Below are 107,985 nucleotides of genomic sequence, written 5' to 3'. Positions count from 1 at the left end.
CAACAAGAGAATGCAGGACCTCACTTCCTACGCAACAAGAGAATCTAGGATTGGTGACTTGATTACATTAATTAACTAATTAGTGCTCTTTCGGTACCTAATTTTATTCATTTTAGAAAGAAATTTTGTCAAATAGTTTGGATTAATTTTAGACAAATCCACTAAAAAGCGAGATAATCATGCGAGTATGCAATCATTAAAATAATAGTTAGCAACCAATGAAAGCGTTTAAATAAATTGCATGGGAGAACAAATATTTAACATTAATGAAAATATAAATGTTAATCTTAACTGGACTAAAGGGATCAAAGAGCAAAAGCATGCAAGAAGAGTAATTGTCTTTGAAGACAATTGAAGCCCTAGGTAGAGCCCCTAATGGCTTACTCAATTTTTAGCCACTTTAGAGTTAAGAAACTTCTATTTTTAAGAAAATAACCGGAAAGTCTGTTTTGAAAATTTTCAATTAAAATTCTGAATTTTCTAAACTCTCACCATAAAGTTCTTTCGCCTCAACACCAACCGCCGATGCCGACCTACGCGGTTGCGAACAAGTGATTGGTCCCCAAACTCTGGCGACCCCACTGACCCAATCCGGACTCTGAGACTTGATGGACCTGACCCACCATTAGTCGAAACAGGCGATAAGGAAATGCCGACTAAGCAACCACAAATGAAGGAAACATGGAATCACAGCTAGCATTCCGAAAGCAAGCAAAAATCGGTGTAAGTGTTCACAAATCTAACCGAGACATTTTCACAGACAGTTGACGTGCGCCGACAAATCCTAAGGTTTCCGGCTCCGCCGGGACTCGAATCCATGCCGGCGACCTTGACGCACGACGTACGGGGACTGTGGAAACAAAATATAAGGACGACAAGGGCCGGAGCTCGCGCGAGGCGGACGGCCGCGAGCTCCGGTCCGGTGTGCCCAAAACAGAATGCAAGCAGAGCCAAGCGTACCTGTTCGGCTTGAGGACGTCGCCGGGAAGGGCCGAGGCGCCTCTCTCTTGCTCTCAGTCGCTTGGACCTTTCACTCTCCGTTTACCATCTCTCTCTCGGACTCTCACCGAAGAGTTCCCCTTGAACATCTCTTTCTCCAGCCCCAAAAAACGAACCCACTCTCACAATTTTTAGCACCGGCGCGTACGGCCTGCTGCCGTGCCAGCTGCTGCTGCCGGCCTGCCCCCGACCAAACGTCTCACACGACGCTCGCCCTGTCCTCTCTCACCTCTGTCCCTCCTCTTGTTCGCATACCTCCCCCTCTTTTTCCTGCAGAACGCGTGAAGGACCAAGAAGGAGAGGAAAAGAAGGTTGGGCTCATCTTGGACAAAATAAAGAAAAGTGGGCCGGCCCAAGCGAAAGAAAGAGGCCGGGTTGACCTGCTCCCGGCCCGGTCTCATGTTTCCCATTTTCCTTTTTTTTTTTGTAACTAATTTCTTTAAATAATATTTTAATTTTTCTTTTCCTTTTGATGACAATTTTTTTGGATTTTTTTTTAAAACCATTCGATATGCGGTGCAATAATGAAAACACGATAACTTTTAATGATTTGTTTTTTTACTTTTCCTTCTTCTTTTCTTTTAGCGACTAATTCTAATTTTGTACACAATTAATTCTAAATAAATTTGTAAAATTTAGGTGTCAACACACCATAAAGAGGCTACTCTTTTTCAATGGCATTACAAATAGAATTTGGTATCTTGAATATTGACATGGCATATTGAGGAATAGCTTGCGCTATGCTCTTGATCAAGACTTCTTTACTGCTTTAGACACGGTCTTTCCTTTCCGGCCCTCCATCTTCATGTTTACTCTTACTAATATCCATGCAAACATATCTTTCTTTGACTAACCCCAATAAGATGATATGCCAAGGTATTTCCCTATCTTTTTTATAACTAGAACGCGCAATTCTCAATCAAACAACGTTTATTTGATTGCCATATTTTTTTTTAAAATTATCACTAGAGTGCTATACATCGTTTCAATCAATCATAAAGTGTCATAACTTCAAAAAAAATTTCACCGCAAGTGCTATAACCCGTTGTATTTCTCCCACTTGGATGAACATTTTTAAAAAGTTATGACACTTAAGTGATCAATTAAAAGTTATGGCACTCAAGTGAACGTTTTTCAGAAGTTGTGGTGTAAGTTGAAACTTATGACACTCATGTTAGTCCTGCATGAAAGAGATGGCATTTATAATATCCTTATCTTAAAAATATCTTATGTTATCCTATCATTGAATCAAGTTAACAAAATTTGTTGATTTGGCTTTTAATTTTAAAAGTTATATAGTGGTAAAAAGAAGGGTTAATACCATTGAAAACCCTAATTTGATACACCTGTAACAAATTTACCCCACTAAATTTTTTACCACAAAAAATTGCAAACTAGTACCTATGTTAATTTCCATTAAATTAGTTTAATAACAAGAAAACCATAAACTAATAAACATGTGACTAATGAAAGGTAAAATCCCAAATTAGTGCATCCGTTAGCTGTCATGTATTATCTATGTCAACCATTCGTTAGTAAAATTTAACGAAAACTAATGGAGAATAAATTTGTAGTGCACCTAAACCCTGCTGATCACAGGGATGATGCCTTCTAACTTTCTTAGCTTCTCTCACTTTTGGCTTTCCTTGATTTTCTTGCAGGGAGCCTCCAGCATGCTGAAATGAGGGGAGCTCTAACAGTAGAGGAGAGGCTGATTTAGTATCTACATCTTCCTCTAACACCTGAGTTTTCATCAAAGTAAGGTTTTCACATCCTGCCATTTTCCTTTCCTTTATCCTCCTAGGAACTTCTACCCATTCCTTGAGGACTGCTGGTACCTTGTTGGAACATAGTGATTTGTCCAAGAGTTTATTGGAGTTTCTGGAGCACTCAACCTCATCCATGTGCTCCTTAGATAATTCATAAAATATCTTCCAGAAAGGGATGTTAGCATTCATCTCAGCTTTTAGCCATGAAACATATAGCAATTGATCATTTGTAGAGAAGAATTCCTCATCATACGGTATTTCCTTGCAGATCTTGGCTTAGTGTCCTATCCTATCCTACCACACGCGTGGAAAAAATGAGGGAGTTTTCCAAAGTGAAAATCTAGCCGGTGCTCTCTTCCTTTGAAACTAGAAATGATTTCTGACAAGAGTGGGGAAGAAAGCTTTAACATAATCCTGGCTGTGCCCACTGTCAGTGATGGCCTTTTAACCCGATCTTTACTATTGAAGCTTCACCCACATTCTCAGCTATCTTTCTGATTACTTCTTTCGTCCTTCCTTCAATTGGTAGTCCATGAACCTGTATCCAAAAGGCGCAAGAATCGAAGACAATACTGTGCCGGGGTACTTAGTTCCCAAGGTTTGAGGATCAGCTAGTGGCCAGAAAAGGACCATGGCCTAGAAAGTTCAGAAAACTCACATTGCTCAAAGAGAAGTCCTGAACGAGCAGAAGTAAGCACAGGCGCAGAAGTGAGCACAGGAACTGGGAAAGACAAAATACTAACACCTCAACCAAGTCGCCACTAGCAGCACACGGAAGGAAGCCAAGAGCAGACTGCGGAGGATAAAAAGGGGGAAATGCTGGAAATTCCACCTATAGCGAAAATATTACTGTCTGTTAGCCATGGGTTTTGTCGAAAGGGTTTCGCAACAGAGTCGATTATTGCGAAATGCCATAGTATGCACAGGGGTTCCACAGAGATCATTTGGGGGACGAAGCATGTTTGCATGGGATAAGGAAGGGTTTTGTTAGGGTTTGGAAAATTAGGGCAAGCTATCCATATTGGTAGAGAAACCTCCCCAAACGAGAGAGAATCGACCTTTTATTTTTTATTTTATCTCTAGAAATAGCAGAACTTGAATGCGCATGTTCTATCTACAGATTTGAGGGCTAAAAATCTGTGCAAATGAGATGGTCGCATATGAAAAATTAAGGGGTATTTTTTGGAGAACAAAGTGGATGACCACATGTTAGAACTAGAAGCAACTCAAATTGTTAGTAACTAAAATTGTTCAATTCTTGGGCCTGCCGAAGTCATTTTAATAAATGAGATGATAGTAAATTGCAAATGTGGTAACAAATAGCCGGTACCCTGTAAACTTCATAGCCTCGTTATGCAAGTTGTCGACTTATATTTAAATGTACTAATGTATAGATGAACAAGTTGTTAATTTAGATTAGATTTTACAATATTTGGTTGAGACAAGACCACGCTTCTGTCAATTCTGTGTCGCAAAAGTACAATGGGTTTAATACAAGCAACCTTTCACTTAAATCCAACCTTCTTTTGTGGATTTTCACCTTTCATACGATAAAATAAAGTATTATTCAATTATACGAAAGATTTGAATATTGTTCCAATGGACATGGCTTGAATGAGTTTGTGCCCCCAAAGAACCATGGCTTACACAAGCCAACTCGATGAGAAAAGACAATGAGAGACACTTTGGCCTTCTTTGTAAGATGTTAGGATGTTGGATCATGGTACGGTTAGTGAATTCGAATTGATATATAAATATAAATATATATTTTGATATTTTTACAAATGTCGTATTTGAGTTTGACTTGGACAAATCTCTTCGAATAAGAAATGCTGATTCTTTGGCGGCATATGTAGATTTGTTGTTAGAGTTGTCGAGAAGAAAGAAAGTAGCAAAATGTAAATCTGGATCCTAATATTTATATCTTCGTGAAGGTAAATAAACATGGAGTACCTAGAGTTGTTTCTTGATTTTCCAGTTAAAAACAGCGAAATGGGGAGAAGTGTTAAAAAAATCCTAAACCTTTTGTATTTGTGTCAATTTAGTCATAAACATTTTTTTTTTTGTCAATTTAGTCTTAAACCTTTTTATTTAGTGCCGATTCAGTCATTTTCAATCAATTTTGGTCGGATTTTGTTGAGTGGGTCTTGACCGTGACGTGGCTCAATCGGTCTTGAGCATGGATAATTTTTAATATTAATTTAAAAAATTTTAATTTTAATTTTTTTTTTTCTTTCTCCTCCTTCCTTCGGCCCGTAGGCGAGGCTCGACCTTGCCGAATCACGGCCAGCGGCGCCCACCGAGGCTCACCCTCATCGCCTAGCGTGAGGCCGCCCTTGCGGCCATTGGCGAGGTGGCCGACAAGGCTCACTAGTGGTTGGCGGCCTCGCAAACGCGTCCTCCGGCTAGTCCTAAGGTTCGGCGATTGGCTGGAGGAAGGAGGAGGAGAAGGAAAAAAGAAAAAAAAAGAAAAAGAAAAAGAAAAAGAAAAGAAAATTTCAAAAATTCAAAAATATTAAAATAATATTAAAAAGTTGTCCACATTAGCATCGATAAGGCCACGTTAGTTTGCTAGTGTTCAGTCAGCAAAATCTGGCCAAAATTTGCCGGAAAGATAAAGTAAAAAAATGATTAGGACTAAATTGGCACTAAATAAATGTTTATGACTAAATTAGCACAAATACAAAGGTTTAGGACTTTTTAACACTTCTCCCTAGCGAAATGAGTTAAGGTTTCGTTAGGTGGGAAAAATGATGGATTTTCGGTATTTGGTTCATGAAAAATAAACTAATCAATGAAACATTTTTTCCAATTGAATAAACACATTCAAAAGTAGAAAAAATGTTTTCCACTCCATCCTTTTTCTTTCGCTTCTACACCAAGCACTTTCTTTCACCCAAGACATTTTCCTTTTTTTTTTTTTTTTTTTTTCAAATTAGTGTTTTAAATTTCTTTAAATTTATTTTAAAATTTTTCTTTCTAGATAAAAAGAAAATAAAATAATTAAAACAATAAAAATTCGATTTTTTTTTGGTCAATTTTCCTAGAAAATCAAATCATATATTAAATGGTGGAAAATATTTTCTAATTTATTTTTTAGGTTTCAATCGAACAACGAAAAATATTATCATTTTCTAGAAAATGGCTTTCTGAAAAATATTTTCCAAAAATGTCACATTTCTGCTAAACAAACTAGCCTGAGTTAACCGCACGAAATAATTGATGAGGAACAAATGATTTTGGAGTCGAACTTCGGTGAGGAGTTGCTATGATCACTGAAATTCTTAGAACAATCTGGTTTTTCTTATGCAATGTTCTCATGGTCATGCAAAAGTCCAAAGGCAGAAGCAGCAAAAGGTCAGAGGCTGATGTTATCATGGATTATATTCTTAAGGTAATTTTTTACAAGAAACACCTAAAAATCATGCAGGCAGAGAAACAGCAGAACTTGAAAGCCCAAGTTTTCTCTCCCGATTTTAAGGCTAGAAATCTGTGCTGATACGATCGTCGGATATGAAAAATTGAGGGGTATGTTTTGAGGGTAAAGCGTGTGACCACATTTTCGAACTAGAAGCAACTTAAATTTAGTAAATGAAACTGTTTAATTTTTAGGTAAGATGCTGCTTGGTCCTGCCAATGTCATTTTCATAGATGAGATGATAGTAAATCGCATCTGCATTAATAGCCGGTACCCTGTAAACTCCAAAACCTTGTTACGTATTAGTAATTACCGACTTATATTTAAATGTACTAGTGTATAGATGAATAAGTTGTTAACTTACATCAGAATTTACAATATTCGGTTGAGACAAGAATACTCAGAATAGAGAATTGTGTGATTTTGTAGGTATTTCATGATGACAAGGACATGAGATATCTACAAACTTTACAAGATAACTATCTAAGATAATAAGATATTCAAATTTCAATTACAATAAATTAGGATCAATCAAGGATATGCATGATATGCCACATATATGCATAATCTTGAAAGATCCGGAGAATCTAGGCGAAAATGAAGAATCTCATAGATTCAGCTCTAACAAACTGATTAGTAGGTTCTCGACTTAGGTACAAAGTTTATGGTATGAATAATGAGTAAATTACCGGCTGACGATCGGATATGACAGACATAGGAGTAATATTAGGGTTATGAAGCTCTTGTGAAAATTTGGAAGGAGGCTTGTTATGGTTGAATTTTAGTGTTGTCGAAAGGGTTTGTCGAGGAACTCCACAACAGTCGCCTTATTCGCGACCCATGAAAAAGCACTATTGTAACACCTATTAAGTAATCCTATTAATCTAAGCACAAGATCGGACTGTAATCTGCGGGGCTGGCCATTTGTTGAAAGCTTCTATTCTGCGATGGCACTCCAAAGTCAAAACAAGTGAATGTTGATATAGACACGTGCGCGAGAGCAAGAGAAGATAAACTAATTGTACGGAATACTCTATCAAGGTGATTCCGCAACGAGGGAAAAAAGAAAGTGACTTTCGGACATGCCGCAACTGAGCTGGTGCCAGAACTGGAGGCCGAGCCTGACTTTTCCTCTTGTGGGGGGAAAATAAGAAAGCCTTTCTAGAGTTTTTGCATATTTAGGAAAGATCGTCGCTTTAATCTTGGGTTTTGAATATGAACTGGGGCCACGTTACACCTAATAAAAGGAAATGAATCACATACATTAACTTTCGAATAAAGTCACCCTAGTTGTTTTCTAAATTTGGGGACCATGAGAATCGAATTCTAACATACTTCAACGCCCAACTTCATATGGACATCAAGAATGTCTAATGGCTAAGCAGGTCGCACCAGTTTTTTCATGATCTTTTCGGAAAAATAATTCACTCTCGCTAAAGTATGCTTTTTAAAAAAAAAAATTTACTTAAAACTACTTGATAACTTTGAAATCCCCAAGAAACAAGATTGATAAAAATCGAACATATTTCTTCAAAGCCTAATTTCACATTTTGGAATGATCATTTCTTAAAGTTATCTGATGGTTTGGCAATATATCGTCAGTGTTTTTTTAATTTGAGATTTAAAGACCAAGTATGCTTTGGAAAATATAAAAAAGAAAGAAACGACTAATCGAATTTGGGTCACATATTACCTTGATAAATCCCAAATCCGTCTCAAGCTCAACAAGCAGAGGCGGGCCCAAGGGGTAGTTGTTGCTGATTTTCATTTATTATGTAGTGTATTTCGTCAGAATTTGTTGTAATTTTCTTTGTTTCGTGCCTAAGACTTTACAAGCTCTTTTATTTCAGTAACTAACCCCGTAATGGACCATTAACCCATCTTGAAGTTGAGAACCAACCACATTCAAAACCTAATAGAACTAGGATGGGTCGATAGTCGGGTCAAACCTAATCTAATTCCGTCCCTTCCCCTGCCTTGTCGTTATTAATCGTAATCTTTCCGAGTTTGTGTTTTAACAAAAATTTTAGTCGGAGGGAGATTACTCCATTTCAAGGGAAAGGCAAGGCATGTGCCTCCAACCTACTTTGAGGACTGCTGGACTTGCACATGGCCTATTAATGGGAGACCACTAGCAGCGAGAATCGAACCTACGCACGATCGATGTGAAGTGTCTGATCGTTACCCATCACCGGGTTCTTCTGAGTAAATTGAATGCCGGGTCATTCAAGTGCCCTTGTTCTCAACCAAAATGAGTTCGATGTGCTGAGGGAATAGGCTTGAACATCAAATCCAAATTGAAACTTTTTTCTTCTGGTTTTCATTTTGCTTCCTCTTGGCGATACACATGCATGGGAAAATTGTCCAAAAAAGTCTTAAATCTATTGTGCTTTTGCCATTTCAGTTATAAACATCTTAATTTTGTTAATTGAGTTATAAACTTATTCATGTTGTGCCAATTGAGTTCATATAATCAATTTTGACTGAAAAATTGCTGATGTAGATGTCTATCGTCCCATGTTGCATGATTGACATTAATATTGACAATTTTTAATAACATTTTAATATTTTTTTTGATTTCTTCATTATTTTCTGTTTTTTTTTTTCTCTGTTCCTTCTTTTCATCTTCTCTATTTTTAGGCACTCCCCTCATCGGCCTAGGCCCAAGTGTCCCTTGCCTAAGGTTGACAAACTTCGCTGGCCATCAATGAGGCCCAATGGAGGGGGAAAGGAAAAAAAGGATAAATATAAAGAAGAATATAAGTGAAAATGAATTAAAAAAGACAAAAAGAAAGAAGGAAAAGAGAAGAAAAGAAAAAAATGGAAAAAAATAAATATGTTATAGATATTAAAATATTATTAAAAGTTGTCCACATTAGTATTAGCTGACATGTAGGGCTATCAATGTCCACGTCAATGATTTCTAATTAAAATTGATTGGTTCAATTCAATGAGCAAAATGTAAAAATATTTAAAACCTAATTGACAAAATTGAAAAGTTTAAAATTGAATAGGTTTAGGGCTTTTTGGGCAATTCTTTTATATGCATGGCATAAATTCCATGTGTTCTTGTATTTGCTGTTGAAGACTTGCGTTTACGTTGGACACTTTAATCCAAAGAACCTTTCTAATCACTTGTGCTCTCTCCAATTAATTTGCTTGTAGAGCAAGGCAAATTGGCTTTACTAGCATTGCTTTATGAAAATTAAGAGGGGTATATTAGAAAATCCCATGCTAAGTAGTAAATTATAATTTCATTTCATCCTATGTTCTAGTTATTTTGTACATGCCCAGGTCGACGCCACCATTTTCTTCATTTAAGTAGCATTTGACTTTTATTTTCTTATCGCCATCAGGATCATTCGAAGATGTAAATCATCCCTAATACAAGATGTGAGATTTTATAGGTAATTGTTCCCCAAAGAAGAAGGTACCATTTCTTCAATGAAACACATGTAAAGAAATAGGCCTTACAAATATCTCCAGTTCACGTTGAACCTTCATGAAAATAGTAAGAGGATCAAAATTCCTTCTCTTTCGCAACTTTCTAGTCACATTAAAATTTCATAAAAGTTGTGAGAGAGTCGAAACATTATATATTTTAAGATCATAAAGGTGAATGACCATGTTTTCTCCGTTACTAGATAAAGCATTCTTTGGCAGATTTATCTAATCAATATTGCTATATTGTGTCTAAATATCACAATTAAATATCCTAGTATGACAGACATGATAAGATATAAAAATATCTGCTCTATTATTATGGTAAGATAAATGGTTATCGAGTCCTATTTAGACTTCACATTTATAAGATCAAACACAATCTTAGATAACTCTATAGCCAAGGGGATACCAATAATTTATTTCATCTTTTAAGAAAAATTTTACTTTTTGTTTTTGTACTCTTACATTTTTTTTCCAATTGAATTCTTGTCTTTTTGATTTGTCTAATCAAATAAAAAATTGAAGGATTTGATTAGATAAATTGAAATATTGACACTTAATAAAAACGCGTGAAATATTGAAACGATGAATGAATTTTTAATTTCTTTTTTTTCCCTATATATATATAGTCAACAATTCAAAATGCTCGTGTCTCTCTTACCTATGACCTCAGTCCCAAGAGGAACTTTTTATGCGTCAGTACAAAAGCACACATCGGCATGGACCAACGGTAGACAGAACCCCAGAGGCTGTCACCTTCCCTCTCCTCCTCCTCTTCTTCTGCTACTTCTTGTGCTTTAGAAACAGAGCAAGAGCAACGCTTTAGCAGACACAATCATCCATGGAAGGAGGAGATATATGCAGTGCGAGCAACAGCCTGCGCGTGATCAGCTCCACCATGGCGAGGGACCATGCGACGACGGCGATGGACGTGTTCTCGAGGTCTTCAGGCGTCGACGAGGATGATGAAGAAGCTCTCAAATGGGCTGCTCTGGAGAAACTCCCGACCTTCGACCGTCTCCGGAAAGGAATCCTGATGGCTTCGCGCGGCGGGGGTGCCAATGAGATCGACATCCAGAACCTGGGCTTTCATGAGAGGAAGAGATTGATGGAGAGATTAGTGAGGGACGCTGAAGAGGACAACGAGAAGTTCTTGCTGAAGCTCAGGAACCGCATTGACAGGTACAGTCTCTGTTTGCTCTGCCTTTGAAGCCTCTGTCCGTGGGGATTCTGAGAAAAGAGAAACCTTTTTACCAAATCGGCAACGTTTCTTGGAATGGAGTCTCTTTGGCTCCAAAGAAAAAAAAAATTCCCGGGAAAATACTTATCATATCAGGCCATCTCTTGTTAGTGTAATTTTTTTCGTTAAAAATGGTGGGAATTGTTGATTTATGAATCGTGCATGTTTTATTTTTTATTTTCTCTCCTAGGAAAGTTTTCTCTACAATTCTCGATACGAAATTTAATAAGACTGCAACTAATTATTCTAAAACTTTAAAATATTTGATTAGAGCGTGATTTAACACTTAAATTTTCTAACACTCAAGATGTTTTAAGTTTTCCTTTTCAAGTTTGAATAACCGTGATTATCGTGAATCTGGGTTTATTTGCAGAGTTGGAATTGATATTCCTACTATTGAAGTTAGATTTGAGCACTTAAACGTGGAGGGAGAAGCCCATGAAGGAAGTAGAGCTTTGCCGACCTTCATCAATTTCTGGATTGATATTCTAGAGGTGAGCAGCCACCTCCTAAGTATGTGAAATGTAAAAGCCAGAAAGGCAACTTCAATTTTTTGTTAAGATCCTAATTCAAGGTGTAGCACTTGGATTCACACCGATGGGATAGATTTCGATATGTACTTTATATGGCCTTGCTCTCTCACCTCAATACCTAGCTCTTGGACCTCAAGAAAACAATATCCGAAAAACTAGCTATTGAGGTGGAACACAGTTTAAGACCTTTTAAACCACACATCAAAATCGGAAAAGTGCCAAAAAAGTCATAAACTTTTTATATTTGTGCCAATTTAGTCCTAAACATTTTTGGTGCCAATTAAATCCTAAATCTTTTTACGTAGTGCCAATTCAATTCTTTCCGATCAATTTTGGCCGGATTTTGTTGACTGGATGCCGGTTGGCTGACGTGACATAATCGACGCTAATGTGAACAACTTTTAACAATATTTTAATATTTTTGAATATTTTTTCTTTTTTTCTTCTCCTCTTCTTCCTCCCCGGGGTCAGGACCTCGGTGATCGGCCAAAGGTGACCCTGGGCGAGGTCGGGGTCGACATTGCCGGCCACCTTGCTAGTGGTAGCGAGGGCGGCCTCGCGCTAGGTGGCAAGGCTCACCCATGGCCGGTGAGGCTCGACCTTGCTAGATTTGGCGAGGTGAGCCTCGCCGCCCAGCTCGAAGGTGGCCTCGCCGCTCGACACGAGGCCGCCCTCACGCCCACCTGGCGAGGTTCTTTGGCGAGATCGACCTTGACCTCGCCGGTGTCGCCTCCGGTCGGTCACCAAGGTCCGGTGACCGGCTGGAGGAAGAAAAAGAAAAAAAAAAAAAGAAAAAGAAAAAGAAAATAAAAATAAAGAAAACATTCAAAAATATTAAAATATTATTAAAAGTTGTTTACATCGCCGATTAGATCACGTCCAGCCGGCGTTCAATCAACAAAATCCCGGCCAAAATTGGCCGGAAATGATTAAATTGGCACAACGTAAAAAGATTTAGGATTTAATTGATATAAAAAAATGTTTATGACTAAATTGACACAAATACAAAAGATTTCAGACTTTTTTGACACTTTTCCCAATCAAAATCCCATGTGAAATCTTAGGCTCCGTTCGTTTTCGCGGAAAATAACTTCCAGGGAAAATATTTTCCGGATTTTCCGGTGTTCGGAGTGGGCGGAAAATCACGGTCAACGGAAAACATTTTCCGTTGACCGGAAAATTTACATGCAAAGCTGTGGAAAATGTTTTCCACTTCTGAAAAGTGGAAAACATTTTCCACAACTTCCCTTCTTCTTCTTTTTTTTTTTCTTTCTTTCCTTTTTTTTTTCTTCCTTTAGCTTGGACGGTGGCCGGCCCCAGCGCCGGCGACCGGCGACCGGCGACCGGCCGCGGTCGCGAGCCAGCCGAGCTCCGCCGGGGCGAGGCTTCGCCTAGCTGTGGAGGCTCCGCCGGCGAGCCGAGCCTCAGTGGATCGGGCGGCGGAGCCTCGCCGGCTCGGGCGAGCTCGAGCCGGGAGGTGGGGCTCGGGCCTCGCCCGAGCTCGGGCGAGGCGAGCCTCGCCGGATCTGGGGCGGAGCTCGGGCTCCCGATCAGCCCGAGCTCCGCCGCTAGATCCGGCGGCGCGGCTCGGGCGGCGAGCTCGGGCCCCGCCCGAGCCCCGCCGCCACGGATCGGTGACCGGACCTTGGTCGGCCGGATCTAGCGACCGAGATCTTGGTCGGCTCACCATCTTCGGGCGTGCGGCAGCGGAGGAACGAGGAACGAGGAACGAGGAGGAAGAAGGAGGAGCGGCGGCGGAGGAAGGAAGAGCGAGGAACGAGGAGGAAGAAGGAGGAGCGGCGGTGGAGGAAGGAGGAAGGAGGAGGAAGGAGGAGCGGCGGCGGAGGAAGAAGGAGGAAGAAGGAGGAGCGGCGGTGGAAGAAGGAGGAAGGAAGAGGAAGAAGGAGGAGGAAGGAGGAAGGAGAAGGCAAAGAAAAGGAAAAAAAAAAGAAAAAAAAATTAGTTAACGAACGGTGGAAAATGTTTTCCACTCAAAATTTAAGAATTAGCCGAACACCGGAAAATATAGCAATTTTCCCGGAAAATAACTTCTGGGAAAATATTTTCCGGAGATGGTCAATTTTCCGTGAAACGAACGCAGCCTTAGTCCCATTTGTTGCAATTAAGATGATAGCGATCAACCATGCTCCACGCTCTCGTGCACACATTGGGTTGGCTTTGTACTAGCCTTTTGTTAGTCCTAGACAAACGCTGCAACGCTGGCATTGCCACCCGCACCAGTCGATTGCAATTGGGAGATAGACGGGCGGCTCTTATATATATTGATATAGACTTTAGAAGAACCACAACCCAAAAGCAAGCTATTTAGGTGGGAGAGCCCAATAAGACATTAACCAACAAGTCCAAGTCCCATACTATCAAATCCCACAACTTGGAATTTCGATTATATTGATTTTTTTTTATTAAAATGATATTCAATAAATTGCTTGAATGTTCTGAATAGTTTCTTTGTTTAACCTTTATTTTTCTATTTGCTTCTTTTTACCCCTGAAGGGCCTCTTGAATTTTCTGCCCATACTTCCTAATGGAAAGAAGCACTTCACTATCCTTCAAGATGTCAGTGGGATCGTCAAACCTGGCAGGTGAGCAAATCAATCCAAATCAAAAACCAGTTTTTAGACCTCCAAATTGAACTCAACTTAGTTTTATTTCAGCAATCTTGATTTGGTTCCATCTCCGAGCTTGATACTGTGTTCTCCAGCGCATTACATGTTGTGTAATTATTCAAAAATCTCCATTAAAAATTGTCATATTCTTGTTGATAAGAGTTTTCAACATGTCGATTGGATTACTGCTTTAATTTGATTTGGACCTAATATATTTTCTAATGCAAAAGAAATCAAACTGAACTGAAGTTAGATTGATCTTTTTTCATTGATCGAAATGATGAAGAATTAGATTGACATTTCTTTTCTGGCAATTTTCTTCTCATTTGGATGGCCAATTTTCTTCTCATTTTGCAGGATGACTTTGCTTATGGGTCCTCCTAGTTCAGGGAAGACGACACTCTTGTTAGCTTTGGCAGGCAAGCTTGATCCTATACTAAAGGTTAATTAAAGTCACTTTTCATTTAATTTCAACCCTTATTTTGTGGATTATCAAATTTTATATGACCAGCATATGTTCCTCAGACAACAGGAAAGGTAACTTACAATGGACATGGCTTGAATGAGTTTGTGCCCCAAAGAACTGCAGCTTACATAAGTCAACACGATATTCACATAGGAGAAATGACAGTTAGAGAAACTTTGGCCTTCTCCGCAAAATGTCAGGGTGTTGGATCACGATATGGTTAGTGACTTTGAGTTGACTCTTATTATTTTTATAATGTCAAATTTGTGTTTGACTTAGACAAGTTTTTTCAAATAAGAAATGTCAATTCTTTGGGGACATCTGCAGATATGTTGTCAGAGTTGTTGAGAAGAGAGAAAGTGGCAAATGTAAAACCAGACCCTGATATTGATATCTTCATGAAGGTAAATAAATAAGGCGACCTTAGATTTTTTTCCTTTTTTCATCTAAAGCAAGGAAGGAAATGAATGACGTAATCCATAGGAAGAAACTAATATGGAAAAAATGGTTTTGAGTTGGACTCCACCAAACAATTACTATGTTATTGAAATTCCTAGATCAACTGGGTGTCTGGTTTTTCTTATGCAATGGGTCATGCAAATTTCCACAGGCAGCAGCAATAGAAGGTCAGGAGGCTAATGTTATCACTGATTATATTCTTAAGGTAAGTTTGATAATAATAACCACAAAATCATGCAGGCACTTGAAAAATAGCAGAACTTTAATGCACATGTTTTCTCCATAGATTTTAGGGTTGGAAATATGTGCTGATACAATGGTTGGAGATGAAACGTTGAGAGGTATTTCTGGAGGACAACGGAAGAGTGTGACCACAGGTTAGAACTGGAAGCAGATCAAGCTTTTAGTAATTAAAAGTGTTTGATTCTCTGACTTGACTTGTAATTTCCAGGTGAGATGCTGGTTGGGCCTGCCAAGGCATTGTTCATGGATGAGATATCTACTGGGCTTGATAGCTCGACGACATATCAGATTGTCAACTCTTTGAAACAATTTATTCGCATTTTTGATGGAACAACGGTTATCTCTCTCCTCCAGCCAGCTCCGGAGACTTATGATTTGTTTGACGATATCATTCTCCTCTCTGATGGTCAGGTCGTGTACCAGGGCCCACGTGAACTCGTTCTAGATTTCTTTGAATCCATGGGATTCAAATGCCCTGGGAGGAAGGGGGTCGCCGATTTCTTGCAGGAAGTATGTAATAATATGATAACTTTATTTGAGCAACTTTAGGAGATAAAAGATATTCTTTAGAGCAAGTCTCCACAATAACATACTTTTCTACTTTTCAACAGGTAACATCAAGAAAGGATCAGCATCAGTATTGGGTACGCAAAGACGAGCCTTACACTTTCGTCACAGTTCGGGAATTTGCGGAGGCATTCCAGTCATTTCACGTGGGAAGAAAACTTGGGGATGAACTGTCTACTCCATTTGATAAGAGCAAGAACCACCCGGCCGCTTTGACTACCAAAAGATTTGGCGTTGGAATGAAGGATTTACTGAAAGCTTGCATTTCAAGAGAGTATTTACTTATGAAAAGGAATTCCTTTGTCTACATCTTCAAAATTGTTCAGGTAAGTACCGACTTCATTCTCTTTTAATTCAGCTACAACCATGATTGTTTGTTGTGCTTAAACTGATATGACTTGATTTATCAGCTCACAATTAGCGCGATTATTACGATGACCTTTTTCTTTCGGACTAAGATGCATCGGGATACCACTCATGGAGGAGATTACATTGGTGCCTCGTTCGTCACCATAAATTCAGTAGTGTTCAATGGAATGGCGGAGCTTTCAATGACCGTAGCCAAGCTCCCAATTTTCTACAAGCAAAGAGACCTCCTCTTCTATCCGGCATGGGCATATGCTCTTCCAACTTGGATTCTAAAGATCCCTATCACTTTTGTGGAGGTTGCAGCTTGGGTGTTCATCAGCTACTATGTCATTGGATACGATCCAAATGTTGGAAGGTAAGAATGAACTGTGGTTATTCTTTGGTTGTAAGATGGAAATTCAAATCTCATTGTCGTGGTTGATACATTCTTCTGTCTATGTTGTGTTATAGGTTGTTCAAGCAGTATTTTTGCTTGTGCTTGTTGGCCAGATGGCCTCTGGATTGTTTCGATTGATTGCGGCACTTGGGAGAAACATGGTCGTTGCCAACACATTGGCAACATTTGCTACGTCCATTTTCGTAGCATCGGGCGGATTCGTTCTTTCCCGAAGTATCAAAGATATAGAGATGACCTTTTTTCTTTATTTTGTTCTTAGCTTTTTTTCATAAGCAGCGTTAAATCTGTTTTATTTGATTTGTAGAGGAAGTGAAGAAATGGTGGATTTGGGGCTACTGGACATCTCCTTTAATGTATGGGCAGAGCGCAATGGTCATTAACGAGCTTCTAGGGTCGAGTTGGGATAAAGTAAAGTCTTGTAATTGCTTAATGCCAACATATTAACCTTTCATAGATGTGAATCTCTGACTAAGCGATTCCCCATGTTATTACTTAATAATAGATTCCCCTAAATTCAAGTTCAAACGAACCACTGGGAATTCAAGTTTTGAAGTCCCGTGGGTTCTTTACTGAAGCATACCAGTATTGGATAGGAGTTGGGGCATTGTTTGGGTTCATCATCCTCTTCAACTTTGGGTTTTCAGTGGCTCTTGCTCTCCTCAATCGTAAGTGATTTTTGTTCTTGTTGAGGTTTCTATAAACAAGAGTTTGCCTACTAAAGCTTCAAGTTATGATGCAGCCTTTGGCACATCCCAGACAGTAAAATCAGATGATTCTAAGGGCAGTGATGATGTTAACAGAATAGGAGGATCAATTCAGTTGCAATCTCAAGGCTCTAGTCACAAAAATAGATCAGGTATAGACGAAATCTTGATAGTTAGTTTCTTTTCATTGACTATCATTTAGCAGCAGTTAAGACCGTTGCCTATCTTTTCTTTTGGGTCTTGTAGGCAAGTCATCCAGGTCCGCACTTGCAGAGTTTGAGACGACCATCACTGTCAATAGGAAAAGAGGAATGGTGCTCCCATTTGAGCAATACTCAATTAGTTTTGATGAATTAACTTATTCAGTTGACATGCCACAGGTGACTATTAAACTTTGAAAATCTGAAGATAGTACTCTTTGATATATCATGATACCATGAGTGTGAAACCTCAAATGTTCATCAGAAATATAACTAAGTGTTCTACTGGCAGGAAATGAAGAATAAAGGTGTTCTCGAGGATAAATTGGTTCTCCTGAAAGGTGTAAGTGGTGCTTTTAGGCCAGGTGTTCTCACAGCTTTGATGGGCGTTATCGATGCTGGCAAAACTACTCTGATGGATGTATTGGCTGGGAGAAAAACTGGAGGATACATCGAAGGGGACATAACAATTTCTGGGTATCCAAAGAACCAAGATACATTTGCTCGGATTTCCGGATACTGTGAACAGAATGACATCCATTCACCTCATGTTACTGTCTATGAGTCGGTTCTTTACTCTGCATGGCTGCGTTTACCTCCTGGTGTGGACAACCGAACCAGAAAGGTTTGCGTAAACCACATAATCTGTTATTGGAGGATTGCCTTCTTAGCTCACAGCTAATCGTGGAAGTGCTTGTTGTTAGGTGGTTATGAAGTCTTCATTCAGGATCAATCTAATATAGATCATTTCTAATGAAAAAAAAATGTCGCAGATGTTTATTGAGGAAGTCATGGAGCTTGTGGAGCTAAATCCGCTGAGACAGGCCTTGGTTGGTTTGCCTGGTGTGGATGGTCTCTCCACTGAGCAACGCAAAAGGCTAACCATAGCAGTCGAACTAGTCACAAACCCATCAATCATTTTCATGGACGAACCAACTTCAGGGCTTGATGCAAGAGCTGCTGCTATTGTCATGAGAACAGTTAGGAATACGGTGGACACGGGGAGAACGGTCGTATGTACAATTCACCAGCCGAGCATTGATATGTTTGAAGCTTTCGATGAGGTGAATTATGTCAAAAAATTCAACATATGAAAAATCTTTTTGCAGCGCATTCAAAATCGGAAGCTGTCGCATATTTACTTGTTCTGCAGCTTTTCTTAATGAAACGAGGGGGACAAGAGATATATGTTGGTCCTCTGGGTCGCCAGTCTTCTCATCTAATAGAGTATTTAGAGGTACATATAGTTTCATAAATATAACCTGGCTTGGATTGTACTTTCATTTTACTTGAATTACCAAGGTATGTATCTTCAAAATGAAGGGAATCCAAGGAGTAAGCAGAATCAAAGATGGCTATAATCCAGCAACTTGGATGCTCGAAGTTACAAGCCCAGCACAAGAACTCACTTTGGGCGTCGATTTTTCTGATTTGTACAAAAACTCAGATTTGTACAGGTGGGTTTACTGCACATCCTGAGGTCCCACTTTTAGTCTTGCTATTGACCCGTAAAATGTCAATGGGAAAACACATTTTCGTGATTTTCAGGAGAAACAAGGCTTTGATTAAAGAGTTGAGCATACCTCCTCCAAATTCTAAGGATCTTTACTTCCCGACTAAGTATTCTCAGTCAATTTTCACTCAGTTAATGGCTTGCTTATGGAAGCAACATTGGTCTTATTGGCGGAATCCGCCTTACACAGCCGTTCGGTTCCTCTTCACCATTTACGTCGCCTTAATGGTTGGGACTATGTTCTGGGACCGCGGCTCCAAAACGTAAGTTCTACCTAGAATGTCAATTTGTGTCTCATTTATTCTCGAAGTTGTGTTTCTGAATGTTAGGTTCCTAGGACTCGGAGCCAAGACTTGTTCATTGCGATGGGATCCATGTATTCGGCCGTTCTCTTCCTTGGGATCCAAAATGCGTCCTCCGTGCAACCTGTTGTAGCAGTGGAAAGAACGGTTTTCTATAGAGAGCGAGCTGCAGGGTTGTACTCAGCCCTTCCATACGCATTAGCACAAGTAAAATTGCTTCCAAATATTCTGAGTACCGCTTATTCCAAAATAGCGTTATGCATGAATCAATATTGGAAAGTTGCTTATGTGATTTATTTTGTAGGTTCTAATTGAAGTCCCTTATGTTCTAATGCAAGCTACATCATATGGTTTAATAGTTTACGGAATGATTGGATTTGAATGGACCGTCGAAAAATTTTTCTGGTATCTGTTCTTCTCATACTTCACATTGTTATATTTCACCTACTTTGGCATGATGACCGTGGGCATAAGCCCAAACCAGCACATCGCTACCCTCATCGCTACTGCATTCTACACCATTTGGAACCTCTTTTCAGGGTTCATTGTGCCAAGGACTGTAAGTTCTATAGCAACCCATCGATTTTAATAATTCTGCTGATTTTGTTTTTCAACACAAGCGTAAGGCCTGATTTATGGACATCCTCGTGACTTCCTACTTAACAGAGGATGCCTATCTGGTGGAGATGGTACTATTGGGCGTGCCCATTTGCTTGGAGTTTATATGGATTATTGGTCTCTCAGTTTGGTGATTTGAAGAACACGCTCGAGGACACTGGGACCACGGTGGAAGAATTCATGAGAGATTACTTCGGTTTCCGACATAATTTTCTGGGCACGGTCGCCGCTATGATGTTAGGATTCACAGTGCTCTTCGCGTTCATTTTCGCCATTTCAGTCAAGTTGCTCAATTTTCAGAAGCGGTAGACTTTAGCATTGCATCGATCCACATAACTAGCATGTTTCTGTAAGAAAAGGAGCAATGCTCAAGCATACGCTGGGCATCATTTTATTTTTCTTTATTTTCCTCTTGATCTATGCTATTTTTCCAGTCAAATAATGTACATGTAAATTAGCATCTAATTGCAATAGCAAGCAGATGAACTCTTTTTTATTTTCACTAGCAACTGTCTCCATCTTTTCGATCATATTGAAACTTTTCGCGAAGAAGGATAAAACAGTGAGTTGTTTGCTGCGACAAACGAATAGTCCTAAGACCAGAGACTAGATAGGACTAGATTCCGTAATCACAAAGAGGAATGCATATCATGATCATTTCCCTTTCAAACAACAGATCTCAATGAATGCCAAAATGTCAAAAGAGTTAGTGCATTAGACATCTGACCCCGAAAAGAGAAATCTAATTAGACACAAATCGAAATGACAGGAGCAATTTGTTCTTGAATCTTATAATCAGTAAATCCTCGTGTGCAGTTTTGTGTTTTGTGTGTGTGTGTGTGTGTGTGTTTTTTTTTTCTGTATATATGATTTGGAGATGGTTTGGGCAATATTATACTTGGGCCTTCACCGAGGCCCAATAATATTAGTATATTTATATTGTGGTGGGCATAACAATGACTTTTATCTCGGATAATTGTCCAAAAAATTTTAAACTAATTGTAAGACGACCAATTCGGCCTTAAACTTATAAATTTGGCTAATTTAGTCTTAAAAATTTTCACGATTTGTTAGTTTAATCATTCTGATCAATTTTGGCTGAAAATCGATAAAGTGGACGATGGTTGTCCTAAATACCTTGACTGGCTGACTTGGATAATTTTTGCAACTTTATAAAAATTGTGTAATTATTTTTTATTTTTTATGTATATATATATTTTACTATTCTTCTTTCCTGAAGGGCTGATAGGGGTCAATGGGGGCTTGGATGATGACTAGTGACTTGTCAGTCATTAGGCGAGGACTACAACGAGCTTTGCCTTCGTGCAAGGCCAGGGCTATTGTGGTCCTTGCCACACACAAATCTAGCTCAGCAAGGATGTCGCGGCCCTGGTCGATGTGGATCATGATAGCCCTCACCTAGCACAAATTTAGCAAGGTGATAACCATTGCAACCCTCGAGAATGAGCAAGCTGATCAAGGTTGTCGCGGCCCTCATTGTGCACAAAGGCAAAGGCTATTGCAGTTAATCGGGGTCATTGCCATCGTCGAGGCCTCGACAACTCCCGCCAAACCTTTAGAGAAGAAAACAGTAAGAAAAAAGAAAAAAAATAAGAAATATAAAAATTAATAAAACATTTTAAAAGTTAATAAAAATTATTCACATAAATATCGGCTCCACCACCGGCTCCACCACGTAGGTAGCTAGTGTCCACATAGTTAATTTCTGGCTAAAATTGATAAAAAGAATTGACAAATTGTCAAAAATTAGAAACAAATTCTTAAAAAGTTTATGATTGAATTGATCATCATATAATGTATTTAGGATTTCTTTGGACAATTTTTTCCTATTATCTTTGTGCACGACCTGACATGTTTGAATTGGCATGTTGATCATATCTACTCACAACACGTGAAATGCAATTTTGTTAATTTTTTGATTAAAACATGCCCCTCTTCTTTTTTGGGCCACACGCATCCCTCTTATTCTTGATGATATGATTTCACCAATTATTTCCTTTCTTTCCCCAACCGATGTTAAGCCCTTTTACCAACAATTCATTGATGTTTACACGAACACTTCTTAAAATTTATGGCCAAAAAAATCCACAATTTTTTGTTGAGAGACATTAGAATTTTACATAAGAGGAACTCGATAGTAGTATGTACATACGAGAAACAAATCTGAAGTTAATTTGGTGTAAAATATTCTATTCGTGGTCTTTAAAATATGCTTTTTTTGGAAGGTATGATCTCATGAATTCCAATCAAATGTTTGAAAAATAAGGCGGAGGTTAAATGTACATAAAAAGGGTCATCTTTAAATCGGACTTCGTTCTACATTCTAAATAATATGGAAGGCAAGACCTAAAAAGCTACAACCTTAAATTTTATTGCATAATATACGATTAAAAATCATTATTGTAAATTGGCACACTCTAATGGATGGCAAGATCTCATGAAATCCAATTAGAAGTTTCTTTGGCGGTCCTGTAAGATACACCAACGTATCGATCATTTTGTTTGTATTTAGAGTATAATTTGCTAGGGAAAGCATGATTGGAAAGAGTCCAAATCTGAATATATAGTTCGCATTTTCAAGAAAAATTGTGAACATACACATACAGCACACGGATTTGTTTGGTGGAAAGTCCAAATAGGAGAATAAAATACTAAGTTTGCCCTTAATTTTTTTTATTATATGAGAAATGTTTTTGGCTCTTGCAACTTGTTGTGCTAGGACAGAGTGGTCCTAGACAACTAATATTGTAGTCACATCTGATCTTCGTCATTGATGATGAAATGACATTGAACGGACATTACATTATAGCTGTCTTAGCGGCAACTGAGACCCACGAGATCATTGTCTCAAATTATGTAGCTAGATCTAGTCAATCGTATATCAAGAATTAGTTGAATCATATAGGGTTTCTTTAATTTACAGCAGGGCATGAACATATGTCGAACCCCTCCTCTCATCGATTTGTATACTTCACCGATTGGAAATGCATTCCTTCGATTACACCCTTAGGAGACTTGTCTCATGTACATCGTGCAACCTGATCGCTATGGCGGCTCTAGTCTCCACCGGTGCGATTTACTTCCCAATGCGATCATTTTAAGGGGACGCAAGTCGTGATGAAAGAAATTTATGAGAGATCGATGCGAGTAATGTCATGTTGTATTTTTAGAATATGAAAAATGACAAAAAGGACAGTTATTTGGATTCAAAAGCTGATAATTAGATTGTTTTCTAATTCAAATAATTTAGATAGATATTATTGTGTTATTGGGTTGTGACGTGCTAAATTCAAGTGTGCCATTTTAATTCGCTTGACATGATTCGCATATACCATCACATTTTGATCCCTAGCACATCTTTGTTTCAATCCTTAACATATCAATAGTCGTCATCCTTATCTCGCAAAACTATATGGGTTTCCATCATATATCGTCCCTACAACTAAATAATTTGCTCGAATCAATTGAATAAGTCACGTAGATACAATTCTGATGGTGTAAGTTTCTGTCGCGAATCAGGGAACGCGGGACCAAATTACTCTTGATCCCGCTTGTGATGATTGACTTCGATACAAAATAACAAGGATGACGAGTTATCTTAGGACCACTAGTTTATATATCAAGTACAAATCCATATCTATCGACGCTGACACCCCAACTAGACGGAGAAAGATATTCGAAGACTAGTTTACTACTTCTCACGCGTGATTATTCTCTCTAGCAAGATGACAATGCGTTCAAACAATGAAAAAAAAATATTAAAGGAACTCTGCAGCAGTTTTAACTATGAAAATTGGGTGCTTTCGATTTCACAATACGTCATGGTTGTAGTACCTTCAAAGCTACAATAGTTTTGAGGATGCGCTATAATCCACTTCTGAGATGCTGCAACAGTAAAACATGCATTTTCAGATAAAAGAGTTACAATACTTCGCAAAACAGTTACCATACAATATGATTATAGTTCAACTACAGTTAAACAAAATGAACTTCTAGAGAAATATGAGAAAGATTAATTTAAAAAAAAAGTTTTCAATAGATTTATGAGATAAGACAAGAGTTAAGTTGACTCAATTGATTTGCGCTTTTCTCTACCTATTAGCATATATTATAGTCTTGTGATTATATGTTTTTTAATACTCCAAGATCATGAGTGTAGAAAATCGGCTACCTTGACATCCATGAAATACTTGTCTAGTCTTGTGAATTAGATAAGTCCAGGCTTTTGACCGATGCATTTTACCTTAGCCAAGAGTAGTTGCATAGTTTGAGGAATTGAAGTAGCATAGGTGAGTTTTGTTTTCCCCTAATTTTTAAGCTTAAAGTCGATTAATGGCTGAGTTTGCCAGAGATATGCTTACGTCACTTGTGCTTATATCTATGATAATAGCTATATATCTCAATCATTTCAACCCCTCAAATATAAAGGATTGAAGGCACTCGGATATTATAATGAATTATGGAATGAGGTACGACAAAATGCACGAAATTATAATTTAAATAATCAAGTTAAGTGTTAGATATCCCACAAATATATTATATTTCAAAATTGAATTTTAAATCTCTCCCATCTAATTACAATCATTCAAATTTCTTTCTTAAATTAATTTTCCTTATTACACATTTATCTCTCTCCCACACATTTATATTGATGGTGCAATTTGGCTGAAACGGTGATAGTATCGTAGTGCTTTTTAGAGCTGTGTAGAGTGTAAATTCAAGAGCGATAGTTATACTTACTGTGCGCCGTAGAACGTAAGTTGTAATTTTTAAGCAATAACAATGGTTATACAAATGTTGTCTCCAAGAAAAATTTGTAAATTCTACCAAAACCACCACAATCTGCGATCTAGAGAAGATGTTTGAATTGCTTCTCCTATATCTAAAGGTTTCTAATTCTACGATGAATCTATATTGAAGATCTTATATATTGAAAGCTGGAATTTACTTTAGAAAAGGTTTTATCAACATCTTTCAAATCCTTTATTATTATAAAAAAATGATGATTGAGAGTAATAACATTCCATTTCGGTAAATTATAAATAACTATATATATATATTATATATATATATATATATATCATATTATAACCCCATTAATGATTTTGATGAGGGACATTTTTATCTGACACCTCACTGTTGCACCTCATTATTTGGTAACGACATACCCATAGGTGAATAAATCCAAAACGTATGAAATACCTCAATTATCTCACAATCGATTAGGTAAGACGGGAGTCATAATGTCCACAGCACAATCCATCAATCTATAGCCAATAAAAACGATGAGGAGCGCCTAATCAAAATAATTTACACTACACTCCCTGCAGCAAAATATGGGAAAAAACACTCAATTTCAGATGTAATCCTACAGAAATATAACTCGATGTCTTTGTAGGTCAAAGGAAACACCCAGATCAATATCCACCACGCATCTATAATATTCAAGAGAAGTCCCGCCGACCACATAAATAAATCACCTCACAAATGAAAATTTTCCACCTTATTATATGTCATAGTTTCTTACCCTCATGCATGTCATCTCTTCTTTAGTCATAGGAAGAATAACATTGAGTAGAACTAGACATAAAGACTTGTTAATTCTCCACCGTGCCTATAAATACCCCTCGAAATCTCTCAGATTTTATTCAAATCAATCGAAAAAGCCAACGCTCGAAATGGGTAGTGAAGGGTCACCAAAGCTTCCGATTCTCAATTTCTCTAGTGAAAATCTGAAACCAGGGACAACTTCTTGGGTCGCTACATGCAAGGAGGTGATCCAAGCGCTTGAAGAATTCGGCTTCTTCGTAGTGAACTACGACGAGGTAATCCCGTCACAAGTTCATGATGCCACGTTTCGCGTTTTGCACGACTCTTCGCCCTTCCCACGGAGACCAAAATGAAGAACCGGTACCAGAAACCCTTGAACGGCTACGTCGGCCAGATTGCCAAGCTCCCTCTACACGAGAGCTTGGGCATCGACGACGCGACATCTTTAGAAGCGACTCAGAAATTCACCGACCTTATGTGGCCTGACGGCAACAATCGCTTTCGGTTCTCCCTTCTTAAATTCAGCCATTCGTTTCCTTTCTTTGTATCTTGAGCGTTCTGTTTGAGTTTGTGACCATTTGCTCTTGGTCTGGTCAGCGACATCATGAACTCGTTTGCGAAGCTTGCGGCGGAGTTGGACCAGATTGTCACGAGAATGATATTCGAGAGCTACAATTCCGAGAAGCATTATGATTCTTACATCGAATCAACGACGTACCTCCTTCGGCTCTTAAAGAATAGGGCACCGCTGGAGAATGAGCCTAATCTCGGATTCATCAATCACACGGACAAGAGCTTTACCACCATTCTTCATCAAGACAGCGAAGTTCATGGCTTGGAGGTCGAAACCAGGGACGGAGAATGGATCACTGTCGAGATGTCGCCTTCGAAATTCGTGGTCATTGCTGGAGATGCATTAATGGTGAGTATAAATCTAAATTTCCTTATTGAGACAAAGGAATGAGAAAATATAAGCGCGGAGCTAGACATATCTCAAGAAAACCGTATTGCTTACTGGATCCACAAGTATCATTAAACAGCTACAATGATTATGATATTGCTAGTCTTACATTTAGGGTTTAAAATAGGACAGACTCTCATTGGAATTTATGGATCATACAAGAACGGAATAAGTGCATTTGTTTCCTAGAAAAACAGTAAGTCAAGTTCAGATTAGAGGAACTGGTGAAAATGGTCACTAAATACTTGGATTTTTATTTATATAAATGACTAATGTATTATGGGAATACACAAGTACATATAGTTCTGAAGGTAATCTTCCTCTGTCAATTGCCCGGACTCGATCCAAATGTCGAGTGCATGGAATTACGTATCTTGAGCTAAGCTTGACATAACCAGAAATAAAACCAGGATCGGTGCTTGGGCCGAACATAAAATGTCGAGTTCAAGACTTTGACTCAGTTACATCTATATAAGCCGGAAATTTCAAGTTCTAACAACTGAACCGGCGTTTGAACAGGCATGGAGCAATGATAGGATACAGTCTCCAAACCACAAGGTGACCATCAACGGCAAGGAAGACAGATACTCGCTCGCGCTGTTTGCGTTCAATAATGGAACGCTCCAAGTTCCCGAAGAGCTCGTTGATGACGATCACCCGTTAAAGTACAAGCCCTTCGAACATCTTGGTCTACTCCGATTCTATCGTACCGACGAAGGGTATAAATCCAAGTGTCCAATCAAAGCCTATTGCGGCGTTCAGGGACATGATTGATCATGAAGTGCTGCTAAATTCCCAGTTACATACTCTGGTCTTGGCGTAGCTTGTGAGTCGTGAGTGATGTCTTTCCAGTAGTCAAGGGATGACTACTTTTGGTTTTCTTTCTTATGTGACATGGAACTCCACCTTGGTGAATAAATCTTAGACCCTTTGAAATACTCTCTTGCAATGACTATATTTGGGTTGTTACCTTCATCTCATAAGCTTGCATTTAGAGGAATTAGTATGGAACAAACGGAGCCTCAGTTTCGTACATGATATGGATGAAAATTCTGTTATCAATCCTTGTATTAAATCCACTAATGTTATTTGGATTTTTTTTTAACAAACCCTGAATTTCAAATGAAAAATAAATAAAAGTTTTCTAAATCTAATTAACATGTAATGGAGAAAGTATCTCAAGTGATAAGCGTGTTCGTGGACTTTAAGTCAAGTATCAAGAATGTCTCTCTTGTTCTTTTACTTGGAATTCAATGACCTTGGCGTACTCCTTGAAGCAATATTGAAGGAATAATATTACCTAAAGTTGCTAAGAAAATTAATGAAGAGTTCATAAATGATTGTCTAATGAAAAAAAAAAGAAGGTTTAAATGTCAAATGCTAATCAATGAATGGAGCTTAAAAAAATGGGAGACCACTAAAATCCAGGGGTTGTTAGCACACTCATTTTCATATGATGAGAAACCGTAGAAATGATTTGGATTGTCTTAAATATTATTCGACAGAAATACACCTCATGTGTCAAAACTCAACACAAGGAAACACATGAGTGCCAAAACTTAAAAAAGGTACAATTCAATACTAAAATCGGAGAAGAGATGAATACTTAATTATCAATGGCAAAAATTTCTAACTAAACTGCTGATGTGACTTTTTGACAAAATTTTTAAATAATTTAGCATATCACGGGCCTTCGCCCGATCTAGGGGAGGGCTGTGACCCCTCACCCCAGATCTAGGCGAGGGTGTGCAAGCCCTTGTCTATGGTCAACTAGGGTCGCTAGCCATTGGTCGAGGCTTGGCAACCCTAGTGGACTTGTTGGCCCTTATTGGCGATGATGGGATGATAGCAGTAAGGGTCATGTAGGCCCCTCATTGATTCGCCCTTTTTTTAAATTTTTTTCTTTTTGATTTAATTTTTGATTTAATTCAATTTATATATATATATATAAATCAAATATGGGGTAAAAGACATCATTTTGAGACAATGATTGCTGAATGCACATTTTGACAAGCCTCGTAGATGGTTTTATTAATAAAATAACGCCACGTTGGATTTTAGCAAGTTTTACCGGAGTTGTTACTTAAGTTCAACTTTCAAAAAAAGTGGCAAGTGTACATTTTGAAAGTTTTGACACTTATGTGTTTATGAGTGTCAAGTTTTGGCACCTAGAGTGCATTTCTTCCTAGTTTTATCATATATCGTATTATCGATACTTTCGAACCTTATTGTCTACATTGACTTCAAATTATCTCAAAAATGTAAAGTCAACTTTCTCAAATCTTGCCAATTATTAGATTTTCTTAGATTTCTTAGAAAATAAATGATTTGTAAGATATTTTTTTAAAAATAATTACTTGCATTGCTTAACTTGATGTAAGAGAAACGGAAGTCTCAAAGTGTCTCTACATTCATTTATTTCTTCAAGGAACTCCAGAAATTTGCCCCAGACAATGTGTCAACATCACCCCCATAATCAATCTCAAAGTGCCCCTAGATCCAATGTATGTTCAAGTTCAACTAGACTTCACGTGAAAAAGACATAAAATGACTTTTGTGTGCGGACCACGAAGTAAACTGGGGACATTTAACTAGGAGGACTCTAACCGTTCAAAAGGGCAAAAAAATGATTTTTTTTTTTTTTTTTTTGGCGTTGGTAGATTTTGTAAAAGCTTAGTAAATATTAAAAAAAGCTTCTCGTAAAAAAAAATTGATTCATCACTTGATTTCCCACTAACTTGTTAGTAATTTATCTATACTTTTAAATTCCAAATCATTTTTATAGTTTACAAATTATTTAGGTAATGACTTAATGGGAGAAGAATTGTTAAGTCATATTAATTTAGGTTGGTAAACTCTGAAAAGAGTTTGTAAATGTAAAGGGTTGTTAGCCAAGGCATATAATTTGAAAAATCAAAAGTCAAGGTTGGTAAATTTAGAAAAAAAAAAAATTGATTAATAGCTCAAATGAGAGTAGTAACCTAAAACTAGCGTGTAATTAATCTCATAGGGAAAATTACTGTTATTTAAGTTGGTACAAGGCCAACCTATTGTACAATGAGATTATGAGTTGGTGAATCATTTTAATTTGGTAAGTCGGTATAATAGGAAGGAGGATAACTCTAATTTAGGTTGGCTTGCCACCCTTTTTTGATCATAGAAGTTGGTGAATCACTCTATTTAGATTGGTAAACTAGTCAATAAACACGAAGCGTTCATAAGTTATGGAGATAAAAGTTGGTAAGTCTGTATAAAAATTGTTAATTCATTTAAAAAAAAATATACATTCATATAGGTATCGATAAAATTACCAACAAGTTAGCTGACAAAAGTCACAACCAATGTATCACTAATAATTTTTTTGGCATTTAACACAGACTGGCACAAATAAAAGTTTGTATTTTTAGGCAAGGAATAATAGAATTCTGCAATTGACTGTGACTAAAGTTGATTAAATGTGAGCTATACCTAAATTTCGTGGCTTTTTACACATGCCATGAATTTATCTCGCCACTTGCCGGAAAGATAATTAATTATGACCTTAATCATGATATAAACTGTATCTTTGTGACAATTTCTCTTCTTCTAGATCGTGTCATCGTTGCTTTTTATAATGATAAATTACGAACAAGTCTTAGACTCACGGTTCGAATAGACTCGTGGGACCCCGGGTGAGGGATACATCGATGTAGACTCATCAATCAATAACTCATCCAAGCATAAAATGAAAAGCCAGGTTGGACCATCAACATGGGCCATATTAATAAAAAGGACGCTATAATTGTTAAATGGATATAAAAACCCTCGCCCTTTCTGCATAGTAACAATACAAATAGATATCGCTAACTCCTTTTTTTGTTTTTATTGTTTGGTCCCGGAGGATGAAAGGGATGTAAAACTTGAATTTTCGAGTGATATAAATTGCCAAAATGATTAATTATAGTCATCCATTAGAATGATAGAGACTCACCCATTTGCTGAAAAAGATATATATTTGGAGGGTGATACATACCACTGAGCCGATTGATGTAAACTGAAAAAGATATATATTTCATAAGTCGATTTATTTCATTAGGTTGAAATGACCATATCCAAAAATCTAAAATTGTTATAAATTGCTCATAATTTGGATGTCCTAACACTTTCGTTCAACGTTTGTTAGTAGGTCATTTGGTAAAACTAGATAGTCTCAACGCAAAATTCACTGCACCGTTCATTAGAAGTACTTTTTAATCACTGTCCACTTAATAATGGCAAGTTGTTCGTTTTGGAAGCACATTAAGGATCGGACTTTAATTATCATATGATAACGTGGCACATTGGTGATAACATTATAATCAATATCCTTACTACTTTATAACGCGGAAAAAGGTCTTGGTGAATTAAAAAAACACTTTCGTCAATAAAATCTTATGGGCAACTCCGGCGTTTACTTTTCGAACATTGTCATGAACGATGAGATCCAAAATAAAGTTAGAGAAGGTCTCACGGTTAGGAATATTCGTGTTCATAACCCTCCAAATAAATCAGAAGAGATAAGGACAATTATTTTCGATCCAATGATTCCCTGTACCATAGTTTATTAAAAAATGATGGTACGCTAAACTTTCGTTTTTGTCCGGTCACACGTCCGGAAGTGGGGACCTTATAAATCCTAGGACCACGAACATTACATCCTTAATCAGTGGTCCCTCAGAAAATAATCCACACAAAACCCAGAGGAAAAAAATTCCTTTAAAAATTATAATCAATTAATTCCAATGGGTTCTCAGTCTAAATTATTGCCTGAACTTTCTGTTATAGAATTTTCCCGGGAAAATCTCGATCCCGGAACGGATCTGTGGATCTCCACCTCCAAACGAGTCGTTTTTGCCCTAGAAGAGTATGGCTGCTTCATCGCAACGTGCTCTGATTTCACTTCACAAGCTCACAACGAAATTTTTCATGCGCTTGATGAACTGTTTGATTTACCTACCGAAATTAAGTCGAGAAACACCTCCGAGAAACCCTACTTTGGCTACGTCGGGCAACACCCCTCCATTCCTTTGTATGAGAGCTTGGGCATTGATGACGCGACAACCCTCAAAGGCGTCCAAAGTTTCACGAACCTCTTATGGCCGGCCGGTAACGAGCGATTCCGGTATGACTAGCAATTCTTGAAAGATCATTTCCGTGTTTCCCTGATCTGAATATTGCATGTTTTGGCTCGTTTTTGTCATGGAAACATTCATTTTCTTTATTGGTTCCTAGGGATGGCGCGCTCGCGTTCTCAAAGAAGGTATCGGAGCTTGAGCAGATGGTGAAGAGGATGGTGTTCGAGAGATATGGGGTAAAGAAGTACTATGACTCGCATGTCATGTCGAGCACTTACCTCCTTCGGTTCATGAAATATAGGGCTCCGGAGATGAATGAGACAAATCGTGGCTGTGATGTCCACACGGATAAGAGCTTTGTGACCATACTTCACCAGAATCAGATTGATGGTTTGGAGGTCAAGACAAAGGATGGCGATTGGATTGCCTTTGAACCTTCACCATCATCATTCTTGGTCATGGCAGGCGATGCATTCTTGGTAGGTGATCAATAGACAGATCTGTGATTCCAACCTCAGATTTGCTAGCTATGTCTGATTAATTATTGTGTCATAAAAAAAAAAAATCAACTTAAGGATGAAATATAGTTGATCTTGATCTGTAGACCGGAACTAATCTTGACTCTAGTCAAATCGAATTCATGTCAAGCTCAACTTTGTAGTACCTTTCCCTCATTTTCTTGTTTTCTGTGTGGATCAAACATAGCTTGCTCGCACCTGTTACTAAAAGGACCTCAATCCATCAAAAATTTCGAACATATTTAGCTGATTATTGACAACATCTTGTATGAGAGTCTCCCTATTGACTTGAGTAATGGAAAATGACTGAACTGCTTCCGAACAGGCGTGGAGCAATGGAAGGATACATTCTCCATTGCATCAAGTGGTGATGAAGGAGAAGAAATCGCCCAGGTACTCGCTGGGCTTGTTCACCTTCCACAGTGGAATAATAGAAATCCCGCAAGAATTAGCAGATCCCGAGAATCCATTGAAGTTCAAAGCGTTCGATCATTATGGGTTGCTCCGTTACTTTTGCCAGGACGGCGTCCCCCAAGATGTGTGCACTGCCCAGGCGTACTGCGGCGTTTAAAAAGAACCACAGGATCAGATAATTGATAACGCACCACGTTCTTCACAGCTTATGTTTTCTGCAAACATGTTTCCGTCTTTGTGACCTGCGAATGTATATTTACGTAAAATGTACTGAAGAAATAGGGTACTCGATTGTGTGGCATCATATCGTAATTGAATAATGATCAACTCATAAGCATCTTGACCGACTGCTAAATGAATATTTATTGTGTCATAAAGATATCATAGTTGAATGAGGTCATGTAGCAAGTTACATACAGAGAAGGCTTCACGCTCCAATAATTTACTTAAAAAAACAACAAAACAAGACGTGGACTAGATTTAGTTGAATGCATGCTCACGGAAATCCAGTTTCTCAGTAGGTTGCCCTCCTGATAGAACTCATATGTCCAAGCCTCGTATGCCACGATTTTGTTGTGTTTTGACCTGAGGCCTCAGAGAATATAGCAGATGAGACAATTATCACTGTTTCCACGATGAGATATAACTCATAGTCTATTCTCTCTTGCGTCAGAGTAAACACACATCGAGAGACCTTCAAAACTCCATCTTCAAAGAAGATCCAACATACGAACACTTCAAGAGCACTCAGCAAGACGAGGTTATTTCTCTGTCCTGGCACATGCCTTACGTCGGTCAACGTACTCATCATCCATCGTGTATCTTAATCAGAACTATTCAAATCCCTACTACTTCACAAGCCGCACCATTTCCCATAAACATCTTACTATCCTTTGTATGCTAATACTTAGTAAACCAGTGCCTATGAGAAGCCATATGATAAAACATCCAAAGTCAACCACCTAATCATCACCTAATGAACTTATGGTGCCTACTAAAACATCATCGGTAGCACCGAAGCTATTATTTGCTATAGTAACGATATTACGATTGCTTGCAAACGGCATCTCAACTTCTTTACCATTGCACATCAAACAATCTCTCATGTAGTGCCCTACCTCATCATAGTGATAGCATTGATGGTTCCAAACATTGGCTATCTATTTAGAACGACTCTTCCATCTTCTACCTCTAGACTCTTTGTGTTTGTCCATACTCCAAATTACTAAACTTTACACAATATCCTTTGCTAAGTTGTTGTTTCGTAACCTCTTTTGCCACGAGGTGGACTTTCTCTTCCAAGGTAATTGTAGTGCATTCTTGTAGCAATGAACCAATAAAGTGCTCGATGAATATGCTTGAGACGCCAAAAATATGACACCTTTTTCCTCATAAGACAAGGCCTCATTGATATTCTTCAAGTGTATCATGAATTTGTTAAACTCATCTGAATGGGCTTAGATAGATGTTCCTTCAACAACTTCAACTTGAAACATCCTTTTTAATTTATACAAGCGATTATTCAAACCTTCCATCAAATAAAGTGGCTTGAGTTTTGGCCTCAATACTGCAGCATCCTTATACTTGGCTACTTCCTCTAACACCTTATCCAATAGATCTTGAAGATTATGCCTTTCACCTTCTCCATAAACTCTATCTTATCGGCCTCTTTCATCACTGTTTTACAATTTGTCATTTTATTAGGGAACGCATCTCAATGCTCCACAATCAAGATTGTTTCTCCCATTGAACTTTTCAATCTCAACTCTTGCTTAGGATATAATTGCAAACACAATATTTTGAAGGAGTGATCAGACAAGCAACAACTCCAAATCAACTCTAGAAACCTTGACCTTATCTTTGGTACCAATTGTCATGGAATAGAAGCTAATGAATCTTACAATTTAAGTCTAACACAAAAAAGAATAAATTACTAGAGAAATGGATGAGAATTGATAAGGACACCGGTGATTTATGTGACTTCGATCCCAATGTCGACATCTCCTCTATGGGAGAGCCAGCCACTTAAAAATCCATGAAGAATTTGGAGAGTTACGGAATTACAATATCACATTTCCTAGCCCTACGTTACACTCAAAGCAAAATCCATAAGTGTTATCTTATACTTTCTCATAAAGAACTTACTCAAAAAACTTGTAAAGAGAAAAATTCTAACACTTATCTTGTTTGCCCTATTGTATAATGACTGAATGGATTTCGTTTTTATTTTCTTATGTGACTTGCCGACTGAAACTAAGATCCCAACTCCAATTATTGCTTGCCTATTTGGATACAAAATTACAAGTTCCATTTGGATTTGGCATTTATGTTTGGATTGGGATTTTTTTCATAGGTTTGAGTTCGAGAGATAATTTAACAGATATAATAGTTAAATGAAGTCATGGACCATTACACGCAGAGAAGGCTTTACGCTACAATAATTAACTCATAAAAAAAAAAGGACAAAAAACAAGACATGCACTATATTTATGTATAGACATATATGTCTTGGACCACCATCGTGGACCATATGGAAAATGAATAATAGATCATACCGAGTCAAGAAAAGATCATATGACATCTCACATAGATTATCTGTATATGCCCGTTGTCTTCCGTGAAGGAATCAAATCTACCATGATGATTGTCCCTCTCCATGCGATCATTTTCATTTGATTTGGATTGACATATACATTATCAATGGTCCTGACTGCCAACTATTTAGGTCGTGTATAAACAATAACACAAGAAACCATGGATTTGGCGATGCCGTGATTTCTTAACTCTGTCAACAAAAGCATTAAAAGAATTAAATTCTACTCCATGTTCAATCTTTCCTCAAAAGCGATTATGAGGTGCATCAGTATTAGTATAATCAATTAAATATATAAATCCTTCCCTTTAGAAACGTAAATATGCATTTAACATAATGATCGCCCAGGCCAAAAGTGGCTCCTGAACAAGCAATTATTCAAGTGATATTCAGTAGTTTAGCTTATTAATTATATCGCCAACTTGGTGTCGCACATAATCAATCACCATGAAAATCAAGTGAGGATCGATCAACCGACTGCTTAGTGCTTAATTTCACGTAAAGTTGGTCATATTATGTTGGCTCAATTCAATTACAATGTAAATGGTCTATGTGAATGCTATCAGAGAATCTTGACGTGCAAAAGCAAGCATCTTCATTTCGCCACTGTCCTTGTCTTTACTCTCGGCAACCTTTTCCCCCGCACAATAGTTCAATTTCTCAGTTCTCAATTCATACTCGGCATATTGCACCAATCTTATAAATAGCGACCAAGACCAAGACCAAGACCAAAACCAAAACCAGAACCAGAGTTCATCGATTCAGAAAAGATGGGATCAATGGCAGAATTGATGCTCCCGGTCATAGATTTCTCGAGCCACGGCTCAAGCCGGGCACAGCTGAGTGGACTGCCGTGAGGGACGAGGTGAAGCAAGCGCTGGAAACTTGCGGCTGCTTCGAAGCCCGGTTCAAGAAGGTGCCTGTTGATTTGCAAGAGTCAATGCTTGGCTCGGTCCAGGAGCTCTTCGACTTGCCCTTGCAAACCAAGCTCCGGAACGTCTCGCGGAAGCCATACCACGGCTATGTCGGGCAGTACCCCATGGTCCCGCTATACGAGAGCATGGGGATTGACGATGCCGACGTGTACGAGAAGGTGGATGGCCTTACTACTATCTTATGGCCCGAGGGACATCCGAATTTTAGGTAATCAAAGTTTTTTAAACATGGGGTTGCTTATATATACTTTGTGCCTCGTGATTTAACTTAGAAGCTAGGAATGCAAAATCCTATGTTGAGACAGCTAGTTTATTGTCTAGGTAAAATTCTAATTCGGTTGGTCCTAGGCAAGTCATCTGTTAGATAACAAAGACAAGTCGTAGGCAGGTCAAGGGTTGGGATAAGGAGAAGTTTAAAGTTCACTCTAAAGATCTAATAAGATAAAAATCTACATACAACCATTGTCCAGAGCTACCACCACAGTTACAACCAAAAGAAAGAAAGAAAACACATTTCTTTTTCCAATTGCAGAAATTATCGGATAAATCTACTCAGTGGATAATGCAATAATCAAACAGAGTTGGTTATGGTTCACAAATTGAATGAGAATTTGTATTCGTAAGTGAATCTGACCTAACCTGATGTGAATTTCATTTTTTTTTTTTAAATATGTGATCGACACAACTTATTAGATTACTAACTTTCCGTCCCTAACTCAATTAAGCGTCATTGATTGTTTCTTAGTGAAACATTACTTACTAGTATTAACTAGCGAAAAGATAAAAGACACTTTCATAAATTTAACCAACTTTTTGGGTGTATATTTAATCAACCTTTCGAAGGAAACAAGCTATATACTGAGATGGAATCCTCTCTCTCTCTCTCTCTCTCTCTCTCTCTCTCTCTCTCTCTCTCTCTCTCTCTCTCTCTGTGGCAGCAAAAATATACAATCATTCTCGGAGAAGCTATCGGAGTTAGATAAGATGATAAGGAGGATGATCTTGGAGAGCCTCGGCGTCGAGAAATACTTGGACGAGCACATGAACTCGACGAACTACCTTCTTCGTGTCATGAGATACGCAGGGCCTCAAACTACCGACACTAAGCTTGGCCTCAACTCTCACACCGACAAGAACATCGTCACCATCTTGTGCCAGAACGAAGTCGACGGCCTTGAAGTCCAAACCAAAGACGGCGAGTGGTTCAGTGCTCAGCCCTCGCCGAATTCTTTCATCGTCATGATAGGAGACTCGCTCTACGTAAGTCTTATTTCTTTCCTTTTGAGACACGAGAATTTACGCATCTCGTCAACCTATCAAGTATTCAAATTTATTCAAAATATAAATCCATAAACCAACAAGACACCATAATAGGGTAATGAGATTTGATTTTGATATAAATGTTAGCATGTCACATGATACAACCGTTAAGTAACATACCGATTCTCAAATTTAATATCCCTCAAGTGAATAACTGGAGTTGTGCAGCACAAAATAAAGAATACGTTCCTTAACACATGACATGATCCTACAGGCGTGGGTAAATGGTAGACTGCACTCTCCACATCACCGAGTCATGATGAGCGGGAACAAGGCGAGGTACTCGGTCGGACTGTTCTCGATTCCAAAGGGCGGGTACATGATAAAAGCACCTGACGAATTGGTGGATGAAGAGCGCCCTTTGCTCTTTAAGCCCTTTGATCATGTGGAGTTCTTGGGGTTCTACTACACTGAAGCTGGACAAAGAGCAGAATCTGCCCTCAAAACTTATTGTGGCGTTTGATGTTGACCGACATGGTTGTTGAATAAACAATGATGTACGTGTGAGTGTCTGTATTTCTGCAATTTCCTTGCAAATTTGTAAGAAAGAGTCGTTTTTAACATTCCCCAATTAGTTAGGTGATGAACTTTTGGTGGAATGTCATGTACCAACTGTGCTATGTGAATCGTTGTTGTGTTGTGTAATAGTTGAATGAGGTCATGGATCAAATTACGTACAGAGAAGGCTTCACGCTACAATAATTAACTCATAAAAAAACAAAAAAGAGTGAAACATGGACCATATCTACATGTGTCTGTGCATAATGATTGATGGACATACGTGTGCAAGGACAAAGAACTTATTGCCGACCGCTTTTCATGTTTGATTCAGAAGAGAAAAAATTATATCGGTATCTCAATTAAAATTAAAATTTGCATTTATTCACACTTTATGTTCAGAGAAATTTTTACCAATCCAAAAGAAGAAAAATGGAGATTTTGTCTATAGATACTAAGAACGGATAGATGTATGCAAGCTTTTACCAATATAGTGATTTTTCAAATCTCTCCAAATCTCGACTCAAAAAAAAAAAAAAAAAAAACTCTCTTTGAGTGATTCTAAACATATATGCCATGGTTCCTTACTTCGATGAGGTAACCAATATCTAAATTAGATATTTTTCAGATACTTTTTCCAATGGGTTAATACTTTGAAAAATCTCAAATTGATACACCTGTGACAAATTTACCCCAAACTATTTTTTTGACTACCAAAAACCCCAAACTGGTATACATTTGACAAATTTACCCAAAACCGATACACTTGTGACAAATTTACCTTATGTTAGTTTTCATTAAATTTTATTGTCAAATTATTAAGTTAAATGACACGTAACAATTGACTCATATACCGATTTGGGATTTTACGCATCATTTGTCACGGTTTAAAATTTTTGTAATTTTTTTGTGGTATTAATCTAATTTAGCATAGGGTATATTTATCACAAATTTACTAGTTTTGGGTTTTTTGCAGTCGAATAAATTAGTTTAGGGTAAATTTGTCATAAATGTACAAGTTTAGGATTTTTTATGGTTAGTCGAGGTAAATTTGTCACAGGTGTATCACTTTGGGGTTTTTCATGGTCAAAAAAATAGTTTATGGTAAATTTGTCACAGGTGTACCAATTTAGAGTTTTTCAGGGTATTAACCATTTTCCAACATATCACCAAAACTAATTAGCAGCAACGAAAAAAAAAAAGTAGTGGTAAAAAAGATGATCCCCTTTTTTTCATGATATTATAAAAGGATAAGATATATTATAGGAAATTCTTTAGAAAAGATTCTATCTTTGCAATGGAATATGATAAGTGAGATTTCTTCGGGAATCCTACAACATTCATTCTTTCTTTTTCTCTAACAGATGGTCATAACTTCATTTGGGTTTGCATCCTACCGAGAGATTCACTAGAGAGACCAAAAATTGGTGAAGAATGAATGAGGTGTTTCTTTTTCTTTTCCCTCTTCCAAGCGTTCCAAAGATAAAGAAATAATTAATATATTCAAGATAATTTCATATCTATCAAATATTGTCTCAATTCATTCCATTTTATTAGATTCGGGAAGTGATATAGTTCTAAAGGATGAACTAGAGATAGACAATTCTAATAACATTTCATTCTTGATCAAAAATACAATTTTTTTTTTCTAAATTTACTTCATCTGTTCCATGACTTGAATAGGGGGATGCACAATACACCACGGCTTTGAATAACAAGAGATATCAAGAAATGGCTAATCATAAAAGAAACAAATAGTACTTGGGACATTATATGAGATTAGTTCGTATCCAAAATAGAGAATTCAACTTATTAGCAAGGAATTTATTAATTAACATTCAGAAGTTTAACTTATCGATTGTATCATGAACTTTGTCTTATACATAATCAATCGCCATGAGAATCAAGACCAGCCGACTGCTTTATTGCTCAAAACATGGAAATTTTGTTGTATCATGTTGGCTGTTTCATTGAAATTTAATTAGTTAATTTAAATGCTATTAGAGAATCTTCACCTCCAAAAGCAAGCATCTTCATGCCTCCCACAGTCATTGTCTCTACTCTCAGCAGCCGTTTCTCCAACAAAAGTTCAATTTCTCAATTCTCAATTCATACTCACTTGGCATTTTGCACCAATCTTATAAATAGCGACCAAAACCGAAGTTTAGCAGTTTACAAATGGAAACTCGATTACGCTAATATATCTATTAATGTCCTTTGGGTATCACTAACTTGGCAAGTTGTTCATCTAAGTAGTAATGCATTCTTGATTACCAAATATGAGTCTAAAGGGTATTAAAATTACTAAGTGAGCATGTAAATGTTTTTGCAGGTTTCATTATGGTTGTGAACTGGACTAACCCTCTAGTACAGAAATTAGCAAGCAATTTATTTAAATGCGATTCGATAAAGAAAAAATCAAGATTGAAAAGACTTTAAAGTAAATGCGGAAAAAGAAACCTAATACAAAGCAAGCAAAGAATATACATTGCGATGTTATAAGCCTTAGGACATGATCCCATAAGAGCTAAAATCAAGTTGAGTTCAATTTCTTTTCTAAATAACCGATTTACTAAAACTAAACTCACACCAAATGTACTCATTTGAACCCCTAAACTAAATGTTATGCTAACTAAAGAAAACTAAACTACATCTAGCATTTAAGTCACGAAACTAGGTCAACAACTATTTCTAAGATATTTGCTAATTTTTTAACATTTTTAATTTTTGAAAAAAAAAAATTATTCCCAAGATGGGGACTGGGGCGGGGGCCTTTAAGCCCAGTCCGAATAAGGACCCATATGGTTTCGCGGGTCTGGACGCATTTGGGGCTTCGATACTAAATCCATTTTCAAAATAACTCAAGCCCAATCTAAAAGCAAACTGAGCCCAATTCATCAATAGCCCAAAGTTTTTATCAGAGCAGATCAAGCCCAAACGGATTATAACCAAAATTCAGCCCCGCTCTCTCCCGAGTCCCCATTTCTTCAACTCAAGCCCCAAAGTTACTAATCTTATAACAAAACTAAGTCCAAATCTACCCAAAATACACTCACGTCTCTTTTGCACCAGGCCTACAACCTCCTCATATTAACACTTCACTGTATTCAACATAGTTGGCTCGACAATTTGTTTTCGAGCGACAATCTTTCTCTACATGGCCATATCTTTTATAATAGCGGAATTGTGGTCTATTCCGAAACTACCAATCTTTCTTTAAATAACTTGTTCTTTTGCAAATATTGTAAGGTGGATATTTTTACTTTTGAGTAGTTTCTCCTCCTCTTATATTTTTCCATGAACTCCTTCAATTGGTAAGACCATATCTTTATTTTAGATCGGAAGGCACTTTCAACTAATTCTTCATCTTGTACCATCTATCTTTTTTTCATGCGCTTCTAGAGTGCCAATTAATTCACTTACTAATATGGTCCTTGAGTCATTTGTTCTTCGGTGACGATAGAATAATATTTTCTAGTAAGTGAAACCGGTATTTTTTATTTTTTCATGACCCTTTGGTTAGTGATTCATCTTCATAGCCTCTCATTTGATTACCAAGTTCTTTTAATCTTCCACAATATTCTTGAATGGTCTCGTATACTTTCGTTTTAGAATGCTCAAATTCTCTTATTAGAGTCTGAAGTTGATTAAGCCACACCTTAACTGTCCTTGGAATCCTTCTTGTAATATCTCCCTAGCTTCCTTTGTAGTCTTCGCTCCCATTACTATTGGAAATACCATTTTTGAGTTTACTTGTCGAATAACACATAACAACCTTGTATCTTTTTATAGTTGTTCCTTCAGAATGCTTGCACCTTCTTCTGGAGCTACAGAACCTTTTTCCATTATATTCCATAATCTTGAGACACCAAGAAGGTAGTCATTTGGATGCTCCAATAGTTATAGTTATTCCCATTGAAAATAGGAATGGAAAATGAGGATAAGGCATAGTCGATCATAGTTTTAGATTGGTGATTTTAGAAGAGGGTGACTAAGACAAACGCCCAATGCTTACCAAAACGATGCTTTGATACGAGGGTTATATTGTGGATAGATTTGCAAGTGTGTGAATTGTGTGGGCTATCTCGGGCAAGGAGTAAGGAATAAGAGACGGGAAACAATATGACTTTATTGAATGATTGGTTTAGTTCTTAGGCTAATGGATGTAACTTACTTGTTGGTTTTCTTTGTACACATGAACAAGCACCATTACAGCTTATTTATAGGCATTCTTCACCGACTCTACAAGTAAAATTTTTGCTTTTGTTAGAGATCTTTTGCTTTAAGTTCACCACCATTGTCAACCAAATATCTTTCATTTGGACATTTTTTAAACCACATTTCATAAACTACCGAAGCTTTACCTAGGAATTTCTAGATTGTAGGAGAAAAAAAACTAGCTAATTCTAGAAAATGGATCAATAAACCAACCTCTCCTGCTCAAAATAATCATCTCCTTATCACTCAAGTGTCCGAGTCTCATATTCCACAACTGTATCATGTCCTAACCTAAGGCCTCAGAGAATCTAGCAAATGCAACAATCATTGCGGCTTTCGTTAGGAGATATAACTCGCGCTCTATCCTCCCCCATGTCAGAGTGAGCACACATCGGGAGACCTTTAATACTTCACCTTCATAGGAGATCCAATATATGAACATGCCAAATATGTCAAGAGCACTCAGTGAGACAAGGTTATTTCTCAACTCTGGCATATGCCTTACGTTAGTTAAAATTCTCACCACTACATCGTGCATCTTAATTTGAACTATTTTGATTCCTATTACTTTACAAGCAGCATCGTTTTCCATACACATCTTATCATCCTCCGTACATTGGTAGCTAGTAAACCAATGTCTATGAGAAGCCATAAGATAACACATCCAGAGTCAACCATCAAATTATCACCTAATAAATTCATGTTGACTCCTAAGACATCATCGATATTACTAAAACTATTATATACTCTAGTAACAATAGTAGCATTACCTGCAAACTCAAACTTAAGTCTTTTACCCTTGTACTTAGAAATAATCTCTCCTATAGTGCCTTGCCTCACCACGATGATAATACCGATGGTTCTGAACATTAGACCTCTATTTGAAATGGCTCTTCAATTTGTTACCTCCAGATTCTCTACATTTGTTTCTTCCCTGAATAATCAAACTTTATGCAACCTCCTTCACTAAGCTATCTTTTTGTAACTTCTTTTGTCACAAGATTAACTTTACATCTTCCAAGGTAATCGTAGTGCATCTTTATATTAGTGAAGCAGTAAAGTGTCTAAAAGATTCTACCACAAATGCCAACAATATCATGCATTATTTCTTATAGAGGCAAGTGTCATTGATGTTCTTCAAGCACATCACTCATCTACATGGGCTCTAATACAACCCGCAAAACATCCGTTTAAACTTATACAAGCAATTATTCAAACCCTCCATCAGATAGACAACTTGAGTTTTGCTTACAATGTTGTGGCATCTCTCTCTTTGGCCTCTAACACCTCATCCAATAAATTCACTATGATTATATTTTTTGTCTTATCCATAAACTCTAACTTATCATGAATTCTGACAATTTATCCTTCTCACTTAACATCTTCATCAAAAATTAGGCTATTACCAGTAACTCATCTCCATGCTCCACAACCAAAAGTTAATTCCCTCATTGAACTTGTCAATCTCAACTCTTGGTTCGTATATAATTGCAAACACGACGTTTTCAAGAAGTGATTAGATAAGCAACAACTCCAAATCAACTCTAAAAACCCTAACTTTATCCCTAGTACAAATTGTTGTAGAATAATGTGGAAGCTAATGGATCTTACAATTCAAGTAAAAGAAGATATTACCAAAGAAATCAACAAGGATAAAATAGGTCGATCCAAGTGTCAACATATGCTCCACAGGAGAGCTAGCCACTAAGAAATGCATCATGAATTTGAAGAATTACATAATTTTAATCATTCAATCGCATTTCTTGGCCCTACATTACACCTAAGCAAAGTCTAGAAGTGTTATCTCACATCTTCTCATAGAGAACTCTCTCAAAAAACTCATAGAAGGATATTCTAACACTTGTTTTGTTTGCTCTTTGTGTAATGAGAGAATACGTTCCATTTTTTTTTTATGTGACTTGTCGGTTCAAACTAGGGTTCTAAATCCAACATGGAAAGCATTTCATAAATTGCTTGCTTTTTCGAACATAAAAGCACAAGTTCTATTTGAATTTGGAATTTCTACTTGGATTGGGATTTGCTCATGGGCTCGAGTTCGAGATATAATTTAACAATTATAATGGCAGAATGAGGCCATGGATTATTACATGCAGAGAAAGCTTTACGCTACGTTGTTTAACTCATTAAAAAACAACAAACAAGACATGGACTTGTTTGCACCAAAAATTGACCAAGGCATTTATATGAGTGGTTGTGTGATTAAAGCGTCAAATATTGTCAAGCACGTGACCCCTTTTCGATGATCCAAAAAATCGATATTGATATCAGCATATATCAATAATCATTGTTGATCACTTGTCAATGTACAATAATGTATGACTAATAATGGTCGACGGTGTACGAATTGTTGGCACACCAAGAGGAAGCTCAGCACATAAAGATTATCAAGTTGCAGTTACAAGTTTGAAATTACTAGAAAGCAAAATGATCATGAACATGGAGTGAAAATCATACATGTCAAAAGAATAACTGTTCAAGAATACGGTTGTGGCAGCATGAGAAGGTGAAGGCTTTTGGAGGTGGAGGAGCATGGATATAACAGTTGAAAAATGCTTAGAAGAGGTTATGGTACAACCTCTATAAATACTACTAATTGGGTATTGGAAAAATCCTCTCTTGCAAATCAAATAAATTTACTATCTTTTAGGTATATCTTCTTTCTTGCATTGTGCTTTTATTTTCCCGATGTGTTTTCCGGCTACAGTTCTCAAATCTGTATCATTAATTAAATTCTGGCGTATATCTTTATCTTAGCATTCTCAAGCTTTATTATCATCAATTAAATTATGATACAATTTGTTTACGTTTGGTTCATTTGTAACACACGTACTTCCCAAGTCTTGTTGTCATCTAAATTTTGGTACAATTTGCGTTTGTATGGTTCAATTCGAAGTAAAGTTGTTAATTTGTTTATTTTTCTAGGTATTTTCTTGTCTTGTCCTAAGTTGCCATAGAACCTATCTCTCCAATTAAAAGCCAAAGAACGACTTTCAGTGAAAGATATTTCGTCGCGGGAGAAATTTTGGTGAAACAAGACTAAATTTATGTATAGACACATATGTCTTGGACCACCATTGGAAACCACTAGGAAAATGAGCAATAGATCAAACTCAATCAAGAAACGGTCATGCGATCTCTCACATAGATTGTATGTATATGCCCGTTATCAGGAATCAAATCTTCTATAATAATAGTCTCTCTCCATGCAACTGTACAGCTATTGATCAACATACATGTGCAAGGACGTAAGCGCAACGATCAATTTCAATTGATTTTGATTGACAGGTACATTACCAATGGTCATGACTCCTAACCAATTAGGTTGCATATCAACGATAACGAAACAAAACCATGCATGTGGCGATTCTGGGATTTCTTAATTCTATGTCGACGAGAGCATTCAAAGAATTACAGTCCTTCATGTTTAAGCCTGCCTCAAACGTGAATATGAGGTGCATCAGTACTAGTAAAATCAATTAAATATGTAAATCCTTCTCGTTTAGAAAAATATGCATTTAACACAACGATCGCCCATGCCAAAAGGGACTCATGAACAACAATCAATTATTCAAGTATTATTCAGAAGTTTAGGTATGACGCATCATCAATCACCATCAAAATGAAGTGAGGAATCAGCCGACTGCTTATTGCTTAATTTAAGGTGAAGTTTGTTGTAATAAGCTGGCTCAATCAATTAAAATGTAGATTCTCTATGGAAATGCTATCAGAGAAGCTTCAACTCCACAAGCAAGCAGCGTCATCCGCCGACTGTTCTCGTCTTTACTCTCGGCAACATTTCCCCCCTCAATTTCTCAGTTCTCAGTTCATGCTTGGCACATTGCACCAATCTTATAAATAGCGACCAAAACCAAAAGCAAACCAAAGTTTATCAATTCATAAAAGATGGGGTCGATGGCAGAATTGAAGCTCCCGGTCATAGACTTCTCGAGCCCGCGGCTCGAACCAGGCACAGCCGAGTGGACCGCCGTGAGGGACGAAGTGAAGCAAGCGCTGGAAACTTACGGCTGCTTCGAAGCCTGGTTCGAGAAGGTGCCTGTTGAACTGCAAAAGTCAATGCTTGGCTCAGTCCAGGAGCTCTTCGACTTGCCCTTGCAGACCAAGCTCCGAAACGTTTCGAGGAAGCCCTACCATGGCTATGTCGGGCAGTACCCGATGGTCCCGCTCTACGAGAGCATAGGGATCGACGACGCCGACATATACGAGAAGGTGGATGGCCTTACCACTACATTATGGCCCGAGGGAAATATGAATTTTAGGTAATCCCTGATTTTCAAGCATGAGGAATAATTATATATACTTTGTGCCTCGTGAATTAATTTAGAATTTAGGAATGCAAAATCTTATGTTCAGGTAACTAGCTTGTTGTCTAGATGAAATTCTTATTCGGTAGGTCCCAAGTAATTCGCGTTAGAATTTGCTTCTCGATAGATTTAACGATTTATGTCTAATTAAGTTCTTAGATTTTTTTTTTATAACACCGCATACCAGATTTAGAAAGAAGTGGGACTTAACTTAAAAGATTCAAAGGAGGTCTAGATGTCCTTTCCGTCGGTGAGATGAGGCAGTGTGTGTATAGTGCACTCTCGAATTATGTACGATCACTTCATTCTTAAATAAATTAATATATAACAATAGCATACATGTGGCCGAAAGTGTAGATACATGGATCTTCAAATCGATGGGGGGAGATAGCTACCACCACAATTCAAACCAAAAAGAAAAAGCACATTTTTTGGCCAATAACAAAAAAATTATCTGTTAAATCCACTCCATGTATGAAGTTCATAAATTATATCAATTTGGTTGTTTTCCTGATATGTGATTCACATAATTTATTGGATTATTAACTTTTCATCGCTAACTCAATTAGGTGACCATTGATTGTTTCTTAGTGCAAGGTTACTTTCATTAACTAGTGAAAAGGAAAAAAAGAAAGACACTTTTGTATATATATAATTGAAAGGTTGATTTAATTTGTATCAGAAAAGAAAGAGTTAATAACAACCTCTCTCTCTCTCTCTCTCTCTCTCTCTCTCTCTGTGCGCGGCAGTAAAACCATACATTCATTCACGGAAAAGCTGTCGGAGTTAGATAAGATGAGTAGGAGGATGATCTTGGAGAGCTTCGGCGTCGAGAAATACTTGGACGAGCACATGAACTCGACAAACTACCTCTTTCGTCTCATGAAGTACGCAGGGCCTCAAACCACCGACCCCAAGCTCGGCCTCGTCCCTCACACGGACCAGAATACCGTCACCATCTTGTGCCAGAATGAAGTCGACGGCCTCCAAGTCCAGACCAAACACGGCGAGTGGATCAGCACTCGGCCCTCGACAAATTCTTTCGTCGTCATGATAGGAGAGTCGCTTAACGTAAGTCATATCCTCTTCTTTCGAAATATTTTCTGAGAACTGTCGCATCTCGTCAACCAATCAAGTATTCAACCTTGTTCAAACTATCATTCTAAAAACCGATGAGATGTCGTAATGGGGTAACAATATTTGATTTTGATAATATAGTATTAGCATATCACATGACACAACATGTCGATTATCAAACTTAATTTCCCTTGAGAGAACAACTGGAGTTGTGGGGCATAGGATAAAGAATACGTTCCTTCCTTAATACGTTATTTGATCCTACAGGCATGGTTAAACGGCAGATTACACACTCCTTATCACCAAGTCATGATGAGTGGGAACAGGGCAAGGTACTCGGCCGGACTTTTCACGGTCCCGAAGGGTGGGTACATAGTAAAAGCACCCAACGAGTTGGTGGATGAAGAGCACCCTTTGCTCTTTAAGCCCTTTGATCATGTGGAGTTCTTGGACTTCTACTACACTGAAACTGGACAAAGAGCTAAATCTGCACTCAAAGCTTATTGTGGTGTTTGATGTTGACCTCCATGGTTGTTGAAGACACAATGACGTACGTATATGTATTTCTGCAATTTCCTTAAAAGTTTGCAAGAAAGAGTTGCTTTCAATTCTTTTGGTGGAATGTCATGTACTTGCTGTGCTCAATGAATCCTTATTGGGTTGTATAATATTTGAATGTGGTCATGGATCAAGTTGCATACGGAAAAGGCTTCACGCTACAACAATTAACTTATAAGTAAACAACAAAGAACAACACGTGGACTATATATATGTAAATAAATGTTTTGGACCATCATTAGAAACCAGTAGGAAATTGAGTACTAAACTCAAACATAATTAAGAAAAAGATCATGTGACATCATAAAGATAATTTATATATGCCCATTATTTACCGGAAAGGAAACAAAATCTTCTATGATGATTGTGTCTCTCCAACAAATTGTACAAAGTTGATCATCATACGTGTGCAAGGACAAAGAACTTGTTGTCAACCTCTTTTTAAGTTTCGAATCTGTTTGATTTCGAATGAAAAATTTTGTATTAGTACCTCAATTCAAACTAAAATATGGATTTGATTCACATTTCATGTTCTAAGAAATACTTACCATTTGGAAAGGAAAAAAATTGAGATTTTGTCTCACAAAAATGTGCTAAGAAGGGATAGATGTATAAAATCTTTCAAGAAAGTAGTGGTTTTTCAACTCTAGCCAAATGAAAGATATTGTAAACATACGTGCCACGACTCCTTACCTCTACAGGTAACAAATATCCAAGTTAGATAATTTTGGATACTTTTTCAAACCTATTCCAATACTAAGTAGTAGTAATCCGCTTATTATGATATTAAGCATGGATAAGATATATCATATGAAACTTTTCTTAAAAGATTCTGTCTTCTCTTATGGAATTTTGATGAGTGAGATTTCTTCTAGAATTCTGCAAAATCTATACTTTCTTTTTCTTTGACATATGATCATAACTTATTTTCTTTGGTAAAAATATACCTTTTATTAATAAAAACTAAGACAAAGTTGAAGATCCCAACAGATGGGCTTTGTTACATAACAGGTCCATGAGAACTTGAGGGGGGAAAAAGAAAGCCAATGGCTAAATAACTCTTCTTTTTCCGAAGGTTTATGTAACCTAATCCACTACCAAATTAGCCTTTCGGGAGCAATGAACAAGTTGGATATAAGAAAATTGCAATAACATCTCAGCACACTCTTGTATAAGCACCCGGTCCTCCCAATTGAACTGATATGTAGTTTTAAAATTGGAGAGCACTTTTCAATTCAAGGTAGTCACTTTCAAAGATGGTCATAAATTTATTTGGGTATGCAGCCTACTAAGAGATTCATTAGAGATTAGAAACTGTCCAAGCTCTCACCGGTTATAGTAAGAAACTCGTTGAATCTAACGACTAAATCTCACCTAAGCCCTCACCAACCCTAGTGAGGGCCTGTGAACCTTTCCTAAATCCAGCAAGGGCTCAATGGCCCCCACAAAGGCACCGAAAAAAGAAGGAAAAAAAAATCAAAAAAATCAAAAAAATTATTTACATTAATACTTGCGTCACGTAAGACATTTGGCACTGACTGGTTAAAACCAAAATCAGTCAAAAGAACTACAATGTTTAATACTAAATTAGTAAATTCATAAAAATATTTAAGGCTAAATCAGTAAATTATTTAAAAAAATTAGAATTAAATCGATAAGTTTAGGAGTTTTTGGATTATTTTCTTTCCTATCTGTGCCAAATGTACCCACTATATCAGAGACGGAACGGCGCCATCTCGAGCTTTTCGTCTAATCCTCTTCGTTTTCGTTCGAGCTCATCGGTGAATTCTTCAGCTTCAGCAGAGATAACGCAGGTTCAAAGTGATCTTCTCTCTCTCTCTCTCTCTCTCTCTCTCTGTGCTTCGTTTTCAAGCCATTTCCGTTTGCTCATTTATATACTACACTCGGTATCCAAATTGTAGCGACGAATACCGACTGTTCTCCCGCACTCGGCATCGATTTTGCATGCGTAGTTTGGCCTTTGACTTCTCGTGATCACAGGAATTATGTGGGCTCTGCTGGCATTAGCTTTCCTCATTCGCCTCGCTTGATTTATCCGCACCTGCACGGGTGTGTCCCCATGGAAGCATTGTCGGTTCATGATCACTCGAACGCTGCTTACCCTTTTGGTTTTTAGCAGCTTTAAACCGCATAATGTTAGCTAAGTCATCATAATAATGAGTTATTCTTCCGAGGTTTTGGTCAATGTTGGTTTCTTTCAGTTACCCAGATGTTGTGGCTAATTGGGTGGGAAATCGAATAGTTGATGTTTCGCAATCGATCAGGCAGTGGTCACAATGAGAAACTATTGAGATGGAGCGGCCGAGCGGCTTTGCGGGGTGCATGATTGAGCAAGCCAAGCGGATTATGAGGATGGGATTTGTGTTTTGTTCAGAGTTGCTTCGTGTTTACAATTTAAAGCAAGCCTGAGTCATCAGTAATCTGCTGCGCCACGGCAATTGGACATGGCGTAGACACTCCATCAGATAAGTAGTTGATGAGGAGGAGCATAAGCTTTTCTTAAAAAGGAATTGAGCAAATTTGTTGGACAATAGCGGGTGCGGAAGGAGCAGAACGCTCTTATTGTTCACTTGGAAAGAATTAATGGCCTAAACCACCAAAGGTTGTTTTGCTTATGACTCATGCTTCTCTAGTCATGAATAGATTCACCTTTTTGAATAGCATAGCCATTGGCCATAGAAGTAGCATGGTTAAACATAATGAATAATATGCAGAGAAATATACTGTTTGTCATCGACCGCTTTGGTCCTTTTTGAATAGGCTCATGTTTTCAGAGTTACTAAAAGTGTTGATTTTGGTTTGGAAGTATAAGTGGAGAATGCTTATATCATCCACAAGTTATGGTCAGTCAGCTGCAAATCCATTTCCAAGAAAACTTCTCTTTGATAGATACATTTGCAATCAGTTGACATTTTGTGTGAAGTTGAGTGCCAAAGCTACCTCATGTGTGATGTGACTAAATGATCTCAATCCTAATCGAGACACTAACTGTTTGTAGTGGAGTACATCTTACTAATAAGGTACAATCCTGTAATCTTTCTTTTAAGCAAAATGGAGGAATTATTTACTTCTGCAGATACTGAAACTGAGACTACTTCTGCCACACACAAGTCGTTTTTATTATCTTAAAGTTTGTTAATGGCAATTAAAACTTGCTTACTCTAAATAAACCAAAACTTCTCTTGCTCACACCATTCTTTTCAGAGCTTCTTATTTTTCTATAATAAGTTTTCATGGCCTGAGCATAGCAATACTCCGAGGACCTGGGTATCCTCAACAAATGGTGTAATTTTCAATCTATGGAGGATCAAGACTGAGATCCCTAAGCATGTAAAGAACAAGAGAAGGACAAAAGTTTGTTTTCCGTGCCTCCGGGCTTTAGGTACTTCTTCTCATATCTAGAATCTGATGTGTGGTACTTTTCCTAGATTAGTGATGGCATATCCATGTTCCTCGTTATCTTTTACCACAGTAAACAAGTTGCCTGATGGATTCTAGTAGTTATGAAATGCAGCATAGTTCTCATAAACTTGCTCATTTGGAAAATGGAGTAAGCTGAATAGATTAGGTGAAGGAAAAGTTGAAAGCTTTTTGTTTCCTTGAGCGCAGCTTAGTTTATGCTGGTGAGAGAAAAAAAAGAACAAAACAGTAGCAAAATTGTAAACAACTCCCCAATGATCTCTTTAATAGACAACATGCAAAATATTGCACATGGCTTCAAGGGCATTATCATTTTCAACTTGCAAATCTTTGCCAGGCCATGATAGGGTTGATAGATTGACGCATATTAATGTACTGCTTTGCCACAAGCGTATGCGCATTATCTTTGTGTGTGTGTGTGCGTGTGTGTGCCCACATGCCTGCATGAGAGAGACACAGAGAGAGAGAGAGAGAGAGAGAGAGAGAGAGAGAGAGAGAGAGATCTGTTACTCTTGCTGTCAAATGTCATGGCCTTACATTCTCAGTTAACTTCTGCTTTAAAAATGTCATTGTTCGAATTCCCCTTTGCAAGAAATAGCTGTAATTGTCTTCATTTGTCCCTTGTCATCTTCCAAGCTTCATTTGATAAATAATTAGTCCTACAATTTTTACCTTGATTTTCGTCATTTTCGTTGGAGGAGGATCATCCTTCACATCTGGGCAAAAAGCTGTCTTTTTGTTTGTCCTTCACCTAAATATTCAAATGGGCAAAAAGCTGTCTTTCGCTTTTATGATTTGACACAATTTATCCTTTGGTTCATTCTCATGGGAGTTCATCTGGTTCGTCATTTGACTTGCACACTTTAATCCTCAGGAATTCAGTTCCTCTGATCTTGCCGACCAATACACACTTTGAGGGGCAATAGCTAGAAAACTTTAGCTGACTTTCACGATACTATCACTTACATCAGGTAGTTCATTTACGAGAGCACATAGCCGAACTAATGACAGTGCTTTGTTGAAATGTTTTGCCTTGGTCCCAAGGTACTCGCTCCAAGTTACTGGCTTGTAAAGTGGAGGATGATTAGAGTCTATTAGTTCTGGTAGAGGTGAGACTTGAACCCAACTCGGCGGTCCATATAAATAGGCAACTGATAACCGGTGCTCTGTTCGGTTAACCATTGCTCGATGGAGGACGCTTGGGTATAAGCCATTTGATAATATGTGAAAGAGGTCCCCCACATTAACAACAAGTGCACCGGAAAGTGGAGGTACTGTGATCCATCCACTGCCTTCTTTAAGCACTTGCAAGCCACTTGTGTTATTTTGATGAAGAATTGTGAGGAGTGTAGAGTCTGTGTGAGCGGCAAGACCCATTGCCCTGTCTGGGTCTGGGCAAGCAGGGTAAGAATTCAATTGCAAAGCAGCAACTGCCCCTGTGAATTCTCCTTTAGGGCTGCTCCATTTGATGTCTTCCTTTGTCAACCCCAAAGAGCCAAGCATAAGCCACATCAACCTTTCTGCTAGCTGTTTCATCTCTTTCTGGTACTTTTCAATTACATCACTGCAACAAATAACAGGGAAAATTAAGCATTTAAAAGAGAGTTAAGGTGCTCGACTAATGAAGGTTAAACAAAGAGTGAATAGAAGATTTGATCTTTAGACACTGTCTCTCAGATTCTTTTGGTGGGTCCATGGTTTTAATTGCATTATTTGCATCCATTGATAATAGTAAGTAGCTTGAAAAAGAAAAATTGTGAGTTACGACTTAGTACCAGAATAGGCTGTAATCTTGAGGCCAAAGTCGGCGAGCATGTTCCATTGGTGACCCCATAATGGTGAAACCCTCAGACCACATTTGCTTAGGGAAAAAGGCAGAAATTTTTGCGACTCCATAACCCGAGATGCCTTCTGGGGAACGAGATGCCTTGAGCTTTTGTTGCACCGGCAGAGAGAAAAGATTCTTGGCTGCACGCTCAACATCATGAAGAAGCTCCTCTGGTATGCCATGGTTTGTGACTTGATATACACCCCAACTTTTGCATGCATGGCCTATTAGCTTTAGCGCATTTGGGTCATTGAGATCGATGATCGGCAAACTCTCTTTGCTGGGACAGTGAGAAGAGGGGTACTCACCAAGTTCTGTCCATGCATATGAGTCGGGCAACTCTTCGGCTGAACTAAAGTCGAGTTGTTTATGGTGGAGTTCGACAGGATATGCTCTGAAGGCATCTGAGAGTTTGGAAAGCATAGCGGGGAGAGAGAAATAGGGAGAGAGTACTTGCAGAGAAACCGGGAGGGTGTTCGATGTCAGGTTATAGGTTGAGATACAGTTTACAAATGGACAGAGTAAAGCGAATGTACTTGTCACTTGATATGAAATGGTATAGTACTAAGTTTAAATAGAGATGAAGGAATTGTGGTTTCTCAGTGTTGAGTGGTGCTGGGGTATGGCATTGATTGGAAGGAGACAAGAAATGAAATAACAGAGAGCATTTCACATTGGACAATAGAAAGAACAAAAATAGTGAGGACAGTCTTGTCCTTTACAAACAATATAACGGAAGGATAGGAAAGGCATCTCAACTTCCCAAGCCACAGAGCTTCCATGGAAGGGAGGGTCCATCTCTCTCTCTCTCTCTCTCTCGCTCCCTCCCTCTCCATGTGCATTTGTTTTGTCCTCAACTAGGAACACATGCATATCAATATCCGCCCCCATTTTGGTCATAATCAACCTTTTTCAAAGTACAAATTCCCTCTCACCTGGATATATCTTCAATTTGCCCTTCCACTTGCTCTTTTGAAATTTATATAGCTGGCTTTTAGGTTTAGAGAGATTCTTGTCCTCAACTTGACCTGTTTAAACTGAATAAGTTCCTTCACGGAGGTGCACAAAATTCATTTGCAGCTTATTTTTGGTACTACTGAGTCTCCATGAGTATGACAAGGACATGGTATTTCAGGTCTTTGATTAGTTGTCCTCAACTTGTTCTTGTCTAGAGATTGGAAGATTTATATGGAAGGGCATTCTGGTCCGTCCACCAGTGAGTGCTCCTATTTATATCTTCACATATATTTGATCATTTCCATGAAAAGTTAAAAAGCCTCAGTGCACTCTGAGATTACATTATGTTGTTTGTCCTAGATGTCCCAAGTGGGCTACCGAACACCATTCAAAACCACAAACATTTTTGGTCGTCTCCAGACATTATGTAAATAGGTTTCTCACTTTTCTGTTAAAAATCATTTGACTGTTGCTTATGGTTTCTCCATTTTGCTCATGGTTTCTCCTTTGTGGAAGCATATGATGAAACTGTAGCTGATTATTTCTGTGAAAGATACAAGTGTTAATTGGCTTGGTTAGTCATTTTCTTGAAATATTGGAGCACCATAGATGTCAATCTTCATTGATCCATGCACAAGGAGGAAGTAAAGATTTTCGTTTAGTCAGTTTCTCTTCTGTCTCTCTCTTTTTTTTTTTTTTTTTTTTTTTGGCCTTCTCTTTATATTCTATAAGGTTGGCATCCAATGACCGAACAGAACAACACAATAATCTTGGGACATCATCATGCGAAAACTGATTGCAGGATTCATGTGATGAGCCTTACACATGGGACAAATGCGAAATGTACTGTTACACATGCAAAATAGTCCTGCAAGACTGCACTTCGGAGGAGACGCGTGATGTATCATACGCAATGGCAGTGGTAAGACTCCGCTAATTTCATGGAAATTGAACGTTTGACATTCAATATGCCTTCTCCCTCCTTGCGAGGATGAAAGATTGGACCATTGGCGAGATTTGCAACTTCGTCATTCATCAGTGCAGCAAAAACTCGGTGATCAATTCTGTTTAGGTCTGTCTGTGGTCAGAATGGTAAAAAGAACTTGATATCCGTGCAATCTCCTGTTACAAAGCATCATAATGTTTCCTGTGGAACGTGTTGACAAATTTCTGCTACGTAATAGGGTCCAAAGAGGGTTTTATAATGTATAAATTGTCTTAAACCGTGATTGAAGGGAAGTTTGAAAAGCATTGAAGGCTGTGCTGTACATGACTTTTGATTTGAGTTTAGTTAAGGATACTCCAGCGTCACTCCAAGGTCAGTTTTCTCGTGTGACCACTGTTATTTTACATGTTAATTAACAGTAAAACCATGGATTATTGCTTGATTCCCCCCAAGAAAGGCGGGAAATGACGAATCGCCCACATAGATCTAAGAGACTATTATTTACACTCACACTAGAGCTCCAATTATATGTCGAAGGCAACGTCATTTAGCAACATGATATTCGAGATTAAAATCTCTGTTGAATTGATTATTTCTTCCAAAGGTAATAGGTCATCGCACGAAAAGATCTCTTTTCGCAATAGTATAAAGCCTATGAGGAAGCAGAGGAACTTTTCTACTTCCAGACGAAAGTGAAAGTTCGAACTGATTTACGTTTGAGAAAGTATGCAGCACTTACAAACGTGGGTCTAAGGAAGCACTTGCCAAAAGGACAAAGGATCACCTTTTTATAAGTGGGTTTAATTAATGACAGGCCGAGACCTCAAATTTGGACCAGCAAAATGGTACCCGAGATGCTACGCCATGTGAAAGAGCAGAAACTTTGCGAGACTATAAGGGCATACATAGTGAAGTACCATGATGATGTCCACACATAATATGCTCGGTTTTGTCATGATGCTCCTTTGAAGGCCATTGGACTTGTAAATCTCAACCGTCAAGAAAGTAAGTTGCGCCCAAAAAGGTGGAGTGACTAGGTCACCACAAAACAAGACTTTTCTTTCTATGTGCCAATCTGGGTTTAAGAGGAGTTTACCCTAAATTGAGAGACAAATGTTCAGAATTTCATTTTCTTGCCCAACACGTAGTTTAATGAAAGTTTCGATTAAAAATGACAATAAAAATTAGATAATGAACTGGTTCTACACAGTTCACGGTACCTTTTGAAGGGAAAGTTAATGTTTAGTAGAAGTAAAAACAAGTTCAGTCCATCTTTTTCTTGTCAAAATATGACACATCACTTGTTTACGTGGTTTATAAGCTCTTTATGCACATGTGATCTCCCTCCATTTGCTTAAGATTTTGTGTTAGACTATTTAACATGTCGATTTTTTCTTGTTAGATTTCTTATGTTTCAATAACTATGAATAAAAAAAAGAAGGAACTTATGTGCTTTGAGACTATAATGCTCCACTTAGAGAGAGAGAGAGAGAGAGAGAGAGAGAGAGAGGTTGTTTTATGTCATTCAAGCAGATTATGCTCCATTCATTTGGGACATACACAAGCTGAGATGAAAGCCAAATATATCCACACGATGACAAAATCCAAACTTGCCTGCCCCTCTCGTATCCTCTTCGAGTCCTCCCTTTTCGTAATCTGCAATTTTCAACTTCGAAATCATTGGCCTCCTCCAAAGTCAAAAACCTATTTGCTTGAATTTGTCAAATCAGTAGACTGACAAACCATGGTGGAAAGAATCCATAGGACTGTGGGGTGCAAACCAGAGCAAAGTGATGAGAAGACACTAATGTCATCTCCCTTGCCAATAAGATGTGCGTTATCGATTCTGCCAGTGCTCTTTAGACAAAGCTACTTGCGCTTACTTCAAGAGTCGATGTGGTCAATCTGTTTCTTTCTCATGCACAATGATTCTGATATTGCTACCCAAAAATTATGGGTGATTTATTAAGAGAGCAACGAGATGTTTGTGTCATTTAGAACCCTTACCAAAGAGTCCTAATGATTTTGATATCAATTTGTATTTCGATTTACCTATATGATTACATTTTCAGATTTGACATTTGTAATGATAACAAATAAGGACACATATTTTTCATTTAGCAAGCAGGATATGAACCTAAGGAGAGAAAAAGAGAGAAAGAAATACATATTTAACATAATCGTGTCATCACATTCTTTCAAACTTATTTGATTGACCAGTTCTTTCAGACTTTTTTTTTTTAATCAATTCTTTTGGGAGCTAAGCTTATCACGTTACGTTTTGATGCCTCCAGTAAATTAATAATTCCAAAAATCATGGCAAGAAATGGGGAAGCGTATAATCCAAACTATGAGGATATCCATGTCCTCTATGTCATTCCTCTTCATTTCAATTTATCGATATGTTAGCAGATGAGAGTGATTCAAAAGTGGTTGGCATAATAAATTGTTTGTCGTTTCTTCATCTGATTCTGGACCACGCACATTAGTCACAGGTTGGCGATATTTCCTGCGGGGATCACGAACTTTAGTATGGTTATGGGACAAGATATGCAAGAATTATTGATACCTTGGCCAACTACTAATATATGTCCAACCAAGATCCGGACAAATAGCTGAGTTGGCAGCCAAGATATACATGTCTATGTGCATAGATATGTATATATTGGCTATAGTTATTTTATTTTGACACATGCATGAAGCCATGATGTTTCCTTTGGGGTTCCCCACATAAATTCAATGATTATTCGCTCGAAACCCTAGAATGTAATAATTTGAAAAGATGGGTTTTTATAATGGGGATACTAGTGGACAAAGGCTGGCCGATTCCGAGGTTTGGATCTACTCTTAATTTGTTTGCTCTCCTAACGTATGTTCAGACATTCTCCTGGTACTTGATGGGGAAACTATCATTAAGTATTCTTTAATCGTGGTTGCATGCGCCATGCAGATTTGTTAATATGTGATGTTAACTCTCTGTCTAACATAACTTAATCGTTTGTGCAGTTGTAGATCTGTGTTTTCCTTTGTCTTCTGGATAAAGACATTCTTCTTTCCCATGCTTAGGCCTAGAAAGTATCCAAATTAGTGACAAGTTGCACACTAAGCTCCAATATCCTTGACGACCGTGACTGGAACGTGGATGTTGTCCGCATCGAAAGTACATCGTGACTCTTAATTTTCATTATGAGCGATCTTTTGTTGTTTCAACCACCATTGCATTGTTCCGCAGATTCAAAGCAGAAGAGAACAAAAACAGTGGGAAAGTTGCTTGGAAAAAGAATCCTTATCAGCATCGAGAAAAATGAGAAGATTTTTAACCCCCAAGAGGCCGGCCAAATAGCGGAGCGATGTGACAAATCCATGTTCGAATTACAACATCCATCATTCAGAACGACTATTTACCCTGGTCTGGTGGAGAATGCTTACTCGATACATGTGGATGTGCCGTTTACTGACATCTGGGATTAGCCAAACCGTAAATTTGGATACCCAATGATATTTGTTCTTAAGAATATCTTGCACACCAAAAAAAGAAAAAAGTTCAGCCTAGGGAACATAAAGATCGCCAGATTCTAGTAGACATAGGTATGGGCACATTCATCCATGATTTGATATATGGAAGCTTGATGTATGTTGCTCAGACTATCATGTGAGCATCGCGTGCACGTCTCGTTTCAATTCAGTCCTTATTCCTCGACTTATCTCAGCAATCTACTTTAAGACTAAAAAGAAACCTGATTCAAGAAATTATAATCCATCTTTTGTTTGCATGGCATCTGTTTGCACCCTAAAATGACCAACTTTTGGTCATTATCGACATAATTGACAAGGACATAAATTTATAAATAGAATTATCAATAATTTAAAGAGAATCGACAGCTCATTAGTGAAGTCATTAACGACACACAAAGCGAAGTTGTAATCGAGAACCATGAAGTTGATTGACTAAGTCATCAATATGGACATCAAGCAATCAAATGTCGATTAATTATTCTGAGCTTATTTTAAAATCATCGTAACTTCTCGAATACACTAAGAAGTAACTTCTTTTTCGGTGGCCATTTGTAGCCTCCCTTTTTTTTGGTAAGGATTTGTAGCCTCTCTTTATAACTTCTTTTTATAACTTTCGTTAATAACCGTCAATCGTATGTTTTAAATATGACATCGTACTCTTCAAAAGTCTCCTTGCACAAATCGAATTAATTTACTATCTTTTTAGTATCTTTACTTTCTTGCACGGTACTTTAATTTCCTAGCTATAGCTTCCACATTCGACTCGTCTATTAAATTTTAACATGTATTTTTGTCTTAGGTATGTGTCATCGATTAAATTCCAGCATAATATATTTATATTTCCAAGCTGCCTCGTCGATTAAATTTTACATAGTATGTTTGCATGTAGTTACTTCAATGAGTCTGTATTTTCTAAGTCAACGGGATTTGCATATGTACGGCCTTGTTCTAATAAAAGTTGGTGGTTCCTTATTGTTACTAATATTTCCTGTGTGGAATTGGGGCAAAACCTAGTTGCCTTTAATTAAAAGCTGAAAACGACTTTTAGTGAAATATATTTTCACTGCGGGATCAATTTCGATGAAACATCTTTTTGATGTGCTCGGTAGGACTAGTGTAGCTGATTTGAGAAAATATAATGGTGCGTAGCGTACGAGGAGCAAACTCGATATCAACTAAGCTACCTATAACAAATAATCCGTCACTGCAACTTGATAATGACGGGATTGAGACATTATGAGTCATCGACTGCACTATTGATGGCAGAGCAAAACCAGGGTGGAGAGGTTGACGTCGGGAAACATCTCACCAATGAACAAAGAAGACAATCGGAGCCAAGTCCCATGCTATTGGCTACCATGAGAAAGATACTCGAGGGAACAGCGGAATGAGACTACTAGCCACACGATGAATGCCTCATCCACGAGGTCAAGCCCATGATCATTGACACCTTCCTTAAGGTCATGCACGGGCCAAGAATGTTGAGCCATTCAATGCAAATGCGGGCCAATCCGACCAATTCCGTACCTTTTGGAAATTTTCAAGGGGATTAAATTGTCGGTACTGGTCCAATGGGACGATACTAGTTGATGGAAGGAATTTGCCTAGTACTATGGCTTCTAGGTATGTTCTTCTACCTCTTAATCATTTAAATGGCGGAAATAATTTAGGGCAAGTAAACCCATCACCAATAAAGATTTTACAGAGACCTGAAAATCCTCTCTATTGATTATCTTATTTTGTTTAGACCATAGGGGATTTTCTACAACTGATGGAGGACCAGAGCCATCTCCATCTATATATCCTTCTGGCTTCTGTGTTCACTTCCTCTTTCTTACCTTCCTCTCCAATATCAGTCAATTTTTCCAGTCTTGCTCTCTCCAAATTTCTAATCTCTGTCCGTTCTCGATCGCTCATCGAATTCTTTTTCCCTTTCGGGATCAAAAAACTTCGGTATCGAAGCTACTGCTTCTGCCATGGACGCTAGAATTTCTGCCTAGAATATAACTCCCCGGAATATCTCTCCCGACAACAGAAAAAAGAACTGTCAATCCTCGATGTTTTCCAAAGAACATATCCTATGAAATTAAGCTTCTGGAGATGATTGTGACCTCTCAACGAACTATCTGTTTGTCATACATATTGGATTCATTCGAAGTAATATCCGTGTACATAAAAAAAAAAAAAAAAAAAAAAAAAAAAAAAAAAAAAGCAGACATGAAAAATAGGTAAAGACGCGTTCTCTCCACCATCTACACTTTTTCGTCTGGGGGCATGAGATCCTAAAGCACTCCCAGCTAAACGAGATGGGATAGGGGAAATAGTTGCAAATAGTATAAAAATCAAGGAATGAACCAATGTAAGATTGATAAATGTTCTGAAGAACCGTCATGCTACAAATACATAACTGGTTACAAATCGAATGCACGTCACACCATACGTGATGAAGTTTTTGACTCGATATATGACAAATTCTGTGGACAGGAGAAGAAACATCACACAAACACCAAGAAATCAAGATTTCTTTAAGTTGCAGTGACATTCTTTATGCTGATCCAAACTCTGCAAACCACTTTTCGTGCTTCTCGATATCGGCTGCAGAAACACTTCGCTGTACCTTCACCAAGGCTTCGTCGAAGTCACACATTGCCACAGGGTCCTTCGAGATCTCATCCTTGGACATGTTCTTAATTTCGTCCCGAGTCTTTCCAGCTATCTTACGCCTCATTCCATTCATGGAGGCATCCCGGCAAACATTCGTAAGATCATCCCCACTGTATCCGTCAGTCCGTCGAGCTACGTCATCGATGTTTACATCAGTAGCCACCTGATACAGAACCATGAAGCACACTTTCAAAGTGATTTTGGGCTAATATAGACAAATCTAGACGGTTCCTTACAAAAATTCAGTCACAAATGGCTTCAAGTAACAACTAATAGTACATGCTTGTACTTAAACACTCCTGCCTGACTCAAATTAATCTCTTTGCGTTCACTCTTTTTAGAATGTCAAAAACAAGACACATAATGCATAACACTCCACAGCATCGCTCCTCATATGAAATGATCTCAAGCAATACCATACATCAGTATGAAGAAAAATCAATTGAGTATTTGACAAGTTAGTACTATGGCCATGATTGAGTAGCTTACCTCAACGGTCTTCAAGTTGATACGGATAAGTTCCTTACGGCTTTCAAAGTTTGGAAGAGGAATGTATATTCTCTTTTCAAGCCTCCTCCTGCAAAGAAGCAACAAATGCAGGTTAAGCAAACCTGAACAGCAAGCCTTTATGGAAATGGGTTTTGAAGTAATAACAAATTTCAAAATGGCAACACAGCTTAAAAATTAATGAAAAACAAAAAGAACCTGAGCGCCTCATCTATATCCCATGGGAAATTAGTTGCAGCTAAAACCATCACTATCTTGCGAGTACCATCTTCATTTGTCGAACTGTTGTTAACACCATCTATTTGAACAAGAAGTTCAGATTTGACCCTCCTGGATGATTCATGCTCCCCTGAAGCCCTGAAGAGAGGAACTTTAGAAAGTCAGATACAAGTAAATGCCACAGAAGATCCAAGGGATTTATTCCTTTTTCCAACATTAGGCGAAGAATCTTATCTCACTCCAAGTATCGAACTTACCCCCGAGCATTGCAGAGAGAGTCGATCTCATCAATAAAAATGGTGCTTGGAGCATAGGCTCTAGCAAGATCAAACAAGCACCGTACCATGCGCTCACTCTCCCCACGCCATTTAGAAGCCAATGTAGCAGATGAAACATTGAAAAAAGTAGTACCGCATTCAGTAGCTACAGCTTTTGCAAGAAGGGTCTTCCCAGTTCCGGGAGGACCAAACATTAGAACACCTTTCCAAGGTCTCCTGATTCCCTGTGAATGAAAGCAACGTAAGCATAGAGCTCATAGTACCCAGTCATAGGACTAATTTCCAAATTTTAGACAACATAGCAGGAACTGCTTCAGCTTGATTACCCATTTCCCACCCAACAGACTCCCCCAGACACCCATCACCTTTGGTACCACAGTTCTAGGCTCCTCAATCTTTGGTAATCCATGCTGTTAAGAACATCTATAATGGCCAGTGGCCATTCTACAGCTTGCTCTCTCTGCTCAATGTATTAACTAATTTTTTTCTTGAAGCAATAAAACTGGATTTCAAATTCAGTCTTTTCAAAAGATAATTTTACAGAAACTTGGAAACAAAATAACTGTTAGCATCATCAATATGTACTTGGATTCAGATCCTACTCAAAGCAAAGTAGCACATAGATTGCACTTCATGAGGTCAAGCAGTACCTGAAAATATTCGGGCATCCACAAAGGAAGCACAACAGCTTCCTCTAAAAGTCTCTTTGCTTCGCTCAATCCAGCAACATCATCCCATCTCACTCCAGGGGTAGTCTCCAAGACATCCCTCTCAAGCATTGCAGCCAAGTCCTGATCAGGTCCCTCATACTGTCCCTTCTTTGACTTTCCATCTTCAGCATCACCATTCTTTAAGTTGCAACCATAAATTTGTCAGCACAATGAAAACATCTTAAATCAAACTTCAAGCAAACAGAGTAAATCAAATTTCATTTGTGAAATAATATAAATACATAATCTCTAGGAGCTGAGAATAGTAAAAGGATAAATAAGCAGTTCGCATACAACACAAACCAATCATCAATCAACTTTTTGGCAGATATATAATGCTGAGTTTCTCTAGCAACTCGTGATTCATAGATGCTAAGAAATTCAAATTAATAGAAGAATCCCCTCCCAAAAATTAATGCAAGAATTGAGTAAACTAAGCTACAGCAATTCTTTAGCAAGAAAGATGAAACAACTAAAAGCATATGGGATATGCATGGAAGCATGCCCAAACCTACAGTCACACAGACATCAAATTCCCCATATATATCACTATATTACCAACTACATAGGGTTTACTTGCTTTCACATTGTTTTAAAAGTTTTGTAAAAGAGAATTACCCCAGAATCAGCTTTGGCAGATTTGCCAGAAGCAGTGCCTTTCTTTCCAGTGGAAGATGCTCGGACACCTGTATTACTCTTGCTCGAACCACCAGCCTTTGCCCCACGTGCAGCGGCACCAGCCCTAGCAGTAGCACCGCGAGCCCATGTCCCATCTTGTGGTGACTTCCTCATGCCCACTTGACCAGCCCTTGCAGGTCTTCTACCAGTAGGATCCCTACTAGGCGGCCTCCACACATCAGGATCATCCATGGGGGGAGCCCCGGAGGAAGTTGGGTATTCATCCAGTGGTTGGAAAACAAAGGAGGACTTGGCATTGATCGGAGGTGAAGAAGGGCGTCGACCACCGGGAGTCTCTTTAAAAGCCCTTCGCTCGGCATCTAGTTGCTTCACAACTTCCGCTTCCTCAGACAAGGCTTTCTTCACATTCATCCATTTCGCCCGAATTAAGGGATCATCGACTGTATTCAAGTGCCTAGAATTACACGCACGTTAGAATTTGGAGGAAAGAAAAAAAGGGACGCGCTTTCAGACACCAATATCTGGACCAATACTATCATAAGGACCACCTCATTCCGACAACAGGGAACTGTTCATCCCCTCTGCTATCTACATCTCGTGTGGTGGAAAGAGTGCGCAACCCTCAAACGACAGGGACGGCATAGAGGAAAAAAAAAACCCAAGCTTTCCACATTCATAACATGAAACCATAAGAATTTCAAACCGTTAAATCGAATCCAAGGCTCAATTCTATCTCCGGAAGAAATCACCAAAAACCGAAAGCAACGGATCGAAATTCCAGCTCAGCTCGTGTCCACAACTACAATCAAACCTCGAGAAAAATCACTTCTCCCCTGACGAGCAACGATTAGCAAGAAGCCATCAAATCATCCCGAATCCCCCCCCCCCCAAACGCTACAACCGCGCATCAAATGAGAAAACGAGAGGATCCACGAATTCGAAGTACCCTTTTCACTTCGAACGATGCAAAGTTCCCTTTTTTTTTTTTTTTTCTCATCGACGAAATCAAACGAGCTCAACTGAACCGAAATGAGGGGAGAGGAGAGGGGGGGAAGGGAGGAGGGAGTACTTGTTGATCTGAGCAATGGCGCCGTCGAAGAAGATGGTGGAGGTGTCGTAGAGACCTTCTAGGGCATACTCCCTCGCCAATTTCAAGTGATCCTGCAACCCCGCCACATTGCTCCCCACCATCCTCCCTCTCTCTCTCTCTCTCTCTCTCTCTAATGCACTCTCTGCAACTCCAGTACTCGATCGGATTCACCTCAATCTCTCTCTTCTTCTCTCTCTCTAAAACCAGAGCTTCCAAGCTTCTTTCTCTCTCTCTCCAAGCAGTTGTGGCGGAGCAGGAAGGAGGCCGCGACGGCGACGTTTCAACGGTTGGGAACAGAGGAGGGGAGAAGGCCCCGCGCAATGACTCCTTTGCCCTCGCCGCTTCGAGCTATTTACTTATCTCCGGTCCGGGAGTTTTGTTTTTTTAAATTGCAGTTGGGCCTCGAGAGGGGTTTTTGATAGGGGAAAAAGATTGTCGACCGTTGGATCCGCAGGGCCCCCAACGGTCCGCCTTTCGCCTTTTCTAACTGCCGAAGGCCCAGATCCATGTTTAAAATTGAAATCCGACAGGACCACTTTCTCTTTTACATTTATGATGAAGAAGCCACGTAGAAGCCTCTCATCACCATGTTTGATTTAAATAAAATAACATATTAAAAAAAAAAGGGAGATGAAGAATTGATAGTGAATGCTTCCATGAAATTTTACCCTCCATGAAGTTTACGTAATTTGACATTGATTTAAGATCGGTAGTTTCGAATTCATATTATATTCCTTCTATTTATACTTGAATGATCATTCAATTTCGCACGTTATCACTTTGGCTTCTTTATATATAAAGAAAAAGCTAACCATGTCGGCATATAAGGAATATGTCGTTGTCTTTGTTTTTCTCTTTCGAGCCTCACGATTTAAACGGTACACGACACTATTAAAAAGAAATTCTCCGCACCTGACCTCACTTTTGATGCCTTAGCCCTTTATTCCACATACACATTTTCGCCAATCGATCAGGATTCTTTCATTTATGGAAATATGCTTCGACAATGTTCGCTTTTTTTTTCGCGATAGACGCTGCTTTATTCATCGGCATCGTCGTGGCGCGCGTGCAAAATGAGAGAGGGAAGGGATAGCCTAGACGGCTTTCCTAATCACCAATTTAGGAAAATTTCCTTTTCAAGGGGGTCGCCATCATAACATCAGCAGGTAAAAATAGGAATTGCACCTTGAACTCGTCCACTCGATCCATTCTACCAAAATCTGAATTTCATTCATACCTAACCCAAACACTCAAGGCTGTACAAATCATATTCCTCCACTTGGGGAAGCGTTCCCACTTTTTCTAAAACGCAAAGACCCCGTCATCTCAATCTATTATTTTACACTAATTCGCAATTCGTGAGAGTAGCCTTCACGATGTATTCTGACGAAAAGCACACCAAAACCTTTGATTCAAAACCCTAAATTATCAAACAAAACGGGCAATATGAATATCTATAGTAAGAAAAGTAGCTGATCGGAGATAATGAATGATAGAGAGATTGAAACCCTCTTATTTTCTATGTGTTCTCGTGTCATTCCAAATACAAAAACTGTGGCATAACCCTAAACCTAGGAGCTGAGATCTAAAACCCTTTGTACATCAAAGCATATATAATCCCAGGATGCTCTCTCTCTCTCTCTCTCTCTCTCTCTCTCTCTCTCTCGGGAAGCTTGATGTCCCTTCTTTTCAACTTGAACTTGTGCACGCAGACTGGGTCGTTGGACCTGCATTCCACACAAAACCACAATCATCAATAAGAAATCTACTTTATAAGCGAGAAAAGTCCGTGCAATCTTTTCTTTAATATCTTTGTTTAGCAGTAGGTTTGGTCAAAAGGAAGAACTAGAAGCATGGATTTACCTAGACCGGTGGCTTCCGAGCTCTTCATGAACCGCAGTCGCTTGCAAGATTCGACAAACATTCTGATACAGAGAAAAAACAACAACGACGACGACTCAGCACGCGATATCTCAGTATAAAAAAGCGAGATAAAATGAGAGGAAAAGGCCCAGAAAATGACTGGAAACTCACTTCCAAGGCACATCTCCAACCAGCATCCAGTCACCATCTTTGTCCTCATAAGTAGGCAGAAATTCAGCACCGTTTGCCGGGTCAACGATCTTCCTCTCGCTTGCATAATTGCCTGCAACAGTTTCCCAAGAACCCCATAAGAACTCATCGATACATACAAAACGCTGAATTACATCAGTCTACTTTTTCGATTATTGTGTTCAAATAACTCACATATGGAGAAGCAAGAGAAGAGCTTCTCAAGAGCAGCCAAAAGCTGCTGGTAGCTGTCGTACGCCTCCAGATCCACTTTTCTCAAATACGGAGCTCCGTCCACGGCCACCTTCACATACTTGCAGCTCTTCATCACGCTCTTCCTGAACGCTTTCACCGGCGGCCACCCCACGGCTTGCGTCCTATAGATTAAACACAACACACAGTCCTTATAATTCTTTCTTCTTGTGCAGTCCATCTTCAGGAACTATATCACAGTAATTTAAATATCGAGATACAACGTGTTCATGTCGTATCCAGCGTGTGCTCACACATCATTCTTTTTCCCAATCATTTCGATACTCAGATCGTGTCGCTGTTGGTGCCGAATTGCGAAATTTATATGTGAACGGTGTTTTCTTCATGACTGATATAAAACTAAGGAGAAATTCGCGCTAGACATCACTGTTCAAGAAAGGGGTCTGGGTCAAATATCTTACTTGGCTGCAGGAGGTTTAGCTGCGCCGGAAACTTCATCCTTCACCCGTGCACCGCCCACAGGAGAATTGTTGGCTTCATCGTCGCGACCGACGGCTGATGCATCGAGATCGACAGTCTTGGAGAATCCCCGCTTTGTGCCCGACTTCCCCCGGTTCTCCCCCGGCAACCCTAGCCGGAGCTCGGTGATCTCCTCCAAGCTCGAGCCTGGGTTAGCGTGGACTTCCGGCGACTCCTTCACCTTCTCCAGCTCCATCTCCTCTCTTCTCGACCTTACAGGCTTCGCTCGAAAATGAAATTTTCTTCCTGTCGAGTCGCCTTTAGACAGCAATATAAAGTATAAAGGCAGGAAATGATAAACTTTGACAAACGCGTCCCAAGTTTATAATGTGAACCGTTCCATCCTGCTGTCTAGTATTATATCATTCGAGAGGAGCCGTATGACCGGCAAAATGATGGAGCCAGTCCCGTCCGGACACGTGTGCTTCGAGGAGCGGCTGTGATTCGTCCATGTAGGCGACAAGACAACGTGTGACTGGCAAAGCGTGTGACTATGATGTGAGTGGTATAAAAGTTAGGGCCCTCGTTTGGTCGGTTCGACCGGGTCACTTTCGATGGGTTCTCATGTCTAATCATATTCGGCTTTGCTTAAGAGTAGTCTTTAGTGTTTTTTGGTAGTTGAACCAACTTTAATTTGCTTGATCTGAGGACCGATGGCATCAAGTGCTCCATTCATCGCTCCAACCGAAGAGCATGTGTTAGCCTTGTTTTGGGCAATGTTTCAATCCACTTTAATCAATATATATCTTCCAATTAGGAGGCCTTAATTTAAACGTTAGTTTAATGTTTCGACGTAATACTTGCGATGTGGGTATGTATGTGGGAAAAGCTATATACATGAGACATGTGAGTCGTGTTAATAAGCATATATGCTAATCATATTTAACGTGAGATGATATAAATTTAGATGTATCGATATCACAAAAGAATAATTAAATGCATGCATTGAAAATTGTAAAGTTAGTTGAGTTGATTTTTATTTTTATTTTTGTAAAATCTAGACATACGTATTAGGGATCACATGCTATTGTAGCATGCAATTTCAATTACCTGTATCCAAGTTAGTATTTTCGGTTAGAAATGCCAACGTGAAGCAGCCTATTAATTGAGTGTTCTAATATTTCGATGTAATAAGTGTACTGGTTGCAGTATGCCTACCTAGCAAGGAAAGTCCATGAGTGCTCGAACCAATGTGATGAATCTCGCTGGCCTCCTCCACATGAATTGTTTCTCCATTTCTTTTTTATAATTATTTGGGGGGGTAAAAGAGGCCAAAAGGAGGCCTCAAGAAAAGACATTATCATCACATGAATTGTTTCTTTCTTGCACTGAAAACATGCAATTAGACATGTTGGAGGGCAACTCTCGAAATTCACGATGCTTACACAAATCTAGGATCTAGCCCACCAACCCATTAGATGGACACCACGTAACTTCAAGTTGACATCGTCCAGTAGAATATATTATTAACGCAGGAAGTCGTCCATTTTGTTTTATAGGCAATTTTTCTAGCTTTCTATCCCTTTTCATCCTCGGTCACAAATTAAACGTGTCTCACGAATATGCGGCTCATATTGTCTTCTTTCTGAAAATTCCAGACAACCTGTCTTTCTAGCTCTCTAAAGATACCAAACAATCTTTAAAAAAGCAATCAATATGCACCTAAATACGGGAAATAGATATAACTATTTATCAAAAGAAATTACTAGGACAATCAGCTGGATAAATTGACTTTATGAAGACCTTTTCATATTTTAAACACTTTGCAACCATGATGACAATAAGACTTCTCAATTAGTATATTGGAGACAACAAATGATGTAACCAATAAACTCAAAATAACAAAAAGTCAGAAAGTTTTCATGCAACCTACAATTAAGTAGATAAATTCTTTCAATCACGAAGTAAGTATGGACATACATAATATTTTCAATGCATGATCGACATAGTCAATATTTGAAATTATAAATCTCACAAGTACCTTACTTAGAAAATGAATTTAACAAATCTTCTCTATAATTGTTATCAAATAGCTTAACTAAGTCTAGCTTTTAAATGTAAATATTATGATGTAAATTTAACTGCTCAACATATTCATAGTAATAGTATTCGTAATAAATATGATAATTTTTGTTATAATTGTAATTATAGTAAAACCATTACTGCTGGGGAGAAAGAACTCCTAAAAGAAAAGAACTTTTTGGAAGGCAGCCCATTCAAATTGCCGTTCCATTATATTCAGGATATTCATTACATGATATAGAATAATGACTTATCTTGGACTAAATCCAATGCAGTCACTTGATTAAATATTATCCCTAATATATATATATATATATATATATATATATATATATATATATATATATATATATATATATATATTAAAGGTGTGTACTTAAGTATTGTTTCTCAAAGGAGTACGGTTAAGTAGCGTTTTCAGTAGTAAATGCTTAAAATCTGACGTCGATCTACCATCTTACCAAGTCATTCTCAAGTCATTCTCAACATTGGCAGCCACTCCTTTTTCTCATCAACCTTACTTAATGTCCAATTACGGTGGTCTAAAGCTTCAGTTTTTGTTTCGTGAAAAAGCACCCAATTTAAGTACGTAAATAGATACACGACTTATGAAATATCATAAATTTGATGTGAGCCAAAGTGAGTCCAGTGATATATTTCATAAATATATGATTATTTGCACTTGATGGTAAAGAAAACTATATCCAGTGGCCACATCATAATGGCTTTATTGAACCCACTGAAGCAATTTCTTTTCGAAAGTGAAGATCAAGGTATGACATAAAGTGTATTAGATTTAAGGATAAAGACTTCAAATTTTCTAGAAAATAAAGTCCAAATATACTAATTATGCAATGATACGAGCAAGTGTATAAAAATTTTTTCGTAGCTAAGTCTTATAGCACTTTAGGCCCCATCGAGAGAGTGCTCCAGCCTTCTCCTGTCGATCCAATACTTGTTGCATCGTTAATCGATACACCCATTTTTGCTCTTTGATCACTAAACGTCTATTTTCTCATCCCTCTTTTTCATTGCTTCCACATCAACTCCTTGCTGGCTCTAGTCCATTAAATGATCGAATTTCTCGCGAACAGCTTGTTACAAGCCTAATCACTATGAGTTTGTGATTTCAATTATAGTTGTTTGTAGCCGGTAAATATCATTACTGTGAATTTAAAAAAAAAAAAAACAAAAACTTCGAGAAGAAAGGCACCTTATTCAACATGAAACGAAAACATAACTTTGGTGCATGATAATAATTAAAACAATAAATTAAAAAATTCCCGAATGCGAGCACTTTCTTGAAGTTTTCTTATATGATTTCGTGTCTAAAGATTTTCTGGAAGGATGAGAAAGGAAAAGAGTAATAAAAATATGGAGAACAGGACAGGCGTGGGGGGGCCCCACATGTTTGGGCTCTTGCAGCATAAGTCAACTTCATATGCAAAGGGAAAAGAGGAAGGGGGAAGGGCGGGTGGTACTGCACAACTTTGCTTTTTCGGGGAGGGAAGAAGGGGGCGGGCGGGCCCCACGCAGCGCGGCCCATGTGATCATGTCTCCTTGTCGTCCCCGACGTCGCTGTCCCGCATTGTCCCCGCTCAGATCTCGCGGTCCGCCGGTTCCCTTCCCCCCGCACGCGGCTTTGGATCTCGCGCGCCCCACCGGATTAGCCGGTCGTCTCGGTTTTTAAAATAACTCCGGCTTTTTTATATGTCGGTTTGAATGAATTGCTTTCTCTAGCAATACGTGACTTTAGTCCTTAAACAAGAAAAAATATTGGGAGTGAGAAGCCACAATCATCACTCGGAATTATGTCTCCGTCTTGATTATGTATGTGGTGACTTATGCGTATTTGACTATAGTATATAAGGACAACACATGCTCAGGATAAGACACGCCGTGTTATTTCCTTTTCGAGTAATTAAGATTTGCACTCTGAAAAATTCTTGCATAAAATAAAATTTCTTTTTAAAGATCGGTTATTTTATAACCCTAATAAGGAAACTTTGTTTCTCTGTATATATAATTTTTGAAAAGTAAGTGTTTTGAGGAGTGCGATACTTGCTAATACAACCGGATAAGAAAAGCTTCTATTTTCAATTGATGCCCCAGTTTATTTTCGGGATTTTTGTAATCAATAGTTGTTAATACACGCCACACGACATAGTGTAAACCGGAATTACGCAAATTGGGATTCGCAACACGATTAAAACTTGCAAACATGCATGAACGCTCAGCATGCTCGGAACTCGCAAAGATAAACTCTATATTTTCCTCGAAATCCAATCTTAAAAGTGGAAGCAAAACCCAATAAGAACTTCAAATTCTAACGAACTCAAGAGAACTGCGGTTCAAAATTAGGAAACAAGATAACTATATAAATTTCCATATTGAGTATATATTACTCTAAACTGCCTTAGTAAGATGTCAGCTCAAATTCTATAATAAAGAAATAAACAATCTTGATGAATATCCGACCCTGCATCAATTCCTTATTGAGGAAGATAAACATAAGAGAGATTCCGATGTTTTATATATCCAGAAGCCAAGATAATACATCACTATTTAGCGTTTTCTCGTGAAATTTTGCGAATTTATATCTCATTTCATCGCCTCAGATGTGATTTAAGCTTGTAATCCAAGGCTAGATACAGGCGCAGACAAAGTAAAGGCGAGACCACAAGAAATTTCAAACCCGACATAAAACTGAGAGACCAATCAAGAATGGAACTCTTCTTTGTCAACGTGCATCGCCCAATCTTGAAAGTCAGATTCGTAGCATGAGGAGGTCGACCGTTGACTTGGCCATATGTATTGCGAGAACTTGCTCTCAACAAAAAGTCAAAACAACCGACAACGAGCTTGGATCCCAATAAAATTCTCGTGAAACACATAAACAGGCCATTAGCATAAAAATCAAGCTTAATCCAGCCCCGATAATTGACCCCGACATCGTATTATACTGCAAGATCGGATTTGAATAAAACCGTTTTACGTTATTACAAAAGAGCAGTTCAATGCCACTGGACATATACAAAGATTCATAATCACGTAAATGCACGTGTATATTCAATATGCATGTGTGTCTATCTCTAGTGCAACTGAAATTGTACTTCGATGGCCATGACGTTATTCAAAAGCCAAGGTTTCTTCTTGATCTGACATGTGTTCTCTTCGGTGGGAAAATTATCCAAAAAAGTCTTAAACCTATTGTACTTTTGTCAATTCGGTTTTAAACCTTTTAACTTTACCAATTGAATTCTAAACGTTTTCACTTCTTGTCGATTCAGTCCATTCGGTCAATTTTGCACGAAAATGCTGGCATGGACGCCGGCGGTGCCACATAGGACTATCGGCGCGATGGGAACAATTTTTGATAATATTTTAATACTTTTTGAATTTTTATTTATTTTATGTTTTTCCTTTATATATATATATATATTGGCTTTTTCCAGTGGCCGGCCACCGGCCATAGGCGACAGGCGACCACCAGCCACAACCGGCTGGCTGGCCTCACCCGCCACAAGCGAGGCCCAGCCAAGCGAGGAGGAGCATCGATGAGGGGAGCCCTTGCCCTAGGTGCAGCTCGGCAAGGGTTGCTTGGGCAAGGCCGACCCTCCCCTTGGCCGGGCAGCCTCGCGGGCATCGGCCGGGCGACGACGACGCCAAATGAGGCCGACATGGCCTCGGCGAGGGCCGGCCTCGCCGGATCTAGCGAGGGGGAGCCCTCACCAGGCTTGCCCTCGCCCAGGTGAGCGTCGGCCTCGCCCAGACTAGATTTGGTGAGGCCAAGCCCTCACCCCTGGTCGGGTGGGCGTTAGCCTATAGCTAGTATCCGGCCGACACTTGCCTGGGCAAGGGCTCCCCTTGCCAAATTTGGCGAGGCCACCCTGGCCTGGGGGAGGGTTGGCCTTGCCCAGGTGCCCCTTCCCAGGCCGCACCTGGACGAGGGCTCCCCTTGTTGGTGCTCCTCCTCGCCCGGTTTGGGCCTCACCTATGGTGGGCGAGGCCAGCCGGACACCGGAAAAGGCCAAGGAAAAAGCCAAAAAGAAAGGAAAAAAAAAAAAAGAAGAAGGAAAAACCAGAAAAAAATTCAAAAATTTTAATTTTTTTAAAAATAAAATATTATTAAAAATTGTCACGTTAGCGATAGGTAGTCTTACGTGACACCGCCGGCGTCCACGTTATCATTTTTCAGCCAAAATTGGTGGATGGTTGAAACAACAAGAAGTGAAAAGATTTATAACTCAATTGGTAAAGTTAAAAAGTTTATGGTTGAATTAGTAAAAGTGCAATAAGTTTAGGGCTTTTTGGACAATTTTCCCTCCCTTCAGTTGATAAGGCAACTGAGATTAAATGGCACATAATTCTTATTCTTCCTTTCCTTTTGGACATCAAGACTTTACATTGAGCCTCGATGAGTCCCGAGTTGTCGGCCATATGGTGAAAGATATTCGTAGTTGGGAGATGTTGAGCTCGACATTTGACTCAATTTCTCGATGCCGAGTTTCAAAAATTGATTTTTATCAATCCCCATGTGAATGATCTGCCTTTTAAACCTAGTTTGGTTAGCAAAAGTTGGCCTAATAAAATTTCCCAACTGCAACACACAAGAAAATAACGACTCCCCACATCTTGAGATGAAAGAATAGTGGCGTTTTGAGTGTCATCTGAGCCACGGCATAATCTTTCTAGAATCGGATCATGACAGACGCTCAATCCTCACGTGTATGCCTCTTAATCTCGACACAACACAATAGCCCTTCGAGTGGTTCGATCCAATGCACAAAAGCCAATCCACAAACTGTCACTCGATCGTGACGCGCACCATCACCGGTCCGTGCTGTTTAAACAGGGCGGGGAGAGGGATGGTGGGGGAAACGTCGGACATAGAATGGCCGACCCCATATGCATGTGGACAACGCGTGAAAGCTAACCCGAAGATAAAGACGAAGGTCATTTCATTTCATCTGCCAACAAGTTCTAGGGTTTTTTCCTCCCCGTAATCAATACCTCGCCTGGGACCCAGTTGAAAAAGAAAGGGCAAGTCCGTGAATCGCTTCTCGACAGATTCACGGGAAAATTCAGGTGTTTGTAGCGGGACACAAACCCCGGTCGCGACATCGTGGTTCATCTGGAACCTTTGCTTGCATGCTCGTTTGCTGCTAGGGTTTTCTCCTTCATTATCAACACGTGGGAGAAGCGCATGTTCGTAAGGGAAGAAACAGTGTCAGCCGATGCAGCACGTGGAGAGAACAAGGTGGGAACAAGACAAAATCGTCAGAGAAAGATCTGCTTGTAGTTTCCTTGGAATAGCGTGTCGATCTTCCGACTTTCGAGCGGGTAGGGCGGAAGCTTTGTTGAAAGAATTTCATCAGTTTCTTCTCCTTCTTCCTTTTCCTTTTACCTTTTTGACTTCTTTAAATTGGACTTTTACTGGACATTTAGCACGCTTCAAATCTTTTTCAATTTTTTTTTCTTTTTGCATTGAGGTAATGATTTCTCCTTTTGGAAGAAATTCAAAATGTGCTTTCCTAATTGGCTCGAGAAGCATAATTAAGCTAAGCTGCCCCCACAAAGTCAATCATGATTCGGGTGCGCTATCATGCCTTACTAGGAAAGTTTCAAATCTCAAAAAGCACACTTATTTCGCACATCAATAAGCAAAATAAAATAAAATAAATACTTTGAAAATTCGGATTTTTTCTCATTTCGTTGTTAACATCACTTAATCTCAAATTCCGTTGTAAATATCCCGAATTAAATTATAAAGAATAAAGAACAATCTCATAAACTTCTCATTAGATTATCACAGAAATATGGATAAATTAATTGCCCAATGAAAAGAAAGAAACAGTTATATGTGTATATTCGACACAGAAAAGTGAGTTTCTAGAATAAAGGAGGATAGAAAATTCTACTCGTTGGAGAAAAAGGACATGGACGGCACCAAGAACTTTCAAAAAGTAGCAAGACGATTAAAAAAACAAGAGACCGGCGTGTGTAAAAGCTAGGAACCACCACGAATTCGGCAGATTTGCTTCCTTGCAAAAGAGATCGCGGTTGGAAGAAAATTGGACCCGAGGAACAATTCCAAGTGCAACTTTCTGCCATGTAAAATAAAGACATGGGAACGAGATCTGAGCCACGAAAGGCGATATCTTCGGTAGAGAAAGTTAGATCCGACTTGAAAACATGGAAAAGCAAGTGATTACCAAAGCTGGTTTGTTAAGTTGATCTTGAACCTTTATAAATTTCGTGCTCCTCCAATGAACCACTTATGGTACTTATTCAAAACATAATTCGATGCCAAAAGAAGGAATCCAAACTGACGTGATCCCACATTTTTTGGAGACGTGGTATTTAAAATAAAAACTCGCCCTTTGACATTGATCCGCATTTTCTCTCTTGAGTGACGGCTATTACACTGTGCGGTTTTTCATGTTCGTACTTTTTCAATGACAACTGTCTATTAGAAACCGCCTTAATGGAAGTTAATTATAAAAGACGATCCATCATTTTTGTAAAGGCATTAAAAGGTCTAAACCAAACCCTCTATTTAGCAAATATATCACCGTATGCGAGGGGATTGGGTTGATAGAGCCTGCCCATCATTGCTGTCGAATTGCCATCGAATCTCCGTAGATTTTTGTTGCATGCAAACTCAAATAATGGCTGGAGGTTAGATTTATTTGTGTCCCATGTTTCCGCATGTGATTCAAATTGATGCTTGAATAATGTTCTTCAATACCTTATTAGAATTGTTCAATTTGCCTTACACAAACCCCATTCCGGACAACTAATTTGACGCGGAACTTGGATAATCTCGACTGGTCTCGAGTGGGGTTGAAACACCGCGATTGAACTGCACACGTGTTTGATTAGGTAAAAGGGGAAAAGTGAAAAAAACACCTTGACGGTGATGATAGTGGAGACTAAAATCCATGTCGCCATCTTATTTGGAAATGAAATTGTCCAAATCCATATAACAAGACTAGTCAATCTTTATGGCGTGGACTATGTCTACCCGAGCTTACACATTCTTATATTATTGACCGCCTAGGATCTAACATTGCCCGGGTCATGCTCTTCTTGTCAATGCCTCCCCTCTTCTCCGATCCTCTGAATATTCTAACATCTCGGGTTGAAGTGTCTCCTCTCAGGAGACAGAACGACGGTGAAGTCGAGGAAGCTTCGAAGTCAATAATGTTCGTACGACCACGCTTGTGATAAGAAAATGCCTGGCAACGTGTGTTTTCTCGAGTCGTCCTTTCGTAGGAGCCGTGGGATCGGGTCCATCAGTTCAGATTTTATATGAGTGGCCGAGGGTACCGATTCGTGGCAGCTTGCCGAATGCTCTTTCTCCGCAAGTTCGCTCGCTTTGGTTCTTTCCCCCTCGAGCGCGTCATTCTCTGTCGACAAGTGATTTGTACATGCATTTACGTTTATGACTTGTTTGGAGCTTATCTTAATCCTGCCACTCTGCACTGGGAAAGAGCGTTTTAGCAAAGCAAATAATCTTTTAGTAGTAATGATGGTGATTAGTGGGAGTGATGAATGGGGTAAAAGCCTAGATGACACGGCACAAATTTCAAAAAAAAAAAAGCGTCCAATATGGAGTTTCACCTTTGAGGACGGTGTGAATCCTTTCTTTCTTTTCTTTTCCTTACTTTAATTATGTCGTTTGAAAACTTAACACACAAGGGGAGAAGAATTGTATGCATGAATGTCCCCACCTACCGTCACACCTAGAAGCTTTTTCAAGGGTGTGTATCGAGTGAATAGGCGATGCGCATCCTGTAAGAGCCGACCTCCGCCTCCACTCGCTAACAATATTGTTTGCTTTGGCCAAAGTTTGCATGGTTTTGTTCCTTTGAGCTTCACCCAGAAAATGTCTGTCGGTAGTCAAGACTAGTACTACTCCTTGTATAGCACATCACCTCACCATATATCATCTCATCACATTTAGGCGATCTGAAATTCGGATCATTCCTGTCCTCATGCCATCCTAAAGTTGGAGCCACACTTTGGCCGAGTCATCTATGGCCAAGATGATCACTCCCGCTCTTGTCGGACGAAGCTGTTACAAATATAATGGCGAAAAGGTTAGTACTGTGGATGAGCCAGACGCATACGGACAGCATCCCCCTCCCTCCACCCAAACCAAGTCCACATTCGCATAGGGTCGTTCGGAGTAGTAGCTAGTGACCGTGTACTCCGATAATCATCTAGTGCCCATGGATGGGGATGGCGAATGTTGTCGGATACTCCAAGAGTTCCAAAGACCGGCCGAGAGAAAAATAATGGTCATGCCTCACCAGGAACCGGTCTCAAATTGATGATTGGGCTTCATGGGATAGGCTAAGGCCTGCATAGCTATCCAAATAAGGCCCAGCCCACTCAGTAATTGAATTCAATGCAAGATTGACAATATAGGGTGATATATGATTAAAAAAGAGAGTCCAATGTGGTACTGTAATTACTTATGTGCATGCGTACGGTGGTAGACATTTTACTTGTAATACTAACTCGGACAGAGTTGGGTTATCCATCTCCAGATTTTGAACGTCCGCAAATTAGGGGTCTAAATGATGATTGTCTTTCGAACTTATAGGGATTGCCTAAGCAACCGAATGCTAATATATATATCTATGGTGTTAGTCTCATGTATTTTTGAATTTCTAGCCAATTTAGTTTTGCCAAGTGAACAGGCGGAGAACAATGGTCTTAAAGCGAATTGGCTAATCCAATATCCAGGTTGATGTCAGACCAACCATTAGGTAAATTATGAAAGTGTCGAGCTTACAACATCAAAGTGGACGTGCCGGAGTGGTTATCGGGCATGACTAGAAATCATGTGGGCTCTGCCCGCGCAGGTTCGAATCCTGCCGTTCACGTTTTCTTTTTCTCTTTATTCTTTAATTTTTTACTTTCAAAAGGAAAAAAAAAACCTTTGTCAATAATAGGATATAATGGGTACTTACATACTATACTACATCTCCGGTCGAATTACTGTGGTCAAGTGGTCTTTGTCATTAGACTTAGAAGTGGAAAAACAATTTAGATGCATTCAATACATATAAATACCATTGGATAAGGTAAGTCTCATGTTATTATCAATAATAGGGTACTTATGCATCATGGACTTTTAAATTGCGATGCCTATATCTCCAGTTTTGTCTTTGTCATTAGACTTAGAAGTAGAAAAACAATTTAGACGCATTTGATACATGTAAACATTTGTTATGTAAGGTAAGTCTCACGTTATTACCAATAATAGGGTACTTACGCATCATAGAATTTTAAGTTATGACGCCTATATCTCCAGTCAAACTACTGTGGGTAGAAGTTAGATGCACTCTTGTGGATTTAACGGTTTGATAAATTGAACTTACATAATCCAGGTGCACGAAACGCTCTCTCTAGTAGTGTGAATCGGTAGAGGGGATGATGTTATTTTGATGGTGGTGCTGAAGTACTGCGCGTGCTTTAATAAAAAGAAATATTGATAATATACTATCACTCATGCATTTATTTTTTTCTTCAATCCTCGCCTGGGAGCCGCCACCAACAAAAAGATGGAAAGTTATCCAAAAAGTCATAATCCAATTACACTTTTATCAATTTAGTTATGAAAATTTCAATTTTGCCAATTCAACTCTAAACATTTTCATTTCTTGTCAATTGAGTCAATCTGACTAATTTTGATTAGAAATTATTGACGTAGTTAGCTAGCACTGACGTAGCATTTTTAAATATATTTTTTTTGAATTTTGAATATTTTACTTTTTACTTTTTCTTTTTCTTTTTTGGTTTGGGGTTAGGGTCAACAATTATTGACCCTCGTTGGGAACAGTTAAGGGCTGGCCAACCCTTATCGACCCTAGGTGAGGGTTGCAACGCCTTCATCAGCAAAAAGCAAGGGCTCGTGAGCCCTCGCCTAGAATTGGTGAGGGTTGTGACACCCTTGTTGGATCTAGCTAGGCAAGGGCAACGACCTCACTTGGGGCCCTTGTCAGCGCTGACGTCCTTGCCTAAAGCCGACAAGGGTTGGCGGCTCACCTATGGCTGGTGAGGGCCACCGGGCCTTGACTCTAGCTGGCGAGGGTCGGTCGGCAACCCTTGTCGACCCTAACCCTAACCCCCCCCAACCCCAAATGAAGAAAAACTAAAAATGTAAAAAAGAAAAAAGCATTAAAATTTATTTAAAAATGCCACGTCATCGCCAACCAGCTACGTAGGTAATTTCAAGTTAAAATTGGCATAATGGACTCAATTAACAAGAAATAAAAAGGTTTAGAACCGAATTGACAAAAATACAATATATTTAGGACTTTTTGGACAATTTTCCCACAAAAAGGAAAGAAAAAAAAAACTCAAGAAAGTTTTTAACAAATTGTTCACGTTAGCGTCGACCATTAAGGTCAGCCATGTCACATGAATGACCGATACTGACTGGATAATCATGTTAGCGTTTTCCAGTCAAAATTAACTAGAATAATTACGTAGGTTAATCATCAAAAATTTTACAACTAAGTCAACACAATTAAAAAGTTTAGAATTGAATTAGTATCCGTATAATATGTTTAAGACATTTTTTTGACAATTTTCTTCTTTTAAACATATTGAGTATATTCTTCCGTCTTGTACGGTAGGGTTTGCTAATGAGAGATGTTGCTATCACATTAACTGAAATTTCTTCTATTTGCTTTCATTATGGCTTCCAATGGAAAACAGCTGATTTATTCTAAGTACTGATTCCCAAAACCTTAAGTATAACATATGATTGCATATTTTTATCTCTCTTCTTCCTCCCCAGAAGGTGTATAGAAGATCATGCCGTTGCAGACGCACATAGCCTTTTGTTTTTCTGCATCTGAACGAGCAAGATGGAATCGAGATTGTTTAATGATTTGGGATGGAATCCTAATAAGCACGAAGCCAAGTTTCTTCTTCATCGGTTCTTCCAAGGCGTCACATGTTGAATATCTAATCCTCCAATCGCACGCTCCAAAATCTTCGTCTGTTGCGAGCTTTCTTTAATATCCCCAGCTGCTTCCACTTTGCAGTTCCTTCAACTTTTTTCTTGGAAATTTCGTCCATCTTCAGTTTTCTCCTCGTTTAACTTTACATCGTACTGTTCATCTTCCTTGGAAGTATCCTGCTTAATCTAAAGCATTGTAGACTCTTTTGACACGTACTGTTCATCTTCAGCTTTCTCCTCGTTTAACTTTACATCGTACTGTTCTCCTCGTCAAATTGGTGGACCAGCTTCTCGCCGACAGCATCATGACCGGAAAATCCGGTCGCGTTGCATATGGTTTGTCAAATGTCCTGATTAATGTTGTTTGCCTCCACCAAGAGGTCAAAAGAAGACTTGAAATTAGGGTTGCATTGTAGCCAGCATCCCCGTGATCACTATACTGACAATGACATTCACCACCATTTTCACGTTAGAAAGAGAAGGGATTTGATTTTGCCTGCCCTAGTTAAACGTTATCTGTATAACTTGCTTTCAAATTGGATGATGGCGTAGAATGTAAAGCACACTGGAAGATTGTCATATGAACATGGGCGAGAGATTGAACGATACACACTAACTAGTTAACCTTTTCATTGATCCAATGTTAATTGGACTTTGGTTAGAGCAGGGTATTTTCTTGTTTCATGAGTTTGTGGATAAAACCTAGCTTTAAGGAAGCCAAGTCTAGCTTAACTTCTTAAAATAATTAAAACAATATCGTATGTGGTATAATTAGAGTATTAGAAAGTGTAACCGAGGAATGAAATAATTAGATGGAGGCAGACTATTTGTGTGTAGCATACATTACCATAACATATTTAGACGGCAATGAATAAAAGGAAACACGATTACCTGCAGTTATCTGAGCGTGCCATTTTGGTAGGTGAATCACGTCTAAGCATTTCATAACAAGTTTAAGTGATCATATAAGGATAAACAAATTTGGATTTTAATCATCCGAAGAAGTGCAAATTTGAATAACTATCAATCCATGCAAGTTATTGCCCTTTACTGCAAAATCGAGGGTAGTTTGATATATCACCTTTTATGAAAGTATTCAAAAGGCGCATCCAAAGCAATAAATCAACAAAGAATGAACAAAATGGCACCCAAAAAAAAAAAAAAAAAAAAAACGGACCGAGTTGGCACTCTCTCCCAATGAACTCGCCGTGTTAACCTCTAACCAACATTCTTGCCCGTTTTTAGAACCTTAATCCTCTTCTTATTAACTAAATTACTAGAAAATACGAGAAATCAAGTTTTTAGAACACGTCTCCTGTTATATATCCTGTTACAAAGATTTTGAGAGAGCATAACTTCAAGAGACGATATCTCACCATCTAGACATTTGGTTCGAGCGATTTTTTATTTTTCTGTTTTCACATAACTTTCCGACAGGCATTTCTTGACAAACGGAAAATCACTAGAAAATAAAAAGACGTCAAGTTATTAGAACCCGTCTTTTGTTATACATCTCGTCAAAAGGAGTTGTTTTCTCTTGTTGAAACGTTGAAATGAGCTTGAGAGGACAAAAATTTGGATAAAAAACGAAGCTCCTTCCGATAAATTTATTTATTTATTTATCTGGGCTTTCTCTTTTCCTTTAAGATACGAAATCAAGCAGCTCCAAGCCCGTGGAATTTGGATTTATCCCACCGAAAGGGGGTCACGTAATCTCTTTTTGATTCGATTAATTAAAGTTAAGTGTCATTGTCTCGCTTATCCCTTCGACTCTAATTGCTTGAGACTTTAGGGTTATCCATAAACAATATTCGTGTCCATATTCTATAGGATAACTATGAGCTACAGGCCACGGCACTTTCTATGGAAGCTATCATGCCCAAGTTGACCGCTAATTTGGAAAAAAAAAAAAAAGTGGTCACATTTCACCCTTTCGACACGAAAGATAAGATTTTTGTTTCGTTTATAAACGATTAGTTATATTAAAAGATTTAAATTCTAAAGCATGCTCTAATGCTCCATTTGAATCGTGCAATGATGCAGTTGAATGAATTCTTTCGGAATAATTTTTTTTTTTTTGGGTATTACAATAGTTTTCTATGTATATTTTCATATCAAGATGTCAACAAGATTCGTAATCAGTAATTTTAATAGATGGTGGTAATTTCTGCAATGAATTTAATAATGATTTACGTCAGTGCTGTTAATAATTTTGTAAATTTATCGATGGATGACGAGCTTGGAATTAATTTCTTTCAGGGCATTAAAGAATTGGAGAAGAGGAAAAATTAGCGGTCAAACTTTAGAATATATAAGGAAATCTCATTGCGGTAATAAATGAAAAAGAACTCTTACGTCGATTTGAACGCGACATCCTCAGATCCCTCATTCTCCTCCCTCAAATCTAACCAAACTAATTAAATTAATCGAGCGAAACGGTAGATGTGCCCATCAATTTCTCTTTGCGACCACTGATTTATTTTTTAGAAAAATACTTAGCTAACTGTCCTCCGTCGAGTGACGGAGTGATGGTTAGCTGAGGACCGCTCATTTGTTAAGGAAACCAGTTGACTTTTTCAACTGGTTTCCTCTCACCCAATTTTTTATTTTTATTTTTATTTTTATTTCTATGTTTTTATTACAAGTGTAAATTGAGAAATAAAATTCTAAGAGAGCTCACATAATCAATTTCCATGAATATGATAAAAAAAATATATTAGTTACCAAAATATAAATATTGTAAGTAAAAAGTATTCTCACGTACTAAAAACGAAATCGTTAATGTCATTATATAGATTTATTAAATCTAAAAGATAAAAAAATACTTGCAACTAAGATTGATTATGTAATGTTTTAAGCCAATAGAAGTACAACAAAAGTGTCAAAATTTGGCATGGAGGACACTTAAGTGCTAAAAGTTACGAAATGAACATATAAGTGTACCTTTATTAAAAAAAAAAAAAAAGGAGATATCTATGTGCCAAGTTTGGCGAAGGCTCTTGGAAATCCCATGTGGCATTCTTTTAATAATATAACTTGCTTATGTGGTCGTCAACCCTTCTCGGCAATAGTGGAAGGATGGTAGTGAGGGCTTGCACAGGCCTCGCCTAATGCTTTCTACAACTTTTTTTTAAAAATAATTTAGTTGTAAATTTAATTTATATTAATTTAATTAATATTTATATTAAAGTTCAAATCCGAGATAAAACGATATCTTTTATGGCTTATCTAGCCATGCCATTATGCAAAACGATGTTGTTTTCAACTTATGTAGCCATGTTTGCGTGCAAAACGATATCGTTTTGCACTTTTCTCACCGAAAAGAAAATGTCACGTCAGCATTTTAGATGGATATTCTGATAATTGGTACTTAACTGATCTATTCTGCTTCAATTTTGGCACTTAATTATAAATTCTTAACTATTGGCACTTAAATGTTCTCTCATGTCAAGTTCTAGCACTCTAGGTGTCCATGTCTCATTTTAGGCCTAACATAGCATTTTTTCAGCGAGACGAGTGCAAAACGATGTTGTTTTACATGTTAACGTGGCTATATAAGTCGAAAATGACGTTGTTTTGCAGGCTGCCTTGATTAGATAAGCTAAAAACGACGTTATTTTGCCTCAGATTTGAATCTTAATGCAAATATTAATTAAAATAAATTTACAACTAAATTATTTATATATATAAAAAAAAAAAGTTGTAGAAGTTGTTGGCAAAGACTGTACAAACCTTAGCCGTCGCTTGCCCACTTGTTGCTAGGCTCGAGTGCGGTTCCGGGTTGCGGGAACTGGAACCGGAGGAGGGTCCAGTTCGGTTCCCGGTTCCAAGGGGGACCGGTTCGGTTCCGGTTCCAAGGGGGACCGGTTCCGGTTCCGGTTCCTTTTTTAGGGGAACCGGAATCGGTTACTTAGGGCAGAAAAAGCGGATGCCCCCCCCTCTCTCTCTCTCTCTCTCTCTCTCTCTCTCTCTCTCGGACTTGCCCAGTCGCCACACCGCCCATCTCCGCGCCGCACTGCCGCGTCTCCGCGCGCCGGCCATCTCCGCGCCGCCGGCCATCTCCGTGACGCATCGACCATCTCCGTGCTTTGCACCGCCCATCTCCGCGCCGCACTTGCCGCGTCTCCACCTGTGGAACCCGCGACCGCCCCCCCCTCTCTCTCTCTCAGACTCGCCCGTAGCCGCCCCCTCTCTCTATCTCTCAACCTCAATCCCGCACTCGCACATTCCCTCGCCCCCTTCACCGGTGTCCCCCCGAGTCACCGGCCATCTCCGCGCCGCACTGCCGCGTCTCCACCTGCGGAACCCGCGACCGTGAGTGCTGCTAGCGGTCCGATCTTCCGCCGCCCTGCAGCCATCCGAAGCGCCACCCCCCGTCGCTGTTCCCACGCCCCTCCTTGCTGGTCACCGTCACTCCGCTAGCGCCGACGCTTGCTGCAGCCACGACCCAGCGCCGCTGCTCCTACTCGCCCGCCTGCAGCCCCTAGCTCGCCGGCTATCTCTCTCACCCACGAGCTCCACTACGTAGTAGAACGCCTCCGCGCCCCCACTCACCAGCGATTACCGCCGGGCTGCAGGCCGTCCCTACTTTGCCGGTGAGCTGCTGCTGCTTGAAATATGTGTAGAGCGATTGCAATTAGCTCTATCTTGTTCTTTTGGTATTGTTCTCTCTCTTTAGTTGCAGAGGGGTCTGTTTCCATGTTGAGGGGGGTTTGTTTTGTTGTCTATGAGTAGGTTGCTCGATTTTTTGAAGTTGTGAGAGTGGTGACAATTTCGGATGTATAGAATGCGAAAAATTGAAGTTGTGAGAGTGGTGCTCTAGTCTAGTGTATTGTTCTCGAGAAAAACAGCTCGACCTTGGATGTTCTAGTGACTTGTATGTGATGTTCTAGTTGAAGTTTGGCTTCGGCCTCTAAATGAAAGTTGTAAAGGACTTCTTGGAGTATAAAATACTCAAATTTGGGACAAAAAAAAACAAGTATAAGTGGGTAAAATCGTTATTCTTTGGAAAGATTGGGTCTGGAGATTTTGGGACCGACCCTTGATGAATGCATGGACTGTAAGACAACCTTTTTTGTCAAAATTTCACTTCGGTTTCTTGAAAAAAATTTGTAAAGGACATCCTGAGGTACAACATATAAAAAATTTAGAGAAAAAAAACAAGAATAGGTAGGTGAAATCATGGTCCTTTGGAGATGGTTAGATCTGGAATTACGGTACTACGAACAGGGATTTTAACCGTCCATATTTAATTATCTAGGGCGAATTTGACTTCAATGTTTTCATGAAGTATCTACCTTATGGTCTTGGACATTACATAGTCGAATTTCATAATTTTTAAAGGTCATTTGGGTATTTAATCGGAAATGTTTCTAAACCTGTGCAATCTGATGTGTTCGGATCTTGTAAGTTGCAATGCGTGGACTATATCATTTTGTATGAGGTTCTTTTGGAAATGTGTTCTGCATGAAATATCTCTCTTCATGTCTTCCCTACAACATATTTAAATTTCGTAATTTTTGTAGTTCATTTGCCTATTTAACCAAAAATGTTTCAAAAACTGTGCAAGTAGAGAATAGGAAAAGTAAATCGTTTTTTTTTTGTAACGTGCGCGTACGTTATAGTTTTTTTTTGGTAACGTGCGCGTATGTTATAGTTTTTTTGGTAACGTGCGCGTATGTTATTTTTTTTTTTTGGGTAACGTGCGCATATGTTATAGTTCAAATATGAAAATAATAACAACAAAAAAAAAGAACTTGTTGGAACCTGGAACCGACCCTGGAACCTGTGACAGGGTAGGTTCTAGGTAGGGGTGAGCATGATTCCTGAGTAGAATCAGGAACCGGAGAACCGCACCGGAGGGTCTGGTTCGGTTCCCGGTTCTTAAGAGGCGGTTCCGGTTCCCGGTTCCCTTTTCTTGGGAACCGGCATTCCCGGTTCCGGTTTCGGTTCCCAAGAAAAGGGAATCGGGAACCGGAACCAAAACCGGCCAAAATTCAAAAAAAAAAAACTATTTCCCCTACATTTCTTCCCCTTCCCCTTTTCTCTCTCTCTCTCTCTCTCTCTCTCTCTCTCTCTCTCTCTTTCTTTTCCCCACTTTTTCCTGCTCCCGTCACTTCCTGCCCCCAACCTTTTTCTTTTCTTCTCTCTCCTCTTTCCCCCTATCTCGGCCGAAACCCACCCCTTCTTCTCCCCTTCTTCTTCTTCTTCTTCTTCTTCTTCTTCTTCTTCTTCGTTGCCCCTCGCCGCTTCACCCCTTCTTCTCCTCTTCTTCTTCGCCGCCCCACGCCCTACTCACCACCATCTCTTGGCCACTGAACCACCACCACCCACCGCTCGTCCGACAAGCCGTCTCGCTGTTGAGCCCAACAAGCTATCGCGCCGTCCGCGCCGCCCCTCGCCGCCGTGAGCCGCCGCCGCCGTCCCAAGCCACCGTCACCACCTCTTGCCGCCGCTCGCTTGGCCGTTCGGGCCGTCATTGCTCCGAACCACCACCTCCAAAACCGAGCTCTTCCCCTCTTGGCCGTGGGTTGAGCCGCGACTGCCGCCGTCTTCGCCGCGTCGTCCGTGCCGTCGTTGGTGCCGTGAGACTCTTGTCTTCGTCGCCGGACCTCCCTCAACACCGCCGATGGATGCGTCACCCCTCGCTCACCTCACCACTCAGTCGCTTGTCGTCGACGCCGCTCGTCCCCCAGGTGGAGGCTACTCGCTCGCCAGCCCCCCGACGCAGCTCGCTACTCACCCAGCCGCCCAATCAACCTTAACTCCACACCCCTTCGCCTCCACCCCAACGAAGCTGCTCTGCTACGGGCTGTGATTGGCGGCGAAGCTGAAGGAGGAGAAGTAGGAGGCGGCGGCGGTGAGCTCTTCTTTGTCTTGGAGGTTGGTTTCGCCTCGACCTCCTCTCCTTTGCCTGTTCGCGGCTTTGACGGTTTTTCTGTTCCTTAGCCGGTAGTTTAGGGTTTCCGTGTGTACGTGTGAGTGAGTGATTTTCGAGAATCGGACCGAGTCGAGCACGCGTTCGTCACGTGCGAAGATCAAGCTATCGTTTGCTTTTGCTTATTTCGATTAGGATGTACAATTTGTGTCGGTTTGTGCAAGGGCATAGAGAATTTGATCTTTGTGTTACCTCGTTTGTGAATGGAGTGCTGTTTGTGAATGGAGTGTTGGATGTGTATGTCATGGCGTGTTCTGGAATTGCTCCTGTGCATGTCGCACCCCCACTATGAATTTAGTTGTTTATGGCCTGTTCTGGAATTGCTCCTCTTTATTGGCAGGTATTGAAAATGGAGGGCTAACTATTGGATTATTTCCACTTCTGGATATTCGCGCCCAATACGAAAATGAAAAAAAAAATAAAAAAAATAAAAAGAACCTGTGGAATCTGGAATCGACCTCGGAACCTATGACAGGGTAGGTTCCAGGTTCTTAGTTCTGACGGGTAGGTTCCAGGTTCCAAAAATTGAGGAACTTGTACTCGAGGGTAGGTTCCAGGTTCCGGACGGAATCGAACCGGAACCGGGAACCGCTCACCCCTAGTTCCGGGTTCTCGGTTCCCACGGGTAGGTTCCGGGTTCCTCATTTTGAGGAACCTGCACCGAGGGTAGGTTATAGGTTCCAGACGGAACCGAACCGGGAACCAGGAACTGCTCACCCCTAGCGTTGCTGGGAAGGGTTAACGAGCCATGTAAGCGAGTTATATTACTAAAAAAAAGATGCCAATTAGGCTTTCTAGGAGCCTTTGCTAGATTTGGTACTCAAATATCCCAATTTTTTTAAAAAGTGGCACTTAGGTGTATATTTTGTAATTTTCAGCATTTAAGTGTCTTCTTGTGCCAAGTTTTAACACTTGACCAGCCTTAAACATTACAAAATCAATCTTAGTCTCAAGTGTTTTTTTTTTCATATTTTAAATATAATATATTTATATAATGACATTAACAATTTCTTTTTAGTAGGTGATAATAATTTATCCTTATAATATTTATATTTTAGTATCTAATTTATTTATTTGATCATATTCATGAAAATTGATTGTATGGGCTCTCTTAAGATTTTATTTCTCAATTTACGCTTGCAATAAAAAAAAAAAAAAAACATGTAAAAAAATTGGGTGAGAGGAAACCGATTGAAAAAGTCAACCGATTTCCTCACAAAATGAGTGGTCCTTAGCTAACCATCACTCTATCACTTGATGGAGGATGGTCGGGCTAAGCATGTTTCTTTCTTTTTTAAGTCCAGCTTAGCGGACCGTCCTCAATCAATTGACAGAGTGACGGTCAACTAATGTCCACCCATTTTGTGATGAAACCGATTGACTTTTTCAACCGGTTTCATCTCATCCAATTTTTTTTTTTATTTTGATTTTATTTTATTGCAAGCTTAAATTGAGAGATAAAATTCTAAGAGGGTCCACACAATCAATTTTCATGAATATGATAAAAATAAATTATATACTAAAATATAAATAATTACAAGTAAAAAATATTATCACATTAAAAAGAAATCGTTAATGTCATTATTTAGATTTATTAAATTAAAAAAAAAACTTAAGACACTGGCTTTGCAATTAATAATAAAATCATTGTTGACTTTTTAGTCCTTTTGCCAAAATCAAATTGCTCTAGAAGGACTATTTGGTGACCTAAAATTAAGATTAGTGATATCAATTATGCATAAAATGAATGAAGTAAAGAAAAGAACAAAATAAGAATAATGAATTAATAGAGAAGAAAATTTACCCCATTAATCCAAATCTCGTAGATGAAGATGTGCTAAGATTAAAACGAGACACGAATACCTAAAGTACCAAAACTTGGCACAAAAAAACACTTAAATGCCAAAAATTATGAAATATATAAATTAGTGCCAAAATCAGAGTAAAATGGATCAGTTAGGCACCAATGGTGAGAAAATCCAACCAATATGTTAGTGTGGCATTTTTCTGTCGAGACAAGTGTAAAATGACCTCGTTTTGCACGTTGACGAGGCTATTTAAGTTAAAAATAATGTTGTTTTACATGCTAATGTGGCTAGATAAGCCAAAAACGATGTTGTTTTGCCTTGAATTTGAATTTGAATATAAATATTAATTGAATTAAATTTACAACTAAATTATTTTAAAAAAAAAGTTGCAGAAGGCTTTGGGTGAGGGTTGTGCAAGCCCTCGCCGCTCCCTCCCCATTGTTGCTTAGAAGGGATGATGAGTCATATAAGTGAGTTATATTATTAAAAAAATGCCACATAGAATTTCCAAGGGCCTTCATCGGACTTGACACTCAAATGTCTCGACTTTAAAAGAAAAAAGTGGCACTTAAGTATACATTTCATAACTTTTGATACTTAAGTATCCCCCATGTCAAGTTTTGACACTTCTGCTGGCCTAAAACATTACACAATCAATTTTAGTCTCAAGTGTTTTTTCATCTTTTAAATTTATTGGATTTATATAATGACATTAAAGATTTCTTTTTAGTAGGTGATAATATTTTTTACTTATAATATTTATATTTTAATGTCTAATTATTTTTATCATATTTATGAAAATTGATTGTGCGGGCTCTCTTAGGATTTTATTTCTTAATTTGCACTTGCAATAGAAAAACATAAAAATAAAAAATGAAAAAAAATACTTGGGTGAGATGAAAGCGGTTGAAAAATTCAACTGGTTTCATCACAGAATAAGCGGTCCTTAGCTGAACGTCACTCCGTCACATGATGGAGGATGATTAGCTAAGCATTTTTCTTTTTCTTTTTAATGTCATATTCTATTGTTTGCTTTGCCGCAAGTGGGAACATTATCATCAATAGGACAAAAGTACCTAGGAAATTTTTTGTTCCGGCTTGCTCCTGCGGTTTCCTAAACCAATTGTCTCATTAATTAATCGAATTTTAACGAAAACAAAAAGAAGAACAGATAATTATCGTCGCATCTCTTCACCAGTTTGAATCTCGTACTCAAATCCTATAAAAAGCAAAATAATCCTCTCCCATGGTAGAAACCAAAGACGCTCTCGAGCAACTCTTCAATTCGTCTGACTTCTTCTGGGCTTTTTTTATCTCATCTTCTTTACCGAAAATCTCGATCTTGCTTCAGACTTCCAATTACGCATGGAGTTGATTCCCGGTCTTCCCGACGACATAGCCCGAGAGTGCCTCATCCGGGTCCCCTACGCCGGATTCTCCGCGGTCGCGTCCACGTGCAAGGGATGGAAGGCTGAGATCGAGCTTCCGCAGTTCCGGTCGCATCGCAAATCTGCAGGCCGCAGCCAAACGATCATCGTCATGGCTCAAGCCGTTCTTGACCCGGCCCGGAGCATCGGATTCGCGAAGCTTTACCATGTCCCGGTTTACCGCCTGACTACTTTCGAGCCGGTTTCGGGTTCTTGGAGCGAGTTGTCACCGCCTCCTGAGTTCTCCAGGGGCTTCCCCATGTTTTGCCAGTTGGCCGCTGCCGGGTCGGATCTTATCGTGATCGGCGGGCTCGACCCGGTTTCGTGGGAGGCCTCGAGTTCGGTCTACATCTATAGCTTCATAACTGCCACGTGGCGGCGCGGGGCCGACATGCCGGGCATGCGGCGCTCGTTCTTTGGCTGCACGTCGGATGGCGACCGCATGGTATTCGTCGCCGGAGGGCACGACCGCGAGAAGAACGCGCTGAGGTCCGCGATGCTATACCACGTGGAAAGAGACGAGTGGATGGCTTTGCCCCACATGGCTAGGGACCGCGACGAGGGCAAGGGGATCTTCCACGGTGGCAAGTTCCACGTCATCGGCGGGTATGGCACCGAGATGCAAGGCAAGTTCGAGAAGAGTCGCGAGTCGTTCGACCCCGCGACGTGGCAGTGGGGCCCAGTGCAAGACGACGCGTTGATGGCGAGCACGTGCCCGAGGACCTGCGTGAACGGTGAAGCGGACGACCACTTGTACATGTGTAAGGATGGCGACGTGTTGGCCCTCAGAGGAACCACGTGGCGAGTCCAGGCTAAGATCCCCGGTGGCGTGTACAATCCTAGTCATGTGACAAAGTGGCAAGGGAAGTTACTGGTGATCGGGTCTCCGACAGCCGGTGACCCCCTAAGGGCTTACATGTTGGACATGAGTACGTGTACCTGGACAGCCGTGGAGCTGCCGGAAAAGTTTTCCGGTCATGTTCAAGTTGGCTGTTATGTGGAGATTTAGGAGGGACAAGACTGAGAAATAAAGCTTGCTGTGTACAGATAAAAAACGAGACTGTTTTCTTTAATTTGTTACTATTTAATTATACTAGGCTAGGGTTTTTCTTTTGGGACGGCAATAACCGACGTCATGAGATGCAAATATAGTGAGTTTTATGGGGACAACCAAACAAAAGAAAATGATTTTTCTTGATTGGAAATTTAGCAAATAAATTTCTTACAATGGAAACTTTTAGTAGCACTCGTGGTAACCACAAGATACTTGATGCACTGTTGATACGGGACATAGAAATCATGTCAAGGAAAGCTGAATCTGGAATGAGGTCTTTCTTGGAAGGAGACTCTTGGCTATATGCGACCTGAGTTTAGAATAATCAACAATGTAATAAAATCCAGAGAAAGTGAAATATTGGAACGGGCAGCACCATAACCAGAATATAATTATCGATGTTGCTTATTTATTTATTTATTATTATTTCCCCAAATGAATTGTTTAGAAGGATGCCCAAACATACTAACTTTTCAGTTTTCAATTTGTAAAATATCCCTCACTCCCCCACTTCCATTTGTTTAGGGTTTCTTTTGGAACTTCATTCTTGGTGGGATGAATCCCCAATTAGTGAGAGAGAGAGAGAGAGAACCAGTAGCATTTATTTTCAATAAAGAAAATACGTTTGGTCTTTTGTGTTATTTATATATGTATATAGGTCTCAACACCGGGTGTTGATAACTGACCTTCCTTCGCCAGTCACATGCAGACATTGATTTTCCTACATTGTTAGGGGACATATGATAAAATTTCTCGAATAGATTTCAATTTTTGACCGGAAATTGATTTTTCAATTTTTATTCTCTAAATGAGTTTTTAAGCAAAAAAAACATGTATGATAACGACTCAAAATTTATGTTTCTAGAATAAAAATTCATTTGATAGCAGAATAAAATTTATATTTCTAGAGGTAACAGCGATTGACGTGGGCGGCAGGCGGCAGGTGTTTGGTGTCCAGCAGCAGGCATCCGACGGGTGGCTAGCATTCGATGGCTGGCGACCGTCGTCCAATGATCGACAGTGGGCATCCGGCATCCCATGGGTGGTGGGTGGTGGGTGGGCAATAACAAGAGTGAATGATGAAAAGAGATTTCATTTCTCACTTTTGTTTAAGAAATAGAAAAGCTAAAAATTTGAACTTTTGATTTCCACTTCAATCTATTTCTAGAATAGAAATCTGTTCCAAAAATAGAAAAATGAAATTACGTTATCAACCGGATTTTTATTCTAAATCTTTTTTTTTTTTTAACCGAGGACTTCACCACGAATCCCCTGTGCTCGAATAGCTCCTGAGAGTCAGGCCCCTATATCTCGGAGGAGACTAGCCCAGCAACCTACCACCAGGGGCATAAGAAAAAAAAATGATAAATAAAAATTTTGTCATACATGGCCTTAGCATGTCAATCATGTATGTACAATATGCTTCGTCTCTTTGGGACATTTTTGCTTACATTATCATTTTGACCTGGAAAATTAATTTTTGTTAATCATGACCGACAATTTGAACGGTCAATTTAGCAGGGCGCTCTCTTTGATATTAAAACTTTTTGAGCAATCACTTTAGAATCAATTTTGAGAAAAATCATTACTTCAATGCTTCCAACGATATATACAACTATTCTTCATATGTGACTTTTTTCATTGAATTTTGGAGTCCAACATGGCATTTCTAAAAAAAAATTGAAGTCCAACTTGGAAAAATCCCTTAGTCATGGACAAATCCCTTAATCAAATCCTCATCGAAAATTGTCATGTCTCTTCTTCTTCGAGTTGATCATCTTCTTCTGCCAACGATTTTAACTATCATACATATTTTTCTTTCTTCTTTTTTCCAATCATTTTCCCAACCACCGTCTATGTCCTAACATGACTAGAAAAATCGAAACAAAATTGAAAAAGGATAAGAGTTCAGTCAAATTGTCTCTCTCTAAAGCTGTGATGCATGCTTTGTGAATTTGCAATCGGGACTGATGGAGCTCCGGCGAGTTTTTTTTTTTTTTTGACAGAAACCAACTAATATATTGATCATAATGGGACTTTACACCCTGTAGCTAAAGCATCTGTATACACTAAATCCATAAGTACAAACGGAGGAGAGAAGTTCCAGTTGAGGGCCGAGTTAGCTAATTGGGCTTTCGCAGCCCAGTCAGCCACTAGGTTAGATGAGCATCGACAGTGACGCAGACAGAGGTGAGAGAAGGTGGATAGCCAAAAGAAAGTCTCGTCTATCACAGGTCGCAGCTCCCATGGCGGCGATCTTGTACCATGCGCAATCTTGGCGAGTTTGGTGGGTGATTTCTGTGACTTCCGTGATTTAGTTGGTGTGTTGGTCTTCATTCCGCTAGGGTTGAGACAGTCCATGACAATGGATAGGGTCAAGTGGAATTTCACACTTCCTGAGATACACAAAAAGTTGCACATGAAACGGACAAGGTCAAGTGGTCATTGGGCACTAGCCCTAGTAGTGAGAAAAATCGATGTGTGGACCTTTCAAGTGCCATAACTTTGCACAAAGGGACACTTAAGTGTCATAACTTACGAAAGGTATACTTAAATGCCAAAATCAGAGTAAAATGGATCACTTGAGTGCCAATCCGGCCAAAGTTCGGCCAAAATGCCGACGTGGCATTTTTTCGGCGAATCGAGCCCAAAATTGATGCCGTTTTGCACGTTGACGTGGCCAAATAATGCAAAAATGGTATCGTTTTGGGCTGACGTAGTAAAAAAAATAATAAAATTAAATTAAATTTAGTTAAAATATTTAAAAAAATATTTTAAAATTAAATTTAGTTAAAATAAAAAAAAAACAATAATTAAAAAAAAGGGAACAGTGGGGGAGGTGGTTGAGGGATCAACCCTCACCTGCCGCCGGCCTGGGAAAGGCCGGTGACGGGGGGAGGGTCGGCCGGGGTCGCCGGGCAATTTAATTTTAAAATTATTATTTTTAAATATTTTAACTAATTTTAATTTTATTATTTTTTTTATTATTTTTTTTATTTTTTACCACATCAGCAAAAACGACGCCGTTTTTGCATTATTTGGCCACGTCAATGTGCAAAACGGCGCCGTTTGGGCGCTTCGCCGAAAAATGTCATGTCGGCATTTTGGCCGGACTTTGAGTGGCACTCAAGTGATCCGTTTTCTTCGAATGTGGCACTTAAGTGTACATTTTGTAAGTCATGGCACTTAAATGTCCATTTGGGCAAAGTTATAGCACTTGAAGCATTCTTTTGCCAAGAAAAACCTTAAACGTATTCGTTACATGTTAGCATATTGTATGAATTGTTCCTCGCATAATACCAACTGATCTAACAGTTGACATAAACTAGGCTCACATGATCTGGATGCATGCAACACTCTCTCAATAGTACGGCTTGGTAGAGGAACGAGATTATTGGATGGTGATGCCAAAGTACCGTGAGCGCATTAATAAAAGGTAATACTGATATTAAAGTGTAGTTCATGCAGTTATGTTTTTCTTCAAGCCTTGGCGAGGACAAAGGTCGAAATTAAAGAATCAAAGCAGTGATGGAGCGAGTGACTGTAGATTAGGAGATACAAGGGAATTTAGTACAAGGAAAAAGGAAGGAGGAGATGAGAGAGCATAAACAGTGAACCCCAAAACCTTAAACTGAACATGTGATTGCCTATCCACAGTTCTTTAAGCAATCCTTGGAAGATGCATAGAAGATCATGCTTTGGGACAATGTTGGGAATCCTAGTAAGCATGAAGCCGAGTTTTTTTCCTCGATACCTTTGAGGCGTCCCGCGTTGACCATCCAAATCTTCATCCGCACGCTCCAAACCTTTATCCATTGTAGGTTTTCTTTAATACCATACCCTAACTGCAACCACTTTCCACGTCATCACTTCATCTTGAATTAGCGTTTTTCCACCTTCGGCCGCTTTGATATTCGATTCACATCATACTGCTCATCTTCCTTGGAAGTATCCTGCTTGATTGGAATGTTGTAGACTCATTTTATGCGTAGAATTTCCTCGTCAAATAAGAGGACCAGCTTTTCGCGAACAGTATGTGATTGAAAAATTTGGCTTGCATACGATATAGGTGTGCATGACAAAATTTCTGAAACAGAAATTGATTTCTGACCAAAAATTGATTTCTCAATTTCTATTTCAGAAACTGAGAAGTTAAAAATTTTAGTTTCTGATTTTTTCTTCAAATCTATTTCTGGAATAGAAATCTGTTTCAGAAATAGAGAAATCAAATTATGTTACTAAACGGATTTCTGTTCTAAATCTGTTTCGGGAAATAAAGAAACAGAAAAATCAAAAACAAAAATTTTATCATGCGCAGCCATAATTTATCAAGTGTCCCATTTGATGTCCTTTGCCCACCACCAAGAGGTCAAAAGAAGACTATGATTAGGGTTGCGTTGTCGTCAGCGTCACCATCATCACTATCATGACAATGACAAGCACCCCAATATGCGCCTGCTTAATAAGGTTTCTTCTTTTGAATGGAAAAGAGCAAAAGAGATTAGAATGAGAAGGGATTTGTTTTTTTACTTTTTCTTTGGTCTTTGCCTGCCCTATTCAAAGAATGATGGTGTAACTTTGTTTTAAAATCGGATGGTGGTGTCAAATGCAAAGCACAAGATAAATTGAATATGATTAGCTAGTTAACTTTCTTGTTGGTCCAATGTTATTTGGACTTTGTGGTTAGAGCAGGGTTTTTTTCTTGGCTTCATGAGTTTGTGGATGAAAAGCTAGCTTACTTCCTGCCAAAAAGAGGAGGATTTAAGGGAGAGAGGTCAACCATTGGGATTCGCCCCAATGGCCACCCTTCCAACATGGAAGGGGGAGGTGAGGGGTTCAAATCCCCACCTTTTTAGAAGGGGATGGGGTGAGGACGCGTAAGTTTTAGAAGTGGGTTTCGACTCCCACGCCCTGCAAGAGGCAGGGCAAAAGTCTGAGAGTGAGTGTAGAGTAGGAATAGAGTAGGAAAAAAAAAAAAAAGGAGAGAGGTCCAACTTAACTTTCTTAAAATTATTACGACAATAAATGCGTAATGGAATGTTTAATCCAAAAATTTAAGCTATTAAATGAATGGAGACTATTAAGATCTGAGATTATAATCAACATAAAGAAACATGATTACCTATTTATCTTTTAGCATGGCATTTTGATTGGTAAACCACATTAAAGCATTCCACAATAGGTTTAAGTGGATTATATAGAGAGAGAGGTTTTTCCTCTCTTTACTTAAAAATTGAGAATATTTTTTCTTTATCAAATATGACTATATTATTCGATATCTTGCCTTTAGTGAAAATATTCAAAAGGCCTATCCAAAGAAATAAATCAGCAAAATAGCAAAAGTTTCTTCAGATAGTCAGCCACACAATAGGTACTACCTCACAATGAAATACAAAATTATGTACGTATATATACACAAGAAATTTGAATCCCCACGCTCGCCCTTTTATTAGAATCCTAAATCCTCCTCTTATTAGAACATGTCTGATTAAACAGACAAAAACCAAGCTGTTGGAGATAGAAGAGTGCTCTTATATCTTTGATTTGCAGCCAGTAGGAGGGAACAATACCATCAATAGGACGACGTATTTAGTTTTATTGTGGCTGCTCCTGCGGTTTCCAAATCCGATTTTCTCATTGGTCGATTATATTTATTTAAAATTAAAAAGAAAGGAAACCAAAGTGCACTTCGTGGAAAGTCGAATCTTTTCACCAATTTGGAAACTCATGTCCAAGTCCCATAAAAAGCAGACAGTCCTATCCCCTCGGACAAACCTAGACACTCCAATTCATCTCATTCCTGGGAAACTCCAATTCATCTCATTCCTGGGAAAATTGTCATCTTCCTCACCGAATATCGAGATCTAGCTTCATTCTTCACTCATACATGGAATTGATTCCGGGTCTCCCCGACGACATAGCCCGAGAATGCCTGATCCGGGTCCCCCACGCCGGACTCTCCACCGTCGCGTCCACGTGCAAGGGATGGAAGGCCGAGATCGAACTTCCGCAGTTCCGGTCACGCCGCAAATCTGCAGGCCACAGCCAAACGATCATCATCATGGCTCAAGCCGTGCTCGACCCGGCCCGGAGCATCGGATTCGCCAAGCTTTGCCATGTCCCGGTTTTCCGCCTGACCACTTTCGAGCCGGTTTTGGGTTCGTGGAGCCAGTTGCCGCCGCCTCCCGAGTTCTCCGGGGGCTTCCCCATGTTTTGCCAGTTGGCCGCCGCAGGGTCGGATCTTGTTGTGATCGGCGGGCTTGATCCGGTTTCATGGGAGGCCTCAAGTTCGGTTTACATCTATAGCTTTATAACCGCCACATGGCGGCGTGGGGCTGACATGCCAGGGGTACGGCGCTCATTCTTCGGCTGCGCGTCGGACGGCGACCGTGTGGTGTTTGTCGCCGGAGGCCACGACGGCGAGAAGAACGCACTGAGGTCTGCGGTGCTGTACCATGTGGAGAGAGACGAGTGGATGGCTTTGCCCAACATGGCGAGGGAGCGCGACGAGTGCAAGGGGATCTTTCACGGCGGCAAGTTCCACGTCATCGGCGGGTACGGCACCGAGATGCAGGGGAAGTTCGAGAGGAGCTGCGAGGCCTTCGACGCCACGACGTGGCAGTGGGGCCCGGTGCGGGATGACACGTTGGTGGCGAGCACGTGCCCTAGGACCTGCGTGGACGGCAACTTGGACGATCACTTGTACATGTGTAAGGATGGCGACGTGTTGGCGCTGAGAGGATCCACATGGCGGGTTGAGGCTAAAATGCCCGGTGACGTGTACAGTCCTAGTCATGTGACAAAGTGGCAAGGGAAGTTACTGGTGATTGGGGCCCCGACCGCCGGCGAGCCCCAAAAGGCGTACGTGTTGGAGATGAGTACATGTACTTGGACGAAAGTGGAGTTGCCGGAAAAGTTTTCCGGTCATGTTCAAGTTGGCTGTAATTTGGAGATTTAGGAGTGACAAGATGGAGAAGTAAAGCAGGTTGTGTACGAGATTAGATGCAAGATTATTCTTGGATTTATTATGATTTGATTGCACTAGGTGAGGGTTTTGCTTGGGGACGTTGGCAATAATCGACGTCATGAGATGCAAATTAGTGAGTCTTATGTGGAAAATAAATAAATTTTTCTTTGCCTTGCTCTTTTTCTTCTTTTAACTTTGAATCTCCTCTGTCATCCTTGTCTCCATCTTCGGGCACATGAAGAGGGTTTCATCCATGTCCTGAATTACAAGATCAGGAGTGTTTTTCATGGGAAAGATTGTCCAGAAAAGTTCTAAACCTATTATGCAGAAGCCAATTCAATTATAAAGGCTTTCATTTAACTAATTTAGTCATAAATCTTTTGATAATTTGCCAATTCAATCAAGAACTTTTTAGAGCATTTCCAATAGTCTTTTTTTGATAAGTTAACGTTGTGGTCCAATCAGTTTCAGTTATCTTATGTGGTGTGATTGATGCTAAAGTACACAATTTTTTAATTTTTCTAAAAAAGATTTCAAAGCTTTTTTTTATTTGAATATGCGTAGAAGTACGTTAGGTAGTCTCGTGGGTTCTGAGTAAAAAGAAAAACAAGAAAAGAAAATGAAAAGGAAAAAAATAAATGCATTTTCTATCCCTCTTTCCTTCACGATGGAAGAGAAGAGCTTCGCTCGGAGTCAACCAGCTATATCAAGGCTTTTATTTTTTTAAGAGATATTATGTAGGACTCATGCTAGTCTCTCCAACCTACTAGTATCAAAGGGTCATCAATTGACTCAATGTTCAGATAAAATTGCATTTCAACCATTCACTATTCATCAAAAGTAAGATGTGTCATATGATTTCGAGGTCGAATAATTGAAAACTAGATATTCAATATTGTGATTACAGGAGCAAGAAACTGCGGGCAAAAATCATGTATGCCATGGAGAACAGAGTTCATTTCAAGAAGAGTAAATCTTGGAACGGGACTTTCCTTGGGAGGAGACTTTTGGCTATAATGCAGTCAGAGTTTAGAATAGGCTATTCTAAAGTATTCGCACGTCCAGCAGAACAATCAAAACTAAAATTCTTTAGGAGAATCTCTCTAGCCTGCTGACAACTTCCCAGATCGGTGTCCATTCAGATTTTCAATCAATTTAAGCTGCCCTACTCCCTCCACTTCCATTTATTTTGGGATTCTTTTGGAACTCCTCCTTTGGTGGGTTGAAACTATTATTAGAGAGAGAGAGAGAGAGAGAACCAGTAGCATTGTATATTAAAAGAAGAAAGAGAGAGCCAGTAGCTTTGTACATTGGAAGGTATATGCTTCCAATAATGATTTTCATGTGCTCTTAGCATGTGGATCATGTATGTACAACGGTGCAATATAATTTTATGCTCTCTCTTGGGGAGATTCTTGTTTGAGTTATTATTTTAACCTGGAAATCCATTATAGTCAATCCTAACCAACGGTTTTGACCTACGCGAGTTTGCCAAAGAAAATGGTAATCTATTGTTATACGATGCTAATCCACCAAGAGGTCAAAAGAAGACATCGAGATGATATTGTATTCCCATCGCTTGCGCCGCTGTGCTAACGTGCTTCTACACTTATTCAAATTAAGAAGCTTGATAATTGATCTCTCCTCTCTTATGTAAGAAAGGTGCAATTTATAAGCGAATGAGATCACGGGTTACGTCTGTGTGTTGGACTATAATGTCCATGACATTTGAAGGCAAAGCATGCTCAACTATTATTAATTCATTTTCATTATTTTAGGTATTAGAATGAAGCACATACGAGGTGATGTCATTGTTTTAGAAAGTACTGTTGCAAAGATCAATTGAAGGTTTTAACTTGCAAGCATGAGATATTGAACTTCCTTTGACCCTGCACATAAATAATGAAGCACATGTAACCTGGTTTTAAAAATCACTTTCCATAATGTCCATGTTTCTCTTAGAGTTTTTTTTTTTACTCGGGAACCGTCATACAACTAGCAGCCAGCAACGTAAACCTAGGGTGACGCTAGCGTAGAAACTCACCTCCCATGGCGCTGCACTTAAGTCGTGCAAATACGACCGTGGTGACTCGAACCTCCCCCCAACTGGAAGAGGGGGGGAATGCCCGTACTAATGTGTCCATAGCAGGGTGGGTGAGTTTGTTTATTTAATGGAAAATGAATAATTTGGAAAATATTTTCCAAAAAATTATCATTGTATCTCTTCCAAACATGATGAATGAAAAAAATTTCATCATCTATGAAAGTATTTAAATATAAATTATTATCGATAATGAGTACATTTTTCATTAACTTCATTCGTGCAATACAAGCAATTTTTTTTTACGAAAATATTTTTAAAATTTTTCATTTTTCTTGAAATAAACACAAAGTCAAATGAATTGCTACGTATATAAATGTCAAATATGTAATCTTTAACATCAAATATCACATCTAATCTAAGATCTATATATAATGGATCAATAACAACACGAAAAAGTGGACATGTATCAACGTGGCATGAATATATGATGATTACACAAATTCACACCTACTAGGCCTCATCATAGATATATGTCATTAGCGTAATCCATGTGATATATATACACTGCGTGTTAAATCAAATTGATTGCAGCTCACTGACGTTCTTTTCGCTGAAAATTATGTATCATGAATCTTTGATTATCCTTTACACATAAGAATTTTACATACCATTATATAAACCAGTTCTTGATTACCCAAAAAGATTTTGAATTCAAAATATAAGATCTGATTTGACTTTTTTTTAACTTAGTTAAATTATGTTAACTAGTACGAGAGGATCAGGAAGGACACATCTGGGGTACTAGTTATTGGACGCATTGTAAATGTTGGGTAGTCAAGTGCAGAGTAAATAACTGCCAAAAGCATTTATAAGCCCAACCTAAGATGAGTGCTATCTTATTTTGAATTTCTTGGAACCTCGGATAGCACAGTCAAGACAGCGATAGATTCTTTGCTCTTGGGGGATGGAGCGATAGAAGTTTTGAGAATTCAAAAGAAAAAAATACCAATAATGAGTGTTAGACGATTCTAGTGTGTCCAATTATGGACTTACAAATCTCGGGTTCAGAAAAGTAAGCGGGCACTTGCATCTTTCTTGGTCCCTAACCGACCTATAATAGTTTAGTGATGACTCCCAAATTAAATCAGGTTCGACCAATAGGACTAGGGAGAACTCATGTTAAGGACAAGCGCCATCTTTCAAGAGAGATTATTCATGTCCGCTTGATAATCCATTGAACTTTTTCGTGATTCACTTCAGGAGAGTCCCAACAAGTTATTCATCGATTTCTCCAAGGCGTCCCATGTTAGACCATTCAGTCCTTCATTCACAGGCTCCAGATCTTTGTCCGTCTCCAATTCTTCTTTAATATTCCTAACTGCTTCCACTTTCCAATTCCTTCAACCTTTCTTGAATTGTTTTTCTTGCAGCGATCAACTAATAGCAGCTAAAACACAGCTGCTCTTTGCCTTTTCTTTATGACAAAAGAATCTCTTATTTGAATTAGTGGTGTCCACTTTCAGTTTCTTTCGCGTTTAATTTACCCTAGAACGTGCATCTTCCTTGGAAGTTTCCCGCTTAATCAAAATATTGCAGACTCTTTGACTTTAACAGCTTTCCAAATCGGTGTCCATTCAGATTTTTCAATATGTTAAGTTGCCTGATTCCCTCCACTTCCATTTGTTTTGAAATTCTTTTGGATTTCCTCTGTTGGTGAGTTGAAGCTATTATTACAGAGAGAGAGAGAGAGAGAGAGAGCCAGTAGCATCGCATATTAAAAGAAGAAAGAGAGAGCCAGTAGCATAGCATATTAAAAGAAGAAAGAGAGAGCCAGTAGCATGGACATTAGAAGGGATACGCTTCAAATATTGATTTTCATGTGCTCTTAGCATGCTGATCATGTATGTACAACGGTGCAATATGACTTTATGCTTTCTCTCTTGGGGACATTCTTGTTTAAGTTATCATTTTGACCTGGAAATCGATTTTTAGTCAATCATAACCAACAGTTTGACCTACGTGAGTTTGCCAAAGAAAGTGGTAATCGGTGGTTTTACGATGCTAATCCACCAAGAGGTCAAAAGAAGACATCAAGATGATAATGTATTCTCTTTGCTTGCGCCACCGCGCTAACGTGTTCCTACACTTATTCAAATTAAGAAGCTTGATAATCGGATTCTCTTCTCTTATCTAAGAAAGATGCAGTTTAGAAGTGAATGAGATCACGGGTTACATCTGCGTATTGGACTATAATGTCCATAACATTTGAAGGAAAAGCATGCTTAACTGTTATTAATTCATGTTTATATATATGTTTTAGAATGAAGCACATGCGAGGTGATGTCATTGTTTGAGGAAGTATTATTGCAAAGATCAATTGAAGGTTTTAACTCGCATGCATGAGATATTGAACTTCATTTGACCCTGTACATAAATAATGAAGCACATGTAACCTGGTTTTGAAAATCACTTTCCATAATCACCACGTTTCTCTTAGTGCTTTATTTATTTAATGAAAAATGAATAATTTAGAAGATATCTTCCAAAAAATAATCATTATATCTCTTATAAACATGATAAACGAAAAAAAATTTCATCGTTCATGAAAATATTTAAATAAAAATGTCAATAACAAGCACATTTTTCATTAATTTCTTTCAAGTAATACAAGCAATTATTTTTATGAAAATATTTTTCAAATTATTCATTTTTCAAATTATTCATTTTTCTAATCTAAGATCTATATATAATGGATCAATAACAACATGAATAAGTGGACATGTATTGACGTGGCATGAATATATGATGATTACACAAATTCGCACCTACTAGGCCTCATCATAGATATATGTCATTAGCGTAATCCATAAGATATATATACACTGCACACAATTAATTGCGAGCAGGTTATTAACAAATAACCACATGTAGGAACTCACTTTTTAAGTGTTAAATCAAATTGATAGCAGCTCACTGATGGTCTTTTTGCTAAAAATTATGTATCTCGAATCTTTGATTATCCTTTACAAGTGAGAATTTTACATACCACTATATATATAAATTAGTTCTTGATTAGAATTCAAAATATAAGATCTGATTTGTCTTTTTTTAAGTTAGTTAAATTATGTTAACTAGTATGAGAGGGTCGGGAAGGACACATCCTGGGTACTAGTTATCGTACCCACAGTAAATGTTGGGTAGTCAAGTGTAGAGCAGATAATTGCCAAAAGCATCTATAAGCCGAACCTAAGATGAGTGCTATCCTATTCTGAATTTCTTGGAACCTTCAGTAGCACAGTTGAGATAGCGATGAGTTCTCCGGGGATAGAGCAATACAAGTATTGAGAATTCAAGAGAAATATATACAGATAATGAATGTTACATGATTCTAGTGTAACCAATATTACAAACTTACAAATCTCAGGTTTGCAAAAGTAAGCAGGCATCGTCTTTCTTGATCCCTAACTATGGGTGTCAAAATGGGTCATTGACCCATTTATAGACCCATTTATAGCTAAATGGGTCGTTAATGGGTCAAGCTTGTACCCATAATGGGTTTTAAAAGTAAAAAAGCTTAAATAAATGGGTTTTAAATGGGTCTGTTCTCAGACCCATTTATGACCCATTTATCAACCCACTAAAGCGAACCCATTTACTCTCCCTCTTCGACGTCTTCGTTTTCTCGCTTTCCCTCATCCATCGTACGACGTACTGCAAGTCGCGACTCAGAGGCCGAGAGCTCGCCGGCGAATTCCTGTCTTTTTCCGAGCACTCCTTCTCCTTCCGCCATCAGTCGCCGCAGCCACTGCCGTCATCGCCGTCTTTGCCGTCCGCGGAAAGCGATTGCGCTTTGATTGGGCGAATCTGCAGTCTTTTTTAGATCTCCGTCGCTCTCGTCCGGCGCAGTTCAGTCGCAAACCTAAGCCGTTTTCGTAACAGCCGGGTAAGTAATCGTGTCGCGGGCATGCCCTTCTCGCTTGTCTCGTTTCTGGGTTTGGCCTCTTCTTTGGTGGCAAGCTGATCGGGGCATGGGGCTTGCTGGGTTTTCTATGGGATTGAGTTGCGATGTGGGTCATTCCGATTGGTTAACCTCGATTGGGGGCTCCAAAGGTTCTTATTCTTCGGGTGAAACAACGGGTCTTTCATTACCAATACAATGCAGCTTAACCTCAATCACGGGCTCCGTAGATCCGTGTTCTTCATTTGAAAGCCAAGAAATTGAATCATGGAACTCGTGACTGTTGCTAGGCGGATGGTAGCTAGGGCCAAAGTGATTCATTCATGTTGTTTCGTCTGTTTGTTCTTGTGATCTTTACAATAAGAACAGTGTTCTTGAAATTGTGCGCATGTATTTTTCAAAAGGACCTACGTGAAATAGAAAAATTATTACTTGATTCCCTGGTCTTGTTATGAAAGTGTCTGCATTGCTTGGTGTATTCGGCTTTTTAATGTTCATGATTTTTATGTTATCCTAGAGGTTTTGCTTAGAGATGAGTCTTTTGCAGCATCTTCACCATCTGTGTGCAGGCTTGGTCTCTCAGACTATTTGTAGGGTTTGTGTGTTTCAGAGTGAGAGTATAGATTTTATGGGGTAACTATAGTTTACAGTTGAGTGGGTATGTGCAATAAAATTGGTTCGCAATATAAGTTCCTGTTCATTTGGAGATAGAAATAGAGATATTGGTGATGTCACAATTAAACTGTTAAAGTGATGTTTGGGGTTTGAGTGACATTTCTCTGCAAGTGCTTGTAAATTTGGAACAGCTAAAATCTTGATTATGTTTGACGAGTATCTTTTTGGAGAACATGAAGATAAGATTTTGCTTATAAATCATCGTTACTTCTGCATTTGACACTTTCTTCGAATGAATGCCAGGACGAGGAAGAGGCAGAGGCAGATACCAATCCGAGGGCCTAAGGGGACGCCTGGGTGGTCAGAGTTTGGGCAGGGGAAGCAACCTGGATAATGACTACAGCCGTCCGAGGGGCAATGGCTCCTACTTCCGTGGTTCGCAATGAGTTATTCGTTCGACCTTTTCAAACCGTTATAGCTATGGCCAAAGGCTCGTTAGGTTGCTATGGGTGATTCCATGTACGATGGTTTCCTGAAGTCGTGGTCTGTGCTTCTTGAGGTGTGTTTCTTCCTTTTTGGCATGATTAGATTGTTAGGACCCAAGGACACCAAAGGCGTTTGGTGGATCAAGTCCATTCTAGGAAGATAGGGGGAACTCGATTTCACATCCAGCTTGATGAAGATGATGCAGCAAAGGCTTCATGGAGTTCTGAGTACATATGAGTTTTCATAAATAATCAGCATATGCTGTACCCCTGTTTTAAGTTAGATTGAAATCTTTTAGTCTCGAGACTACCATGCGTTTGTTTTGTTTGATGTATATTTTGCTTATGTTGTGTGCGGATATTGTATCAATGATGAGAGATTGGCAATGAATAGGAGCTGTTCAATTATGAGATCATTTTGGGATTCCTTTCCACTTGACGGAGTGTGGGTCAGTGGCAAATTTCAATACTTGTGACCTCTTAAAATTAGTCTAGGCATAAAGGTGGCACCTGTAGAGAATGTTGCATCAAAGTTATTTGTTCAATGCTCTTAGCAAAAGGCGCTCATGAAGATCTATAGACACTTGCTCAACTATCAAAGTACTGCACTAATATTCCTTAAATTCTTACATCCATTGAGACACATTCCATCTATAAAAAAAAAAAATTCCTTAGAAAAATCAGTCACTTGGCCAATTGGAAAAATGATACTAAGAGAAGGATAGATTGGTTTCTCTTTTTTCCATTGGTTTATTTTGGCCTCATAGTAAAATGAACAAATGCTTGTAAAGTAGAAAGAAAGCAACTTAGCTGTTCTTTTAACGTATGTTGGAACCATTATGAAAATACTTACATAATTTGCTCGATCATATTGCAAAATATATATATATATAGAGGAGCTCGTCGAGCGAGCTCGAGGCTCGCTTATGGCCAATTGCCAGCCGTTGTCGTGGCCAGCGGCCGACCAAAAAAAGAAGAAGAAGAAAAAAAAGTTATATTTAAAAAATAAAAAAATTAAAATTCGATTTTTTTAAATAATTATTTTAAAAATTATAAAAAATTTCCATTAAATTTGTGTTGTATAAAATTATTTTAGCAATACCATTTATATATATATAATAAATTAAGTTTAGTTAAATGGGTCGGGTATGGGTCGGGTATGTGTCGGGTCGGGTATGGGTCAAAATTTTTGCATTGCAATAAACGGGTCATAAATGGGTTAAATGGGTCGATTTGGGTCGGACCATTTATGACCCGACCCAAACCCGACCCGACCCACCCATTTAACGGGTCTATCCCTAACCAACTTATAATAGGTTAGTGATGACTCCCAAATTAAATCAAGTTCGATCAATAGGACTTAAGAGAACTCATATTAAACACAAGCGCCACCTCACAAGGGGGATTATTCACGTCCGCTTGATAATCCATTTGAACTTTTTTGTGATTCACTTCAGGAGGGTCGCAACAAGTTTTTCATCGATTTCTCCAAGGCGTCCCACGCTAGACCATTCAATCCTTCATCCACAGGCTCCAGATCTTTGTCCGTCGCCAAGTTTTCTTTAATATTCCTAACTGCTTCCACTTTCCAATTCCTTCACCCTTTCTTGAATAATTTTTCTTGTAGCGATCAACCAATAGCAGCTAAAACACAGCTGTTCTTTGCCTTTTCTTTATGACAAAAGAATCTCTTATTCGCATGCATTTAGTGGTGTCCACCTTCTGTATCTTTCGCGTTTAATTTACACTATAATGTTCATCTTCTTTGGAAGTATCCTGCTTAATCAAAATATCGCAGTCTCTTTGACGCGTAGAATTCCTGGCCAAAACATCATGATCGAAAAATTCGGTGGCATTACTCGTACTTTATCAAAAGAAGACTATGATCAGGGTTGCATCGTCGTCAGCATCACCATCATCACAAAGACAACCACCACCATTTGCCGTTAGAAAGACAAGGGATTTGATTTTGCCAACTCCGTTTAGACATTGGCTGTATGACTTACTTTTAAATTGGATGGTGGTGTCAGATGCGAAGTACATGAGAAAATTCCCAAATTGAAAAGGAGACATTGAAGGCTACACACCAGCTGTTTATCTTTTTGTTGATCTGATGTTAGTTAGGCTTGTGGTTAGAG

General features: G+C 39.0%; 10 protein-coding genes, 2 long non-coding RNA genes and 1 other non-coding gene across 13 annotated transcripts; 10 read left to right on the top strand and 3 right to left on the bottom strand.

Annotated features, from left to right (window-relative positions):
• The first annotated feature begins 10,427 nt into the window (after nucleotides 1-10,427).
• Nucleotides 10,428-20,312, top strand: LOC104423141 (ABC transporter G family member 40). Its single transcript, XM_010035603.3, is given in 25 exon segments — nucleotides 10,428-10,812; nucleotides 11,244-11,364; nucleotides 13,918-14,006; nucleotides 14,388-14,472; nucleotides 14,556-14,715; nucleotides 14,824-14,900; nucleotides 15,107-15,160; nucleotides 15,242-15,332; nucleotides 15,407-15,708; nucleotides 15,810-16,091; nucleotides 16,176-16,489; nucleotides 16,585-16,598; nucleotides 16,601-16,744; nucleotides 16,836-16,939; nucleotides 17,034-17,196; nucleotides 17,271-17,387; nucleotides 17,482-17,615; nucleotides 17,728-18,060; nucleotides 18,209-18,499; nucleotides 18,589-18,672; nucleotides 18,759-18,892; nucleotides 18,984-19,211; nucleotides 19,286-19,457; nucleotides 19,555-19,809; nucleotides 19,917-20,312. Coding segments are annotated over 25 exon segments (4,350 nt in total). The 5' UTR covers nucleotides 10,428-10,471; the 3' UTR covers nucleotides 20,178-20,312.
• Nucleotides 20,313-25,521: 5,209 nt separating this feature from the next.
• On the top strand, nucleotides 25,522-27,338 carry LOC104423140 (2-oxoglutarate-dependent dioxygenase AOP3). The gene is given in 4 exon segments (XM_010035602.2): nucleotides 25,522-25,760; nucleotides 25,763-25,943; nucleotides 26,037-26,361; nucleotides 26,920-27,338. Coding segments are annotated over 4 exon segments (954 nt in total). The 5' UTR covers nucleotides 25,522-25,567; the 3' UTR covers nucleotides 27,175-27,338.
• Nucleotides 27,339-31,153: 3,815 nt separating this feature from the next.
• LOC104424184 (probable 2-oxoglutarate-dependent dioxygenase AOP1) lies at nucleotides 31,154-32,767 on the top strand. Its single transcript, XM_010036553.3, has 3 exons — nucleotides 31,154-31,540; nucleotides 31,651-31,972; nucleotides 32,337-32,767. The coding sequence occupies exons 1-3, from the start codon at nucleotides 31,161-31,163 to the stop codon at nucleotides 32,580-32,582; spliced, it is 948 nt and encodes a 315-aa protein (XP_010034855.1). The 5' UTR covers nucleotides 31,154-31,160; the 3' UTR covers nucleotides 32,583-32,767.
• A 2,967-nt stretch (nucleotides 32,768-35,734) lies between these two features.
• Nucleotides 35,735-37,952, top strand: LOC104423139 (probable 2-oxoglutarate-dependent dioxygenase AOP1). The gene is given in 4 exon segments (XM_010035600.3): nucleotides 35,735-35,834; nucleotides 35,837-36,161; nucleotides 36,892-37,213; nucleotides 37,488-37,952. Coding segments are annotated over 4 exon segments (942 nt in total). The 5' UTR covers nucleotides 35,735-35,788; the 3' UTR covers nucleotides 37,737-37,952.
• A 7,780-nt stretch (nucleotides 37,953-45,732) lies between these two features.
• Nucleotides 45,733-48,101, top strand: LOC104423138 (probable 2-oxoglutarate-dependent dioxygenase AOP1). Its single transcript, XM_010035599.3, has 3 exons — nucleotides 45,733-46,287; nucleotides 47,082-47,403; nucleotides 47,677-48,101. Exons 1-3 carry the CDS (start codon nucleotides 45,914-45,916, stop codon nucleotides 47,923-47,925), a joined length of 945 nt encoding a protein of 314 aa, XP_010033901.1. The 5' UTR covers nucleotides 45,733-45,913; the 3' UTR covers nucleotides 47,926-48,101.
• A 1,585-nt stretch (nucleotides 48,102-49,686) lies between these two features.
• LOC120288937 lies at nucleotides 49,687-55,510 on the top strand. The gene is made up of 2 exons (XR_005546846.1): nucleotides 49,687-49,781; nucleotides 54,996-55,510. It is a non-coding gene; the product is annotated as an uncharacterized LOC120288937 (long non-coding RNA).
• On the bottom strand, nucleotides 51,822-54,022 carry LOC104423137 (gibberellin 3-beta-dioxygenase 1-like). Its single transcript, XM_039303226.1, has 2 exons — nucleotides 53,184-54,022; nucleotides 51,822-52,972 (listed from the first exon to the last, which is right to left on the bottom strand). Exons 1-2 carry the CDS (start codon nucleotides 53,657-53,659, stop codon nucleotides 52,345-52,347), a joined length of 1,104 nt encoding a protein of 367 aa, XP_039159160.1. The 5' UTR covers nucleotides 53,660-54,022; the 3' UTR covers nucleotides 51,822-52,344.
• Nucleotides 55,511-60,991: 5,481 nt separating the features above from the next.
• On the bottom strand, nucleotides 60,992-65,123 carry LOC104423135 (katanin p60 ATPase-containing subunit A1). Its single transcript, XM_010035598.3, has 7 exons — nucleotides 64,742-65,123; nucleotides 63,652-64,126; nucleotides 62,974-63,171; nucleotides 62,303-62,547; nucleotides 62,025-62,183; nucleotides 61,809-61,896; nucleotides 60,992-61,482 (listed from the first exon to the last, which is right to left on the bottom strand). The coding sequence occupies exons 1-7, from the start codon at nucleotides 64,861-64,863 to the stop codon at nucleotides 61,201-61,203; spliced, it is 1,569 nt and encodes a 522-aa protein (XP_010033900.1). The 5' UTR covers nucleotides 64,864-65,123; the 3' UTR covers nucleotides 60,992-61,200.
• A 1,064-nt stretch (nucleotides 65,124-66,187) lies between these two features.
• On the bottom strand, nucleotides 66,188-67,878 carry LOC104423134 (auxin-responsive protein IAA1). The gene is made up of 5 exons (XM_010035597.3): nucleotides 67,489-67,878; nucleotides 67,010-67,191; nucleotides 66,797-66,908; nucleotides 66,626-66,687; nucleotides 66,188-66,489 (listed from the first exon to the last, which is right to left on the bottom strand). The coding sequence occupies exons 1-5, from the start codon at nucleotides 67,740-67,742 to the stop codon at nucleotides 66,452-66,454; spliced, it is 648 nt and encodes a 215-aa protein (XP_010033899.2). The 5' UTR covers nucleotides 67,743-67,878; the 3' UTR covers nucleotides 66,188-66,451.
• A 10,505-nt stretch (nucleotides 67,879-78,383) lies between these two features.
• TRNAS-AGA lies at nucleotides 78,384-78,465 on the top strand. The gene has a single exon. It is a non-coding gene; the product is annotated as a tRNA-Ser (tRNA).
• Nucleotides 78,466-86,801: 8,336 nt separating this feature from the next.
• Nucleotides 86,802-91,936, top strand: LOC104423133 (F-box/kelch-repeat protein At1g80440). Its single transcript, XM_039303416.1, has 2 exons — nucleotides 86,802-87,434; nucleotides 90,649-91,936. Exon 2 carries the CDS (start codon nucleotides 90,663-90,665, stop codon nucleotides 91,731-91,733), a length of 1,071 nt encoding a protein of 356 aa, XP_039159350.1. The 5' UTR covers nucleotides 86,802-87,434; nucleotides 90,649-90,662; the 3' UTR covers nucleotides 91,734-91,936.
• Nucleotides 91,937-97,484: 5,548 nt separating this feature from the next.
• LOC104423132 (F-box/kelch-repeat protein At1g80440) lies at nucleotides 97,485-98,919 on the top strand. Its single transcript, XM_010035595.3, has one exon. It carries the CDS (start codon nucleotides 97,666-97,668, stop codon nucleotides 98,734-98,736), a length of 1,071 nt encoding a protein of 356 aa, XP_010033897.2. The 5' UTR covers nucleotides 97,485-97,665; the 3' UTR covers nucleotides 98,737-98,919.
• A 5,505-nt stretch (nucleotides 98,920-104,424) lies between these two features.
• LOC120288961 lies at nucleotides 104,425-106,263 on the top strand. Its single transcript, XR_005546897.1, has 2 exons — nucleotides 104,425-104,732; nucleotides 105,666-106,263. It is a non-coding gene; the product is annotated as an uncharacterized LOC120288961 (long non-coding RNA).
• The last annotated feature ends 1,722 nt before the right edge of the window (nucleotides 106,264-107,985 follow it).

Source organism: Eucalyptus grandis, chromosome 10 (assembly GCF_016545825.1).
Source record: "Eucalyptus grandis isolate ANBG69807.140 chromosome 10, ASM1654582v1, whole genome shotgun sequence".
NCBI lineage: Eukaryota > Viridiplantae > Streptophyta > Magnoliopsida > Myrtales > Myrtaceae > Eucalyptus > Eucalyptus grandis.
This window is presented reverse-complemented; position numbering and strand designations above follow the sequence as displayed.

Excerpts from the sequence above, each read along its gene's own strand:
- LOC104423134 (XM_010035597.3), bottom strand. The coding sequence starts at position 67,742 with ATGGAGCTGGAGAAGGTGAAGGAGTCGCCGGAAGTCCACGCTAACCCA. Across the intron at positions 67,192-67,488 it reads GCTAAACCTCCTGCAGCCAA|GACGCAAGCCGTGGGGTGGC; the intron begins GTAAGATATTTG and ends TTTAATCTATAG. Across the intron at positions 66,688-66,796 it reads GTTGGAGATGTGCCTTGGAA|AATGTTTGTCGAATCTTGCA; the intron begins GTGAGTTTCCAG and ends TCTCTGTATCAG.
- LOC104423138 (XM_010035599.3), top strand. The coding sequence starts at position 45,914 with ATGGGGTCGATGGCAGAATTGAAGCTCCCGGTCATAGACTTCTCGAGC. Across the intron at positions 46,288-47,081 it reads GAGGGAAATATGAATTTTAG|TAAAACCATACATTCATTCA; the intron begins GTAATCCCTGAT and ends TGTGCGCGGCAG. Across the intron at positions 47,404-47,676 it reads TGATAGGAGAGTCGCTTAAC|GCATGGTTAAACGGCAGATT; the intron begins GTAAGTCATATC and ends TTGATCCTACAG.
- LOC104424184 (XM_010036553.3), top strand. The coding sequence starts at position 31,161 with ATGGGTTCTCAGTCTAAATTATTGCCTGAACTTTCTGTTATAGAATTT. Across the intron at positions 31,541-31,650 it reads GCCGGTAACGAGCGATTCCG|GGATGGCGCGCTCGCGTTCT; the intron begins GTATGACTAGCA and ends ATTGGTTCCTAG. Across the intron at positions 31,973-32,336 it reads TGGCAGGCGATGCATTCTTG|GCGTGGAGCAATGGAAGGAT; the intron begins GTAGGTGATCAA and ends GCTTCCGAACAG.
- LOC104423132 (XM_010035595.3), top strand. The coding sequence starts at position 97,666 with ATGGAATTGATTCCGGGTCTCCCCGACGACATAGCCCGAGAATGCCTG.
- LOC104423137 (XM_039303226.1), bottom strand. The coding sequence starts at position 53,659 with ATGCTTTCCAAACTCTCAGATGCCTTCAGAGCATATCCTGTCGAACTC. Across the intron at positions 52,973-53,183 it reads CAAGATTACAGCCTATTCTG|TGATGTAATTGAAAAGTACC; the intron begins GTACTAAGTCGT and ends TATTTGTTGCAG.
- LOC104423133 (XM_039303416.1), top strand. The coding sequence starts at position 90,663 with ATGGAGTTGATTCCCGGTCTTCCCGACGACATAGCCCGAGAGTGCCTC.
- LOC104423135 (XM_010035598.3), bottom strand. The coding sequence starts at position 64,863 with ATGGTGGGGAGCAATGTGGCGGGGTTGCAGGATCACTTGAAATTGGCG. Across the intron at positions 64,127-64,741 it reads GCCATTGCTCAGATCAACAA|GCACTTGAATACAGTCGATG; the intron begins GTACTCCCTCCT and ends GTGTAATTCTAG. Across the intron at positions 63,172-63,651 it reads CTGCCAAAGCTGATTCTGGG|AATGGTGATGCTGAAGATGG; the intron begins GTAATTCTCTTT and ends TGCAACTTAAAG.